The sequence below is a fragment of the Maniola hyperantus genome, chromosome 25 (genome assembly GCF_902806685.2).
Source record: "Maniola hyperantus chromosome 25, iAphHyp1.2, whole genome shotgun sequence".
NCBI classification, from domain to species: domain Eukaryota; kingdom Metazoa; phylum Arthropoda; class Insecta; order Lepidoptera; family Nymphalidae; genus Maniola; species Maniola hyperantus.
The window spans coordinates 2,043,642-2,175,279 of record NC_048560.1 but is presented as its reverse complement, the minus strand read 5'-3'; the positions used below and the strand labels follow the sequence as shown (position 1 = coordinate 2,175,279).

Here is a 131,638-nt window from a genome sequence, read left to right as displayed (position 1 = left end):
CATAGTCTATATACTACGCGGCCGAAAGTACTTGGATGAATAATTACCCTATCTCTATGCGAAAGTACAATACATCGGCCTTTAGAATGACATTTTGGCTTTGTAGAGCGTTGTCTCTGTCACTCATACCTATATGACGTTTTGTCGGTCTCAACCTTGGTCTCAACGACCGAGACAGTGCTCTAAAAATCGGAGTGGCTAACTAGAAACAGAAATAAGCTTGCAGCTCCTGCCTTCCGCCTCAGGAAAGTCCAAAAGTCATTTGTGGGATGAGTATTACCTTTAATAATAAAATCCCGCAAACTATTTTGGACTTACCTTTGCACAAGTTTAAAAAATCTATTAAAAATATGCTCCTGAAAAAAGCATATTACACAATTATTGAAGATTATCTAAATGATAAAAGAGCGTGGATTTCACCTGCAGCTCGTTCCAGCAACGCACAAGACTGCAAATACTATTTTATACATGGCATAATCTTGTACCTATATCAAATATTTGAAAAGAGCAACCGCCGAGTTTCTTGCTGGTTCTTCTCGGTAGGAAAGGCATTCCGAACCAGTGGTAGGTGCATCCGACTATTCTGTACTTGTAAAAGTTTATTCGAATAGAATTTTTATTTATTTTATAATCCCTGGGGGTATAATCTATCTACATTCCAAATTTCATCCAAATCCGTTTTTGCTTGATTGAGTAACAAACATCCAAACATCCACACTTTCACATTATTATAATACTAGCTGTAGCTGATGCCCACTTCGTCCGCGTGGATTTAGCTTTTTAAAAATCCTGTGGGAACTCTTCAATTTGCCGGGATAAAAAGTAGCCTATGTCCTTCCCCGGGATGTAAGCTATCTCTGTACCAAATTTCGTCAAAATCGGTTGAACGGTTGAGCCGTGAAAAGTTAGCAGACGGACAGACTGACACACTTTCGCATTTATTATATTAGTATAGATGTGGATGGATCATACAAGTCATCCAAAAAGTTTTACCGGCGCTTTTAATATAAAATTCAAAAAACATCTTTTAAATTTTCAAGTTTTTTTTTGTTCTTCTGGCTTTACATATTCAAAAGTTACAGATTTAGTCAAAATTTATTTATTTTACCAAATTTCACTTTCTCATCCACACCTTGCGAGCTATCCTATTTTATTTTATATTTTTTTCTTTATACTAACTACATACAAAAAAAATCTATTTTTACGATTTACAACATCTACCTACCTATTTAAATGTTTTATTTCTTATTTCTTCTTTTATGCCCTAAAGCACTTTAAAAACTTTATTTCATTTTATTTATCCATTTACTAAAGCTCGCCAACTTTATACATTCTATGCCGCTGACGTTTGGGTAATATTAAAGGCGGTCACTGAAAATCAGCGTTGGGGCGTCTGGTACCTCAGATATTTGCTATAGAGGTGTGTGTCTGTGGGCCCGACGTCTCAACAAAAGCTGAGTGGCCTACCTGTTCGAGGTGTTGCACTGCTGTACAGGACGATATTGCCTACACCATGTACGACCTATTGACCTATATATATATTTATATATATTTTTTTTATAAAGAATATTAGCCATGTTAAATGACTAATATTCCCCTTTCCTCTCCAACTAAGCGTCAGGCTTGTGCTAGGAGTACGTACGACAATAGTGCAACGGGCGGGGTTTGAACCGTCGACCTTTCGGTTTTCAGTCCACTCCTTTACCGGTTGAGCTATTGAGGCTTTATACCTCGAATAAACATTGATATGATACCTCGAGTAAACATTATTCTATTCTAAATAAAACACGTTAAATATAAATACGATTATTTTATTAGCGAGCGACCAAGTCAATACAATACAATACAATTAATCAATACAATCCAACTAGAAACATTCTATAGTCTTTGTACAAGGCAATTTTGTAGAGACATCGACGCGGCGATCCGGACACCAAATATTGACATTATGGATATGAAAAAAACCACAGATTTGCAACTAGCGTGGCCCCCTCAGTCCCTCTCGCTCAAGCAGATTTTGTTACTTGTGAAATGTCATTCCTTCTATTTTACATTTTAACAAACAAAAAAAAGTGGCCACGGTGATAAGGACAAAACATAATCATTTTGTCACGTTCTAACAAGAGCTTAAATGCATTTAGCTATCTCGCTCTAACAGTAAGTGTCACAATAGGGCTACTTCTAACAGTCCTTGTTCTGAGAAAAAAACCTACTGAAATTTGAATTGTTAACAATGTAAGTAATAAAGTCGTATAGATGCAATGGCCATAGACATAATGGCATTATGAAAAAGTACTGTTGCTCTATGGATCATATAAGTCCCGCAAATTGCTAATGCGCGTGGCCGCCATTTTAGTGACGTCAGCACTAGACTGAAGTTTCGAGCGACCAGTACAGTCCGACAAGGCTCTCTTGGCACTTGTATGACATTTACAGGGGGGGGGGGGGGGCTGTTGTCACCTTTATCTTTTATATATTTAGACTGGCGTTTATTTAGCATCAATGCGAGTAAAATAAATAAAAGTCCTACACAAAACTCTTCAATGTTTGGCGTCCGTTCACAAAAACCTCTCATACAGTAACTTTCTTTCAAAAAGTTACAAATTTTTTCAAGTTACTGATTTTTCAATGGTCAGGTTATCTAATGATTGAAAAATCAGCGTATTATATCTTAATTTAAGCAGTAACAGTACATAGAATTAGTTAGTCGATAAAACATGCGATCTTAAAAAAGCTGAGCCCATTTTAGTGAATGTAGAAACAAAAATGGCAGATAAGTACTTATTTATTTGATGTCATAGGAATGTTTGAAACTGCGATTTTATACAACTCAAGCCAAGTTTCGAATCTTGAAATTTTCTTTCAACTGCAAATAATATAGGTAATTAATTAACTAAATTAGAGTTACAGCCGTACTCAGAGTCGCTAATAGTTACTTAAGATTGAGTTGAGATGAGATTGTCTAGTTTTCGAGACAGCTTCTGTCTCGTTTTAACTAAACTCAAGTAACGATTAAGCGACTCTGAGTACGGCTGTGAGTGATGACTTTTCAATCGTTAAATAAACATAACTTTAAGGGAAGTATAATGCATACATCTCGAGATATCACTCGTAGTTTTAGTATTACGTCAATCCGTTGTACCGTTACGACGTGATTGAAGGACAAACCAACAAACAAACACACTTTCGCATTTATAATAAGGGTACTGATAATTTATGCATTATAAATCTAACATGTTCCATATGTAAAAAATTGTTAAATGTCAAATTTATTCCTCTAGGGCGATTGTCTAAAACCTGCATCAATTATTATTACAATCTCAATTGTTCTGATTGGCTGAATTTGTGCGATTCTTGTTGCAACAATGCATTGTGGCCAATAGTGACCGAGCATTAACCAATCAGAGATGATTGCGATCGTCACATTGTAGCTGTCAAACAACCGCGGTAGGGCCCCTGTTAAATGTTTATTTGACGATTGAAAAATCAACTTTCATTAGGTTAAAAATCTAAAAATAATACTCATTAAACAATGGTGTGTGGCTAGGTACTTATTAAAAATCTTAAAGAGTAAACTTTCTATAACGAATTCCAAGCACGGCCCATTATCTCCGCATTGAAAGTTTACACTAAATATATAAAAATGAAAATAATGTTCAAGTGCATTTTCGAAAACGTGCAACCATTTTATACTGCATACATTTTGAGATCTCACTCGCCATTTTTGCTCTGTGTGTCAAATTACAATATGTCAAAAGTACGATTTTAGTCACAGCCTTGATCCTTAAGGCCGGCGGGGTGATTACGTAAAAAGTTGCAGTAGCGACAGCAGTAGCAATCCGTCAGTTCATTTGCTGTCTCTCTTCCTCTTCTTGTTTTGCTTTGTGGCTATTGCTGTCTCTCTCTAACCGGACGTTTGACAGTAATGATCGCGAGATTTACGCCTGCCGCAAGCCACGCAATCACCCCGCGAAATTCAAATTTAATTTGGTTTTTCACAATTTGTAAACTAATGCCAGAATGGCGACCTTGCACCGGAAGACGCAGCGTTGGAAGACTCCCACTAGGTGGACGGACGACATCAGACGAGTCGCAGGAAGCCGTTGGATCCAGGCGGCGCAAGACCGTGTCGTGTGGAAGTCCCTACAAGAGACCTATGTCCAGCAGTGGACGTCTATTGGTTGATGATGATGAAACTAATGCGACAAAGTAGACTTAAGGCATTCAAATTTCGCCCCTAGCAATATCATCTTCACAGGTTTATATAAAAATCTTTACTTGAAAGTGTCCAGTTTAAGAAATTAGTCAAAATAATGAGTTTGACGTGAGCTACTCACAAATTAGTCATTATTTTGACTAATTTCTTAAACAGGACACTTTCAAGTAAAGATTTTTATATAAGCCTGTGAAGATGATACTGCTATGGGGCTCAATTTGACTGCCATAAGCCTAATTTGTCGTATTAGTTTACAAATTGCGAAAAACCAAATAAAATTTGAATTTCGCGGGCAGACCGTGTCTTTCACCTTAGTTATCATCATCATCAACCAATAGACGTCCACTGCTGGTCATAGGTCTCTTGTAGGGACTTTCACACGCCACGGTCTTGCGCCGCCTGGATCCAGCGGCTCCCTGCGACTCGTCTGATGTCGTCCGTCCACCTAGTGGGGGGGGGGCTTCCAACACTGCGTCTTCCGGTGCGAGGTCTTTTTTTTAAATTCAGATACAAGTTAGCCCTTGACTGCAATCTCACCTGATGGTAAGTGACGATGCAGTCTAAATCTGAGGTCGCCTTAGTTATACCATGTACAAATAGTTTCTCGTCTTCACTCACAGATGGCGTTGTATTACTTTACGTGGCGTTTATGACGTGCTATTTACGAACAGATATATAAGTAACTGAATATAAATTAAGCCAGATTCAACATTCGGACAAAATTTCGATTATGGTAAAAAATTTTTGAAAGAAGATACCGTTTCGTTTATGTATCTTTTATTATTTTTATTGTACTCAGTTTATATTTTATAATAATACTGACCCTAGCTTCATTGTAAGGGTGAACCGTAGATAGAATAATAGGTAGATTTAAGTACTGTGTAACCGCGTATGAGATAGCGATAGCACGACGTAACGATGACACGACAATTATTACCATTGTTTAGTAGTCAATATTTTGTATTAAACGTTTTTTATGTGAAAACAAGTTATTTACTTGTTACTCATGAGAAATACAATTACGCCACGAATTCTCAAAGTTTGTTTCGCAACTAAAGTTGCATGCCTTGCATGTAAGTTGTATGTATTCCTGAAAAAAAACCAGTTACACGATAAGGGGCAAAAAATAGGTTAGCTGCGTCTCTGTTTATCACATTAGTAACCTTATCTGTGCTCTCTTTTTAGTGTGAATGAGAAAGCAAACGTTCCTGTATCTACCTTTATTACTCTATCTACGGGGTGAACCGTCCTTTTGACAGGACAGTTGACACAGAGCAAAAATGGTGAGTTCTCAAACTTTATGCATTATACCTAATATAATTTGTTTACAAAACAAACGTGATAATTTCGATTAAAGTAAAAAGTTTGAACATTGTGGCCAATTCCGTTGTACACAATCTCCAAACTAAAATGACACGTCTAATTCTATTGCTATCCCTTTCATAATGTTGCTTGTGGAAAAGGATAGCACTAGATTTAGGCCTTGTTTATTTAGTTTAGTTTAGAGATTGTGTACAAGAGAATCAGCCGAATTATTATATTAAGGCGAAGCGTTTTACAATTTGAACGTAAAATGGCGCTGATTCTGTTGTTTTTCGCTAAACTAAATTTAGAATATCTGCATCCTCTTCTTTTTAATATTGCTAAAAAAGGACAGAACATGAATTTTACATTTAAAGACTCTAAATTTTAGTGTACGCTACAAATTTAAACGATACGCTCGCGACTGGCAGCTAAAGTCACGATGTTTGACGACTCTAAATTAAACTTAAAACTGTCAAACTATGTCTGTCCTTTTCATATTGTATTAGTAAGAAGAGGATGCGAATGCTCTAAAATTTAGTTGTGCTCAGAATCAGTACCAATGTTTTACTATTTAAAGTAAATCATATTTTATCATTAGTATAGTGCATACATTTTGAGATCTCACTTGCCATTTTAGCTCTATGTGTTAACTGTCGTGCCATAATTACGATTTTAGTCCTTATTTTAAAGGTGAATGTTACTTTTGACATGACAAGTTAACCCATAGATTTAAAATGGCGCCTGAGAAGTCATTTTGTACGGATTATACTAACGGTATCAATAAAACGTTAATGCATGTATATTGTATATAATATATCGTTATTTTTAGGATTCCGTACCAGAAAGGTGCCAAAGGAACCCTATTACTATTTACTAAGCCTCCGCTGTCCGTCCGTCTGTCAGCGGGCTGTATCTCGTGACCCTTAACAGTTGACATTTTCACAGAATGTGTATTTCTATTGCCGCTTTAACAAATAAGAATTTCAAAATGGCCGCCATGTTACGGCCGCCACCGTGCAAATAAAAAAACCGGCCAAGTGCGATTCAGGCTCGCGCAATGAGGGTTCCGTACTACAGTCGTATTTTTTCGACATTTTGCACAATAATTCAAAAACTATGATGCATAAAAATAAATAAAAATCTGTTTTAGAATGCACAGGTGAAGACCTTTCATATGACACCCCACTTTATATAGTCACTCACTTCGAAAGTTGAAAATACTAATTATTAGTTCATGACCACAATTTAATTTTTTTTGTGTGATCTAACCCTAAATTCACGGTTTTCAGATTTTTCCCCAAATGTCAGCTATACGATCTACCTACCTGCCAAATTTCATGATTTGTACAGGGTCAACGGGAAGTACCCTGTAGGTTTCTTGACAGACAGACAGACAACAAAGTGATCCTATAAGGGTTCCGTTTTTCCTTTTGAGGATCGGAACCCTAAAAACAGTTATTTCTTGTACGATGGTACGGAACCCTTCGCGCGCGAGTCCGACTCGTACTTGATCGTTTTTTTTAGCATAGCGGTATTTTGGTAACGCTGAAAAACCAAACCAATAATATACCGGTAATTCGATCCCCGGTGCAGTGCGCGGAAAACGGATAATAGTCCAATAGTCCATCTGGGTTTGCGTATTTAGTCCTCTAGACTATGTCTGTGTTCATTAGCTTCTCTTCATGCGCATGCACATAAACTTGTTTTTTTTTTAAATTATTTTAATGGCCCTGGATGTCAGGCCTTTAAGGCTTTGCATAAAGTTGAAGCAAATGCCCCCACAGATAGTATATACTTACAGATAACAAATTTAATAAATTTATTTGCTAGCACAACGTAATTATATCTAGTTATAGTTGTCACTGTGTTCATCTTAGTTTTAATTTCTATGTATCTGTGAAAACCTATCATTAGCAACCAATAAGAGGTGATTGCGATCGTGACATTGTAGCTGTCATTCTACCGCAATCGAGCAGCTGAGCCACTTGACACAGACTTTGACAAGTGAAACTTGCTTCAAGTTTATGCGAAGTGCACATGCGCACTAACAGAAGCAAACGAACACAGCCATATTCTACCTGCGCAAACCACCGTGATACAACTTCAGATTGGACTACTCGTTTTGCGAGCACTGTAGTACAGTACGCGGCAGAAAGTAATGTACATCGACATTTAGAATGAAATAGCAATTTGTAGATCATTGTCTCTGTCGTTGAGACCCACAAAACGTCATACAGGTATGAGTGATAGAGATAACGCTCTACAAAACCAAAATGGCACCGATTCCGTTGTCTTTCTCTAAACTAAATTTAGAGTATCTGCATCCTTTTCTTTTTAACAATGCTAAAAAGGGACAGAACATGAACTTTACATTTAAAGACTCTAAATTTTAGTGCACGCTACGAATTTAAACAGTAGGCTCGCGACTGTGCGCTAAAATCACGAGTTTTACCATCTAAAAATTAAATTTAAAACTGTCAAACTGTGTCTGTCCTTTTCATATTACATTAGTAAGAAGAGAATGCGAATACTCTAAAATTAGGTTGTGCTCAGAATCAGTACCAATGCCATTCTAAAGGCAGATGTACATTAGTTTCTGCCGCGTACTGTAATGCGTGTTTGTGTGTGTGTGTCTAGTCGGCCTTGCGCGGCCTGCGCTTGCGCACCTCCTGCGCGTCGCTGCGCGGCTCGTCGCCCGCGCCCGACTTCGCCTCGTCCTCTGAACTCTGAAAAATTCATTTTCAATCAATGGGGTAGCCATTATAAATACTTTAAGCCATACCATAAGCCATTTACATAAGCCATTAAAAATAAAAACTAGCGACTCCGTCCGCGTGGACTACACAAATTAAAACCCCTTTTTTAACCCCTCAGGGGTTGAATGTCCTCCTATGTCACTCTCCAGTCTCCGGTCTATAACTATATCCATTAGCTATACCAATAAATACAATTGAAGTGTCTGTCTGTAATTTCGAAATAACTACCTCATGCATTTAGGGGGCATCCATAAATTACGTGGTGTTTTTTTGAATTTTCTGTCCCTCCCTCCCCTCCTGGTCGTGTCGTGAGATTTAATTCATCCCCCTCCCCCATCTCCCAATCTCACGTGAGATCTTTCAAAATGTGGGTTTCTTACGTAAACGCGTTGGATACTTGAATGAAATTATTTTCTTTCGAACGAATTAGTGAATGATCTTAATCGTATTACGATAACGCTTAGGATTAAATCTTAAGCATGTACAATCTGGATTAAATGGACCAAAATAGTACTTTTTTTTTTTGTTTCAATCAGAAAAAAATTGCGTGATATTTGCCGAGACCCCCCCTCTCTCCAACGTAAGGTTAGATGAGATTTGACCCGATCCCCTCCCCCCCTTAAACATCTCACGTAATTTGTGGACGCTCCCTTACCTATCTATACCCATGAAAATCACGTCAATCCGTTACACCGTTGCGACGTGATTTTTTTTTTTTTTTTAATGATTTATTTGTTTTGTTTGTGAGATTGAAGGACAAACCAATAAACAAACACACTTTCGCATTTATAATAAGGGTACTGATGTGACAGTACTCACATCGCTGGGAGAGTTCTTCTCGGCGTCGCTGTCGGCAGCGTTCTCCGCGTCGTCCACTATGTCGTCATTGATCAGCTCCTGCACAAACAGTTACTACTTCATCATCATGATCAAACCATCGCCGGCTCATTACAGAGCACGCGTCTCCTCTCAGAGAAGGGTTTTGGCCATAGTCTACCACGCTGGCCATGTGCGGATTGGTAGACTTCACACACCTTTGAGAACATTATGGAGAACTCTCAGGCATGCAGGTTTCCATGCCCGCGACTGCGTTCGCGTGGAGTTAGGTTTATTAAAAATCCCGTGGGAACTGTTTGATTTTCCGGGATAAAAAGTAGCCTATGTCACTCTCCAGGTCTCCATCTATACCCATACAAAAAATCACGTCGATCTGTTGCTCCGTTGCGACGTAACTGAAGGACAAACCAACAAACAAACACACTTTCGCATTTATAATAAGGGTACTGATTGCACACAAATAATTTTTTTGTAAATTTTCGGTAGTTTATTAAGACACTGGCGCCGCCTGGATCCAGCGGCACCCTGTGACTCGTCTGATGTCGTCCGTCCACCTAGTGAGGAGTCTTCCAACGCTGCGTCTTCCGGTGCGAGGTCGCCATTCCAGCACCTTGGGGCCCCAACATCTATGGGTTGTACGAACTATGTGCCCATTGCCACTTCAGCTTCGCAACCCATTGAGCTATATCCTCATTTCTGATTTGATCACGTAGAGAAACTCCAAGCATAGCTCTCTCCATCGCAAAAAAGAGTAAACTACCCTAATAAGGCAGCTCAGTATAGCCGGTTCCACAGGTGATATACTATCTATATGGCTGGTAGTGTGGATCTCCATTTATTATCTATATATATATATAAAAGGAAAAGGTGACTGACTGACTGACTGACTGAATGACTGACTGACTGACTGACTGACTGACTGACTGATCTATCAACGCACAGCTCAAACTACTGGACGGATTGGGCTGAAATTTGGCATGCAGATAGCTATTATGACGTAGGCATCCGCTAAGAAAGGATTTTGGAAAATTCAACTCCTAAGGGGGTGAAATAAGGTTTTGAAGTTTTGTAGTCCACGCGGACGAAGTCGCGAGCATAAGCTAGTTATATATATAAAAGTAAAAGGTGACTGACTGACTGACTGACTGAATGACTGACTGACTGACTGATCTATCAACGCACAGCTCAAACTACTGGACGGATCGGGCTGAAATTTGGCACGCAGATAGCTATTATGACGTAGGCATCCGCTAAGAAAGGATTTTTGAAAATTCAACTCCTAAGGGGGTGAAATAGGGTTTTGAAATTTTGTAGTCCACGCGGACGAAGTCGCGAGCATAAGCTAGTCTAAATATATAAAAGGAAAAGGTGACTGACTGACTGACTGATCTATCAACGCACAGCTCAAACTACTGGAAGGATCGGGCTGAAATTTGGTATGCAGATAGCTATTAAGACGTAGGCATCTGCTAAGAAAAGATTTTTGAAAATTCAAGCCCTAAGGGGGTGAAATAGGGGTTTGATAAAAGGGGTGTAGTCCACGCGGACGAAGTCGCGAGCATAAGCTAGTTAATATTATGAAACTAGCTGACCCGTCGAACTTCATAACGCCTAATAATTACAATTTTTTTTAATTTTTCTCTCCCTAAGAACCATCCTCGTACTTCAAGGAATATTATAAAAAATTAATTAGCGAAATCGGTTCAGCTGTTCTCGAGATTTGCGATCAGCAACACATTCAGCGATTCATTTTTATATATAGAGATGAGTGTACGAACCCCTTCATCATCAGACTTCTTCCCGTCCTGGTCCAGTCTCTGCTCCGCCTCCGCGCGGCTGATCAGGACCTTGTCTGGTCTTCTTGGTGGATACAGCATGTCGATTATGCATACTAGGATCTGAAAAATGTAAAAAAAAAAACCGGCTAAGGGTGAGTCAGGATCGCGCACCGAGGGTTCCGTACTACAGACGCATTTTTTCGACATTTTACACTATGATTTCATAAAAATAAATAAAAATCTGTTTCAGAATGCACAGGTGAAAACCTTTCTTGTGATATCCCCACTTGATATAGTTTTCTTACATTTGAAAATTGAAAATACTAATTATTAGTTCATGACCACAATTTAATTATTTTTGTGTGATGTAACCACAAATTCACGGTTTTCAGATTTTTCCCCGAACGTCTGCTACAAGTCCTACCTACCTGCCAAATTTCATGATTCTAGGTCAACGGGAAGTACCCTGTAGGTTTCTTGACAGACAGACAACAAAGTGATCCTATAAAGGTTCCGTTTTTCCTTTTGAGGTACGGAACCCTAAAAATAAAAAATAAAAACCGGTGCGACGTCAATCTCAAGCTTGTTTCACTCACCAGTCCAAGTAGGGCTCCGATGAAAATGGTGGCCACTGCGAAGATGAGGTAGGAGCCCCATGTGGGCAGACCGTATGTCTCCATCAGCATATTGTGCACTCCCTGGAGTGAATGACATTTGGAATTAGGTTTTTTTTAATGAATGAATATATTTTTTTATTACTAAACTAGCTAATGCCCGCGACTTCGTCCGCGTGGAATTAGGTTTTTCAAAAATCCCGTAAAAACTGTTTGATTTTCCGGGATAAAAAGTAGCCTATGTCACTCTCCAGGTTCTTATCTATACCCATGCAAAAATTCACGTCAATCCGTTGCACCGTTGCGACGTAATTGAAGGACAAACCAACAAACAAACACACTTTCGCATTTATAATAAGGGTACTGATTTTGTACATTTGACTTAAATGGAGTCCTGGCTCCTAAACTAGGAGATCCCGTATCTTAGGAGCCTGTGCCTTCCCAGTTCCCATACATAGTGGTTGAACTTAAAATTAATTAATAACAAATACAAATATTATGTGTGTGTGTGTGTGTGTGCAAATGTATGTGTCAGTTGCTGTGTGTTGAGTCTGTTAAACTGTCTGGTTCAAGGCACATTGGCGCAAAGACAAAGTGCAGCAAGTTTTTCTTTCATCAAATTATTAATTTTACAGAACTATGGTATGTTAAGCTGTGATAGTCTAGTGGGTAGGACTTCCGCCCGAAGGTGGGGGTTCGATCCCGGGCACGCACCTCTAACTTTTAGGAGTGATGCGCGTTTTAATTAATTAAATGTCACTTGCTTTAACGGCGAAGGAAAACATCGTGAGGAAACCTGCGGGGCGATTGTCTAAAACCTGCATCAATCATTATTACAATCTCAATTGTTCTGATTGGCTGAATTTGTGCGATTCTTGTTGCAACAATGAGCAACAATGCATTGTGGCCAATAGTGAGCGAGCATTAACCAATCAGAGATGATTGCGATCGTGACATTGTAGCTGTCAAACAACCGCGGTAGGGCCACAGCATGCCTGAGAGTTCTCCATAATATTCTCAAAGGTGTGTAAAGTCTACCAATCCGCACATGGCCAGCGTTGTAGACAATGGCCAAAACCCTTCTCACTCTGAGAGGAGACCCGAGCTATGTAGTGAGCCGGTGATGGGTTGATCATGATGATGATGATGGTATGTTAGTTAAGTGGTAAAAATGTTATTCTTACCCTCAAAGCCTGGCTGAGTTTAAAGAAGTGAGCTACAAGTCCCATCTGCATGGAATCCGGCGCCTTCCATGCAGGCACAGCTTCAGTTTTCTTCCAACGGCCCTTCTCCACGAAGTCGAGCATGGAACCTGCGTCGCGAGGCCCCTTGTACTGACGGAACAGGCCGTCCTTCACACTGCAGGTGAAACGACCATGTTACACATTTGAAACTAGATGGCGCTGGACCGAGTTGCATCGCACTACTAAGTTTTATAACCTGCGTCGCGAGGGTCCTTGTATGGCGGTACAAGCCGTCCAGCACAGTGGGGCGAAACGCCCATGTACTAATAATAATAATAATTCTCATAGGCCAACTGAGCAGGAGATGTTGTAGCGCAAACACAGGTCCACTCTCTATTCTCTCACTTTCATAGCCCGATGGTACGGAAATCTGACACGACCGGAGAAATCAAGCGCTGGACCGATGGCTTTACATGCTCTCCGAGACTAAGGGGTGAAATACTGCCACCTTTCTAACTTTGGACTATAACTCCCAATTTCTTAACAGAAAAATCCAATACCTCTTTTTGGCACGACCTGGGAATCGAACCCAGGACTTCACGCTAACCTCTAAACCAACGAGGCAGTCCGTCTAGTGCAGCAGCAGCTGCAGCCCTAACAGCGTAGATGTCACTTACTGGTATATAGTGGGCAGGGCGGTGACCACAAATCGTCCACTCAGGCCGGGCGCCTTGGTGACATCCACCGCGCCCGCTCGGAGCCCCAGATTCTTGCTCTTTGCAATATTCGCCAGCTCCTTCCACGCCGGCGCGAGCGCGTTGCAGGCGGGACACCATGGCGCGTAGCTGGAACATGAAATGCCATATTGAAAACTAGCTTATGCCCGTGACTTCGTCCGCGTGGACTACACAAATTTCAAACGCCTATTTTACCCCCTTAGGGGTAGAATTTTAAAAAAATCCTTTCTTAGCGGATGTCTAGTGTCTACGTCATAATAGCTATCTGCATGCCAAATTTCAGCCTGATCCGTCCAGTAGTTTGAGCTATGCGTTGATAGATCAGACAGTCAGTCAGTCAGTGAGTCAGTCACCTTATTATTTATATTTTTGAAAACAATGGCCTCGCCACAGGAGGAGGCGGAAAAATTTCGACCAAGAAGCTGCTGCTGTTCTTGGCGGCAATCAGCCCCCCGATTGTGTAAAAATAACGTTGTCGTAATTGTCAACAAATTCTGCCCTTTGATTGGCTGTGAAAAAATGTAAACAGCGAATCAACCAATCAACGGACATAATTTGTTGACGATAACGATGAATACGTTATTCTTACACAATCGGGGGGCTGTATTAGACGGGACGTGTAAAATGGATGCGTTCACAAATCACAATAGATCGGCTACGTGATACAGGGTCTGGAAAAGCCCTGCACAGCTGCCAAAAAACCGGCCAAGTGCGAGTCAGACTCGCGCACTGAGGGTTCCATACTATAGTCGAATTTTTTCGTCATTTTCAAAAACTATTATGCATAAAAATAAATAAAAACTGTTTTAGAATGTACAAGTAAAGCCCTTCCATAATATGATACCCCACTTAGTAGAGTAATCTTAGTTTGAAAGTTGAAAATACCAATTTTCTTCATGAACACATTTAATTTTTTTTCTTGTAACCACAAATTCAGTTTTTAGATTTTTTCTTTACTTGTGCTATAAGAACTACTTACCTGCCAAATTTCATGATTCTAGGTTAATGGAAAGTATCCTATAGGTTTTCTTGACCGACAGACGGACAATGAAGGGGTACCTTTTTTCCTTTTGAGGTATGGAACCCTAAAAACTATGACATTGAAAACGATGTGATGGGGGCAATATGGGGTATTTTTGTGTATGTATTTAAATTTATCATTAATCATCTAGTTAGTGTAAGTGGCACTGGTGTTCCAATTAGATGTAAAATAAATCCATACTAATATTATAAATGTGAAAGTGTGTCTGTCTGTCTGCTAGCCTTTCACGGCCCATGCGTTCAACCGATTTTGACGAAACTTGGTACAGATATAGCTTCCATCCTGGGAAAGGACATAGGCTACTTTTTATCCTGGAAAATCAAAGAGTTCCCACGGGATTTTAAAAACGAAGTCGCAGGCATCAGCTAGTTATTATATGTAGATTGTCAACTGTGTAAGCAAATATGAACGGATTAGTAGTTATTTTAATAATAGCTTATCAATCACATTTAACTGTGTTGATTCAGGTGTTTTAAAAATCTTGGACGAATGCTTTGTTTTCTCATGATAAAAAGTTGCTTAGATCACTCCATGCAGTGTTTTCTATCCTATCAGCAAAATTCTAGTCCATATAGGTTCAGCCATTTCTTCAAATTAGGCAAGAGAGATAAATGTGTTGTGTATGATAATAGCATGATGTAATATGTTCAAGTGACTCACAAAATTAGTATTATGGACTTATGAAGTATTTGTTTACATAGGCATAAGGCATAGTGAGCAATTATTTAACTTTGAACCAGTGCAGTGATAAGTTAGCTTATTTAATATGTATTAGGTACCTATTAATAACAATAAGATATATAAATAACTCTATAAAACACATCTGTAGATGGAATTTTATGTGTTGATCATTTAAAAGGTACTTTGCATAATTACAAAAGTTAAGAAGTAGATCTTAGTGTTTTTATCAGTGTCTAGGGACACATACATATAAAAACCATTCTATTATTATCCCTACGCTATATGTATACCTAAATGTTTTTGTGCTCGTTTAGCATTCAATTAAATACGTGGGTTCGAAATTATTAACCGATTGGGAATGACTCACGGTCGAATCGAGTTTGCTTGATTTGGTTTTAATAAACTGCAGTCAGGCAGTCAGGTGATATTTTATGACAAAAAGTCGAGTTTTTCAATAAATACGGACACAATAGGTGCGTCATAGGTTGCCGTAGCCTCTAAAACGGGACCCTATCGACCTTGCTAAGTTTATTGAACTCTGGCAGACTAGACAAGACAACGTACAGTCTACACCTATCTATTTAAAAAAAGCTAAATAACAACAAAATTACGAAACAATATCAACATCTAATTAACATAAAAAGCTCGAAAAACATCTACCAAAGTTGTGTTAAGTTTAAAACGAGTTTTATAGACTTTTTTTCTAGGAATTTCGATTTTTGACACGTTTTGAAAAGTACCGGTTTGTAGAAAATCACTCACAATTCAACCATCCATTCTCCATCGAGGATCTGCCGCCAATTATCTTCATCTAAGTCAACATTTGCACTCGCTAATTTAGTAAAACAACATAAAAATACACAGGAATATAGGAAAATATTCAACACTTGCGGGATCTTGGTAAGGCGCGCCATGTCTGATTTTGTGTCAGTGTGGCAGTGCTGCCAACATTCAAACGCCAGCAGTGTGAAGTTCTTGCACTTTATTTTTTTTTAATTTTGGGCCTGGACTCTAGCTTTTTTGGTAAATCTTTGCTCTAAGCCACTAGATGGCACTACATTCTCTAGCAGTGTTTGCTCTAGATTACTAGATGGCGCTACCGAGACAGGCTTTCAACTCTTTAACTCTTTGATAGATGTCACTACTGGTTCAAAACTTTCAAATATCTTATTGATATTTTTCCCCCCTTTTTCAGAGGTAATTTTTATTACAAAAATAAAGCTATCACGTTTTTGATTACCTGAAACATAAAACCTTTATAAATTTTCTGTAAAAATGCATAATAATATCATCGGAACGCTAAAAACCATTTGACTTAAATACATCTAATCATAATAACATTTAAGTTCTGCTACGTCCTAGGGTACCTAAGCTACGTCCAGACTCCAGTTGTTGACGTCTATCGGTTGATGATGATTGATGAATCACAAAATATGTTCTATATATTACCAACATTAAACATCCATACTAATTGCGAAAGTGTGTCTGTCTGTCTGCTAGCTTTTCACGGCCCAACCGTTCAACTAATTTTGATGAAATTTGGTACAGAGTTAGCTTATATCCCGGGGAAGGACATAGGCTACTTTTTATCCCGGAAAATTGATGAGTTCCCACGGGATTAAAAAAAACCTAAATCCACACGTACGAAGTCGCGGGCATCAGCTAGTTAGGTACAAGTAGATATAGTACATGACAGGTCGAGATGGCAATCGGGGTACGAGTACGAGGGCTGGCAATCGCGCCGCACGCCCGCATCGGGTTAGCCCGGGGACTGTGCGGGGGTGAAGGGTGGCCCCCCGCCTTATACCCCGATTGCCATCTCTACCTGTCGCATACTACAGGTATAATACTATTTATATTTTACTTTATCTTTGTAAACCCATCGTACTGGTTATACAGAGCCGTGATAGCCATGTGGTTAAAACGTCCGACTACTTTCGGGTGGTCGGGGGTTCGATCCCGGACACGCACCTCTTACTTTTAGGAATTTTGTGCGTTTTAAGTAATTAAATATTACTTGCTTTACGGTGAAGGAAAACATCGTAGGAAACTTGCGTGCCGCCCATAATGTAGGTACTCAGAGGTGTGTGAAGTCTGCCAATCCGCACTTAGCGATCGTGGCGTATTAGGGCACTTGGGTTTCCATTCGCTCAAAACCCGAAGAGACTGCGACCAAATTGGTACAATTTGCAAGATTCTTAGCGGTGTGATCGACTGCTCTGAACTACACAACAAGCTCTGCTGCATTTATGCACCCTCTAATTACAGCTATCTCCGCCACCGCGCAAATTTTTCGTAAGTCCGTTTAATCGCACGGTAGCGCGTTCCAGGTCACCCATACCGCGCACTTTGGCTGCGCTCAACGCGCTGCTGAAGGAGTCCCCTCGCTGTGACATATTTGCTGACAAATGGGCTGACCTCATGGGTCAGATTTTGCACTTTTGTGAAAATTTATAATTTTGCTTTTTAAAATTTATACCTAATTTTAACAATTTTTGTAAGTTTATGTTAGTTAGTACTCGTAGTTTAATTAGTGTAATTGGGCTTTATGGCCGTTCTAATTAAATAATAAATAGTATAATAATAATGGCCTTAACCCTTCTCACTCTGAGAGGAGACCCGTGCTCAGTAGTGGGGCGACGACGGGGCGATCATGATGTACCTACGTGCAGTACACAAGGTGCAAGCAAGCGAAGGCTATACATTAACAGATCTCAATAATGACATTTAAAAATAGCGCTTTGCAACGCTATCGATGTTATACAGCATGTTGTATTTTCTAGACTCACATCTTTCTAAATATATAAAAGGAAAAGGTGACTGACTGACTGACTGACTGATCTATCAACACACAGCTCAAACTACTGGATGGATCGGGCTAAAATTTGGCCTGCAGATAGCAATTATATAGCTGCCAAGCGCACAAACGTGTCTATCCTTTCGCAACTCGGAATCACTGCTCGACTCTCCTCCATGTTACCCACGATTGCTCTCATATTTCGGCCACATCATACGGCGGGGGGATGACAGCTTAGAAAAGCTCATAGTGACGGGCAACACTGAGGGCAAAAGACCGAGAGGCCGCTCACCAACTAGGTGGTCCGACCAGGTAAAGGAGTCCAGCAGGTGTGGATGTTATCACATTGCGAAAATGACCAACAGAAGCCGGTGGAAACAGATACTTAATCCATTCGAGGGCAGGTTGCCAGGACCACGATCTTCAGCAATGAAGGAACGACCGGAGAGAGAGATAGCTATTATGATGTAGGCATCGGCTAAGAAAGGATTTTTGAAAATTCAACCCCTACGGGGGTGAAATAGGGGTTTGAAATTTGTGTAGTCCACGTGGACGAAGTCGCGAGCATAAGCTAGTTATAATAAACGAAAAGCTGACTGATTGAGCTATCAACGCACAGCTGCACAAAGCACAAAGGCCCTAAGGGCGTTTGTGCACTCATTCGTATTCGGTTCGTATCCGTGATTCTTTGAAGTGGCCGTCTCATTCGATTCGTATTTATACGGAATCCGTGATTTCACGGATGAGTGCACAAACGCCCTATCTATAGGGATAAAATAGGAGTCTGTGTAGTCCATGCGATCGAAGTCGCGGGCATAAGCTAGTAAGTAACAAATTTATTTATTTTTCAAATAATTAGGTGCTTAATTGTTTTTTAATATCTATTTTTAATTAAGATACAAATGAAGTCTAAGATGGAAGCGGGCTAACCTAGAAGGATAACATCGTGAGGAAACCTGCATGCCTGAGAGTTCTCCATAATGTTCTCAAAGAGCCTCGATAGCTCAACGGTTAAAGGAGCGGACTGAAACTCGAAAGGTCGCCGGTTCAAACCCCACCCGTTGCACTATTGTCGTACCTACTCTAATAGTCAGCATGATAAACTTAGCTAATATTTTTTTAGAAAAAAAAGATGTGAAGCCTGCCAATCCGAACTGACAGTGGCAGACTGATGACCCATGCTCAGTAGTGGACCGGCGATGGGTATGATGTATGTAAACTGAAGTAGCACCCTGTAGAGGCGTGTGACACCGGTGTAGTTAGCGTTTCCGTGGGGCTTCCCGGCGGGCTTCGTCTACTATCGAGCGGCTAGCGGGCTGCGGGGTGCTGCAGGGTGCTGCGGGGTGCTGCGGGCCCGACATCGACACTGCCCAGCTTGTCTATGCTAACTTAATTACTACACTCGTCTTGAAACATTAAATAAATAGTAGGTACGCGACAGGTCGAAATGGCAATCAGGGAGAGAATGCCCTGCACACCGGCACAGCCCCCGCGTTAACCCAGTACGGTACCCCATACCCCGATTGCCACATTGCCGTTGATAGATCGGTCAGTCACTCAGTCAGTCTGACGGACTGACTGACTGATTTATCAACGCACAGCTCAAACTGGACGGATCGGGCTGAAATTTGGCATGTAGATAGCTCTATTGTGACGTAGGCATCCGCTAAGAAAGGATTTTTGAAAATTAAACCCCTAAGGGGGTGAAATAGAGGTTTGAAATTTGTGTAGTCCACGCGGACGAAGTCGCCAGCATATAAAATGAAAAAAATGAAAAAAAATGAAAATCTTTTTTATTCGTATAAACTTTTACAAGTGCTTACGAATAGTCCGATGCATCTACCACTGGTTCGGAATGCCTTTCCTGCCGAGAAGAACCAGCAAGAAACTCGGCGGTTGCTCTTTTCAAATATTTGATATAGGTACAAAATTATGCCATGTATAAAATAGTATTTGCAGTGTGCGTTGCTGGAACGAGCTGCAGGTCAAATCGACGCTCTTTTATCATTTAGATAATCTTCAATTGTGTAATATGCTTTTTTCAGGAGCATATTTTTAATAGATTTTTTAAACTTGTGCAAAGGTAAGTCCAAAATAGTTTGCGGGATTTTATTATAAAAGGTAATACCAATACCCATAAATGACTTTTGGACTTTCCTGAGGCGGAAGGCAGGAGCTGCAAGTTTGTTTCTGTTTCTAGTTAGCCTATTGTGTAGATCACCAATTTTCTTGTAACTAAGAATATAGGTACATAACACTACATACTTACACATTTTTTTCAATAATTATTTAGCGTACCTACTGTCCGTCTTTAAATAAAAGAATTAATTTTATTTGAAATCAAAATAAAGTTGCTCAATAATTTTTAATTGTAATTCCTACCCACGTTAACATTCCGAAGTGTATGTCACCCAGTGTGGAAGCCATGTCCACAAACAATACCATTATGCCTATGGCCTGTACAAATAAACAACCTTTGCCTGCCAGCCGGGTACTGTGGCCCGAAATTAGAAAAAAATAAAAACTCCACCATAGACACCGCGGCGCGTTCGATTTTTGAATCGAAAGTGGAGCAGTTGCAGGGCTGTCAAACCTCATTCAGGCTCTACAAAACAAACGTACAAAAAGTGGTAATAGCCTAGCGGTTATGACATCAGTCAGTCAGTCAGTCTTAGCCTCTTTGGGGGGGGGGGGGGGGGGGGTCTGGGGTTCGATGCCGGACACGTACCTCTACATTTTGTGAAATTTAAATTTAATTTAATTTTTCGCAATTTGTAAACTTATACGACAAAGTAGGCTTATGGCATTCAAATTCCGCCCCTAGCAATTTCATCGTTTAAAAAATTAGTCAAAATAATGAGTTTGACGTGAGCTACTCACAAATTAGTCATTATTTTGAATAATTTCTCAAACTGGACACTTTCAAGTAAAGATTTTTATATAAACCTGTGAAGATGATATTGCTAGGGGCGAGATATATCATAAGTCTCCTTTGTCGCATTAGTTTACAAATTGTGAATAACCAAATTAAATTTGAATTTCGCGGGCAGACCCCTGTCTTGGGCCTTCATCTATTTAATAGATATTTATGTACTTATTTGGCCCTATCTGTCTAGACAGATAGATAATAATTAACTATGTACATACCTATTATATCTAATAATTATTTACTTACGCCCGCAGTCGGGTAAAAAATATGAAAATTAAATTGCTAGATAAGTGCTTACCCTGGCAATAGACAAGAAGTGACGCATCAGAAAAAGCGCGCACAAAATATTTTGATATTTGACAACTGTCACGCTGGCTTTGATCGATATCTGTATACTTATTTGGAACACAAGTTCTACCGATTCACGCTAGCAGCCATTGACTTACATATTACTTCGTGTGGACAGGGCTATTGTACAAACAAAATGGCACCGACTCAGTGGTGCTTTAGCACCAATGCAACCTCAGTGACGTCTGGATTTCAAACGGGTCGTTCATTAGTATCTAAGAGGTGGCGCTGATTTATTTGGGTCCAAAACCGTGAAAAATTTTGCTCGCTTGACCATATCTTGTCATTTATATCGATGCTAGCAGCATACGATTTCATTGTTAGCATTTTATCTAGATTTAGAATGCGTAATGGATTAAAAAATGGTAGCTACCTTTTGTGTTTCTGGTTCACGTGCTAGCTTATCTAAGTATAATTATGTGTCCAAGGTAGTGGGTTCGATTACCGTGACGACTCCTGGGCATCCCGGCAATGTGAAAGCTTGCTCCAGCAATTTTTAGACAGCTACAATGTCACGATCGCAATCCCCTCTGATTGGTTGACGCTCGCTCACTAATGGCTACAATGCATTGTTGCAACTCGAATAGCCCAAATTCAGCCAATCAGAACAATAGGCTACTTAACTCATATCTAATTTCGTCCAATAAATGATTATTTATTATAGTATTTTGCTTAAGACAACGAAACATATCAAAAAAAAATTTTAAAAACGCAGGATGGATATATAAAACCAATTTAAAAAAATACAGTTTTTATTTTTATTTGAAACGCAGAAAACGCTGTCAGCCATGATGTGACGTCATTAAATATGTAAACAAAGAAATGTCATCCCTATGTCACGCGGGGACTAACGTAGTATCGATATATATAAAATTTAAAATTCCTGACTAACTTATATATCAACGCACAGCCTAAACATCTAAACAGCTGGTCCTAGATACATGAAATTTGGTGGGTGTGTTCTTTGTAGGTAAAGAGAAGGTATCCACTAGGAAAGGATTTTTTGAAATTCCACCCCTGAGTGGGTTAAATGGGGGTTTGAAATTTATGAAGTCCACGCGGGCGAAGTCACGAGCATAAGCTAGTTTTTATATATTTCTAAAAACTCATAGTAAACGTAAAAAAATATCGTTTTCTCTTTATAAATTGAATAAGTTATTAAGTAAGACTTACAACAAACTGATCTTTGCAAAAATAAATTTGGGTTGAAGTCTTTGTCATATAGGATCCCTTTAAGCAAGTCTTCGCGTGTTACGTATATTTATTTCACTGGGCACTCTAATCCACAACTTTCCTGTGGTCTTTATCGATGCGTTTTTTACATTCTCGGATGATACAATAACGATAATTACTATATTTTTCATGTAAACTAGTATAGAAGTCATGTTTATTAAACTTTGGGAGGTTATGCTGTTGTTTACAAATGCATGACGTCAGAGCACAGATAATCTATGGGCCAAACATGGCCGACAGTGTTTTCACCTGTCTAAGAAAAATATATTTTTAAATTAAAGTTTTACGGTTTTTAGGGCGCAAAAAAATATAGTGTTAATTTTTTTGATCTAATAGGACAAATATTAACCATTTAAGACCAACTTAAAAAAAGTGTCAACTAGCCTATTGAGATTGTAACAATAATTGATGCAGGTTTTACGAAATCGCCCTACTGTATTTTGGTAACACTTTACCTGAGTAGGTGCGATAGGTATTCTACAATTAGCTCGCATTCCAGCTCTCCTATTACAGCTTTTTTCCATGAAGTAACGCGATGCACCTAAGAGCCTTCCTTTAAAAGGATTACCCGCGCGTCACCCGACACGCGGAGAGAGAAAAAAGAGAATAATTGTCCGGATTAGCTCGCGCAGCCAAAGTGTTAATATTGGACCAAGGGACATAGATGGAGGTCCACGAAACCCAAGATATTACATAAAGTTAAGCTTTTACGCCACTGGCTGTGCCCGCGGCTCCGCTCGCGTGGTCTCAGTGTATTAGGTACCTATCGATGGCGGTCGCCTTGCGCCTCCAGTACCTACTCTGCGCCCGGGAGCACCGCACCCGTTGAACCCTCGGGTAAAGACGGCCCTGCTTATTAGTAAAAGTCTATAAAAAGGAAAAGCTGACTGATCTATCAACGCACAGCTCAAACTACTAGACGGATCCGACTGAAATTTGGCATGCAGATAGCTACTATGACACAGATCAAATTACGGATCGGCTATTATGACTTAGACAACCGCTAAGAAAAGATTTTTGAAAATTCAATGCTGGTTCATCTCGGTAGGAAAGGCATTCCGAACCAGTGGTAGATAGATGCATGGTAGATGATAGATAGATTCAAAACAATTGTAAAAGTTTAATTGAATATTTTTTTTAAGACGATATTACCTATGCTGAAGCCTCGAATAAACATTTTTCTATTCTATTCCTTTCTAAATTCCTGAAATACTTAGATACATATTATCTAGCTTTTCAGTATATCATTGACACGCGGCGTCTAATTTGACATCTCGCTGGTCGAATATCGAAAACCATTGGGTCGTCGAAAAAAAATTAAAGAAAAAAAATATATTTGACATGTGTGTCACATTTTCATTCACGTTTGACATTTGGTTCGCTCGGTTCAGATGACAGGGTGGGCTTAACATGAAATTCGAATTTCGACAAAAATTTTGATTAGATTTTTTTTTGTTATTAATAAATTAAGTATTGTTTGACGTTTCGTGATAGAGAGAGAGCCAGCGCGTGCCAGACCTTCGTTATTTTATAAAAGCTGAATGTTTCTCTGCGTGTTGCATTTGCATCATGCTGATGCAGTAGCCCCTTCAGTTCAAACAAGACATCGCATTTTTGTTTTTAGTACTTTCTAGTTCGTTGTTTTAAGGTTATACCCAGTTTTAATTTTTAATTTTTAACATTTTGTTAAGTATAGTTAACTATTATATTTATATACTTATAGGTAGATATTTTTTTTTCTTGTATTGTTTTGTGAGCTGAATAAACCTTTATTTATTTAAGTATTTATTTTATTGTCCCTAGCCCAAACCAATTTAAACTTTAAGGGTGTCTGGCAGGGAGTGCCATGACACTAAGTGTATGGCAACTCATGACGTGATTTCTTCTTCTTCTTTTCTTGCTTAGTGGCTTTTTGTAGTGACAGACCAGCACAATGCACTTCGCCAATGTCAAGTAGCTCGAGGGAGGAGATTGGTACCTAAGTATTTAAAAAAATGACAATGTGGCTAATTCCATTGTACACAATCTCTAAACTAAACTAAAATGGCATGTCTAAATCTAATGCTATCCCTTTCATAATGTTGCTTGGGGAAAAGGATGGCACTAAATTTAGACCTGTTAATTTAGTTTAGTTTAGAGATTGTGTACATGAGAATCGGCCCCACTGTATACTTTGACGTAAGATTTTTACACCTTTGTAACCTGTTATCGGCCAAAGGCCAAAGCCACCAGGATCCGAACTTCATGGTTGCGGATCGTTCCTCCCTGTGTTGGGGACAATATGCAGCTTTCAGCGTTTATAAAATAACGAAGGACTGGCCCTCGCGGGCTCTTACTCCACTCAACCTGTTCGGGGATTTTAAGGTGTCAATTCTCAAGTAGTTATTTTAGTGTTATTCTAATTTCTAATAAACTAAGTTGGTAGGTATGCATAATGTAGGTACCTAAGATTATAACAAAGTCTTCTTTTTTTATTAAAATATTCCCGCGACTTCGTTCGCGCATATTTAAGTTTTTAAAATTCCCGTGGGAAATCTTTGATTTTCCGAGATAAAGAGTAGCCTATGTCACTCTCCAGGTCTTTGACTATAACCATGCAAAAAATCACGTCAATCCGTTGCACCGTTGCGACGTGATTGAATGGCAAACCAACAAACAAACACACTTTCGCATTTATAATAAAGGTACTGATAATCTATGCCCTATGGTCCCTATGGTGGTGAATATTGTGGTGAATTATTAATATTCACTACAGAGTACTATGTAGGTACATCGGGATAAAAAGTAGCCTATGTCACTCTCCAGGTCTTTATCTATACCCATGCAAAAATCACGTCAATCCCTTGCACCGTTGCGACGTGATGGAAGGACAAACCAACACACTTTCGCATTTATAATAAGGGTACTGATAATCCACAATATTCACCACCCTATGGTGGTGAATATTGTGGTGAATTATTAATATTCACCACAGAGTACCTACCTACTACGTACATGGGGTGTTCGCGGAGTACCTACAGTATGCTGAATTTGGAATTTCATTTCATGAGATCCTGTAGGGCGATTTCGTAAAATCCTGCATCAATCATTATTACAATCTCAATTGTTGTGATTGGCTGAATTCGTGCTATTCTTGTTGCAACAATGCATTGTAGCCAATAGTGAGTGAGCGTCAACGAAAGCTAATTGCGATCGTGATATTGTAGCTGTCATTCTACCGCAATCGCGCTGCTGTAGGGCGATTGTCTAAAACCTGCATCAATCATTATTACAATCTCAATTGTTCTGATTGGCTGAATTTCTGCGATTCTTGTTGCAACAATACATTGTGGCCAATAGTGAGCGAGCATTAACCAATCAGAGATGATTACGATCGTGACATTGTAGCTGTCAAACAACCGCGGTAGGGCCACAGGTCTACCTACACCTACCGAAGGGTTTGTTTAGCCCGCGCGGCGCTTCTAACACTTGAGCATTAAAAGCCAAACAAAGGCCTCAAGCAGAAGAAGCGCCGGAATAAACTAGGTATGTCATGTATGGCAAGTACCTATTTACTTACCTATACCTACCTACTTACCCACATAATTGTTTTGCAGAGTCTATGTTCGATTTTGGACGTACATTAGGTTCAAAAAGCTTCTATAATCGCGTAGTTATAGCGAAATACGTAGTAGTAGGTACATACAAATTTTTTGGAAATCCCTTAGGAAATTAAAAAAATGATCTTAACGAAAAAAAAATTAAACTTTTTTCAAATTTTGTTATGAACCTTGCGACTTGTCCACCCGCGTCAAATCTAAAAATGGCATCCCAAGAGGAACATTCATTGTAATAATTTCCGCCAAATCATTGATCGACGATAAATAGATCGATAAAATGTGATTCACACGCTAGATCCCTACAGGTGGCAGCACTTGTGCGCAATGACGATGACGTTTGAATCGATCGAATCACGCCTTTTGAATTTGTCAAATGGAATCCTTTTTTGAATTTCGATCATAGACAATTTTACATTTTTTGTTTGTATTATGATTCAGTGTGGCCAACGTCTAAAATGCGTTTGTCGTGTAATCCTCTGGGGATATGGATTATTAATTCTTTTTTATCAATTACTTTTTTAATGTCCCCGGTGGCGTGGGATATGGGTACGGGCATATTTGGTACCTTATTATTTTCTTTTTTATCGGCGTGATCACCGATAAAAAAGGATATAATGAGGCACAGGTATATGTGATATTACTAATAACTACTTAATAACAGTATTGGTGATTAGGGTGGGCGCATGTCAAACACGTCAGTCAAAATTGAATCTTTTCAGAGTAACCGACGTCTGACACAGCATAGCTCAACGGGTTTCGATGCTGAAATAGCGATAGGCAGCGAAAAATCGATCGTTTGGGTCCCAAAATGCTAGAAAGGCGACCTCACACCGGAAAACGCAGCGTTCAAAGACCAGTACCACCATCAAGCGAGTCGCAGGGAGCCGCTAGATGGCAGCAACGTAAGACCGTTGGCGTGTGGAAGTGCCTACAAGAGACATAGGTATTAAGTTCAGCTGTGGACGTCTATCGGTTGATGATGATGATGATTCATGTCACACACGTGACACGTCAGTCATTATTAGATCTAGTTTCAAACCCACTAATATAGTAAGTCCGTTTCAAACCAATCAAACTAAGATCGATACTGCAGTTTTGGCTTCATACTAAAAAAATTTGGGGTTAGGCTGTGCGTTGATATATCAGTCAGTCAGTCACCTTTTCCTTTTATTTAATATGTGACATCCATTTCATGGGTAAAACTTAAACCAAAATGTTTCTGGTTTAAGTTTTACCTAATTGTAGCTTGCTTACAAAATAAAAATAAAAATCAATTTGTTTTCGTCACATCAAAAAAACTTAAATGCTCGCAATTAAGTAGGTATAGAGTGTGAAGGAAACATTCACACCTCCGAAACTTACCTATTTGTTGTCATAGATAGATGATAAATAAAGGAAGTAGAAATCAGGCGAGGTTCGAGTCGAAACTTATAATGTGTTCCGTATAAATAAAGCCTAGCCCTCATCAAATCAACCGATAGACGTCCGCAGCTGGACTGACTGGACATAGCTCTTTTGTAGGGACCTATGACCACACGCCGCGGTCTCGCGCCGCCGCCGCTCTTCAACGACTCTCTGCGAGTTGTTCGATGCCATCTGTCCACCTAGTGGAGGGGTCTTCCAACGCTGCGTTTTCCGGTCCGAGGTTTTCAGTCTAGTAGGTACCTTTTGACCCCAATGTGTATCGAGTTTTCAAACTATGTGCCATGTCCATTGCCTCTTCAGCTTCACTGAACCCGTTGAACTTTGTCGGTTACTTTGATTCTCCTACGGATCTCCTCATTTCTGATTTGATCACGTAGAGAAATTCCAAGCATAGCTCTCTGAGTGACTCTGAACTTTCTTATGAGGCCTGGAGCGAGTAAAATCCAAGCTTTTTTATCATACCTATACGTAATCTTCGATCATATTATATCTATTTCCATATTCTTTTTTAGGAGCATATTAATTTTAATAGATTTTTTTAAACTTGTGTACTGTACCTACCTACTTACCTATAGTATCGAGATGGCAATCGGAGTATGAGGCGGGAGGACGCCCCCGCACACCCGCACGTCACCCGCGCTATCCCGCACCGGATTATAGCTGGGGCTGTGCGGGAGTGCAAGACATCCTCAGCCCGATTGCCATCTCGACCTGACGTGTACCATACCTATTTAAAGGCAAGTCTAAAATTGAGTGAGGTATAGGTAAGCAATTTGTAAAGGCGTCAGCTATTTGTCTAGGGATCTCTAAAAAACGTGGGAACGTGTCTACCGGCCTTTACCTTACGTCAAATGCCCTTTGTCCGAAATGTGTAGAATGCAGTTCCGTTTTTGAATGAACTTTTTTTTAATTTTTTTCTAACTAGGTACCTATAACCTATGTCCGTGTGCACAGGTGTATTTGTGCATTCGTGATGATTAATTTGTTTGTAGCAAATTATTACTTCCTACATCCATGGTTTGTAGATTTGCATATCTGTTTTTAGCAGTAAGGCCAACATTAGAACATAAGATTTTGTGAATTTAAGAAAAAAAAGTGATAAGACTAGCTTTAAGTTTTATTGTAATATTTTTATTAAAAATCTCTAACAGTAAGTGTCAAAAAAAAAAAAGTTGGGTATGTATTGTGCGTAAAAAGGACTCGCCTCGCATTTATAATATTAGTAGAATAGAATAATACTTCAAAAGTAGATGTTTTTAAAATCAGCAATATCACAAAAATTCAGTATCCTCAGTTTGTTTTTCTAACCCATTTCTCTATAATCTAGAGTTTCTATCGGTTCATTTTTATAGAATCTGCATCCCAAACTAATCGTAAGTAGAACCAGTTTTAAGTTGATTCACTATTAGTTTACTTATTAATAATATCTTTGACTACAAACAAACGGAATTTTTTAAAAGAGTTGCCATGTTTCATGATTCACAATAAACTTTAATTAAAAAAGGAAAAAGGTGGCTCAAAATGAAGCAAAATCACCGAAACGATTTCAGTGAAGTAATGAAATAATACTTTATTTCGCTTTTACCACTTACCTATCAGACTTTTGTAGAATAAGTACTTACTTAAGAACGTAAGTAAGTATATTCTTGGAAATATCTTTCAAATCAACATTAAGTACGAAGTATTTTACTTTACATTTACACTTTTATTGTAGTGCTGCAATGGCTTCTAGAGTTCTAAATTTAAACTCGCACCCGTAGCGTTGGCGGCGGAATAACCATAAACAACTTTATTTTTTTTAACCCACCGCGGCCGAGGCTGCCCCGCCATTGTGCCGGTATCCTGCCTCTTTCAGCCGAACCTTTTTAAGGAAGAAATTTATTATGTATACTTTCGGCCATGACCAGTAGCCGTTTTTAATTGTGAATTATGGGGGTTATCTCTTTTATTTGTTTTTTTCTTACATTTCCTGGCCGATCGGAAGGTTTTGTGTTATTATAGATCTGTGATTTTTTTAATAATTGGATTAGGTACGGTATTTTAGAGTGATAGGGAATTTAATGTTGGCAACAATGTAACGGATGCGCTTCCTTATACAAAATGCTTGTCGGACAGGAAATATATAAAACGAGATTAACCTTGTGTTGCATTGTAGAATTTGTAGACTTTTTAAAGGAATCTTGATATCTGTTTGTTGGCGATAAATATTAATTTTTAGCTTTACAGATCAGATCTATAATAAATTGTAAAATTAAGTAAGTAATAAACATTTCAGTAACTACATGTAAGTAGGTAAAAAATACCTTGCCATAAATAGATAATAGGTACCTATTGTTTTCGGTTTTGTTAGAGTTTTGTAGATAGTATTTTCAAGAAATAGCATGAATTTTATGCTACCAAATTAATAAATGGTTAGGTACCTACCTAGGTACCTACTTATTTTATTAGTTAGGTAATAGGTATTAGTTACTAAGTTATAGATAGATATATAAACACCAGTTATTGCACACAACATGAAATAACCGAGACAAAACAACTCTTTCTTTTTAATTTTTGGAAAAAAAACAAAACTAGGTACTTATTTTCCAAAGACAATTTTAACTTTCAGGTCGTGCAGGATTATGCATGGCACATTACACGGCTATAAATAAAAAAGGGGACAATCTTTCCGAACGTTTCCTTCAAGGGTTCAAAAAATTCCTTGAAAGACGTCCCAATTAAATACTATTTTGCTCGCATCTGGTGCAGATTAGCGAAAAAAGGTTCGCGAAAAGGTAAAAAAGTTACCAATATAGGTAGGTAGTAGGTACTACCCGACAAAATTATAATCGGCAATGGAGCGTGCTTCTTTAATCCATCTGATATTTTTTCGCGTTCGGAAATTTTTATTTTTTTTCAAACCCGAACGCGGCTTTATGTCGTCGGTCCTTTGCCATCTTTTTGAAGCGTGAAGAAAAAAACATTGTTTGATAAATAGCAAGTTTTATGATGATCATCTCAAACCATCGTCGGTCCTCCTACTGACCACGGGTATATCCTCTCTGAATGAGAATGGTGTACCTACTTACATAGGTAGAAAAACACAACTCCCCTTTATTTAGTCGGTTAAAAAGTAGCCTATATTAGTAGCCTTGGTTAACCCTCTACTTGTCTGTGAAAGTCCATCAAATAGGTTCAGCCGTTCCGAAGATTAGCAGATTCAAAACAGACAGACAAGCAGACAAAAATTTTAAAAATGTGCGATTCTGTTATATTATAACCATAAACGAATAGGTATATCGAAATATCGAAAGCGCTTGTAAAAAGTCTACTTGAATAAAAACATATTCTATTCTATTCTATAATATGAGCTCAATTTGTGGTAGTTATTTCGAAATTACAGACAGACACTTTAATTTTATTTATTAGTAGGTATCTACTACTAGGTATAATACTTAGATAACAAACCCTATCAAGAAAATTAATCAAAATTTTCGGCTAAAAGTTCGTTATGCATTAGCATTAAAATATATGAAATTAATATTTATTATTATTTATGAACAAAATTACTTAATAATTGAATTACCGAATATAATAGGTATTTCAAATCCAACTTTAATCTAGATTATAGTTATTTATTTATCAATATCTCCGGTAGGCTGTTTAGGCATGGCTCTCTTAACGATACAATTAAAAGAGCTCTTGCCACCATAAATATTCCTGCGCTCATTGAGCCGGCAGGGATTAGTCGGGATGATGGCAAGAGACCTGATGGATTGACGCTGGTTCCCTGGGAACGGGGACGGGCGCTAATGTGGGACGCAACTTGCGTTGACACATTGGCCCCGTGTCATATCAGGAAGACAGCATCAAGACCGGGAGCCGCAGCAGAAACAGCTGAAAACGGCAAGCGGCGCAAGTATGCCTCTCTTATAGAGAGTTACATTTTTGTGCCGTTTGCCGTGGAGACCCTGGGGCCATGGAGTCTTAGTGCTAAAAATTTTTTACGAGACATTTCACCGCGATTAATAGCCTCAACTGGTGACAGAAGGGCTGGCTCATTTTTTGCGCAGCGGATCAGCCTAGCTGTCCAGCGCGGAAATGCAGCCAGTATTCTTGGCACCATTCCACGCGGTCATGATTTATATAGTAATTAGATAAGGCTAGCTTTAAGTTTTATTGTATTAAAAAAAAAAAAAAAACATAACTAATAAAAAAAAAAAAAAAAAATCTAGATTTAATTAAGTCAATTAATTATTTATATTCAAAAACATTATATATAATCCGGCATTAGGTGTTTAAAAATTAATCAGGTTAATTATTTATCTACTTAAAATACAATTAGGTATGTAATATGGATACCAAATTAATTAGTACTTAATCTAGCGACCTAAAATCTAATCTCCCATGCCTACTTTGATTATTAAAATGAAAGATTAATTCAATATGTTTATTAGTGTACTTAGTCACTTTTCAGAGTTAAAAGATACTTATTAAATAAAAACTTATCTTTTAAAAACCCCCAATTATATTTTCGACACTTAAAATACCTACCTATTATTTTTGATGCATTTGACTTCGTTGACCCGTAATTTGTCACGGAATTAAAGATTTTCAAAATAATTTTATTTTAACAACGGTTTTGACCTCGGCTACAGCAATTTAGTCATATTTTTTGTGTTAACTCTTTAACTCAAATTGTTGAAAGATAACATCGCATGAAGAAATGAATGTCTAATAAAATTAGCTAGTTTTTAGGGTTCCTTACCCGAATAGTGCCAACAGGACCCTACTACTAAGCCTCCGCTGTCCGTCTGTCCGTCTGTCTGTCTGTCAGCGGGCTGTAGTTCGTGAACTGTAATAGGTAGAGAGAATGAATTTGTCACAGAATGTGTATTTCCATTTGCCGTTACAATTACAACAAATAACAAAAATCTCAAAATGGCTGACACGAAAAATTAAAAAAATTAATAAGTGTTATTTCTTGTACGATGGTACGGAACCCTCAGTGAGCGAGTTCTGTGTGGTCCTATATTCTGTTATCTAGTACGTACCTGCGTGTGGTGTGCAGTGCGTGGTTCTGGCATGAACCTATGATACCTATCTACATGTACCTATTTATCTAAGTACTAGATTATGCTCGCGACTTCGTCCGCGTGGATTACACAAATTTCAACCCCCTATTTCACCCCCTTAGGGCCTGAATTTTCAAAAATCCTTTCTTAGCGGATGCCTACGTAATAATAGCTATCTGCATGCCAAATTTCAGCCCGATCCGTCTAGTAGTTTGAGCTGTGCGTTGATAAATCAGTCAGTCAGTCACGTTTTACTTTTATATATTTAGATTTTACGGCAGACATCAAGTACCGAAGCACCAAATTGAGATCCTCCCTTTTTAAAGTCGGTAGCAAATATAACAAGAAAGAAAGAAAAGACGATATTTTCCAAACTGTGCCACACATCACATCTTGTCACTAAGAGCTGGTTATCTCGGCGCTTCTTCCACCTGAGCATTAAGCCCAACGTGCTTTAAGCAAAAAGAAGCGCCGGAACAAACTGCCATGTGCGGCACAACCGGAAAAAGGGTCCCAGCTTAGCATTATGCTGTATGCCTTGTTCCTCAAAAACATACAGCGCTGATTTACTCTTATATACTCTTAATGAATAGCATAATATCATTTTTCCAAGATACGTCAACACAATGGCAAAACAATACCTACCTAATATTCACTCAAAATCCTATGTGGGCGAATCCCTACTCGCGATTTCGTCGAAGATAACATACCCGATCCATCATCAGTTATGAATATTTAATGCCAGTAGACTATTGTTTTCTTTTTTCTCAAAAGGGTACCACAGACAAAACATTCGATTATAGAGGAGAGCATAGACAATTGAATGCAGGGTATTGGACACGCGGCGGCACGCGGCGGGAAGTGGCGCGCAAATTGAGTGCTCCAATTACGGTGTCCAATTCTGTAGACGTTTGTACAGGATGCTTGTTTTAAAACTGGAATTCTAACTAATTCTAACTTATATAACAAACTTACTGATAAATAGTATCGATTTATTAGTACCATAGTCAGTCCTATTATTTATTCTATGCCATAGTACGGTACGATGTAGTAGTAGGTATAATTAGTATTAGATTCGGAAAGAAGAGATCCGTAGGAAAACAAAGGTATAGCCTAAACCACAGAATGCTAATTAATATATCTTAGTACTATTTAGGTAGGTACAGAAGGTTTATTCCGCGGCAGTAAATAATATACATCGACCTTTAGAAAGAGACAGCGGTTTTGTAGAGCGTTGTCTCTGTCGTCGAGACTGACTAAAAGTCACATAGGTATGAGTGACAGAGACAATGCTCACGTGAACAAAGGCACGCGCAAATAAATAACTGTAATAGAAATAAGTAGGTATACTTGTTATGACGCAAAGTACAATTCAGCTAGCACAGTAGGTAGGTACTTACAGCAGTCTAAAATTTGACAAACACCTCTCCTTCTATTGCGAAATTATCTCTCTGATAAGACTACGGGGAGCCATTTAAGGAGTGCGCCACCGTATAGGTATATTTCTCATTCTTATGGTATGAAAAGTGGTGTGGGGTGTTTAAATTTGCGTCAAAATGGATTTAAATGATGGGCCGTAAAAACTTAGCAGACAGACAGACACATTTCACATTTATAGGTATAATATTAGTATGGTTGAAAAACAAGAAACAGCCTGTATAACAAAATGGTTACACTGTACTTCCCCGATCCCTTATTTGCAATGGGCACGTGACCTAAAATGGCGGCGTTCGAAAATCGAATAAATCAAGAGGATTGGCGGCTAATCGGCGGCCTCAGGCGCGAAAACAAAGGAAATGCGTTCGGATATACACTTACTTAACTTAAGTAGGTAGGTATATTGACATTTAAGTGTAAATAGATAAATAATTGTTTAGGTAATTGATACATTTCATACGTCATCGTACAAAATCCATAATAAGTAATCTCTAACATAAGAAAACTCGGCGGGCGATGGAGAGAGCTATGCTTGGAGTTTCTCTACGTGATCAAATCAGAAATGAGAAGATCCGTAGGAGAACTAGAGTAACCGACATAGCTCAACGGGTTGCGAAGCTGAAGTGGCAATGGGCAGGGCACATAGTTCGTACAACCGATAGACGTTGGGGTCCCAAGGTGCTAGAATGGCGACCTCGCACCGGAAGACAGCGTTGGAAGACCTCCCACTAGGTGGACGGACGAAATCAGACGAGTCGCAGGGAGCCGCTGAATTCAAGCGGCGCAGGACTGTGGCGTGTGGAAGTCCCTACAAGAGACCTATGACCAGCACGGTAACCATCATCATCATCATCATCATCATCATAGGCTATCATCGCTTTTTGTTTTCCAAACCAGCGGTAGAGTCTTGAAATATCATATTACTAGCTGATGCCCGCGACTTCGCGTGGAATTAGGTTTTTTTTAAATCCTGTGGGAACTCTTTGATTTTCCGGTATAAAAAGTAGCCACTCACCACTCTGAGAGGAGACCTGTGCTCTGTAGTGAGCCGGCGATAGGTCGATCATGATGATGATGATGTCACTCTCCAGGTCTTTAAGTAAGTATCTTTAACTATACCCATGCAAAAAATCACGTCAATTCTTTGCACCGTTGCGACGTGATTGAAGGACAAACCAACAAACAAACACTTTCGCATTTATAATCAAAGAGTTCCCACGGGGTTTTTAAAAACCTGATTCCACGCGGACGAAGTCGCGGGCATCAGCTAGAATTATAATAAATATGATAAAAAGCAATAAGACAATCAGTAGTAGAATCTTCAGAAACAAAAATAGATCAAAGAACGATGCAAATTCACGCGGGAATAATGCAATAAATTTACTTTTCGGACGGTTCCTACCTAACTCGGCGAGAAATTGAATCGCGACGCTCTGTCAGGCTAAACGAGCGAATCCTTTTGAAAAACTCAAATTCAATTTCTTATTACTTCGCAATCAACCTCCTTTTTCGTGCAAAAAGTGTAGAATCTACCTATTCTACAAAAAAATTACAATTATTATGAGACATGAAAATACTTAATCATATTTATCGACCATCGAACTTTTACAAAAAGTATAAAAATTAGAATCTGCCTCTTCAATAGCAATGCAATCTATTTGAATGAACATTACTAACTAAAAATAATTTTGTAAAACTGAAATTAGGAACAAAATACCAGAATATGTATATTCCTTGCAAAATCTTTATAAATTTTTGATATCAATAAGAATTATAAACTTTTTAGTGTGGATCTACAAAACCACACATGTTTTTAGATTCAGTTGTTTTGAAATGTACCTTCGTTGATATGTCACTCAGATTAATTTCTTATTTAGGATGTTTGAATATTATTTTCTCCATCTTCTTTAAGAGTAGTTTATTCGTAATGTGTGCTAAAGAAACATACTTAGTTTGGCTCTCAGGGCTCTCATTTGAACATTAACCAATCAAACTCAATGAAATTTTGTAGCTAAGTATACGTTCTAGGAACTAATATCCGTGTCTGTGGTTTGCCAGACTTCCATTAAATACGTTTGTATGGAGAGCGCTGGTCTGGGGAGTGCACTAAGAAAACTTCTCTTAAAAGTTCTGATTCGTCTTTTGTTAGATTAAAAATAAAGTTTGAATACATAGACAATTTTCCCGAGACGAATTCAGGATTCCGAAGAAGAAAAATAAAGTTCGATTTTTAAAAACAAATGGGCAAATGACGTTCCCGTGTAAGCTAGGGATGCCAATTCAGCTCGTTCGGTAATTTTCGAACGATTTATCGAATTAAATCTAAGATGCTTTGATGTTCTGCCATTGAGCGAATTTGGTATTCGATTACACGGAACTCGACTTTTCAATTTGGCATCCCTTTTTAAGGAGAAATCGTAATTTTTAAGGAGTAAGCAACGGACGAATTATGCTCATCAATTTAAATACTTATTTGAGGATAATATCGGGAATGAAGACAATTTGTGACTATCAATATAATACCTAATTAGATATCACTAGCTGTACCTATTATTAACTCAAAACGTAAGGTTAAGCGCAGTGTAGGCCGACCTCCAGCCCGCTGGACCGAGGACCTGAAGAAGGTGACCGAGAGCGATGGATACAGAGGAAGGCGGAGGACCTTGCAATAGCCTATGTCCAGCAGTGGGCGCATACAGACTGATGGAATGGAATGGAAAACCCAATTATTACAAATTCGAAAGTAGGTATATTTTTGTTGGTTTGTCCTTCAATCACGCCGCAACCACGCCGATTTTTTGCAAGAATGGAGAGTGATATAGGCAACTTTTATGCCGAAAAATCAAAGAGTTAGATTTAAAAATGGGATTTATAAAACCTAAATCAAACTCGTCACGATTCTAAAACGAGCAATGCACATATAGGTTGAAGAAATGGAGTCTTAACTCCCAAGGTCTTTGAATACCTAAATTGGGTGGTTTGACCCAGCAAGGAGAATCCAGCGTCAGAAGACCCTCCACTAGGTAGACAGACGACATCAAACAAGTCGCAGGGAACCGATGGATTCAGGCGGCGCAAGACTGTGGGATGTGAAAGACCCTACAAGAGACATGTGTCCAGCAGTGGACGTCTACCGGTTGATAATGATGATGATGAAATACTGCACCTATTGCAATACTTAATACTTTTCCAATTACGCCGTATGAAGTATGAACCTGTGCCCCTCAAGTATACGCGAAAAAAAAAGTTAAATCCCTCTCTATGCTCACCAAGGCAGAAGAAACACTTCCTTGCGCCAAATGTCCGATATATTTGTGTTCAAACGCCCCCCTCATTCGATGGTCCTTACATGTTAAAGAATCCATAAATAATAGAGTTGACGCTACGGATTGTGTTACCGTGCGCCCCCACCCCTTGGAAATTGCGATCACTCTTGTCTATGGTGCCTAATGCCCCTATTGTCTGTGGTACGGATTTATTATTCATTTTCCTAATACATCTGACGGTTATGAGTTTTCGATTGCGGTGAAAAGTTATTTGATATTGCTTTGCTTGGATTTTAATAGGGTATCCTGTAACGAGGAATTTATTACCCGACTGCGGAACGCAAATTGAGTTCACCATCATCATTAAACAGCTAACTACTGAGCATGGGTCTCTTTCTCTCTATCTCTTTAGGCTATAGTCTATCACGCTGGGCAAGTGCGGATTGACAGACTTCACACATCTTTTTGAGAATATTATGGAGAACGGTGAAGTAAAACATCGTGAGGAAACCTGCATACCTGAGAGTTCTCCATAATGTTCTCAGCGTCAGTCTCAGGGTCAGCGTGGCGGATTATGCTCTTCTCATTCTGACGAGGAGACTTACGCTCAGTAGGTACCTGTACCTACCTAGTGGGCTGGCGATGGATTGTTCAAGTTAATATGTTTGTTTGTGTATACTCTAGAAACTAAACATGTACTTAGACGGATAAAGTAGGTACCCATGACTGCCAAAACTGATCTATCTAAGTCCTAAATTGCATCGTCAATATAATTACATTTTCACTCTTCACTTCTCGTACCTAGTAGGTACCTACCTAGCGCTAAACCTGTCAATAATAAAAAACCTTTTACAGTCTCTACATTAAAAAAAAGAAAATACCATAGACTACAGACACCACAAGGCGCGAAGGCCCTATAACTTTTTAATAATGGCCCTACAATACAACATTTGTTTGAATTACCACCGAGTGGTTCTCGAGAGGGCGCCTGCTGGCTGTTATATTAAATAGTCGCCATGATACGTTAACTTTGCACTCGCGAGTCGCGCGGGGGCCATTTTATTGCCACTTGCGGTCTGTTAGGGGTCTATTCTATTTTTAAAAATTTAATTTAACTACGTTCTTAAGTTTGAAGACAGTAAATATTCTTAGCGATATTTGATATGAATGTTTTGCAAAGTTTGAATTTTTTTGGTAAGGCTCAATGGTAGCTTATTGATGGTTAGTGGTAGTTTAATGGTAAATGGATAGAATCTTTTATTTAAAGAAACTAAAAAGTGTTTCTACTTTCTACATATTATATAAAGAATATTAAAGAATATTAGCCATATTAAATGACTAATATTCCCGTTTCCTCTCCAATTAAGCGTCAGGCTTGTGCTAGGAGTAGGTACGACAATACTGCCGTCCTAAAGCTAAAGTGTCGTTAACTACCACAACCAAGTTTCGAGATATGATCAAAAAAGCGCGAATTTATAAAGAAATTATGCCATTTGATAACTAATAAACGTATACAAAACTTGAAACTATGAAAATGTAGAGCAAATAGAGCACTTTTGAATAGCTGTATTTTTAAGTTTCTAGAGTAAATAATAATTAAAGCAGGACAGTTTTGGCTTTTTAGTCTAGATTTTTTTCTAACAACGTCTTGTATTTACATAACTTAAATGTCGTTAGATTACCCTTTAAGACGTTTAAGGCTTGGATTGCATTTACTTTTTTTATCCTTTTACGAAACTTAAAAAAATTGTATAATTACTAAAGTAAAATGACTCTAAAAGACTTTAACGACATTGTAGGTTAGGTTATGATCCTTAAAACTATCAATAACATAACACTTAAAATGCGGCTTTTGTAATTTAAACACATTTTAGTCTAGTAGAATAGAAATAGTTTGTATACAGTAGCGTTTTTTGGGGAGAATTGCTAAACTAAAATGTGGTTTATTGCAAATGATCGAACCGTAGCGACGTTTTAGGTTAGCATTGTTTATAAACATTTGAGGTTTTCCAATGAAAGTAACGGTAACTACAACAATTGAAAGAGGAACAGTCCGAAAGTAGTCTCTTAATTTGTTAAAACTTATAGTAATAGTGCTAGAAATCTGTAATTTGGCATGGGTATAAATATTAATCACGCCGACAAAGTGGTGAAATAAAATTGTGATAAATATTATTTTTAGGGTGGCTCTCCTTCATGTAAGGGGGGGTGAATTTTTTTTTCTCGTCTACCCCATAGTGTGAGATATCGTTGAATAGGTCTTTTAAAAATACTGTGGGTGTGGGAACATCATTTTTCAATTTCTAGATCCGTTGTAAAATATGATGTTTTAATTAAAGTGCTAATTTTTATTAGAGTCAAGTGTCTACCCCCTTTATCAGCCATATTATGGTTGTACAAAGGAACGTGAAAAAATTCACAGCAGCAGTATATAATATAATCAATTTTAAAGGAAAACTATCATGGCTAAGTAGGGTTCACAGGTTAAGGAGTTAGTTGTATCTGTTTTTCGAGGTTAATTATTGTACGTAGATATTACGAGTAGCATAGTAATGTATATTATAGTTTTATTGTATCTATTGTATTTGTGATTGATCGTAATCCTAATAATATTTTTTCCAACTTCCCCTGTGAAGCTGGATTTTATGACTCTCTCTTCAGTTACCATCGTCCTTTGTGGGCCCGTTTGTAGAAGTGAACCGTGAAAAACCATGGATTTAAAAATATCCTCAGTATTCATAAATAAAATAAAAGCACTATCTTAGGTTAGCTGTAATAATTGTGACATTACAAAATCCATAAAATCATACAATTTTCCTTTTTTCTTCATAGCAAGTCCTCTTAGTCCGTTATGTCCTCTTGTTTTCTTCCCACCACGCTATCATTCCAGAGTACAGTGAGAGGTTTGAACTCATTGGTTATTTTGCCTATTGGTGCAAACGTTTGATTGAATGCCACAAGGCGTTTACAGAAAGCTCTCGCAGGCGCACTAGTCAAAGTTAGAAGCTTTTGAAATGTGGGTATACAGAAGAATGTTGAAAATCTCTTGGGTACAGTGTATCAAAAATGCAACTGTACTACAAAGGCTAAGTGAAGATCTTAAAATCCTGAAGACTATAAAAGTGCGGAAGTTGGAGTACTTCAGCCACATTATGAGAAATAGCAAATACGACCGCCTTCAGCTCATTATTCGGGGGAAAATAGCCGGCAGTCTTACCACCAGGCCGTAGAAGAACATCCGTGGCTAAAGAATTTACGCCAATGCTAAGGGGAAGAGTACCCGATCTCTTTTCCGAGCAGCAGTGTCCAAGGTGCAGATAGCTCTAATGATTGCCAACCTCCGATAGGAAACGGCATTGCAAGAAGAAGAAAGTCACAACCTCGCGAGATGCGGGAATAGTTAGAGACATTAAAGTTATGTATTGTGGGATAGAGTTATTTTAGGATAGGAAACAATATTTTTTTGCAAAATATCACTAAACTGTAACGCGTTTATGTGTCATTAAAGACATTTTAGTCTAGCATTTTCGTTTAAAGACATTTAAGTTATGGAATAGTGCACCATAATTTTGGAGAAAAACTTAATTTAAAAATAAGTAAAGTGACTTTAAAGACATTTTAGTTAAGGAATTTAAGAAAAAAACCTGCTTTGAGACATTTTAGACTGGCAAATGTCAGTTAAATGCGTTTAAGTGTTGTTATCATATGAACAGGTAGTTATTTAACGACGTTCTTCATATTTCTATTTCAAAAACTACAGCAGCTAGGAAAATACCGGTTAGATTGGTCGATAGAAAAAAAAATTCTAAGTAAGATAGCGTTAAAAAGTCAAATTTGGCCAAATGTTGGTTAACGACGTTTTAGCTTGAGGACGGCAGAATAGTGCAACGGGCGGGGTTTGAACCCGCGTCGACCTTTCGGTTTTCAGTCCACTCCTATACCGGTTGAGCTATTGAGGTTCTAAATGTAATGGTGTTTATGTAATAAAAATTTAAATGGGCAACGAAGCCTAAATCATATTATTATTGCAAATTAAGTACAAAAAAGGGCATTGTGATAGATGTGAAGGAAATATGCGTAGCGGCGGCGGCGGCTACGCATATTTCCTTCACATCTATCACTAGGTACGCGACAGGTTGAAATGGCAATCGGGGAGGGAACGCCCCGCACACCCGCACAGCCGCCATGCTAACCCGGCGCGGGCGTGCGCGGGTGACGTGCGGCTGTACGGGGCGTCCCCCCGCCTCATACCCCAATCGCCATCTCGACCTGTCTCGGACTATAGGTGTGTTTGTGGAGGCTGTGTACCGAGTTATGTATAGGGTGATCTCGATGATATTCCTGGTGGGCCTATTCTACAATCTTTTGCGAATTGTTTTTAGGGGATTTTCTTTATACAAAGCAAAGATCTTCATGCCTATTGTTCTTTGATGTGATAAGATATTCCAGAGACCAAAAGAAAGAAACGATACTATTTTGGAATTGCTTTTTGAAATTAAATGAAATGAAATAATTTATTTGTATGAATTTGGGAAGACAAGGTGTTCACAATAGAGAGCTAAGCCAACATATCCAGTCAGGAAACCCTGATACAATTTTTTTGACAAAATAGGTACCTATTACATTTTTCATAAAGCTAATAGATTAGGTAGATATTCTCACTATGATTTGAAAATTTAGCGTCCTTTGGAAATGACATAGTGATAGATTTGCAGGAAATATGCGTAGCGCGACGGGCGAGCAGGCTAGGTGTGTTTGTGGAGGCTGTGTACCGAGCTATGTATAGGGTGATCTCGATGGCGTTGTAATAATATATTGCTGGCGGGCTATTCTACAATCTTTTCCGAAACATTCTAGCGCCTTTTCTTTGCAAGGTAAAAAACTACAGCTCTATCGTTCTCATGGAATGGGATAGAACAATGAAACAAAATAGCAAATCAGGATAATTAGTAGATTTAAAAAGGGATAGACAATTATTCTATTAAATAAACTTAAATCTAAAAAAACAACATTAAATTAAAACTAAAATAAATTAAATTAAATCTAAAATTTCATCGAGACCACCACAGCGAGGCATTGTACCCAAGATGCTGGCAGCATTTTTTTTTCAAAGGAATGCCAAACTAATAATTTGACCAAGGTATCTCGAGCCCCCGGGCCCCACGGCCCCAAGGTCTCCACACCAAAAGGCACGAATTTGAAGTAGCTACCTATACTTTCATATCGTTCAAAATACGAATTGCTTTTTACTATCTGTGATTTGTGTTTTCTTTACAAAGCAAATAACGTCAATCCGTTCCCTGATGCAATTAAGAACTTAGAACCGAGCAGATACAGTACTGGAATGGAAACTATATCAGAATCAAAATATACCACTACCAATAAGTTTGAATCCTACTGTAGGTATCTGAAGTTTACAATTGGTGAAAAAATCTAGTTCAAATCAAATTCTGGGATAAAAAGTAGCCTTTGTCAGGTCTTTAATTACACCCATGCAAAAAATCACGTTGATCTATTACTCCGTTGTGACGTGATTGAAGGACAAATCTGAAATCAACAAACCAAATGGGTTGTCATTATGAAAATTATTCGAAATATTCCATCAACAGTTGTAGAATGGGCCAAGTTACGCGCAGCAGCCGGCAAGGGCGACGGGGCGCGGCGTGCGGGCTGAAGATAAGCGGCTTAACTCCGCACCCGACAGAGACAAAACTATACATCATAATCACAAGTGTGAGAGAGACAACAACACATCTCTATATACAGCTGCGTAGTACCAACCTTACAGGATAATACTAAAAAAGGTTCTATGTCAAAATAAATGCGTTCGAAAATCGACCTAACTTTATTCTTCTCTATGGCTGCTATTAAGTTCTTTACAGTGGGCAGTTGTAATAATAGTGTTGCCATATTAAAATAAAAATACATTTTCGAGGAATATCTACGACGGGGCACAACTGAACTGGAGTTTGTAGTTAGTATAGTTATGTACGGGGCACAATTTAACCGTGGCGTCTAAACAGCTAATTTTGAGAGAACTTTAACCGACTCGAGCGAAGATTTTGATTCTTTTTTATTTAAATTTTAATAATGGCATGGCCGTCTTATTTAGCGTGTTTGTTGAAGAAACATTGTAACTAGGTATGTTACCACAATATGAAGTACCTACCTACTAGCGACCAGACCCGGCTTCACACGGGTGCAATGTAGTGTTACAATTCCATCATACCTACTTACATTGTTTTTTTAATTTTTTTATTCAGATACAAGCTGTGGATACAAGTACGATTTAGCGTACTGCTCCCTTTCTCGGTTAGCTCGCTTCCATCTTAGACTGCATCATCACTTACCACCAGGTGAGATTGCAGTCAAGGGCTAACTTGTATCTGAATTTAAAAAAAATAGGTTTTCCTGTATTCATTCACCTATACCTACTACACTTCACCTATACTACACCTTCACTAATATTGAATCCTGGGTCTGTTAGCAGCCAATCTAGCAGTTGAGTACGCCAGCGAAGTCCATTCACAAAGTAGGAGCTAGAATTTTATAGAACAGATCTAAAGCTTTTTGTTTTCGTAGACAGTCGTAGACGGTGTGCTACGTAACTACTACGCAACGCTACGTAAAACTATAAATCATTCTATTAACTAACTTTCATCATCATTGTCATCCATATAGATGACGTCCACCGCTGGATATAGGTCCCTTGTAGGTACCACACGCCACGATGTTGCGCCGCCGCCATCCAGCGGCTCCTTTCTTTGCATTTTTGTCCACCTAGTGGGAGGCCTTTAGAAGAGGTTAGCCGCCGAATCCACTCAGGAAACCTATACATACCCTTGAGTTCTCTATTTATTTTTTATTTTTATGGACAAACTAGCTGATGCCCGCGCATATTATAAATGTTATAGCGTTGATGTTTGGATGTTTGTTACTCAATCACGTAAAAACGGCTGAACAGATTTGGATAAAATTTGGAATTGCGATAGATTATACCCTGGAAAAAAACTAATTCCACGCGGACGAAGTCACGGCCATCAGCTAGTAGTAGATAAAATCAAAGGAATCGGTTTCCAACATTGTAGTGTCGCCAGCGTGTCGGGTATCGTCGCGTCGTGCGGCTTCTGTCGACGACCTATTGGGTTACCGGCCGAGGCGCGCTGTACACTAACCCCCCCCACCCGTACCCACTTGTCGTACGTCGGACCCGGATATTCTAGTGGCAGAATCTTAAATATATAAAAGAAAAAGGTCACTGACTGACTGACTGACTTACTTTACTTACTTTTTTAAAAAGAATATTAGCCATGTTAAATGACTAATATTTCCCTTTCCTCTCCAACTAAGCGTCAGGCTTATGCTAGGAGTAGGTACGACAATATAGTGCAACGGGCGGGGTTTGAACCGTCGACCTTTCGGTTTTCAGTCCACTCCTTTACCGGTTGAGCTATTGACTGACTGATCTATCAACGCACAGTTCAAACTACTGGACGGATCGGGCTGAAATTTGGCCTGCAGATAGCTATTGTGACGTAGGTATCCGCTTAGAAAGGATTTTTGAAAATTTCAATTTAAAGGAGTAAAATAGGTATTTGAAATTTATGTAGTACACGCGGACGAAGTCGCGAGCATAAGCTAGTTCTCCATAGTTGAACACGTCACACCTGCACCCACTTGTCGCTAACTATGGGCCTCATAAGAAAGTTCAGATTCACTCAGCGGGCGATGGAGAGAGCTATGCTTGGAGTTTCTCTACGTGATCAAATCAGAAATGAGGAGATCCGTAGGAGAACTAGAGTAACCGACATAGCTCAACGGGTTGCAAAGCTGAAGTTGCAATGGGCAGGGCACATAGTTCGTACAACCGATAGACGTTGGGGTCCCAAGGTGCTGGAATGGCGACCTCGCACCGGAAGACGCAGCGTTGGAAGACCCCCACTAGGTGGACGGACGACATCAGACGAGTCGCAGGCAGCCGCTGGATTCAGGCGGCGCAAGAGCGTGGCGTGTGGAAGTCCCTACAAGAGACCTATGTCCGGCAGTGGACGTCTATCGGTTGATGATGATGAGGACCCACTTGTCGTATGTCGGGCCCGGATATTCCAGTGGCAGAATTTTATATGAAGCTATTCATATTTGTCGGAAATCATAATGTTCTGCCACTCTTTCTCTTATTACTTATATCGACTATCGTAATAGCCTCTTCTCATTCTGAGGAGACACCCGTGCGTAATAGTGGGCCGGTGATAGGTCGATGGTGATGATCATCATCATCGTGATAAAGTTCTATGTACCTATCACATGGCAGGTAGGAACGCGGAACGCTTTGCCTGGTAATCTTAAGTGAATTAAAAAAAATAGTCTCACATACCGAATACAAACAAGCGAAACTAAATTCATACTTATTATTATAGATGCGAAAGTGTGTCTGTCTGTCTGCTAGCTTTTCACGACCCACCTGTTTAAAACCGTATTTGACGAGATTTGGTACAAAGATAGCTTGGTTACGTTTTGTTCTGGAAAATCAAAGAGCAAAAAATCAAAGATTTTCAAAAACCAAAACTTTCGGGGTCGAAGTAGGTAGGTACTGTACCTACCTAGATACAATTTCATAATTTTTAGGGAATGATCTATAATTTCTTTCAAACACATCATTGAAACTTCCTTAGGCTCAGACATTCACTAAATAAATAAAATAAAACATCGTATAATTGTATTTTATATGCATATATTCGGATTCAATATTTCAATTGCTATCATTTAATAATAATTAGTACAACTTAAGTTTAAAAAAAATACACTGACTCTTCGCCGAAAAACGGTAGAAACCGCACTTAAGCTAACTTAGCTATGTTCAAGCATAATCTATAAGTTACAAATTTTCAATACATTTCCATCTACAATTTGTTTGAAAAAAATTATATAAAAACTCAATTTCAATTCGTTGAAATTATTGAAACATTTCATTCATTTTAATATTAGGTACTAATTCAAAAAACTATACGCAGCTGTAAAAATTATTAAAAAAAATCCGTCAGAAATTAAAATATTTTGATAATTAATTAATTTAAAAATACCAGGGTTACCATTTAAAAATATATATTTTACAGCTGCGTAATAAGTTTTCGTTAATCTGTTGTCAAATTTTAAAATATTACTCTATTCCATTTTTAAATCTAGTAATCTCTTTTTATAATTTCAATAAATTATTTCATTGTTTCATTCAGAAATCCGGGTTGTCGATTTTTTTTCACATAAATTATTTAAGTTTTTAAATAAGATTGCGACTAAAGACGATTTGACTGCGCAAATTCATCTGCTCCCAAATTAATTATAAATTTAATCTATTATAAATTATTTTTACAATAACTGTACACCGTTTTTGCACTACCAACGAATTTGATATTGTTTCCAATCACCGTGCAAATTTTTTTCGGAAAAAATCGGGGAAAATGTCATAGCTACGTATTATGTTAGAGCCCTGCCTTAATTAATACTTAAAAGGAATTTACTGTGAACAGTGGCAACACTGGGAATAAAATATTATAAAATAAAGTCAGTTGATAAAAAACTTAGGCATTTAAGAGCCCAAAAGAATACGTATCTATGATTCGCTAATAAAGTTAACACTTAATAATTAATACCATCTACACAATTTATTTCACATATACAATAGTAGCACGCACATTTACAAATTTTATTTAAAAAATAAAAACTCTTACACATATTTTTTATGTACAATAATAATAATAAAATTTACGCATATCCTCCAAGCGTCGTCATACTCTAAAATTAAGTATTTTCTTAAAATATAAGTGATATGACTCAAGGGAATGTACAAGCAAAAACAAGAAACTTTAAATTGCATAGTTTTTTTTTCATATGGCAACTTTAAGCCACGTTAAAATAATTAGGCCTTCGCGTATTTATCCATTTCGTTGACAATCGTTAAATTTTATTAATAAGCAGCTTCATAAGTAAAAGTCTTAATTGGGTAGTTCGATTGTAATTTAAAAATTGGGCAAATATTAATATCACTCTTGTTTCAAAGATTAATGATTATAGTAAATTAAAAACTGGCATTAAATAATTTTGTGTACTGATTTTAAAGTAACGGTAGTGTTGCCATGATAATAAATTATATCGGATCATAGAATGATTTCAAGTTTCGCCCAAAAAATCAAATTACAAGACAACTTTCTCCTTTAAAAATTATAGCTTTTAAACAATTTATCCAAACACAATTTGCTCTGTAAAACGCGGTTCTAATTAAATTAAATTTGATATGTAGTTAGTACTTAAATCGCATTTTCGAAAACATTCAAAATTCAATCCAGCACTTTATCGAAAGCAAAACCGAAAAGTACATAAAAGTATTACGAAAAATTTTGAACGCAATCGTAAATCCGACGACAATATTTTTTTAAATAAAAAAAATACACATTATAGATAATTTAATTTTTCTTTTGATAATGTAAAGTACGAAAGCAAAGAACTTTGAATAAACAGTTTAATACACACCCACCATAAAATTAAATAGAATTAATAGGGGACATATTTACAATAAGAATACCTAACCTACAGGAAAAGACTAGACGACACTACACCATATTTATACCGTATTTTTCTGGAGCGAAATAGCTGTTGCCTGAGTTTGAAAAGTTCGTTATTTGTGATGCTTGAAGCATGCTCAGGTGAGGGGAATTTTGGGACTGGTTTTCTGGTGACTCCGGGCCTGATGAAAGGATGTTGTGGTGGGATGGCCAGGCTGCTGGAGGGGATGGGTTGCCGAAAGACACTTGGTTGTACAACTGGTTGCCGTTGGCTGTCAGGTTGTGTGAGTGGTGGCCCCCGTGCGACTGGTTGACCGATGACCCGTTGAAGTACTCCATCTGGAAATTAGGGGACTGTTAGCTGAAGTTTCTACTATCCAAATGTACTTCTCAACTCTTCTAAAAATCTACCTAATTTTTAAGTATGCCTTTAGAACTTTTTACTAATATTTTTTAAAGTTGTTCCTAAGCTTAAGCCTAAGCTTTCCCTATTTTTTTAACTAAAAAAGAAAGATGTTAAAACGAACTGTAAATTATTGTAACTGGTAAAAACTGCTCAAATTTACTGCACAGGCAAATACGTCCGAAAAACACACACATTTTGAATTCTGAAAATTACGTAAACTTAAAACTCAATTTAAATTAATGATTCGAGGCAAAATGGCAACTAAAATTATTCTAATCTGAAAATAAATCCCTCCTAAGGGTGGTAAAATAGAAGGGGAAATATTTGTAAGGGAAAGTTTTAATTATTGTTATCTTAACTTGAAATTTGAAACAGGTTCTTTCTAGGGAGTAGGTGTCAGCTATCTTAGATTGCATCATCAATTACCACCGGGTGAGATTGCAGTCAAGTGCTAACTTGAATCTGAATCTAAATATATAAAAGGAAAAGGTGACTGACTGACTGACTGACTGATCTATCAACGTACAGCCCAAACTATTGGGCGGATCGTGCTGAGATTTTGCATGCAGATAGCTGTTATGACGTAGGCACCCGCTAAGAAAGGATTTTTGAAAATTCAACCCCTAAGGGGGTGAAATATGGGTTTGAAATTCGTATAGTCCACGCGGACGAAGTCGCGAGCATAAGCTAGTTTAAAATAAATGTTTTACCTGACTAGGGTAGTACGGTGAATTGTACGCGCTTTGCCCGTATCCTTGATGATGATGCGTGCTGGAGTAGCTCCTGATGTAGTCCGAGCTGCCAGGCCAATGGAAGCTGTTGTAGCTGTCCGGATGGTACACGTTCCCTGGACCGTTCAGACTCTGAGGAGTTATAGGAGGGGATGGAGTGGTCATTATCGAGGAGTTGGACCCTAGAGGAGTTAAATTCCCGGTCAATCTCGAGCTGTACTGGTCTTTCACCAGGTTGGAACCGAACGATTTCTCTGTATAGTCAACTTTGCTGGAGTAATCTAGCCTTTTCGGGCTATTATATAACTCCTGTTTGGGAGTTACCCCGTAGTTGTGAACGTTGGATATATTGTCTGATGGTGAGGATTCTTTATTGGTAATTCTTAATGCATCGTTGGTGTAGTGGTGGGTGGATAGATTTTTGTTTAAAGGAGACGAATCGTAGTTAGGTGCTGATTCTTTCTTACATATAACATTGATTGGGGGACTCACGGATGTGGTTGGGGTGGGAAGGTTGGGCGATGATGTCGTTATGCTAGGGGTGTTTGCGGAGTTTGAGGATGCTTTGGAGGTGGTTATTTTGGACGAGCTCTTGATGGAGTTGCTTGAGGATATGGTTTTTGAGCTGGAGGAGGATTTGGTGGAAATTTGCGAGTTGGTCTGCTGCTGTAACTGCTGTCTGCACTTCGCCCGGCGGTTCTTGAACCAGACCTGATGAAGAAATAAAGATGTTAACCACTGCATCTATTAACCGAAGAACGTCGCCATCATCATCATCATTATTGTCAACCGACAGATGTCCACAGCTGGGCATAGATCTCTTGTAGGGAATTCCACACACCACGGCTCTAGCAGCTCCCTGAGATCCGTTTGATGTCATTTGTCCACCTAGTGGGGGGTCTTCCATCACTGCGCTTTCCGGCGCGAGGTCACCATTCTAGCACCTTTGGACCCTAATGTCTATCGGCTTTTAAAACTATGTGCCCTGCCACTTCAGCTTCGCAATCTGTTAAATTTTGCCGGTTACACATTGGTTGGTGGTGGTTTGAAAGGAACAAAAATGTAACTCTCGATGAGAGAGGCGTGTTTGAGTCGCGTTTTCAGCCATTTCTGCTGCGGCTCCCAAAATTAATCATCAAATCAATCATTATTTAAAACTAGCTGATGCCCATGACTTCGTCCGCGTGGAATTAGGTTTTTAAATATACTTATCATGTGAACTATTTGATTTTCCGGGATAAAAAGTAGCCTATGGGGCCGATTCTCTAGTACACAATCTCTTAACTAAACTAAATTAACAGGTCTAAATCTAGTGCTTTTCTTTTCCGCAAGCAACATTATGAAAGGGATAGCAATAGATTTAGACGTGATATTTTAGTTTAGTTTAGAAATTGTGTACAAAGGAATTAGCCAATGGGGCCGATTCTCTAGTACACAATCTCTTAACTAAACTAAATTAACAGGTCTAAATCTAGTGCTTTCCTTTTCCGCAAGCAACATTATGAAAGGGATAGCAATAGATTTAGACGTGATATTTTAGTTTAGTTTAGAAATTGTGTACAAAGGAATTAGCCACTATGTCACTCTCCAGGTCTTTACCCATAGAAAAAATCACGTCAATCCGTTACACCGCGCTGTTGCGACGTGATTGAAGGAAAAACCTACAAACCAATAAACCAACAATAACACACTTTCGCACCGATGTACCGACCTCCGATATGTTAGAGGTGCGTGCACTGAATCGAACCCTTAACGATCAGGCCGCGGATTCTTACTATTACATTGTTCAACTAGACAGATGTTGCACCACAAGGAATACAACTAGTAGCAGTCATTACAAGTGTTATTAACTTAACACTAGAGCCACCCGCCGTCGGGAGGGGTGTGGGGTTCGATTATAGAGCTACGTTAATTTTGTATCTGCCCTCCATGAAAATTCGGATTGGGCTGGCAAGTAGAGGCGGATTTGCCCTAAGGCTCAGTAGGCCTGGGCCAGATATTAGGGACGGCCAATCGTAGCAAAAATTCACTGATGTTATGGTAAAGCCCGGCGACACAACCCGGCGGCCTGTATGAAAAGAATCATGTCGGCAACATGCGCCCGCGCGTGTTATCAGCCGACATGTTGGCGGCTTGGGTACGCCTGCGCTCAGTTGCCCGGCATCGACACGCGGCAATCACTGACTGCCAAATAAATTTCTCATCTCAAGCCGCCGACCAAATTTTCCGACTTGTAATAAGTGAAGCCGCCAACTAGACCGCTGACAAAAAGTTGCCGACACATGTCGGCGGCCCGGCGGGGTCAATGTGTATTGCGCTTAAAAGTTATGTGATAAAAGTTGACAAAAAAGTAAATTCATTATGTAGTCTATATACAGGGTGTAACCAGAACGCTAGCAAAAACTTAGCGTTATTTGTAATACTATAGAAAACGTGTATCATAGTTTGTTTGAAAAATTTAGGCCCTAAGTAGAAAAATAAGGGGTTTTAAATTTGTGTAGTGCACGCGGACGCAGTCGCGGGCTACAAGCTAGTCAATTATAGGCACGGCCGTGACCGCAAATCTGCACAATTCACGCCGGGTCCCGTACAAATCACATATAAGCTGTTACACAAACAGTAATCGAACCCCACACCCCTCCCGACGGCGGGTGGCTAGTGCTTTATAACATTTGTAATTACTGCTACTAGTTACTACTTAACATCTGTTGATTATTATAATGCCCGCGACTTCGTCCACGCGTGGACTACACAAATTTCAAACCCCTATTTAACCCCTTAGGGGTTGCATTTTCAAAACCCTTTCTTAGCGGATGCCTACGTCATAATAGCTACCTGTGTGCCAAATTTCAGCCCGATCCGTCCAGTAGTTTGAGTTGAGCGTTGATAGATCAGTCAGTCAGTCAGTCAGTCAGTCACCTTTTCCTTTTAGTATATATTTAGACTAGCTGATGCCCTCGACTTCGTACGCGTAGATTTAGGTTTTTAATAATCCCGTGGGAACTCTTAGATTTCCCGGGATAAAAAGTAGCCTATATGTCACTCACCAGGTTTTTGAATATACCCATGCAAAAAATCACGTCACGGTTTGATGAAAAAAAATTTTTTGAGTTTCAGTTCTAAGTATGGGGATTGGGGAACCCCAAAATTTATTGTTTTTTTTTCTATTTTTGTGTGAAAATCTTAATGCGGTTCACAGAATACGTCATCTACTTACCAAGTTTCAACAGAGTTCTTATTGTTTCGGAAAAAAAGTCGCTGTGACATACGGACGGACAGACAGACAGACATGACGAATCTTCGTATAAGGGTTCCGTTTTTTGCCATTTGGCTACGGAACCCTAAAAAGCCAGCTAGCTTGCACTCTACCAAAAACTTGGATAGAATGCAATTTTCCCCAAACCTTTGGGTCTCCGTGCGTACACAAACTCGCCGCGGCTTATCCGATGCCAGTCAGTCAGTCGCCCCTCGCTATTGTGAATGAGTTGATAAGTTTCGCGCAAAAGAGCAAAGAATGAATGAATGGGTTCGATTAGTAACAGATGCGAGGGCGGCCATCTTTGTTATAATTATGCACGGTTAATTCTTTTCAATGATAGTACGCAGTGCCTGTTACGAAATCTGTTTTACTAACAAAAATACAAAAGAATATTATTATATGAAAAGGTAACTAATTAGTAATTACTAAAATTCGCTGGTTTAAAAATCTTTTTCTTTATTTTCAGTCTTTTCAGATACAAGTTAGCCCTTGATTGCAATCTCTCCTGGTGGTAAGTGATGATGCAGTCTAAGATAGTAGCGGGTTAACCTGGAAGGGGTATGGCAGTTTTTATGAAACCCATACTAACACAATCTAGCTAGGTCAAATTTAGAGCAAGAAGTTTAAAAAAAAAGAATATTAGCCATGTTAATGTATGTTGTCATGTAACGATATTTTATATGTACAAATATGCACTAATTAACAGCTTTTAATTTTTACAACAGTTTTTTACCTAGATAAACTACCTAGACTAATATTCCCTACCTAGACTAATATTCCCCTCACCAACTAAGCGTCAAGCTTGTGCTATAGGAGTAGGTACGAAAATAGTGCAACGGGCGGGGTTTGAACCGTAGACCTGTCTTTTTCAGTCCACTCCTTGAGACCGTTACCCGTTGAGCTATTGAAGCTCTTAAGTAAATCGCCGAATCCAACTCTGCTGGGCAGCGTTCGGGAAACTTCGAGATGTCTTCTCGCCTAAAATTCCTCAGTGCTTGAAGACCAAAGTCTTCGAACAGTGCGTGTTGACAGTGATGACATATGAATCCGAGACATGGTCGCTAACTATCGTTAATCGCTAAAAATCGCTATAATGTGCTCAGAATAAGGACTATTAGAAGTAGCCCTATTCTGACACTAGCGAGATAGCAAATGATTATGTTTTGTCCTTATCACCGTGGCCATTTTTTTTGTTTGTCAAAATGTATTTGTACGTGAGTATTTGACAAACAACGTGAAGTGTAGGAGGAATGACATTTCACAAGTAAGAAAATCTGCTTGAGCGAGAGGGACTTATGCTGAAATCTATAGAGCGTGCTTAGACTTCGCTCAGACTTAAGTTACCGTTAAAACGAGACAGCGTTATATCTTTTACATAAATCTGTCTCTTTTTAACTAAGACTTAAGTCTGAGCAAAGTCAAAGTACGCTCTATAGATTTCAGCCTGAGGGGGCCACGCTAGTTGCAAATCTGACATATATATCTATGCTAATGTGTGCCTTCTACCTTTCTTTTACCTTTTTACAACGGTAAACTTTTTAACCAATTTTGACGTTTGAGTCAAATGAAGACTTTATATTTTCAACGTTTTAGTTAGTTAAATCAGCTTCAAATATTAATTTATGAAATCATAAGCTAACATTTGTATACTTATAATGGACTTCTGCAAAGTAACACACCATGCTTCTTTACAAGGTTTATTTAGCTCACAATAATTCTAAGCTTGCAGTAGCATCAACGCTTTAATTAAAATAATAAAAACAACTTATTAAAATATATTATAATCTGAGGATGCGATCGAAACCAATTAACAAGTGACCCTGCAGTTCACAGATTTTAATCTGAGGAGTAAAAGGGAATAGACTAATAGCCAAGATGGCCGACTCAGATTGTAATAATGAGCAAAGGAAAAATGACATAAAAATGGCTATTCATCTTTTAAAAATAAAGATTTGTTTCGTTGACGGAGATTTATTTTTGCAATATAATTTTAATTATAATTATTATATTTTGGTTTCGGTTTTAGTTAGATACTTTAATAAATATAATAAGTACCTACCTACCTACATTTCTTTTCGTTATGAACTCTGTTTAGGTATTCATGTGTTTTTTGTTTTACAAATTCATTTAATGTAAATGATACCAGCGATTTTGACCGCATAGATTTAGGTTTTTAAAAAACCCATGAGAATTTTTTTCTTTTTATTTGTACCAAACACATTTACAATAAAGAGAAAAAGATAGTAAAAGTGGACAGGTAAGCACTTATCTCTATGCGAGATCTCTACCAGTGTTCTCCAGGTCTCCGGGTCGCAAGCTATCTCTGTACCAAATTTCACCCAAATCGGTTAAATAGATGAGCCTTTAAAATCCCGTGGGAACTTTTTTTATTCAGATACAAGTTAGCCCTTGACTGCAATCTCACCTGGTGGTAAGTAATGATACAGTCTAAGATGGAAGTGGGCTAACTTGGAAAAGGTATGGCAGTTTATTAAGCCCATGTCCATTTGGTTTCTACATGGCATCGTACCGGAACGCTAAATCGCTTGGCGGCACGGCTTTACCGGTAGGGTGGTAAGTTGGTAACTATCCACGGCCGAAGCCTAAATGAGTAAATGAAAAATGTATTTAAAATAAATCAAATAAATACATAACCTTTTTTGCCGAATGTAATGGATTGTAAAAGATCTTGTTAGTCTTTGAAACATCCCCTCTAAACAATGGCGCGGATTGAATGATTCGATTTTCAAATTTGAAAATTTGGAACGCATAATTCGATTCCCCGCGCTAATGTCCTATCCGTGTTGATATAAATTGGACGTTTGAGCGAATCAGGATTCAGTGAGACGTGAAGCGTCACAAAGAAAAGCTGTTTAATTTTTGAAGTTATACTTCTTTAGACAATAATATGACGAATGATACAATGGTGGGTACCTAAAGACAAAGCGATCAAGCTTCTCTCTCTATATCTCTTTCCGTCGTATATTCCTCATTTTTTTAAATTCCTACACAAGTTAGCCCTTGACTGCAATCTCACCTGGTGGTAAGTGATGATGCAGTCTAAGATCGAAGCGGGCTAACCTGGAAGGAGTATGGCAGATATTATTAAACCCATATACACCTTTGGTTTCTACACGACACCATACCGGAACGCTAAATAGCTAAAGCGGCACGGCTTTGCCGGTAGGGTGGTAACTAGCCACAGCCGAAACCTTACACCAGATCAGACCAGAAATTTAAAAATATCCGTCCAGTAGTTTGAGTTGATAGATCAGTCAGTCAGTCAGTCAGTCAGTCAGTCAGTCACCTTTTCCTTTTATATATTTAAGAAGAAGAAGAAGATTGTTATCGGGTATAAAATATAATGAAGAGATAAGTCGATAAATTGGTTTTAGGTATAGATCTAAAACAACTAAATACCTCTATAATTTTTAGAAGCGAGTAAGTATGAAGAGTAAATTTTAATACAACTTTCTTAGATTTATAAAACCTCATACACGTTTCGGCTATTCGCTTCGTTTGGTAGTTCCAACTTCCATCTATCGATAATTTAGTGGCCTAATTGAATATTATTTAATATAAGTAATCGGTACTTAGTTGGATTTGCCTAAAGCCTGATAAAATCGGAGTTAGAAGTTATTTAGAAAGATTATGTAAATTAGCTTTCCACCGGGCTTGATGTATTATCGAACTTATCTGTGATTTGTTAATTGGTTTTGGTAAACAACCACTATGGGCGATCATCTAGAGCCGATAGCTCAACGGGTAAAGGAGTCGACTGGAAACCGAAAGGTCGACGGTTCAAACCCCGCCCGTTGCACTATTGTCGTACCTTCTCCTAGCACAAGCTTGACGCTTAGTTGGAGAGGAAAGGTGAATATCAGTCATTTAACATGGCTAATATTCTTATTAAAAAAAATTCTTCTGCATCGTATTCCTACCTCAGATCACCCCCAGCTATATTAGTAAAATAGATTGAGCTTATCAAATAGGCAAAGTTATATTAGGTATGTTGGAACTAGCTGACTCGCCCCGGCTTCGCTCGGGTGGAATTTAGAAAATCGGCGTGGGAGTAGAATTTTTTAAAAAAATGAAATAGGTATTATCATGGAAATAACTTGAAAAATGACGGAGTTTAATACAAACTTTCATCCCTTATTTCCCTCTTGGCAGTAGAATTTTCAAAAATCGTGAAGTACCTACGTTTTTTTTTATTCTTAACCGAAAGTCTGTCATACCCTATTTTCATCGATGTAACTTTAAAAATGATAGACTTTCATACAAACTTCCATCCCCCATTCCCCCCCCCCCCCCCCTTAGGGGTGAAATTTCAAAAAATCCTTTCTTAGTGGATACCTACTCTTTACAAAGAATAAACCCTCCAAATCTAAGTAAGACTGACTAGGTCAGTCAGTCAGTCAGTACCTACTTTGAAGATAATTCAACGTGCTCGAATAGGGTCTTGGACTGTAGTACTTAATAAAATAAAGTGATTTTTGTATAGTGGTAGTTTATGGGACTAGAAGAATAATTTAAAAAAAATCGTGATTTTTATTCACTAAACTCAGCTTGCTAAACTACTTACTTGCTAAACTCAGGCCAGTTGAACTATAATTACGAGCACAATGTTACCTGTAGGTACTCTGGACTCGGGCAGGTTGATCTTCAGGGCTACTTCTTCCCTCATGAAGATATCGGGGTATCTGATCTTGCCGGCAAGTGCCCCAAGCATAATATAATGTAATAGAATATAAGCTAGCCTAAGTTTATCAAACAGGCAAGACAATCTTTGCTGGAATAATTCAGTTAGTTTGCTCGAGTTGCTAAACTCAGGCCAGTTGAACTATAATTACGAGTACAATGAGCTATAGTTACCTGTACTCTGGACTCGGGCAGGTTGATCTTCAGGGCTACTTCTTCCCTCATGAAGATGTCGGGGTATCTGGTCTTGCCGAACAAAGCCTCGAGCACGTCTAGCTGCGCGCGCGTAAACGTTGTCCGTTCCCGCCGTTGCTTCCTCGGGTTCACACCTTAGGGCAAAGATAGAACACAATTAGGTAAAGAGTGGAGTACCTACACATTGGACCAACGCACTCGGTCAATTAATTCGGCGAACGTGTACTTTTATATCTGTAAGATATCGGTTATCGGTTATATATTGGCTATTTGAGGATATCAAATAAATTATTTCTCAGTGATTATTAAAATAAATAGAGGATTTTCCAAAATAAGTAAAATGCACGTCCTTTGTTAGTTTTACTTTTAAACACGGAGGAGAAAAATAAATGTAATAAGCATTTTAAATTATCGATTAAATTAAAAAGTGCGTCATTATGATGTAACGTGACATTCCAGTATTTCATAGAATCTCGCATATCTACCTATTAAGCGCGCGTTAACGTTTGATAAAAAGTCACTGATTTGACTAGTTGTCAAATACCGTATTAGTTAATCAATAAGCTGATTCTATACGTTTTTATAATAAGCTTCCAGAAGACATATTGGAGATATCTCTCAACAAGTTGAAAGTTTGCATAAAACGGAAACTTATTGAAAAATACCATTACAATGTAATGGACTATTTAAATGGTAAGAAAGCCTGGGAATGAGTTGCTTCATAGCTTTATGATAGTTCTAATAAGTTTAAGCGATTTTGTAAAGTGGTAATAATAAAAAGAGTACCCGGCTGAGTTTGTTGCGGGCTCTTCTCAGACCTGAGCGCGTTTGGAACCCTCGTAGCTGTTTTAAGTGCGCGTAAAAATTATCACCACTAAGTATATCATCTTACAAATGCAACAACCGACCATCAAAAAGTGTAATTTACTACCTATTTTGAATAAATTATTTGACTTTGACTTTGATACTCTGTCCTGTTCTTTCTGTTCCGTGCTCCCGGCATTAAGTTATTTCTTAAAGAGATTAAAATTGTATCTATCTTCATCATAACTAACGTGAAATAAAAAAAACAAAATTAATTTCTTGCGTCACTGGCTAACGTGTGAAATATTTGAATGTCGCTAAAAGGTCTGTATAAAAACTAGTTCTCATAATGATTACCTATTATTAGTTTTTGTTAGCGTTGGATAAGTATATCTGGAAAAGTTAATTAAAAAATACCTGCACAAAAAAATCAGCCAAGTGTTAGTCAGACTCGCCTGCAAAGGGTTCCGTACCATCGTACAAGAAATAACACTTTTTATTTTATTTTAATTGTTATGGCGGCTTTTTGAGTTTTTTTGTGTTTTATAATAAGCTGTAAGAAATAACAATTCTATGAAAATTTCAACTCTCTACCTATTATGGTTCACGAAATACGATGGAACCCTTTAAAAGACTTGAGAAATCGCAAAAAGGACGTCATTTAAAATATGTGTAGATACTTATATGGGACTAGCTTTTGCTCGCGACTTCGTCCGCGTGGACTACACAAATTCCAAACCTCTATTTGACCCCCTTAAGGGTTGAATTTTTCAAAAATCTTTTCTTAACGGATGCCTGCGTCATAATAGCTAGTAGTTTGTCGTGCTCAGTAGTGGGTCAGGCGATGGGTAGAGATGAATGATGATGATTAAGTATAAAGTCCAGTAGTTTGAGCTGTGCGTTGATAAATCAGTCAGTCACCTTTTCCTTTTATATATATTTAGATTTGGGGAAGGTAGGCCACAGTCTGTTACTTTTTCACGGCCCATCCGTTTAACCGATTTTGATGAAATTTGGTACAGAGCTTACATGTCGGGAACGGACATGCTTACTTGTAGTCCCGGAAAATCAAAGATTTCCACGGAATCCTTGAAGGCCCACCCGTTTAAGTATTTTTTAAGAAATTTGGTACAGAGTTAGCTAGCATACTGGAAACTGACATGGACTAATTTCTATCCAAAAAAATCAAAGAGTAAAAGGGTTTTTAATAAATTTAAAGTTATTTTTTTGGAAGACTGTCCACGAGTGGCTAGGTGGACGGACGACATCAAGCGAGTCGCAGGGAACCGCTGGATTCAGGCGGCGCAAGACCGTGGCGCATGGAAGTCCCTACAAGGGACCTATGTCCAGCAGTGGACGTCTATCGGTTGTTGATGACGATGATAAAATTATTTTTTAAATAATCCTGTTCCCTTAGAACAAGAACTAAAGGAAGAATCATGTGTCTAACCATACATCAACTTAAATTATCTCTGCTAAATAGAAAAGAAAACAAACAGACCCAAAATCGTGTCACTAGAACCGAAACTCGTAATCTCTTCAACAAATACTAAGTCATTAGTCAAATTTAAATTACATATGTGTACAAGTTACTTCAAAACATGATGGCTGACATTGTAAAGAATGTTGGGGAAATGTTGATGATGAATTACCTACTACAGTGTTGGATGAATTAGACAGACTGCGTGTCTGCTCTGAATTACATCTTTTGTAGAGCTTACGCCCGCAACTTCGTCCGCGTGGACTAAATTTCAAACCCTTTCAAAAATCCTTTCTTAGCATACTAGCTACGTCATTATAGTGATTGTGTTTTACCTACACTTCAAGGATATTTTTAAATAATTTTTAAATACATAGTATACCTACCTACCTATAGATAGGTACATATCAAAAATTGCGGAACGGGCAGGATTCGAATCTGCAACTTTTATGGGTAGGTACCTATATTTCACTCATCCGGAGCGAATATTTAAAAAAATAAAGAAATATTAGGGTACCTACTTAGTCTTCAATTATTGCAAATCTTTCCCTAATTAACTTCCAGAGAAAATAGCTAGACAATAGGCATACTCCGAAGCAGTATTTTCATTGACTTATATATTACTTCGTATGAAAAGGCATTATGAAAAAACAAAATGGCACCGATTCAGGGGTGTTTTAGCACCAATGCAACATCAGTGACTTCTGGATTTCAAACGGCTCGTTCGTAGTATCTAAGAGGTGGCGCTGATTTATTTGGTTCCAAAGCCGTGAAAAATTTTGTTCGCTTGGGCATATCTTGTCGTTTATATCGATGAGTATTATAAATTTTAAACAATGGTATAGTCATGCGTGACTATTATATTATAGCCTACATTTAATATTAAAAAACTCTATTATCGAACATCAAAATTCAAAATTGAATGAGGGTTCAGAGCTGAATTATTTTCAATCGGCCGCTCGCTTACGGATTAAAAAATAAAATAATACAACATCCATTTCAAAAACCGAAACCGTCCCCCATTCCAAACAAATATTTCATACGAAAACTGTCACATTACCTATAGCATAGAAAAGTGAAAATAAATAGACATACATCTGTCTCTTTTCCTCCTATACAAATTGTATTTGTGAAAGAGGGACAGATGTATTTCAATTGTCATCGTTGACAATGGGGGCTCGAGCGGTAATCCTCGTGACATGGCTTTATTTTTTTTTCTTCAGAGATATTATCTGTATGATTTCTGATAGGGATAGTCTAGTAGCTTGTTTATGCTCGCTTGTCTATGACTGCTAATGGTATAGTCGTGTAGATATCTCGTTACGATTTGTCGATAATACCAAAGGTGTGTTAGATAAAGGTTCTGCTTTCTAAAGCGGTTTAGTAATCGATTTACGAGTGATTCATCTTAAATTATCTTGAAACGGTAGTAACCTAATATTAAATTCGATGTTGACATTTTGCGGTGTCTTAAATTAAATACTCTTAACGCGCCCCCAGCGTTTTAAAAAAATAGAGATAGCGAGCAAACGAGCAGGCGGGTCACCTGATGTCAAGTGATTACCGCCGTCCATGAACATTTGCAGCACCAGAGGAACCGCCGATGCGTTGCCGGGCTTTCAGGAATTTGTTGGTCCGCCCCTTGAATAACCCCATGTTGTAATCTAGTGGGAACACCGCCGCTTTCTACACAAACGTAATATTGAGAGTTCTCCATCATGTTCTCAAAGGTGTGTGAAGTCTGCCAATCCGTACTTGGCCAGCATGGTGGACTGTGGCTTAAATCCTTATCATTCTAAGAGGAGACCCGTGCTCAGTAGTGGGTCAGGCGATGGGTAGAGATGATGATTATAAGGTCTGTGTCTTGAGCTGTAGCCTGTACGATGATACATCAGTCAGTCAGTCAGCTTTTCCTTTTAATATATTTAGATTTTCTTACCAATACTGATCAATCAGACATCATGATATATATGCCAAATCAGTCAGTCAGTTAGCTTTTCCTTTTATATATCATGGGGCACGGCTGTACCCCGCCATCTTAGAATTTTTAGATACTCTTATTAATACTGATCAATCCTCAATTAGATATCATGATGTATTGATATGCCAAATTAGCCATTAAGAATCTCCGCCACGCGCCTCCCGTCACCAGACCGCAGCGGGTATGGCGGAGTGCTTATTATTTTCCCGTTTTTCACGGCATTTGACCCTCCGCCCCTGTGGAGTGTGGAGCATCTCCTTTAATGATGTGTAAAATATTTCAAGGGGAGATAACCAACGAGCAACACTATAAGAGAAGACAGTCTCTTTCGAAGCTCGTCTGATTGATAGCTAAAGTTCTTGTGTGTAAGCGGATAAAGTTTTAGTTAAACCAATCTCAATTCAATTCAATTTTATTTATTTGATGACACAGGTACGCAAACAGGTGTAAACACATAACAATACATTGGTCTAGCTGCACCACGCCAAGCTGTCATGCAAATATCTTAACATAATAATTAATAATAAGTACAAAATAAGTAAAAATAGTTTTTCGGTTAATTGAAATAAAATTAGGTTGCTAAATCTCAATGCCGCCAAGTGATTTCCGTGTTGTTCCGGTGCGACACCGCGAAGAAACCGACCAGGGGCACAAGATGCGTCCCACGAGAAAATTTTCTCTACGCATTTCTCCTGTTATTCATAGAGATAACAGGAGTAAATGCGTAGACAAAATTTACTCGTGGGCGCAAGTTAGGCATGCAGGGCCCAGGGGTATGGGCTGAATGAAACTATCGTAGTCCTTCCAGGTTATTACGTTATTACGTTACCATCTTAAACTGCGTCATCACTTACCATGAGGTGAGATTGTAGTCAAGGACTAACTTGTACACGAATTAAAAAAAATATTAATGGTTGAGGAGGCCTACACTAACTATAATACTATTTGTAATATACAATAACTTTGCCCGCGGCTTCGCGTGGATTTAAGTTTGAAAAGCCCCATAAAACTGTTATGTAGGAAGTTGCTGGCCATCTCTCTACGAAGTTTCGCTGAAATCGACTAAGAAGTAAACAGACATAATTTTGGATTTAAGTATAAACATTGGTAGGAATTCTATTCTTCAGATTATACTTAGAAGTTTTTCATAAAACACCATTGGTATATGGAGTAATACGTATGCCTAAAAGAGAACTACTGATTTATATTACCGTCCATTAGACAATTTCTTGGTTGTCGTACTTGACAGACAAATGACATTATCATAATTCAGGCATAGTTAGTTTAAACTTCCATTTATGTTTTGGACCCAGTGGTCCTGTACTTTAATAGTGACTGCGTAAGGCTACTCCCTCTCAAATTACCTCTCGCTTTTTAAAATAGAGCAGATGTACACAGATAATGAAATAAAAACAGCTTTATTACCACCAAATAGTGGCCATTTTGAATCTGGCAACACAGAAAAGTGGCGGGAACGTCAACTGTCAATCTGACAGCATCAAAGGGGCTCGTAATGGCCGCTCACGGATTTGCGTTTGTTGTTTTACTCTAGTTTGCGTAGCGGAGGGAAGTTTCGAGTAATTAGCCGCCAAAAATCTCTGCATACATCAAAATAAATGGAAAGGGTATACAAATAATGATAGATATTCTAGAGATTTAATCTGCGTTGTGCGTATTTCGTTTTTGGCAACGATTTTTATCAAAATTGCGCCATCGATCGGCATCGTTCGCGTGCATTTCAGTTTTTAACAAGTCAAACACACAACTCTCCTTTGAGCTTCGCTGCAGTGGGGTAAAAACTCTGTGGGGACTCTCAAGATTTTGCTGAATTTTGCGTGATAAGGTGAAAATATCTACGTCTATAATTTGCCAATAGACTCAAGATATTTTTACTAATTTAGTTTACGTATAAAAAATCGAAATGTTTCATATAAAATAAGTACGTCTTTTAAAAGTATTTAATTTACCAAATGGGTAATTATTTCATTTTATTGTTAAAACTTTTCGTAACTAATTGTCTATGTAAACTACCATGGTAAGCTATATTTCAGGATAGGCACCACCCACCGTTACGTTTCTACGAGGGTTGGCAAAGCATAAATCATGTTAACACATAAATTGCACTGGCAACACAGCCCTGGGGGTTGCGTACAAGTTGTGACAGATTACCACTAAGGGAAACAGTTATTACACCCCTCCAATGCATTTCCAACCTTATTACAAGTTCAAATATGGTTGAAAATTGTAAGAAAAAAGTACCCCTAAGAAATCGATGAGTTATTTTATTACCATGATAATGTTGCCAGTGTGCTACGGTAGGGTCTCGCCGAATTGTTGGTAAATTGAAATTTATCAAATAAATTATTGCAAGTGAGAAGGGGGCGTTAAATATGATTGAATGGATATTTATTTGTGCCTTTATTATTTGTAATTGTCCCGTGGGTTTAATGGTTAACATGTTTGACTGCGGATGACGGGGCCCTCGGTGTGATTCCCGGATCGGGACAAAAATAGGTTTTTCTGTTAAAAAAAATTCAGGAAGTTGGCGAGCCTCGGAGAGCACGAAAAACCGTCGGTCCTGCGCATGATCTCTCACCGGTCGTTTCGGATTTCGGTCACGTGCCACTCTGGCCCTGCCCACTTTCTTTACAAGTCGTTACTCGTTGCAGATATGAATTTTCGTAAAAGCTCCCCGTAATAATTGATGAGGATGCAGATGTCTGGGTTAATGCGAATATTCCGCATTTACGGATGCGGATACGGCAGAAAATCCCTTACCCATGAAGGGGCAAAACTAAACTACAGAATACCTGCACACATAAATAATGTTCATTCATCAATGGATTTATGACTGAATTAGCTACTTACATTATATTATGAGTACCTAATACAAAAATACAAATCACCAATGCTTTGAATGAGTATTTAATTAACTGTAGGTACGTAATAAAAAAAGCATATTACACAATTGAAGATTATCTAAATGATAAAAGAGCGTGGATTTGACCTGCAGCTCGTTCCGGCAACGCACAAGACTGCAAATACTATTTTATGCATGGCATAATCTTGTACCTATATCAAATATTTGAAAAGAGCAACCGCCGAGTTTCTTGCTGGTTCTTCTCGGTAGGAAAGGCATTCCGAACCAGTGGTAGTTGCATCCGACTATTCGTAAGTACTTGTAAAAGTTTATTCGAATAAAAAAGATTTTTATTTTTATTTTATTTATAATGGCGAACCATTATGTTAAATTAAGTTGTCAATTATTTGTCATGTAAGTGACTGAAGTCATTATGAGAATAACTTAATATCCGTAGACCGTAACACCCCTGGACTGAACTCCTAGAAGTAGGCATAACTCCTCGAAGTACTTTATTTTATTACATCAAAACGTTTCTGGCGTAAAGGCGACTTACCACTTGAAACTAAGTTATTTTGTTGTCAGACCTATCTGGGATTTTAATTGCAAATGAGTGAGAACTTTTTGGCGTTATGCTTTTTTATATATTTGCAAATTATAAAAATACTTATTACTTAGGTATTTTTTTAATGATTTGAAAAGTAATGCCCTTCAAAACTAACCAGGGTATTTCAAGCCCCGCAGTATAATGGGGCCCAGAAGCAAAGAGGGGTATAGGTTGGGGATTAACTTATCACGACGAGTGGGAGGGGGAGATAAGTGTAGGGCTACATAGGGCTCCGGTGGCCGTTGGAGGTTTTTTGTTTACTTCACTTTATTAGGTAGGTACGCTCTTTTGAGATACCGTGATTTGCTCGATATGGAGTATTTTAACTGGGCACGTTTACATTACCACACTAATTTTGCAAAACAGTGAGAGTAAAGTAAACAATAAAGAAAAGCCTAGTTAGACATTAAGACGTCAACCTTCTATTGGGGAGGTCGGGGTTCGATCCCGGGCACCCGCCTTTTTTTAAATGTGAGATAGCTTGTGCTTGACGACGATTATGCCTAAAGCAAATGATGAGGTCTAGGATGGAGCGCGCTTGCCTAGAAGATGTCTACAACCTATTGACACAAATTATTATAATAGTACTATGCTATTAACTTAAAGGTATTCAAGTTATATGTTGGTAGGTACTTGGCAGAAAACACGGACGTCGCCGGAAGGACATATCACAACTCGTGACAAAATCATCGTGAGGAAACATGCATGCCTGAGAGTTACCCATAATGTTTCAAAGATGTGGTGTATAAATTGGGCATTCGGGTAAAAATGAAGAAGTAAGTAACTATGTGTTTGAGGATTTTTGGAAATTAGATCCCCTCACCGATTTTCAAAAATTCCATTCGAGAGAAGCCGGGTTAGGTCATTAAGCCACTAAATTCGTAAGTTTGTTTAGTATTATACAGAGCAAAGTATGAACATGTAAAATCGCTTATAGCCAAGTGCGAAATGCTGTGAAAACAGATAAATAGCTGGCACGCGGCCGGCGCACGGCCATCTACACAGCTTATAAATGACTTTGGCCCTAGACTACAGTCTTATTTCTTTTTAATTATATATTTCTACAAAATCCTACCTACATGAAAATCTTTCAACCTAGAAAAAACTAGTAAAACCATGAGTGAAACTGTGAAAATAGCACTGACGCGCGTCCAGCTCCACAGTTTATATAAAATGACTAAGTTTATACGTAAGTAAGTCTCTTTGCTTAGCCTTTGAAGTTTCTACAGTTGCATTCTTGACGCTGTACCCTTCTCAGTATTCTTCTGGTTTCTTCTTTCTTTCATTTCTTCCTTCAAAACTACAATTGTTTGCTCTTCTCTAAAGTACAATTGGTTTTGTTAAAACTTGTAACTTGTCAAATCGGTTTAGAAAAACAGACCCTGATTGAGTAGGTTACAACCAAAATTTACATAATTGTATATTAATAGAAACATTACAAAAAAGCTATTATTGCTTTCCACACATTTCATTTTCTCACCGACAAACCAACTTACTTATAAACATTTAGAAAACAAGAAAAAATTAAAAATGCAAAACAGTCGACCATAATCGAGTGGAGTCGAGTATTTTTATTCGACTTTTATTCTTTTATTCGCCACATCGCCCGCCATTAAACGATACGTCACTTTCTTTATAAAAAATGGCGGTGATGCCTTCGCGCCTAAAAACACTTTCATGTTTCTATTATAGGGCTGTCCAACTCCATGAATAATCACTACCCATAATGTTATTGGAGTGATACAATTGGAATGTGGTGCTGGAGACGGTTGCTCAAAACTTCTCAAAATTTCTTGGATGGAACATAAGACCAACGTCTCGATTAGGTATCAGTACCCTTATTATAAATGTGAAAGTGTGTTTGTTTGTTGGTTTATTGGTTTGTAGGTTTGTCCTTCAATCACGTCGCAACGGTGCAACAGATTAACGTGATTTTAGTTAAAGACCTGGAGAGCGACATCGGCTACTTTTTATTCCGGAAAATCAAAGAGTTCCCACGGGATTTTTAAAAACCTAACTCCACGCGGACGAAGTCGCGGGCTTCAGCTAGTATGTTATAAGGAAGGAAGTATTGATGCAATTGGGTATTTAACTTAGTATATCGAAAATAAATTATTTCTCAGTGATTAATTAGAGGATCTTGTACGGGAGCGGTGTGCAGGCTCGACCGTACCAAAGGGGAGATCTCCCACCGAGCGGTTGGTTGTGCTCGGTAGCGCCAGCTGGGCCGACGGTTATGTCTTGAAACTTCTATATATAGTCCAGATTGCAGAAAACTCCGTTAGTGCGATTGCTATCGGCGGTACATTTGTTCGGGACTACGTCATCGATTGAACAGCGCCATCTAGTTTCTATTGTGGTAACCGCCACATCACTCCCCTCCGAGACGAACGCGTAGTGTGAAGCAGTGAAGAGAGGTGGCGTTGTAGCGTGAAGGCGTGTGAAGGAAGGGCAATGGCTGCTAACCAACCAGAGAAGCGGTAGACCAGGACGCTTGTAGCTGGTGATGGAGTGCAGGGCCATTGTGCCCCGAAGCTGTGGCTACATCCGTCTTACAGGCCTCGATGTGCTTGCTGTTGCTGCTTGTAGACTTGGAGTTTGGAGGAGACGTCGGCTTGCGGTGTGTGATCCAAAGGTGTTGCGGTGTATGCGATCACCCTTGATCACGTTGAGTGCGCAGTGCGGAGTGCGGCGGTGTGCGGTTGATCTTCGATGACGTCGGCTGTTCTAGTGTGCGATCACTCTTGTATCAACGTCGGCTGTTGTAGTGTGCGACCACTCTTGATCACGTCGGTTGTTGAGGTGTGCGACCGTTCTTGATCACGTCGGGGTCACCAATGTACGGGAGCGGTGTGCAGGCTCGACCGTACCAAAGGGGAGATCTCCCACCGAGCGGTTGGTTGTGCTCGGTAGCGCCAGCTGGGCCGACGGTTATGTCTTGAAACTTCTATATATAGTCCAGATTGCAGAAAACTCCGTTAGTGCGATTGCTATCGGCGGTACATTTGTTCGGGACTACGTCATCGATTGAACAGCGCCATCTAGTTTCTATTGTGGTAACCGCCACAATCTTATAAAATAAGTAAAATCCGCGTCCTTTGTTAGTTTTAAGTGTAATAATCATATTTTTATAAATTATTGATTAAACTAAAAAAGTACGTCATTATGATGTGACGTCACATTCTAGTATTTCATAGAATCTCGCATACTATGCGCGCGTTTTGACGTTTGATAAAAAGTCACTGATTTGACTAGTTGTCAAATACCGTAGGTATTGAAATGTGGTGCTGGAGACGGATGCTCAAAATTTCTTGGACGGAACGTAAGACCAACATCTCGATTAGGTACACTTACCTATAAAACACATCACTACCCATATTATAAATGCGAAAGTGTGTTTGTTTGTTGGCTTGTCCTTCAATCACGTCGCAATGGAGCAACGGATCGACGTGATTTTTTTGCATGGGTATAGGTAGGTATAGTTAAAGGCCTAGAGAGTGACAAGGCTACTTTTATCCCGGAAAATCAAAGAGTCCCCACGGGATTTTTCGAAAACCATATCCACACGGACGAAGTCGCTGGCATCGGCTAGTCTAAATATAATATAATATGTATAAAAGGAAAAGGTGACTGACTGACTGACTGACTGATCTATAAACGCACAGCTCAAACTACCGGACGGATTGAGCTGAAATTTGGCATGCAGATAGCTATTATGACGTAGGCATCCGCAAAGCAAGGATTTTTGAAAATTCAACCCCTAAAGGGGTGAAATAGGGGTTTGAAATTTATGTAATCCACGTAGACGAAGTCGCGGGTATAAGCTAGTATAACAATTATCTAATTACTGTACAAATCAATATTATATCAAACTTCATTATATTTTTGTCAGCCCTGTACCTATTATGATTATATGGCCTACTACTAAACTACACGCAAAAACGTGAAAAATAACCAGATCTACGCTTTAATATAATTAATAGATATGATAATTAGCATTTTTATTGTTTTATTATCGCCAGCGCTTGGGTTCCACGACTAATAACAGAGAGAGGCCATTTTATAGAGCTGCAATGCCTGTAAATTGAACTCTACTTGACTGAGGGTGTACATGCATTATAGACGTAGACACGGTAGTGGCAATAGGGTCTTGGGCTGTTTTGTGAAAAGTATCTCACCCTATTGTTCACATAGGTAACTAAAATGTTGCTAAAAATATTTTCCCGCAGAATTTACTGTATTTCTATGTTAAAAATTGAAAAAATATTCGTCGTTTATCGCCTTGTGATCACTCGTAAAGCATGGTGTTAAAATAAATTAAGTTAGGTAAAAACAAAGGAAAACCGGATTTTTCCTCTTATGTGAAAGTGTCAACTGTCAAGTAACACATTTTAAGAAAGTAAGTTTTTTTTGTAAAAATTCAAAAACTTCACGTTTTTGAACTCAAAATTTTACAATCAGAACCCTAACTTAAATAAAGTTTGCTTCTCTATAGTTTAATACTCAATGCCTTAATTTAATTAGTATAACAGATTGTAAAAATAAATTAACTTGACGCCATGTTTAGCGTTCTAATTAATTTATAGTAATTTGAGGCGACGGCAATGCATATTATATGTTTTAAAGGTATACGCTACTTATTTATGTTCGTCTTAATTCAATCAATCAATCAATCAATCAATCAGCCTGTTTGTGGCCACTGCTGGACATAGGCCTTCCCAAGAGTGCACCACCACACACGATCTTCTGCCTTCCTCGTCCACCCACTTCCCGCTACCTTAAGATTGTCAGTCCAGTGTGTTGGAGGTCGCCCCACACTGCGCTTGTCGATACACGGTCTCGACTCCAGAACACGTCTGCCCAAGCGGCCATCGGTTCTGCGGCAGACGTGGCCTGCCAACTGCCACTTTAGCTGGCTTATTATCGTTGAGCTATGTCAGTCAATTTGGTTCTCCGACGGATTTCCTCGTTACGGATTTTGTCCCTCAGAGAGACAGCCAACATAGCCCGCTGAGCGACTTTGAACTTGTGGAAGCCAAGTTTTAGTATCCACGTCTAAATTACTTTCGTCTTATCACTTTGTTGTGTGTCTGTCTGTCGTGTCTATCAAGGGAATCAAAACCTATACGGTATTTCCCGTTGACCTAGAATCATAAAATTTGGCAGGTAAAGCACAAGTAAAGGGTAAAAATCCGAAAACCGTGTGGTAACATCGCAAAAAAAAATTTGTATAGTTCTCGAAAGGTCGAGATGGGAACCGGCTTATGAGGCGGCGACCCACACGTCACCCGCGCTCGCCCGCACTGGGTTAGCGCGGGGGTCGTGCGGGTGTGCGGGGAGTTCGATCCATGATTGCCATCTGTACCTGTCGCGTACGTTACTACAAATACAAACATACAAAATATTTTCAAAAGCACTTTACTCAGCAACGCAACCCATAAAACACTGGCAACAATTCCCCGCGTGTTGCCCTCGGCGAAAAATAACAAACACTAAAACAGTCGGCGTTGAGTGGTGTTGACTTTGCAATTAGCTGGCAACACTGGGAAGCCGAGGGTGTACGGAATGATAAAAATAACTTGTAGCAACGTTGTTTTGCGGCGATAGCCCAGTGGTTAAGACGTCGTCCTTATATTCGGGAGGCCACGGATTCAATCCCCTTTAATTTAATTTCGAAATTATGTGCATCAGTACCATTATAATAAATGCGAAAGTGTGTGTTTGTTGGTTTATTGGTTTGTTGGTTTATTGGTTTGTTGGTTTGTCCTTCAATCACGTCGCAACGTATATTTTTTGCTTGGGTATCATCATCATCATCATGATCAACCCATCGCCGGCTCACTACAGAGCACAGGTCTCCTCTCAGACTGAGAAGGGTTTTGGCCATAGTCTACCACGCTGGCCAAGTGCGGATTGGCAGACTTCACACACCTTTGAGAACATTATGGAGAACTCTCAGGCATGCAGGTTTCCTCACGATGTTTTCCTTCACCGTTAAAGCAAAGCAAGTGATATTTTAATTACTTAAAAACGCACATAACTCCGAAAAGTTAGAGGTGCGTGCCCGGGATCGAACCCCCGACCTCCGATTGGAAGGTGGACGTCCTAACCACTAGGCTACCACAGCTTGTGTTTAGATAACCCTTATTATAAATGCGAAAGTGTGTTTGTTTGTTTGTTTGTTGGTTTGTTTACTTTATTATTTCTTCGTTGCGGTGGTTTAGATGATATTTTCGATCTGTAATTTTTACGTTTAATTGTTTAAGTTATTGTGTAAGTAATTACTTAGTCAGTCAGTCAGGACTTTGAATTTTATATACATATATATATTATTTTTTATGCAAAGGGAAAGCATCCAAAGATTTAGCCTACCCTCATGTAACAAAGCAAATGTTTCTCCAAGGGAAAAGGGAAAGTGTACTGTTTAACTGGCAACATAAACATTTGATTCTGAATCGCATCTATCATGGTACACTGATAGCGAGGGGAGTCGCGGGACACCGCCTGATGAGTTTCGCACGCTTGCCTTGTAGGCTGGGAGCTAGTAACTAATTCCAAAGTATTCTTAGGGTTCCGTATATCCAGACAGCTGCTGTAATAGCCTAGTGGTTAGGACGTCCGCCTTCTAATCGGAGGTCGGGGGTTCGATCCCGGGCACGCACCTCTAACTTTTCGAAGTTATTATATGTGTTTTAATTAATTAAGTAAATATCACTTGCTTTAACGGTGAAGGAAAACATCGTGAGGAAACCTGCATGCCTGAGAGTTCTCCATAATGTTCTCAAAGGTGTGTGAAGTCTGCCAATCCGCACATGACCAGCGTGGCAGACTATGGCCAAAACCCTTCTCACTCTGAGAGGAGACCTGTGCTCTGTAGGTAGCCGGTAATGGGTTGATCATGCTGATGATGATGTATATCCAGAGAAAAAAGGAACCTTTACTCTTATAAGATCACTTCGTTGTCTGTCTTTTTTTTTATATAAAATATACCTCCTGCCAAATTTCAAGAGCCTAGGTCAACGGGAAGTACCTTGTAGGTTTTTTGACAGACCGACAGACAGACAGACAGACAGACAAACAGACAGACAGACAGACAACAAAGTGATCTTATAAGGGTTCCGTTTTTCCTTTTGAGGTACGGAACCCTAAAAATTGATTTATTTCATGTATGATGGTACAGAACCCTTCGTGTACAAATCCAACTCGCGCTCGTTTTTAATATTTTGTCTACAGTTAAAAACTTGTGCTAATTTGTGTGTATGTTTATCTTGTGTGTGAAAGTTAACACCTTCCTGTTTGTATATGCAATGGGCTGGCACCCTCTACCTCTCACTTCTCAGGGTGAATTTGATTTGCGAACCAGAGGGGCGCTTCCAAAACAAACTCTCTAATTTATACCTACCTACTTGGTTGTAGCAAATCGTGCGATTTTTGTATTAATACCTCTATGTTTTTGGAGACTTCAATTTTCCGGGATAAAAAGTAGCCTATGTCATACCAGAATTCGCTAGCTCATTAATTAACTAAATGATAGTCACCGACCTTATTTGACATTTATTTTTAATTCATTGAAGGTTTTCTACGTAAAATGATTTCAATGTCACTCAGTGAAGCAGCAATATAGATCAAACTATTGTCAAGCGAATCATCCCGCAGGTATTCATGCAAAAAGTAGATCCGTTACCTCCACAGAAATGCTAATAACAAGTCAATTGTTATTAGAATTTCTGTAGTTACCCCGTTGCGGCGTGGACAACGTCTATAGGTTTTCCGAGCTATGTGCCCTAGCCCATTGCCATTTCAGCTTCGCAACCCATTGAGCTATGACGGTTACTCTAGTTCTCCTACGGATCTCCTCATTTCTGATTTGATCACGTAGATAAACTCCAAGCATAGCTCTCTCCATCGCCCGCTGAGTGACCCTGAGCTTTCTTATGAGACCCATAGTTAACAACCGTGTCTCGAATACATATGTATAACTTATACAGTATAATATTGTGGGCCTTTGTTGTCTGATAAAATAAAGATTATTTATTTATTTATTTATTTATAAGTATGTATACCTAGATGTTTTGAAGTACAAATATTTATGATGGTACGAACTACGAGTAGGTCAAGCTTGTCTAAATGTGTAAAGGCAAGCGTGAAATTGATTGCGGAAATTGGTTCTAGTGCGCCTAAGCTAGGATTGCCATAATTGCAGAAAGGACGACTGGGACATCCATCCATATCCGGTCCGGTCGCGCCATCCGGTCGCGGTGGACACAAGTCATGCCGAACTCCGCCCAAAATAACCTCGTTTTTCGTTGATGGTGGCGGTGCAGTAGACAAACGCCCTAACTGCCAAACCGGGACATAACTTACTGACCGGGACACCGGGACGCAACGCTTCAGACCGGATTTTGTCCCGGTGTACCGGGACGTATGGCAGCCCTAGCCTAAGCCCATATATATTATGATTTCCGCACTTAACTCAAACGTAGCACAGAAATCATTAGGTTACTTGATATTTCTACTAGGTACATAATGATATGATGATTTCTCATTTGGTCATTTGTCAGCTCTATTGGGTCAGCGCTGTCTTATAAATGGAGGTCCTGGGTTCGATTCGTAGCAAGTGTAATTTAAGAGCCTTAATAGCTTAACCGGTAAAGGAGTGGACTGAAAACCGATAGGTCGACGGTTTACCCTCACATATATCCTGGAGATTGACATAAACTACATTTTACTTCCGAAAATCAAAGAATTCCCACGGGGTTTTTAAAAACCTAAATCCACGCGGACGAAGTCGCGGGCATCATCTAGTTTATTTATTAAATAAATGCAAAGACATAATAAAAAGCTGTGATAGCCTAGTGGTTAGGACATCCGTATTCTAATCGGAGGACGGGAGTTCGATCCCGGGCACGCACCTCTAACTTTTCGGAGTTATGTGCATTTTAAGTAATTAAATATCACTTGCTTTAACGATGAAGGAAAACATCGTGAGGAAAGCTGCATGCCTGAGAGTTCTCCATAATGTTCTCAAAGGTGTGTGAAGTCTACCAATCCGCACATGGCCAGCGTGGTAGACTATGGCCAAAACCTTTCTCACTCTGAGAGGATACCCGTACTCTGTAGTGAGCCGGCAAATATTCTAAAGGTAATTTAAAACAGAATAGTGCAAGATCTCTATTAAAAGTTATCATGAAACCCTCGTAAGATCGATCTAATATTATCGTAGTAGCAAATTCATTTCCCTAAATGACATTTCCTTGATAACGCCTGACACTGACAAGAGCACTGCATTAAAGTTTATAAAAAAAAAAGCAAAACAAACATGGCGGCCAAGATGGCGGCACGACAAAGGCGCCGCCGGTAGCGGCTCGGTTGGAATTCATAAATGATAAATTTAATATTATTTATGATGCGCTGGAACGACACAGAGATGCTAATACCGGATTTTGTGATTATAATTTAGTCGGTATACGGCTTCTGTGCGTTGTGGCACCTATTTTGGATTAAGTAGAACGTGGAATAGATGGGTGTGACAAATAAAATGATTTTTCAGAGCGGTACTCGCTACTTATACATTAGGTATCGATATTTCGAGATAAACGAAATAAAATTCAAGAAATAAAACCCGTAACTCTATTATGAATACAATCACGGAAGGAATTTACTCGTAAGTACCTACTTATTATCATACACATATTTTTGTGATCTAGTAGATAGGTCATCTCATATCATGTGAAGATAATTATACACAAATCACAATCAGAGCCTCGATAGCTCAACGGTCAAAGGAGCGGACTGAAAACCGAAAGGTCGCCGGTTCAAATCCCACCCGTTGCACTATTGTCGTACCTACTCCTGGCACAAGCTTTACGCTTAATTGGAGGGGAAAAGGGAATATTAGTCAGTAATTAACTTGGCTAATATTCTTTAAAAAAACATTAATGCATTCATTTGTTATATTTTTTTACATGTAAATTACACATCTAAGATGGCTTACTTTATATTTTATGAATGATACCTTAAAATGTAACACGTAAGGAATTTTCTCGTGCTTATTATCATAAACAATTTTTTGTGATCTGGTAGATTTATGTCATTTCATATAATGTGAAGATATTCAAAATCATTAATTGTATTCATTTCGTTAAACTTTTACGATATAAATTACACATACATGGTTCACTGTATATTTTATTAGATGATGCCCGCAACTTCGTCCGCGTGGAAATCGTAAAATCGTAAAATCCTGTGGGAAGTCTTTCATTTTCCAGGATAAAAAGTAGCCTATGTCCTTACCCGGGATGTAAGCCAACGCTGTACCGAATTTCATCAAAATCAGTTAAACTGCTGGGCCGTGAAAAGCTACCAGACAGACAGACACACTTTCACATTTACAATATTAGTATGAATAAAATGATACTTAAAACTGTAAATACAAAGTAGTTAAAAAAATCTATATATCTGTACGTAGTTACGTCTATGTACAATTAATACCTTACATAAACATTTATTTTGTAATTAATGTAATGCTTATTACTCAATCATGCCGAAACAGGCTAAACGGATTTAAATAATAAAACCATTGTATTTTTTAACATGTTTGCTACTGCATGCGTGCGTTACTTAATTTACCGTAGACATGTACAATAGCTTATTGTCAAAAATCGTTTATACATCATTACCTTGAATATAACAAAGTAACTATGTAATTTTGTAATGTTTTTGTCATCATATCGACGCAGTAACGTCAGGAATAATTAAAAATACACACAGTAAATTACCTGTCAATTTACTGTAAGCGTTTTTAATTAGCTATAGTTACTTATTTTATAAAAAAAATGATTATACTTCATTACTATAATTACAAAAAAAAAGTCAATGTTTGTCATCAACTCGAAGAAATCACGTAAGGCAAATATAAAATAAATTAACTAACAATAATTTATATCGATACATCATTACTTGGAATATAACAAAACGGAAGACAAATTTTCACGAAAATAATATGGACACAACTTTAAATAATTCCGTAATAAATGATCAATTGCAAATATTATATAACATTTTCGAAACGTTCACCAACAAAACGTAAGTAAACACCGACGACACGTGATCGTCATTTGTTAGTATGAAAAGTTTCAATATTTAATCCGATTATAATTATTCAGACTACTGTCAATACACTAGACATAATTCCTAGATACACGACTTGTTGAAATATAGTTTGCGTAATATATGTTATTTAATAAACATTTCGCCTTTTTTAAATGTTTGTAATACAAAATATGTATTAGACGACCAAACAGATTATTACGACGGTGATAGCACTGTCGTTATTTCAGCCAGGGAACTCCACTGCTGGACATAGGCCTTTCCCAAAGACCACCACCATACCTGATTCTCAGCCAACGTCTGAGCGCTACCAAGATCGGATTTCAGATCAGTAGAATATGTGTAAATAGATTGAGTTATATGCGGATGTTATAGTGATTGTAATCCCTTTAGTTAAAGGCTTCAGGAAGTTAGGCCCGTGATACACATGCTAGTTCCTCGCACAAGTATCTAACGCTTATTGCCAATGCAACAGCATTGGCAGTACGTGCCAGCTATTATTCTCTCATTTACTAAAAATATGATAAAATGGGTCCCACTGACAGCAGGGTAGGACCCAAGCTGCCAATGGTCAGGGCTCCAGAGTGAGGAACCTCCTCACAAAGCGTGCCAGCTCTAGAAGTACCTTCCTTATCTTACGCTTGATCGAACAGTTAAGTGACAGCAATACCATTTCACATAATCTTCGTTTGTATGGTATATGCTTTTTATATGAAAACTAGCTGTTGCCCGCGACTTCGTCCGTATCAAGCGGAAACTGTAATTTCCCGTGGACTTTCCAAAAAAAAATCATACAAATTTTGCCCTGACAATTATAAACACAACAAATAAAGAATTAACCAATTTGGTGCAGTCATTTGGAAGCTATGCTCGTACATACATTTCGGCGATTCATTTTTATTAATATACTAGCTTCCCCGGCGAACTTCGTACCGCCTAACAGACGATTCTTTTTCAGGATTTTTTTAAATTTTTCTCTCCGTAAGAACCATCCTCGTACTTCAAGGAATACCTATTATAAAAAAAGAACAAGCGAAATCGGTTCAGCTGTTCTCGAGATTTGCGATCAGCAACACATTTAGCGATCCATTTTTATATATAGAGATTTATATGTACATATACACCTACTTACAGAATTTTTGAAAACTGTGTAAAGGACAGTCTAAAATTGATTGTCACTTATGAGTTATGTCCTTCATACTTTACGGTGGTAATATCATCTCCACGCAAATCCCTACCGATATAAAATATGATAGTTAATTTAGTGACCAGCGCGTACGACGGTGTTCTGACCTCAATTTCACGCGGTTGAAGGACCCTCATTTGGAAAAAATGTCCCTCATTATTCAGAGTTATCGGGGATAATTTTATAAACGATTTGAGGCGACATTGTTGAGCCCGCTTTTCGATATACCTACCTATTATATTTTTATACTAGCTTATGCTCGCGACTTCGTCCGCGTGGACTACACAAATTTTAAAAATCTATTTCATCCCCTTAGGGGTTGAATTTTCAAAAATCCTTTCTTAGCGGATGCCTACGTCATTATAGCTTTCTGCATGCCAAATTTTAGCCCGATCCGTCCAGTAGTTTGAGCTGTGCGTTGATATATCAGTCAGTCACCTTTTCCTTTTATATATTTAGACTAGCTTATGCTCGCGACTTCGTCCGCGTGGACTACTCAAATTTCAAACCCCTATTTCATCCCTCTAGGGGTTAAATTTTCAAAAATCCTTTCTTAGCGGATGCCTACATCATAATAGCTATCTGCATGCCGAATTTCAGCCCGATCCGTCCAGTAGTTTGAGCTGTGCGTTGATAGATCAGTCAGTCAGTCAGTCAGTCAGTCAGTCACCTTTTCCTTTTATATATTTAGATTTTTAATTTACCAGAGTAGTAGCAATCCTATAGCTCATAGGTATGCATTTATCAAATGCAAATGAGTTTTTTATTTATTTATTCGGATACAAGTCACCCTTAACCGAGATCTCACCTGATGGTAAGTGATGATGCTGTCTAAGATGGAAGCGAGCCACTTGGAAGGGGTATGAAAGTTTCATTAACCCCATACCCTACCCTACCCCTGATCGGTTTTTACACGGCATCGTACCGGAACGCTAAATCGCTTGGCGCCACGGCTTAGCCGGTAGGTTGGTAACTAGTCGCGACCAAAGCCTCCCATCAGACCAGACCAGAGGCAATTTAGAAAATATAAATTCCCAAACCTGTGCCTGAAGACGAAAGTCTTTAACCAGTGTGTTCTTCCCGTCCTCACCTATGGTGCTGAAATGTGGAGACTGACAAACGGCCTTGTTCCCAAATTCAAAGTCACTCAGCAAGCTATGGAGAGGGCTTTGTTAGGAGTTTCCCTGAGGTATAAGATCCGAAATGAGGTCCACGAACCAAGGTCACTGACATAGCCCAAACTATTAGCAAGCTGAAGTGGCAGTGGGCAGGTCATGCCTGTCGTAGAGGCGATGGCCGTTGGAGCAGGAAAGTCCTTGAGTGGAGACTGCGTTTAAGCAAGCGTAGTGTGGGACGCCCTCCAGCACGATGGACCGACGATATAAAGAGGCTGGCAGGAAGTGGCTGGATGAGGAAGGCTGAGGACCGGGTGTGGTGACGCTCTTTAGGGAAGGCCTATGTCCAGCAGTGAACGTCCACAGGCTGATGATGATGACATTTCCAAACTGCCCCTGCTAGGAATCGACCCAGGGACCTCCCACTTATACGATCACAGCGCCAGGGAGCTCGTCAAACGACAGAGAGTTCGATGGATGGAAGTGTCAAAAAGGATTCAGGAGTGTTAGACACTGGAGTTTTTTTTGTCAATGGCTTTCTATAAATTATCATTATTTTTAAAAAAAAAAGAATATTAGCCATGTTAAATGACTAATATTCCCCTTTCCTCTCCAACTAAGCGTCAAGCTTGTGCTAGGAGTAGGTACGACAATAGTGCAACGGGCGGGGTTTGAACCGTCGACCATTCGGTTTTCAGTCCACTCCTTTACCCGTTGAGCTATTGAGGCTGAGGAGTTAGCAGATCACCCCGCACGACGGGTCACTGTTAATGGAATGAAAACAAAATTTATAAAAACTGTACTTCACAATAACGGGGTAGGTTGACCGTCGAGTTATTGATTGAAACCTTTCAATCGCGTGCGGTGACCGTCACCGGCAGGCTATCATTGATTTATGACCACTCACACCCGCTGACAGTCGGCATTCCGACTCTTTGATCTGTTTCGTCACAGTTCACGACAGTATGGAAACTTGTGACAAAACGTCGAGGCTTTACCTACACTCATCATGATCAACCCATCGCCGGCACGGGTCTCCTCTCAGAGTGAAAAGGATTTTGGCTATAGTCTACTACGCTATGGCCATGTGCGGATTGGTATACTTCACACACCTTTGAGAACATTATGGAGAACTCTCAGGCATGCATTACCTATATAACATTCAACGTGCTGACTGACTGACTGACTCATATATCATCGCATAGCCTAAACCGCTAGTCCTAGACATGAAATTTGGAGCGTGTGTTCTTTGTAGACACTGAGAAATAATTTTCCGAAATTCCGCCCCTAAGTGGGTTAAATGGGGGTTTGAAATTTATATAGTCCACGCGGACGAGGTCGTGAGCATAAGCTAGTATCCAAAAAACGAAATGTCCATCACTTTGACCTAGTGACGTGTCACCTGGCGGTGTCGAGTTACGTTTTAAGTCGGCCAACGTGTCACTGGGTGTTGTGCGAAGCCGGACAATACCTCCGATCGATTATATCGGTTAAAACTTCACTTAAGAGGGGTAGGTACCTCTACCTATCTAGATCCGTTAAAGCGGCCAATATTATTTACATCATCATCATCACTATCAACCGATAGAGGTAGAGTATAGTGCGCGACAGGTAGAAATAATGTTCTCAAGGGTGTGTTGGTAGACTTCACCAATCCGCACGTGGTCAGCGTGGTAGTCTATGGCCAAAAGCCTTTTCAATTTGAGATGAGACCCGTCCTCTGTATTGAGCCGGCGATGGGTTGATCATGATGATAATGATTTGGATGTTATGGTGGAATAAAGACACTCGCATACAAACAACCTGAAAACTTTACACTCCTTTTTTTGGAAAGTCGTATAAAAAAAACTTTTTTAAATCAAAAAGCAATGAAACGAATGAAACAAGAACTCAGCCGTAACTCTTTTCAAAAGACATAAAACACATAAAATCTAATAAATCGCAATTTTCAGTGCAACCACCATAATAGCCACACGAGTTGATATTTCCATACAAAAGACATCAACGCGTTGTTTCACACAAATCTCTACATTATTCGTCATCATTTTAGAGTTTGTGCTGATCGAAATCTTTTTTTTTTTTAATTCAGATAAAAGTTAGCGCTGCGATCTCACCTGGTGGTAAGTAACGAAATTGCAGGCATCAGCTAGTCTACATTATAAAGTACCTACTAGCTGACGACCGCGACTTTTTCCGTGTGGATTTAGGTTTCTTAAAATCCCGTGGGACTGCTTTCACTTTCCGGGGTGAAAATAGGCTATGTTACTCTCTAGGGGTCTTAACTCAATCCAAGCAAAAAAAAACAACACGTGGATCCGTTAGAAAACATCTTAATAAACATCCAAACATTCACATTTATTATTTTATTGGATATTAGGATTATTAAAATAGATACTCTATTATTTGGCACAAGTTAAAAATCTGATTAGGCAACCAAATATCCCCGTATCTAATCTAGGCTTGACTCTTAAGTCTTACATTATAAAAAAGTACGACAAAAAAAACACAATTAATTATAACTACAAATGGATAACGCACATACAAACTAAGGGATGCCAATAAAAATGGAATACGTACAATAAAAAATAAAAATAAATAAAAAAGTATCCAGCTGCCGTCGTTACGCGTCTAGGGTGCGAGCGAAAGGCAAATAGAAAGGTACACCTAATGCTGTAAGTGTGAAAGAGAGAAATAGAGGGATTACGGATTAATTTTAGGCCGGCATTAAAATTGGACTTTAAATCAAATAGGTCGCAAGTCGTTAATTTTGTTTACGAATTTTTTGACGACTTTTATTAGACTGTTCGGAATTTTTGGAAGAGGAAGCTCGCCCGTGACTGAGTTTTGATCCGTACGCTTAGTACGATATTTTATGTCTCACCAACGTTGATAGTTTTCGAGTGTCGAATTACTTCTGCGTTATAGTAAACTGGATCTCAACGGCCTTGTTTTAAAGCTCAAGTTTGTCTACACATCTAGAGCCAGCGCTCCAAGCGGAAACGTTGCGAAATTAAAATCAGTTCCATTGAATTTTTGACTTCATTTCATAATACTTTGACGTTATTCTGTTTCGACACTCGAATACTATCAACGTTGGTGAGACATAAAATCTCGTAGGTAGGTACTAAGCGTACCGGACCGGTTATGATAAAATTAGGATCGCGTTTTATCAAAATGGTTCAGAGACCGACGTGAGTTTGTAGGGCCCTGGGATAGATAGGAATATATACTAATTGGGGGTATGGGGCCCTGGGCTAGTACTAATTGGAGGCCTGCCTAGTTAGGTACCTAATCAACTAATTGCCATTTTGTCAAAAAAACTGTTTTCGATAATGATGTATTAGGTACCTAAACGGTATAGGAAAAACAATATAAAGCAATCTTTCTGCATTTTTATCAACTTTAATTATGATAGGAATTTCATAAAACATAAAAGTGAGTTAATTACATAATTCAAGCTAATTTTAAACCTAATTACTTTACAAATGTCAGAATTCACGAGTAGAAAATGTTTTTGTTTAAGAGGGGTCCATGCGTAGCGCGTTCCAAACACACCTAGTTTGGCTGTCATTTGAATAGGTAAGTACTATGAGTGCGAGCGAGAGTGTATAACATGGCCATAAAACCCATTTTATCCTTGGTTTGCCCTCTGCCCTCTGCAGATATCTGCCCTCTGCAAATATCTGCCCTCACCTTCGGCTCGGGTAGACAAACGTCTCGGATAAAAAGGCTTGTTTCATGGCATTTTTGTGGGTCTGCTCATCTCCATTAATAACCTTAAAGCAACCCATAATGGATAGTACGACCAAAGGTAGATTAAAACCCCACTCCTTAGTAGTCGCGTTCTACAACGCGAACGGCCTTATCGACCAAATGGACGAAGTCCGCGAATTTGTATGTGCACATCAAACCGACATTCTCCTAGTGCAAGAGACCTTCTTGAAACCTAGTAGAAGTAATCCCCGAATTGCTAATTTTAATATAGTCAGAAACGACAGGGCCACTGCTAAGGGTGGCACTGCCATATACTACAGAAGGGCTCTTCACTGCACTCCTCTCGATCCTCCACAACTAACCAATATGGAAGCCTCCATATGTCAGGTGAGTATGACTGGCCATCCGTCGGTCATACTAGCATCCGTCTATCTCTCTCCCTCGAAAGATCTGTTAGAAAGTGACATCCGCGCACTTCTCTCATTAGGAGACTCCGTTATCGTGGCCGGAGACCTTAACGCCAAACATCAAAGTTGGAATTGCCGCTCCCCGAACACACGAGGACGCCAACTCGAAAGACTGACGCACCGCCCCGATCTTAACTTCATAGTTATAGCACCTGACACACCGACTCGTTACCCAATGACCGACAATTCAACAGACAGACCGGACATACTCGATATAGCTCTTCTAAAGAACATCGCCCTTCAGGTGAGTCCTTTGGAGGTGCTGTCCGAGCTAGGTTCAGATCACCGTCCCGTCCTAATGCGGCTAGGACCCCCGCCCACCGCGGCCCCCCCGACCAAAACAGTCATTGACTTCAAGAAGCTCTCAGAGCATCTTAAGTCTATAGACTCTGTGCACATCTCTCAAATTCCTGACATTATAGGTAGTCTAGATGAAGCGCATGCAGCCTCACTGCACCTTACTAATCATATCCGCGATGCTCTAAGCGCCTGCTCCCGACAGATGCCGAACGGTTTCACCCGTCGACAGTTGCCGGACGACGCCAGAGAGCTCATCACCATCAAAAACGCTAAACGTAGAGCCCATGACGCATGTCCTAACGCCGACAACCGGAGAGAACTCTGGCGAGCCCAGAGGGAGGTAAAGGCTCGCCTTGCCGAACTCCGCGACGAACAATGGGACAGGAAGCTGAGTGAGCTCAAGCCATCGCATGTAGCCTACTACAGCCTGGCGAGAGCTCTCAAAGCCGACCCTGTCTCGGCCACTCCTCCGCTTTTACGTCCCAATCAACCACCCGCCTTTGAAGATGTCGATAAGGCCGAATGCTTGGCTGATAGCTTAGAAGCCCAATGCTCCCCGAGCACCATCTCTGTAGACAAGTCCCACATAGAACTAGTCGAAAACAAACTAGCATCTATCTTCTCTTCCGCCCCAGATGGCGATCCAATCCTCCCGACGAATAGCGGCGAAGTTCGTCAAATTATTAAAGAATTTCACGCCAAAAAAGCCCCAGGCCCCGACTCTATCAATAATAAAACTCTAAAGTTACTCCCCGACGTATTAATCAACCTCCTGGTTGTCATTTTTAACACCCTCATGGCGGGATGCTCCTTCCCCGACAGGTGGAAAGAAGCCACCGTTATAGGCATCCCCAAGCCAGGGAAACCTAGGAACCTCCCTACTAGCTACCGCCCCATTAGTTTGCTCAACACCCTTGGCAAGGTGTATGAGAAAGTCATCCTTAACCGACTTAGGTCCGTCGTAGAGGAGAAAAACCTCCTCAACGACGAGCAATTTGGCTTTCGAACCAGACACTCATGTGTTCATCAAGTGCACCGCCTCACGGAGCACATCCTTCTCGGTTTCAACCGATTCAAAACGAGAGGCATCCCAACGGGAGCCCTCTTCTTCGATGTAGCCAAAGCCTTCGACAAGGTGTGGCACGCCGGCTTGATCTACAAGCTTTACCATCTAGGCGTGCCCGAAAGACTCGTACGTTTACTACGAGAATTTCTCACCAATCGAACTTTCCGCTACCGTCTGGATGGAACCCTATCCTCCCCAAGACCTCTTCGAGCAGGAGTCCCTCAGGGCTCCCTGCTCTCGCCACTTTTGTACGCGCTGTACACCAGCGACATTCCCAGATCCCCTCATGTTCATATAGCCCAGTTCGCGGATGACACCGCTCTATACAGCTCCGACTTAAACTACCGGAACGTTAAAGCTCGACTCCAAAAGGCAGTCAGTAGCCTAGGCCACTGGTTCCGCCTTTGGAGGATAGAGGTTAACCCGGAGAAAAGCGCAGCAGTGCTCTTTCAAAAGTCCAAAAGGAAATCACAATACAAACTTCGACAGACTGAAATAACTCTTTACGACCGCCCCATTCCCTGGCAAACTAATACCAAGTACTTGGGTGTAACCTTTGATGACAAGATGAGCTTCGCCGCGCACATTCGTAGAGTCCGCAAGAACGCAGCGTATGTGCTCTCCCGTCTTTACCCCATGATTTGCGCAAAGAGCAAAATGTCACTTCGACATAAAGTCACGCTATACAAAACGTGCATCCGCCCAATAATGTCTTATGCCTGTGTTGCATTTGCACACCTGCCGCCCTCCTCTCTCAAACCTCTCCAAGTCCTACAGAATAAGTTTATGCGTACGGCCACTGGCTCCCCGTGGTACATGCGCAACGTGGACCTCCACAGAGACCTCCAACTCCCGACAATAGCTCATTACTTTAAACAGCTTTCCAAAAATTATTTTGAGAAAGCCATTAGACACCCCAACCCCCTAATAGTTGAGGCAGCGACTTACACCCCTGACCGAAACGACCCCCCAGATAAAAGACGCCCTAAGCACGTCCTTAACGACCCCGACGATCAAATCATGACCGACAATGCACCCTATCTCGTAGGGCTACACAATTCAACCTCATCACAGCGTCTTCGCCGGCGAAGACGAGGTCCCCGATTTCTAACGTCACCCGGACGTGGGCTCACGCCACGGCCTCGGGGGCGTACGGACTAACCAACAAAACCGACAACTCCACCCATCCCAACGTCATCCTAAGCCGTGGTCCGAGCCTCACAGGAGGCGCCCTTAGGAGGACGTTGCCCCCCGACCTCTCGAATTATTTCTTCGAGCCCTAGGGCTCACCCCCAGGCGGAGCTTCGCGCTCGCCAACCCCCCCGGTGACGCTGTAGCGGCCAATAGGGCCTACGCAGCATAGTCAATCCGAAACAACACAGGCATTTTTGTACAATCTACTATTGTATGGAGCAAGTGACGGAGAGGCCGCAGTTAATTAAATAAAACAAGCTCATTTTAAACCTAATTAGATACTTTACAAATGTCAGAATTTTTCGAGTAGAAATGTTTTTGTTGGACTCCAAATGGTGTGAAGCTGTACTTGTCAAGATAACACGAGTGTACCTACGTTACACCCAAATCATTATAATCCATACTAATATTATAAATGCGACAGTGTGTCTGTCTGTCTGTCTGCTAGCCTTTCACGGCCCATCCGTTCAACCGATTTTGACGAAATTTGGTACAGAGATAGCTTGCAAACCGGGGCAGGACATAGGCTACTTTTTATTTCGGAAAACCGAAGAGTTCCCACGGGATTTAAAAAAAACCTAAATCTACACGGACAAAGTCGCGGGCATCATCTAGTAAAATATAAATTATAATATTAAACGGGCTGTAATGGTTAATGTTCTTGTAACATGGGTTACCTTTTTTCCCGGAAAATCAAAGAGTTTCAACATGTTTGAAAAAATTTCCATACAGACCTTGTCACGGGCAAAAAGTAAAGAATAGCATATATTTTTTTATTCAAATAAACTTTAACGAGTATTTTTAAATCGTCAAATGCATCTACCACTGGATCGGAATGCCTTTCCTACCGAGAAAGAATAAATTGTGTTCCTCGTGGAATAGCATTTAAAAGAAACTCACTAAAAAGTTTAAAAGTTATAGCTGTATACTATAGATGTATAAGCAAACAAACTTTTTTTTTTTTTAAAGAATATAAGCTATGTTAAATGACTAATATTCCCCTTACCTCTCCAACTAAGCGTCAAGCTTGTGCTAGGAGTAGGTACGACAATAGTGCAACGGGCGGGGTTTGAACCGTCGACCTTTCGGTTTTCAGTCAACTACTACAACTAGAAGTTACAACACATGATCTTCTGAAAATAAAGTTGAAGGACCGGTCAAGTGTGAGTCGAGGTCTCGCACACGAAGTATCCCGTACAAGATATAACACTGGCGCCTGGCGGCCATTTTGAAATAGACCATCTTAGCTTTTTATTATTTGTTGTTGCATAATATTGTTATAGCGGCAATAGAAATAATACTTGACAACTCTCCACCTATTACGGTTCATGAGATGTAGCCTGCTGACAGACAGACGGACGGACCGGATGGATATACGGACGAGCGGACAGCGGAGTCTTAGTAATAAGGTCCCGTTGGCACCTTACGGGTATGTAATTCTAAAAATGAACGAATAAAAAGCTGAAGCATTTTATAATAACCACAAACATTGTTAATTAATCATTATAAGCTTAATTAACTTAAAGGTTAACTCTCTATTTGATAAGTAAAAGTAAATAAATAAATAAAAGCAGTTGTATGCACTAATGCAATGATCGATCTAGGCATTAAGTTAGGCATTACCTGTGGTTAGATATACGCGCGAGACTTGGCGGCTTCCTTTGAAGATTACAGTGCCGATTACTTCTACTTATCTGTTATTAAGTGAAATCTATTTTTTAGGGTTCCGTACCTCAAAAGGGAAAAAGGACCATTATAGGATTGTTTATTAATAAATCAATAGGACCGCTCCGTTTTCTGTCTGTCAAGAAAAAAAAAACCCTATAGGGTACTTCCCATTGACCTAGAACCATGAAATTCGGTAGGTGCACAGGTAGGTGGTAGGTAGGTTGTAGCACATGTAGGTAAAGGGAAAATCCGATAACCGTGAATTTTTGATTCATCATCATCATCATCATCAGCCTGTGGACGTCCACTGTTGGACATAGGCCTTCCCTAAAGAGTGCCACCACACCCGGTTCTCAGCCTTCCTCATCCAGCCACTTCCCGCCAGCCTCTTTATATCGTCGGTCCATCGTGCTGGAGGGCGTCCCACACTACTTTTGCTTACACGCGGTCTCCACTCAAGGACTTTCCGGCTCCAACGGCCATCGCCTCTACGACAGGCATGACCTGCCCACTGCCACTTCAGCTTGCTAATAGTTTGGGCTGTCAGTGAATTTTTGATAACATTAAAAAAATTAAAATGTACCTACTATAATTAGTTTCACATTTATAATATGGGTAGTGATTGCGGCCAGGGAGGTCATCAAAATAACCATGCAAACCGATCGATCCTCAGCTCCGTTGTGGCGTGATTGAAGAACAAACCAACAAACAAACACCTCATTTATAATACGGGTAGTGATAACAGAACAACATTTCAGAAACACAGAATCAAAACTTAAACTCATCTAATTAAAACAACTAACAAGGCGAGTTCTCCCACATCAACGGGAGATAGGTATATAGGTAGCTACTGTACACCCCGCGGGGGGTGGATAAGCGGCTTATGGAGGGGGGAAAGGGGGCCTGTTTTGATTATTTCCAAGGATGTCTTCTTGGTACGTAAATTATGCAGCGCTGAATTGCTGATATTTTATTTATGGTATCTTACAACTAACATATTTATAAGACTAGGTACATCTAACACGGCGTTTACAGCAAGGTCTAAAACATGTACCTATTCTACAGTCTACACAATATAATAGTCTAAGTCAAAGTCAAATGATTTATTTAAAATAGGTAGTAAGTACATTACTCTTTTTGATGGTCAGATGTTGGATTTGTTAGATACCACATCTTCATCAGGATGGTGATAATTATTACGCAAACTTAAAACTAAAGCTACAAGGGTTCCAAACGCGCCAATATATTATTATTAATAAATAGTGTTATTTTAATGTAAAAGGGTTATTGGTGGCCTGTGGTTTACGTTTATCATTATTTACCTAGAAAGAGATATGGACATGGTCCAAATATCAGCCTTTTTTTGGTTAAAGTTAATTACTGACTAATATTCCCCTTTCCCCTCCAATTAAGCGTAAAGCTTGTGCTAGGAGTAGGTACGACAATAGTGCAACGAGTGGGATTTTAACCGGCGACCTTTCGGTTTTCAGTCTGCTCCTTTAACCGTTGAGCTATCGAGGCTCATTTATTATACAGTGTGTACCTAACCAGATTCCAGAACACTAGCAAAAACTTAGCGTTATTGTTATTCTACCCAAACACATTTATAATATTAGTAGGTACTAGGTATGGTTATGGATTTTTTGAACAAATTAAATAATACGAATGTTTAGAAAAATATCGTTCTGCCCATAATAAAAGATCTCCCTATTTCCCATTAAAATTCCATTAAGTAAGCAGTCCAAGTAGATATTATAAGAACTTTGAAATAAATTAGTGAACGTAAGAACGTTCGAGAGTGAATTTCTGAACGAAGCTCGGAAATATGGCGGACGTGATATAAATTTGATTTCGTCATTTTCCTTCCTTCCCGCCATTTCCGTCTCCCTTAGTACCTAGTTATGCTTGTGTTGCTAGCAACATATTTTGATATTACCTATTATATAAAATAGACAGAGAGCTTTGAGGTTGCATTGTCGCAAAAAACTACTTATTAAATTTTAATTTTAATTACACAGTATATGTATGCTTTTCAGTTCTGTTTTTACTTTTTATGATTTCAAAACAAACATAAAGTGTACGTAGATAGATAGGTAAGCTGGGTGTACCATGGAAGGCCACGTTTAGGCTTATTAAAAGTAAAACATGATTTACCAAAAGTTAAACTTTAAAGTTTTGATTTAAAAGATGGCGAATGTAACATCACTACCTAAGTATAATATTTTATCGGGTTATATTAGTAATTAAGTTAAGTTAGCATAAAATTAAGTTAACCATGCTCAGCGATGGCCGAATTCGACTCGTTAGTTTGTCTACAAATGAAGGTATAGTACTTATGAATTACTCGTGTAAACATACCTTGAGGAAATCCAACAGCCTCTAGCCCGTGGTGCGTCAACCCAAAAGGTCCTAGCCCACCAAGAGGCCCAGGACCCATGCCCATGTGATGGGCGCTCGAATGGTGGGCGTAAGGGTTCTGGGCCAACGGTGACGGCTGCTTCAGGTAATGAAAGTAGTGATGTAGCGGCGTGGTCGAGTGATGGGCCTGGGGTGCCGCCGGCGATGCAGTGGGTCCGCTCGCCGACGAGTTGGTTAACAGCGCCATCTCTTATTGGGTTACGAAAGCTAGTCACCGGGTCGACCTCTTTCGTGTGTGTGTTGACATGTTTGTGGTTTCTTTTTCTATTTTTTAATAATCGCGCTCTATTGTTTGTCTGTGGTCGGTGGGCATTGTTAGTGGGTTGAGCTGGAACAAAAGAAAAGATTTTTTTTTTTTTTGTTCAAGTGAAATAATGTCATTTTTAGGGTTCCGTAGCCAAATGACAAAAAATGGAACCTTTATAGATTCATCATGTCTATCTGTCTGTCTGTCTGTCCGTCCGTATGTCACATCCACTTTTTTCCGAAACTATAAGAACTATACTGTTGAAACTTGGTAAGTATATGTATTCTGTGAACCGCATTAAGATTTTCACACAAAAATAAAAAAATAAAACTATCTGTTTTAAATTTATTTATAAATAATACATTAGGTATAAATCCTTTCTAAGCAGATTTCTACTACGTCATAATATAGCTATCTGCATCCCAAATATTAGCCCGATCCGTTCAGTAGTTTGAGGTGTGCGATGATAGGTCAATCAGTCAGTCAGTGAGTCAGTCAGTTTTTCCTTTTAACTAATATAGACTTCCTAGTCAGTTTGTTAAATTGAACAAATGATAATTAAATAATGTGCAGTGATACCACATTTAAATAAATTGCTAACTTTGACTTTCATTACTAAGATTGTAAAAATAAATAAAACTGTAATCCTAATAACAGGAAACAATTTTAACTAATAACTTTTTAATCAAACAAAACGTTTCGTGAGATAACAAAACACATACATACATACATAATAATATAACCTATTACATACTAACTAGTTTTAAATATTGTAACCCATGTTGGTTCCAACATTCAACAGGTCAATCAAATTAAAATAACCAGACACCTACTAATTAAATATTAAGCTGGTTTCATACGACACGTATTTAATAAAACGTGTTTGCCATATTTTTTAGGTTCGATGGTTCGATCATTGATTTTCGATCAAAATTTCCAACAACACGTCAATCAAAGTTGCAGACATAAAACAAAACTTAACTAACGTGTACGTATTTGCTTTTACATAATGCACTACCTCTGTGTCATATTCGTCATTGTTGAGTGTCATGGTATTGTATATAAACTTGAATTGTTTGTTATCTCGATACCTCTGAGAGTATGTTTACCCGTCGTTTATTATCAACCTATTAATTTATAAGTTAAACCTAAAGGTATATCACACACCGGCTTTACTCACGAGTTGAGTCGACGTTAGCCTGACTAGTTTCGAAACCATCCGGGGTTTTTCACAGGAAACTCAGTTCGCGCACCGCCGCGGTTATGAAAAAAGACCCGGATGGGTTCGAAACCAGTCGGACTAACGTCGACTTAACACGTGAGTTAAGCCGGTGTGTGATATATGTATATATTATAATGGAAATCACACACGATAGTTTAAACGCTAAAAAAACCCAAAGGTATTATAAAACTCTAGATAGACAAAATTAATAAGTGATGACAAATCCGTACGCTGACACATACGCGTACACAGACAAATAGATATTGGCGCGGGCTCTACGCATACGCAACGTTTGACACCGACAAGCATGCTTTAAAATGGCGGCCCATTACCAGGGCTGGTTAAACCTAAGAATCGAAATATTGTACTCTTATAAGATGTAATGTTAGTCTAGTTGTATGCGGAAGGATCTGGGAGACAACAATTATTAGATAGGTATGCCGTATGCCAAAAAATTTTAAGATTATTAGGAAAGTGTCCCAACACTCAACAATGAATATGTTTAGAGTAAGTATATTTTGTAAGTTATATTTCATCTGTGAATTCAGAGTGAAACTAATTAAACTAATGAGATTGATATAATTATGCTAAAAACTTTTTATGACTAACAAAACGCAAATTGCGTTTCAATATGAAAATAATAACGATATCAATATCTCTTTACTTTTTTATTCGTGCCTGAAGTAGTACATTACTTACGGTTAATTCGCCATTTTAACAACTCAATTGAACTCGTGTCCGTTCCAATTATAACAAACGTCAATCTAACTTTTTTTCTATCAAAAATCATAAAGTATTTTTCAATTATTATATTTACAATTACCCTTAACAATGGGTAATTTTCCGCGCTATTGCAACACTGGGATCACAAAAGTCAAATGGAACGCCTTCGAAATTCGAATCTTGAATTCGTCACGACCCGAAAACGCACAGATTCCGATTGCGAATTGTAAAGTTTTTTTCCCCGTTTTTTTTTAATTGTTAAGGCAGAGGTACATGTTTACAGACATTTTGTCACGTTTTATTTTATTTTTTCTTTAGGGTTGTTACCTGAGCTTCAAACCTGGCAAATTGAGGGGACTATGATCGTGCTAGTGATGGTTTTGTGCATTGAAAGTGAGTTGGGTATCAATGTGATGACATTTGAAACGAAATTTGAAAAAAAAAAAACAATTTTACGTTCCGAAATTGTTTGCTACGAAGGAATTCTGTATGAAGTAGGTATTCATAAAAATCTTTAGCAGAGGTTGATAAAATATGTGTGTTGATTTTATCTGAGTTACACGACACGTTGATCGAGATGCTTTTTCTGTTTGTGATTGTTGTTAAAAGTTCCGGGTTCAAGATTTTTTTGGGCAGTTTAGGAATTATTTTTTGTAATTGGAATAAAGTCTAGAATTCTAAGAGGCTTTCGTTACAGTCCGTTACGCTTAAGCACGAAGGTATCTTTCTACCGCAAGAGTTTTAGCGTTCCAGTACGTTTTTATAGCGGCAAAAGAAAGACGCATTCTGTAAAAATTTCAACTCTCTAGTCTCTACCTATTACGGTTCACAAGATACAGCCCGCTGACAGACAGACGGACGGACGGACAGCGGAGCCTTAGTTACAGGGCCCTGTTAGCACGCTTCGGGTAATGATGCCTCGTAAAATAATTGATTATGTTTTGATCAATTTGAAAACTTTTTTGGAAGAAAGAAAACCATTCTAGAAACTGATGACTCACAAAAATTAAAAGTCGAAATTCCCAAAAATCACTTTCAGTTGTGGTTTAAAATAAAATTATTAGCAAAGTGGCGATAATTAGCAAAAAAAAGCATTTTTTCGACAAAAATATTGTCACTTTCTGCAAAAGGCAAAAGATCTCGTTTCGCAGAAACCGCATTTACTTTCCACCTTCTTGTCAACAAAAGATTATCCTAAAACCATAGATAAGATCCGTCCTTTATAAAGAACCCTGTTTCGTTTTTAATCTGTACCTGAAAATAACCGCACCCAGGGTTGTCGCGCCGTATTTTTTTTTAATTTATAGACTAGCGCATGGTTTCGATCACAATTGCTAGCAAGTGATGATGCATCCTAAGATAGAGCCGCGCTTGCCTAGAAGATGCCTATTCACTCTTGACCTAAAGGTACTCATACTAAAGTTGGAGGATAAAACTGATGCTGGAAGGCGAGAGAAGAGAATCCCGGAATGAGAAGGGTTCGGCCATAGTCCACCACGCTGGCCAAGTGCGAATTAGTAGACTTCACACACCTTTGAAAACTGGTCGATTAAACGGATGGGCTGTGAAAAGCTAGCAGACAGACAGACACACACACTTTCGCATGGAAGTATGGATAGTATGGATGTATGAATAGGTAACTCAACTTAAACAGGGTTGACAATTTAGTTTACTTTGCTAGCCTACAGCACTTTTTACAAGGTCTTCTGCTTGAGCGAGTATGAACGGTCCTCGAAAGGTGTTCAATTGTATAAGAAGTACGGACTGTTAAGATCTCACTTCTCAGTAAGTTAGTTTGGGAGGTTGGGCGGTGCGGTCTTGAAGTTTACACGCGTCATTGGGTTTTACAGATGAAAATATAGGTACTTATTAATTGCAAAACCCAACTAATCGTCGGCCCAATACTGAGTCCGCGTCTCTCCTCGCAATGAGAAGAGAAGAGTAGGCTATGCCTACCACCCTGGTCATGTGCTCTATTTGCGTGTTCTATCGCCTCTATATATAATGGGGAGTGCTCTGAAGAGTTCTTAGATCTCATTCCGCCCTCCGTTTTCTACAACCGCACCGCACGCCACCGCAAACAATTTCACCCTCACCACCTGGGTGTCTGGTGCACTTCGACCGTCTGTTGTGCCAGATTAATTTTTCCACGCATATGCAGACTGTGGAATCAACTCCCTTCGGCGGTGTTCCCATTAGATTACAACATGGGGTTATTCAAGGGACGGACCATCAAATTCCTGAAAGGCCGGCAACGCATTGGTGGTTCCTCTGGTACTGCAAATGTTCATGGGCGGCGGTAATCACCTAACGTCAGGTGACCCGCCTGCTCGTTTGCTCGCCATTTTTATTTAAAAAAAAACGTGCGGCTTGACAGACTTGACACACCTTTGAGAACATTATGGAGAACTCTCACGCATATCTAGGTACAGGTTTCGTCACGATGTTTTCCTTCGCTATGACAGGAAGTGATATTTGTCTAAAACGCAAATGTTTCCGAAATGCTAGCCCGGAATCGAACCCGGATAGGAGGCTGGCGTCTTATCCACTAGGCTATCACCGCCCATCAACCATAGTTTATACACTTTCATTGAATTCGTCTTTTTGCAAAGACTTCTACTTGAGCGAGTATTTGCAGTCCAGTTGTGTAACGAGTAACGACTGTTAAGATCTCAGCAAGTTAGTTTGAGGTTGGGCGGTCTTGAAGTGTACACGCGTCATTGGGTTATACAGATAAAATTATATTATTGAAAACCCACGAAAACCGAGAAACTCCTCGTCGTCGGCCCCTTACTATATTGGAACATAATATGACTGACTGTGTTACCTCATTACATCTAGAAAAATTAAGAAAGAAAGATAGCGTTCTGCTTTCTATTTTTGTAAGTCTTTCAGTCATTCGATTAGCAGCTGTTGTCGTTGTAGAACGTAATGTGTTCAGTTAAACAATCCGTACCCTTATTATAAATGCGAAAGTGTGTTTGTTTGTTGGTTTGTTGGTTGTCCTTCAATCACGCCGCAACGGTGCAAGTGATTGACGTGATTTTTGCATGGGTATAGATAAAGACCTGGAGAGTGACATAGGCTACTTTTTATCCCAGGAAATCAAAGCTAGTAAATCATATTTCTTATTGATTTTGTTGGGTGATTCACTTTTATATTATTACTAGCTTATGCCCGCGACTTCGTCTGCGTGGAATTAGGTTTTTAAATAATCCCGTGGGAACTCTTTGATTTCCCGGGATAAAAAGTAGCCTGTGTCACTCTCCAGGTCTTTATCCTATACCCATGCAAAAAATCACGTCAATCCGTAGCACCGTTGCGACGCGATTGAAGGACAAACCAAAAAACCAACAAACAAACACACTTTCGCATTTACAATAAGGGCACTGATTGAAAACCCAACTCCTCGTCGTCGGCCCATTACTGAGAACGAATCTCCTCTCAGAATGAGAAAGGTTTATTCCATAGTCTATCCATATTACAGTTACAACATGGAGTTATTCAAGGGGCGGACCAAAAAATTCCTGAAAGGCCGGCAACGCATTGCGGTTCCTCTGGTGCTGCAAATATTCATAGGCGGCGGTAATCACTTAATATCAGGTGATACATCTGAACGTTTACTCGCTATTTTTATTTTAAAAAACTAGGTTATACTCGCGACTTTGTCCATGTGGACTACACAAATTTCAAACCCCTATATTACCCCCTCAGGGGTTGAATTTTCAAAAACCCTTTCTTAGCGGATGTCTACGTCATTATAGCTAGCTGCATGCCAAATTTTAGCCCGATCCGTCCAGTAGTTTGAGCTGTGCGTTGATAGATCAGTCAGTCAGTCGGTCACCTTTTCCTTTTATATATTTAGATATTAGATAATAACATATTTACTTACGAAATAAAAAAATCGCAAATGTACGCGACATAGACAAACCAGCCAACCAAAAAAAGCGCGGCAGAACTTTGTGGTTCCGACAAATGGTTACTTGGAAATTTTGGGGAAAAAACCCACAGAAACAGCCATTGTGCAGTTAATAGAGTGTTCCGAAGCGAGAAATTTGTCACAATACAGGGCCCGCGGACTATTATCACGCCTGGAATTACGTTTTTGTCACGTCTGTGGGGGTTGTGTATAATTTAATGGCAATTATGTTACCCATATGGGCATATTATGGGAGTGAATTTGAATACTAGGACATAGGCTACTTTTTGTCCCGGAAAATCACAGATAGGTACATAAGTTCACGCCGACAAAATCGCGGGCATCAGCTAGTAGCTATATTAGGTATAAATGCGAAAGTGTTTGTTTGTTGGTTTTTCCTCCAATCATGCCGCAACAAGCAACAGATTGTAGGTGGTGTTGTTGCATGGATATAGGCAAATACGTGCGGAACGCTAAAAATTAACCACCTTTTTATGGTCTCACGCAAAATAAAAGTCAAGAATTAAATTCACATTAATTAAAGTTCAGTAACTTACTAATAAGATAATAAGTAATTACCTACTGAAAGTTTTGTAATTTTAATGACATTAGGTATGTATGTATTCAATATAAATTAAATTAAAAATTACCCCGTAAGATGCAATCGGCATATTACGTGACATAACATTATCCGAAAATGGCAGTTGAAAACGTGACCTTTTCACAACATAAGGTCGTTTATTGGCAGGACAGTAATTTTTTTTTAATTTTTAGGGTTACGTACCTCTAGAGGGAAAAAGGAGCCCCTATAGGATCACTTCGTTTTCTGTCTGTCGTGTCTGTCAAGAAAAGGGAATCAACTTCCCGTTGACGTATAGGAACTAGAACCATGAAACTCGGGAGTGCCTAATGCGCAGATGACCCATAATCAAATCAAATCAAATGGTTTATTCAAAATCAGTACCCTTATCATAAATGCGAAAGTGTATTTGTTTGTTGGTTTGTTCTTCAATCACGTCGTAACGGTGCAACGGATTGACGTGATTTTTTGGTATGGAATTTTTTTTTTCCTAATTCCACGCGGACGAAGTTGCGGGCATCAGCTAGTAGGTAATAAATTACACTTTTGAAAGTCAGTTGTTGCATTTGTAAGATGATATAGTGGCGATAATTTTTACGCGAACTTAAAAACTAAAGCTACGAGGGTTCCAAACGCGCCCAGGTCTGAGGAGAGCCCACAACAAACTCAAGTTTTTCAATAAGAAACTGTGACTTACGTTTTTTTGTTTTTTTATGATAATGCAACTCTCCCGAAAGCTGCAAAAAGTATGTATAAGATGGTCCGTAATAACATAAGTCGTAGAAATAAATTAGTAAATAAGTAGTATTTAGATCTAGATTAAAGTGTCTGAATAATTTTTTTGTAAACTTACGAGAGCCACATAGTCACATTAGTGACTCAGCTCTTTAAAAGAGAATTAAAAAACAAAAAAAAAAGAAACTCTCCCGCGCATTCCATTTGTCACAGTGACGTTGACAGCCAGTGTTCCAGTGTTGCCAACTGCGCAAACAACAATTTGCACGCGGAGGGCGCGAATGTTTGTTTTTCTTGACACAATATGCCCCATGTTTGCACGATATTATTTATAGCTGTTCATTGCTTTGACAAATAGATTTCGGCGGCATTTTGGGGCTATTGACACCCGGTTGGGGAGATGTGTTCATTTTGTATAATAACACTAAGTACGAGGCGCACAAAAAATATCACGTTAGGTACCTACCTACCTACTTAGATAGGTTACTCACTGGGTGATGGAGCGAGCTATGCCTGGAGTTTCCTTATGTGTTCAAATTAGAAATGATAAGATCCGTAGGAGAACTAGAGTACCCGACAGAGCTCAACGGGTTGCGATGGCAACTAAGTGGCAATGGGCAGGGCACATAGTTCGTAGAACGGATAGATGTTGGGGTCCCAAGGTGCTGGAATGGCGACCTCGCACCGGAAAGCGCAGCGTTGCAAGACCGCCTACTAGGTAAGTATATGGACAGACGACATCAAACAAGACCGTCAAACGACAGGGAGCCGCTGGTTTCAGACGGCCAGCGCAAGAAGGAGTCGCTGGATTCGGCCAGCGCAAGAGGGAGCCGCTGGATTCACGGCCAGCGCAAGACCGTTGTGTGGAAGTCTCTGCAAGAGACATACTTATGTATGTGCTATATTCAGCAGTCGTCTATCGGTTGTTGATAATGATAATGGTGATGAGATAGGTTCTAAAATGTCAGCCTCCTAGTCATGGATCTAAGGTTCGATCCCAGGCATGCACTTCCAACTTTACGGAGTTTCATTACCTAAATAATATAGTAGCGACAATGGCTTTTCCTACATGTTTAGAAGTGGAAGGGCGTGCAGTGCATATCGCATGCTGCATGCATACAAATTCGTCTGTTTCAGCGAAATAAAACAAACTAGCTTATGCTCGCGACTTCGTGCGCGTAGACTACACAAATTTCAAACCCCTATTTCACCCCCTTAAGGGTTGAATTTTCAAAGATCCTTTCTTAGTGGATGCCTACGTCATAATAGCTATCTGCATGCCAAATTTCAGCCCGATCCGTCCAGTAGTTTGAGCTGTGCGTTGAAAGATCAGTCAGTCAGTCAGTCAGTCAGTCACCTTTTCCTTTTATATATATAGACTAGCTTATGCTCGCGACTTCGTCCGCGTGGACTACAAAATTTCAAAACCCTTTTTCACCCCCTTAGGAGTTGAATTTTCAGAAATCCTTTCTTAGCGGATGCCTACGTCATAATAGCTATCTGCATGCCAAATTTCAGCCCGATCCGTCCAGTAGTTTGAGCTGTGCGTTGATAGATCAGTCAGTCAGTCAGTCAGTCATTCAGTCAGTCAGTCAGTCAGTCAGTCACCTTTTCCTTTTATATATATAGAAGAAGAAGATTTAGATGAATAGGTATAGACTAGCGACCTGCCCCGGCTTTGCAAGGCCATTACAATTTTCGTAGGGATCTCTAATTTAAAAAATATATAGCCTATGTCACTCAGGAATAATGTAACTTTCTACTGGTGTAAGTATTTTCAAAATCGGTTCAGTAGTTCCAGAGATTACTCCCCACAAACAAACTTACAAACTTTACCTCTTTATAATATTAAGTATAGATATAGATTAGGTAAGCTACACCCTTGGTCCGTGGGGTCCTAGCGCTATAAGACTTTTTAACGGGCCTATATACTAAACATGCTGTCGCGTTTGGACTATTCAAAGTACTAAACAGAAATATTTTGAGACACAAAAAATTGTGTAGCTAGTTCAAAAGGTGACCTATCTTTTTGGACTTTCTGATTTGACAAAAGTACCACAGTTATCCCGGGAAAAAATGTTAAACATTGCTAAAATCACGAAAAACCAACTAAAACGCCTTGTGGCGTTTGGACTATTATGACTTGTCTACTGCATTAAATACGAAACAAAAATCCTTTTTGCAAACTAAATATATTGATTGACCCTGTGCGTATTTTTTTGTAGACTTGTGTCCTTTCATTATTTAATGAAATAGCAAAAAGGTTAGTCGACATCACAGGAGACCGAAGAGCTGGCAGCTACCTCGGACAAAGAATTAGCCTAGCTATTCAAAGGGGGAACGCTGCCAGTATCTTCGGAACCTTGCCTAAAGGGACTCCTTTTAATAATATATTTTAGTTATAATATTATATTTTTTAAGGTTTTAGTTTTAGTTTAAATTATTAATAATTAATTAACTTTTGAATAAATTATTTGATTAGGTAAGCTTGTGGTGCCATGTAATCAATTCTTGTAGTTATCTCAAAATCATCTAACCGAAAATTAATATAGCTTCAAAAACAACCCGTAGCAATTCCCAAAAGAGCTAACCTATTACTCGGCTATTAGGTTACTAAAATAACTAAATCCACAAACTTGAGTTACGCGATTTACGCACTTATGTATAGCACGTTAAATGCCTTTATTATGAGGGTACGTACTGAGAGTCCCAGAGGAGGTAATTTGAACCTCTGATTTCTTGTACAATGAATGTGCAAATAGGGATTTGGTGCATTTTACAGGCGTTGAGCGAAATTCAAATTAAAATATTCTTTTTTGCCCGACAAACTACTAAAACACTTTACTAGACATTGTAGAAGTAGGTACTAATATAAAAAAGAAATATTACAAAAATATTAGGTACAAATCTAGCGTTAATAGCCTCATCTGGTGACGGAAGGGGTGGGTCATTGTTTGTGCAACGGATCAGCCTGACTGTCTAGCGCGGAAATACAGCCAGTATTCCTGGCACCATTCTACCGAGTATACCTAATAATAAGATAAAGCTAGCTTTTAAGTTTTATTGTAACAACCTTTTTTAAAAAAAAAGACAATAATTTTTTTTGTATTAATTTTTTACATTTTCTTAAAGCCGACGCCTCTGTTCTTCATGCAGGTCTTCCGAGGTCTGTCAAGCGGCTTAATAACAAGCACGTAATTATTCGTTTTGCTTGCTCAAGCAGCTTGATACGTCCGTCAAGCAGCTTGATCCAGCAAAAGGCACTGTCCGAACGTCGCATCAAGCAAAACTATAAAATAGCATCAATCACGGAGCAAGCACATAAAATGCTTGATTCAAGCATCAAGCAAACACTGAAAACGTTCAACATGCTTGGCTCTAGCAAAAATCTACAGTACCTACGCGGCAGAAAGTAATGTACATCGACCTTTAAAAGGAGATACTTAGCAGATTTGTAGAGCATTGTCTCGGTCGTTAGGGATTAAATTTTCAAAAATCCTTTCTTAGTGGATGTTTACGTCATACTTAATAGCTATCTGCATGCCAAATTTCAGCCAGATCCGTCCAGTAGCTTTTTCAGCTGTGCGTTGATAGATCAGTCAGTCAGTCAGTCAGTCACTTTTTCTTTTTATATATTTAGATTACCTATAGACCTTTCAGCGCTGATTTCAGTTCTCGAATAATCATAGGTTGTCGACCGACAAAATGTCATATAGGTATATGAGTACCAGAGACAACGCTCTACAAAGCCGAAATGTCATTCTAAAGGCCGATGTAAATTACTTTCTGTCGGGTAATGTACGTGCTTGCCAACAAGCCGTTTGACCGTCTTGGAAGGCCTTTACACGTGGTAAGCTCGTAACTTAGGCCACAGACACTCTCCCGGGAGGCTAACTACCTAATAGGCTGTTTGCTAATGCACGTGGCCGCCATTTTAGTGACGTCAGCACTAGACTGAAGTTTCGAGCTGATGGTATATTTTTACTTAAATATGTCAATATGACGTCATTTCGATTTTAATGAGACAAGGTTCCAGCGCAATAGCAATTTGCGGGACTTATAGCAAAATCTACGTGCCGTCAACGTTATCAAGCCGTTTGACCGTCTCGGAAGGCCTTTAGGTACACGTTGTAAGCTCGTAACTTGGACCACAGACACTCTCCCGGGAGGCTAACTAATGGGCTGTTAGCGAGCCCTCCGCCCTCCGCGGTCAGAGGGCGTGCGACTATAGATAATAGAATATTTCGCTAATCATTCGCTTCTGTTGGTAATCATCTACGACTAAATATCTATGGTATTTCTTAGATCTATTGATGTAGTTTAGTAAACTAGGAAAACTAAAGTAGGTATTATGAAAGAAAGAAAGAAAGAAAGAAAGAAAAAGTGTTTATTTGGTGCCACATAAAAAATTTACAAAATCACTCAAAATAAGATGACGTGTTGTATGTGGTACCAAAATGGACTCCACTCAGCATTTGCTTTTTTTTTAAATAGAGATAGCGAGCAAACGAGCAGGCGGGTCACCTGATGTTAAGTGATTACCGCCGCCCATGAACATTTGCAGCACCAGAGGAACCGCCGATGCGTTGCCGGCCTTTCAGGAATTTGTTGGTCTGCCCCTTGAATAGGTAATCCCATGTTGTAATCTAGTGGGAACACCGCCGATGGGAGTTGGTTCCACAGTTTGCATGTGCGTGGAAAGAAGGATCTGGCACAACGGACGGTCGATACCTACTTACTTACCTACTAAAGAAACCAGCAGGGCGATTGTCTAAAACCTGCATCAATCATTATTACAATCTCAATTGTTCTGATTGGCTGAATTTGTGCGATTCTTGTTGCAACAATGCATTGTGGCCAATAGTGAGCGTGCATTAACCAATCAGAGATGATTGCGATCGTGACATTGTAGCTGTCAAACAACCGCGGTAGGGCTACAGGAATCAAAACAGTAGCAAATCGTAACAGATCCTATTTAAATATTTGCGTTTATAGACAAATAGGTGAAAAGGGGATTACTTATCATAAAATTCTTGAATGAATTTATAAGTTCTATTGTCAGAATGTCCGTGGCGGACACAATGAATTTTTTTTTTTAATTTTCGACGTCTCTATTTCCGAATAAACATAGATACTACCTATTGGAAGGAATGTATGCGTGTTCCAAGCTTTATACCTGCATGTGTATTTGTTTATTTAAGGACCAGTTGCATATCAAGCTGTTAAAGCTACGTTACTGTTAATGTTAAACTTTGAACACCCAAAAAAACGGCCAAGTGGGAGTTAGAGTTTATGCTTCACCGTGTCGTGTCCATGACGTCACACAGTGAACTATAAACTGCTGCGCGATTGCGGTAGGGCGATTGTCTTAAACCTGCATCAATCATTATTACAATCTCAAATGTTCTGATTGGCTGAATTTGTGCGATTCTTGTTGCAACAATGCATTGTGGCCAATAGTGAGCGAGCATTAACCAATCAGAGATGATTGCGATCAAAAGCAAGTGATATTTAATTAATTAAAACGCACATAACGCCGAAAAGTTAGAGGTACGCCCGGGATCGAACCCCCGACCTCCGACAAGAAGGCGGACATCCTAACCACTAGGCTATCACAGCTTCTTCAGTACTAGGTATAGTTAGTTCGTATTACTTAAACTTAACTAATCTTTAATCTAATATCAAAATCACAATAATATGGTTTCCTATAGAAAGCAAAGTAAGTAATTGATGTGATATTTTCAACTCATATCAATTCAATCGCATCTTGCAATGTTAGGGGACTGAACAATTGATCACGTGTCAGTCATTGTTATCAGAAATTAATGTAGCAAATTGAGGTTAAATTTTCCCGATGGAAGAAAAGATTGAGCAGTATCTATGCCCACTACTGAGCACGGTAGGGCGATTGTCTAAAACCTGCATCAATCATTAGGTACCTATTACAATCTCAATTGTTCTGATTGGCTGAATTTGTGCGATTCTTGTTGCAACAATGCATTGTGGCCAATAGTGAGCGAGCGTTAACCAATCAGAGTTGATTGCGATCGTGACATTGTAGCTGTCAAACAACCGCGGTAGGGCCGGGCCACAGGTCTCCTCTCAGAATGACGACCTCTCTGGCGCAGTGGTGAGCGCTGTGGTCTTAATAGTGGGAGGTCCCGGGTTCGATTCCTGGCAGGGGTTTGGAATTTTATAATTTCTAAATTTCTGGTCTGGTCTGGTAGGAGGCTTCGGCCATGGCTAGTTACCACCTTACCGGCAAAGCCGTGCCGCCAAGCGATTTAGCGTTCCGGTACGATGCTGTGTAGAAACCAAAGGGGTATGGGTTTAATAAAAACTGCCATACCCCTTCCAGGTTAGCCCGCTATCATCTTAGACTACATCATCACTTACCACCAGGTGAGATTGCAGTCCAGGGCTAACTTGTATCTAAATAAAAAAAAAATAAAAAAAAGACATTTTCTATGAATATTCAAAGTATCAACAAACAAAATAGGTTCCTTTAAAAATGAATGGGCTTTATGAATGTTTGGTTTATTACTCCTATTGTTTACGTTCAAGTATAGAAAGACGCCAGCTTATATTGAATGCACTATAGGTACTTACCTATCTACTTACGGAATCCTAAAAACTGTTTAAGGTACAGTATCACCTTATATCGGTGGGTGCAAACGAGTCACAGCCAATCGTGTCACAGTGTGACTCGTTGGGAATTCATGGTATTTTTTCGCAATCGAGTCACACCTACCTACCTCCTAGTCCTAGTATATCCATTTCTTCCTACTATCCATCCTTTTTATCCATTAGAATTCCCAACGAGTCACACTGTTACTCTGGGTGTGACTCATTGAGATGATTTATTTTGATTTAGTCATATTTAGGTACCTATAATATATACCTACCTACTTATCAGTGGCGTGCAGGTCATAGAGGCATAAATGCACTGCTTACCCCAGTTGTAATAGTTTGTGCATATTTTTAATTGTAAACTGCCAGTAAACAGGTTCCTTTTTTTTTTTTTTTTTTTTTTCCTTGGAGGAGGAAAACCCTCATGGATTGCACTGTGCATGCCCGACTCCACTGCAGATGTTGCGCAGTGGCCTACGGACTAAAAAACCTCCTCCACTCTTCGATAACTCCGCTCGCGGCTTCCCGGAATTGCACGAAGCATTACTTCAGGAAGGCAGCTGTTTTTCAGGGCGTGGGTCTTTGCCTCTCCCATTCATCGTCTTCTCGCTTTTTTATTATATATTTGAGTAGCTTCGCGTACTTTTCCCATTCCTCTTCGTTCTTCAACATTCTGGGTATCAGGTTTTGCGGGTTTAAATAATTATCTTCATTTTCACCATTTACTAAGTTTCTCTCCTGTTGAAACACACGGCACTCAAATATAGCATGCTGCGGAGTATCCTCTTCCCCGCAGTATGAGCATTCCTCGCTTATGGCTTTTCCAATAGCATACAAATATGTATTGAATACCCCATGGCCAGTCAAAGCCTGCGTGATCCATCTATCGACTTCCCCGTGTTTGCGTTCAATCCACTCTTTAAGGTTGGGTATGAGTTCTCGGGTCCATGCTCCCTTGCCTTTGCTTCTCCATTCCGCCTCCCATTCCCTTAGCGTTTTTTGCCTTTCCTCTTTAGGCGTTTTCTGTTCTTCCTTACGGTATCGTCTTGTACGTTCCATAACCAGCCTCTCTATGGGTATCAGGCCAGCTATTACCTGTACGGCCTCCAATGAGGTTGTTCTATAGGCTCCACATATTCGTATGCCAAGCAACCTTTGTATTCTCGTCAGCATTTTTTTGTACTTAGCCATCTTTAGTGTCTTTCCCCATACTGGCGCTCCATATAGCATGACCGAGTGAGCCACTGAAGCCAGTAACCTCCTCTTACTCGCCCGTGGTCCACCTCTACGAGGCATTAGCTGGCCCAGTGCTGCCGTTAAGCGTTCTGCTTTTCCCGCTACTTCCTCGATATGCTTATTGAATTTGAGGCTTCTATCGAACCAGATGCCGAGATACTTTAATTTTTCTCTAGGTTTTACTTCCACACCTTCTACTAAAAATGAGATGGGGCCGTGTCTTTTCTTTCCGCTCAACATTATTGCTTCGGTTTTCTCGGGGGCCAGCCTGAGACGCTTCTTTTTCATCCAGTCACTTATCCTTGTGAGCGCAGTGTTAGCCTTTCTCATTAGCATGTGGTCTTTTTGTGCCGATATTATCAAGGCTAGGTCATCTGCAAAACCTACGAGATGGACATCAGGTCCTAGGTCCAATCTAAGTACCTCGTCGTATAAAACGTTCCACAGTGTTGGTCCCAGAATAGAACCCTGGGGCACTCCGCTGCTTACTTCGAATATTTTCGAAGTTCCTTCGACGTCCCTCACGAAAACGCGTCTTTGTTCGAGGTAGCTATTTATGAGGTTATACATGTATTGAGGGAAGCCTCTCTTTTTTATCTCCTGAAGTATAGCTTGCCAGGGTGCAGAGTTGAAGGCATTCCTCACATCAAGCGCTATTAAAGCACATAGCTTTCTATTACGTGACGTTCCTTGCTTAGCTGCTTCGGCTATTGCTATTACTTTTTCGATGGCACCCAACGTGGATCTTCCTTTTCTGAAGCCGAATTGTGTGTCCGCTAAGTTGTTATGGTCTTTTAGCAGTTCCTCTATCCTGCTCAGCAATATTCCCTCCAGTAGCTTTCCATAACAGTCCAACAGACATAGTGGTCTATATCCCGCAGGGTCTTCCGCACTTTTATTTGGCTTTCGCAGTAATACCAACTTCGCTGTCTTCCACATTACTGGGAATATGCCTGATCGAATTACACCAGTCATAACTAGTTTAATCTTTTCGGGTATTATTTCCGTGGCCAATTTTACTATTTCTGGTGGTATTTGGTCCGGGCCCGGTGCCTTTTTTAGCTTGATTCGGTCTCGTAAACAGTAAACAGGTTCCTACCTAACTAATGCCTACCCTGGCTTCAAATCCTGTGCACGCCACTGCTACTTATCTACTTGAGCGGTTGACACTTAAAGACTGAGGAGATAGGTAAACCAAAGTTTTCAACAACGTCAGTACCTACCTACCTACCAACCTAAACATAAATAAACTTCTGTATGGATTCCTAAATCATTTCGAATATTGATCTCGCGACTATAAAATACTCTTCCCACTATAAAATACCTACAGTCGTTCACATTATAAGCCGACCGTTTTGAGTCAACACGCATTTATTAGTAGCCGCTACCAACAGACCGGCAACGCAATTCAACAGAGTAAACAATTGAGAAAATCGATAGCCGAGCGGGACGGAGCTATACGTGCGAGGGAGATGAGAGATCGGGGGATATGGGGCGTGGCCTAAATCCCCGCCTAGTAAACAAACGTTAAAGGCCCGTTCATATCTTTGCGGGATATTAAATTGTAAGAACACGGTACCTACACGGTATAGTACAATAATAATAGGTATATTTATAACGATATACCGTTATGGTCTTACAACCGATATCATCGGGTCAGGCGATATGGCGTGATTTTATTAAAAAGACCGGCCAAGTGCGAGTCAGGCTCGCGCAATGAGGTTTCCGTACTACAGTCGTATTTTTTCGACATTTTGCACGATAATTCAAAAACTATGATGCATAAAAATAAATAAAAATCTGTTTTAGAATGTACAGGTGAAGACCTTTCATATGATACCCCACTTGATATAGTCACTCACTTCGAAAGTTGAAAATACTAATTATTAGTTCATGCCCACAATTTTTTTTTTTTTTGTGTGATCTAACCCTAAATTCACGGTTTTTAGATTTTTCCCCAGATGTCAGCTATAAGATCTACCTACCTGCCAAATTACATGATTCTAGGTCAACGGGAAGTACCCTGTAGGTTTCTTGACAAACTGACAGACAGACAGACAGACAGACAACAAAGTGATCCTATATCGGTTCCGTTTTTCCTTTTGAGGTACGGAACCCTAAAACCGGCCAAGTGCGAGTGAGACTCGCGCACCAAGGGTTCTGTATACTCTGGTATTTTTACGACATTTTGCACGATAGATCAATAACTAGGTAAGTATTAGGTAGATATGCATAAAAATAAATAGAAATCTGTTTTAAAATGTACCTACCTACAGGTAAAAGCCCTTTCATATTTTGACACTCTAGGTACTTGGTATAGTTATCTTACTTTGAAAATTGAAAATACCTACTAATATTAGTTCATGAACACATTTTATTTTATTTTATATTATTATAAAGGCACACAAAACAGGTTTCAGCTATAAATGGACCAAATATAAATAAAAAACAATATTAATTTTAATTTTTTTTGTATTTATTTAATGTAGGCAATTCACGATTTGCGGATTTTTTCCTTTATGTAGGTACCTGCCTACCTACTTGTGCTATAAAGCGTATCTAACTGCCTTTCATGATTCTAGGTCTACGGGAAGTATCTACCTACCCTACAGGTTTTCTTCACAGACACGACGGTCAGACAGACAATAAAGTGATCCTATAAGGGTTCCCTTTTCCTTTTGAAGTACGGAACCCTAAAAACTTAGGTAGGTGTAATTTGAACTACAATTGCTATGCGCACTGTAATCTGGTATCAAGATATGAACATTTTATGCAACAGTTCTTTACTTACGTGCGTAAAATATAACGTTACACGTTAATCTTACAATAAAATTGTGGTTAGGTAATTATTCTGTTATACACAATCTCTAAACTAAAATGACAAGTCTAAGTGTAGGTCTACCAAGGTACCCTATAAATATACCTACCCTTTATAAATACCCAATACCATATAAATATACCTATCTAGGTTTTCTTGACAGACGCGACTGCCAGACAGGACAGACAGGCAACTAAGAGATTCTATAAGGGCAAAAACGGAACCCTTATAGGATCACTTTGTTGTCTGTCTGTCTGTCAGTCAAGAAACCTACAGGGTACTTCCCGTTGACCTACAATCATGAAATTTGGCAGGTAGGTAGATCATATAGCTGACATTTGGGGAAAAATCTGAAAACCGTGAATTTAGGGTTAGATCACACAAAAAAAATTAAATTGTGATCATGAACTAGGTAATAATTAGTTTTTTCAATATTTGAAGTAAGGTGACTATATCAAGTGGGGTATCATATGAAAGGGCTTTACCTACTTGTGCATTCTAAAACAGATTTTTGTTAATTTTTAAGCATCATAGTTTTTGAATTATCGTGCAAAATGTCGAAAAAATACGACTTTTGTACGGAACCCTCGTTGCGCGAGCCTGACTCGCACTTGGCCGGTTTTTTCCCTTTTGTGGTACGGAACCCTAAAAATAGCCTAAAAACGCATTTCTCTGCTATCTGTCTTTTTATGGAACCAGCATGATATATTTTTTCTGCAAACGAACAAAGCATAGATCGAAAAAAGCAAAATGACATTGCGTTCTGAAATCCAATTAAACGTTTCCTCTACGTGACTTTTTCGAATTTGGAACACGCATTGGATCCATTTATCGTGCCAGTTTCGCTTGAATATCGAACGTGAGCTAAACAAATAGAACGCGCGATTGTGTTACCATAGACCATAGAGGAATACTTACTATTTAGTATAGGTTTTACTGTTCTAAATTGCAATGTGTGTGGGACGGGCCGTACCTATATCTACAGTAAAAAACGAAGACAAGTGATAGTACCTACCTACTGATAGATAGGTAATTATTACTGGTATGATACCACAAAAAAATGCGAAAAAAATATTTAAAAAATCCTATATTTTGTAAAAGTTCACGATATATTGCAAATAAAACATCTGACTGATGCTAGAGGTCAATTAACGTTGCGTGAGTAGGCCACTCGAGTCAATGCCGTGTCGCAGGCGGGGCATTGACCCGAGTTTTGCATGCTATACATTGCGGGTTTGAAAGATACCTACTGAATCACTAAAACTACAAAATGAGGCAAACGGTTATTGGTATTGGATTGTGTTTAGGTAGTATAACAATAACGCTAAGTTTTTGCTAGCGTTCTGGTTACACCCTGTATAAATCAGGTTGCTATAACTTGCTTACCTGTGCATTGTTGAGTCTACATCTCCTAAGGACAGTCAGTGTCAGTGTAAAACGTATACATTGAGTGTGTTTTAGATTTGCGTGTATAGTAGTGTCGCAGAATTGGTAGTGTCGTGTGCTAGTGGTGCGTTCCACCTATTGCTTGCTTTTCCTGCTTCTTTAGTAGTGGTCGATGGCTCCGCTAAATACCAACTAGCGGCTCTGGATGCTGTTGATCGTCGAGCTAGGAGACTCATAGGCGAACACTCCCCTTTACTGGCGAAACTACAAAGTCTCGATCACCGCCGCAAGGTCGCCGGCTTATCAGTGTTTTATAGGATATATTTCGGAGAGTGTGCTCAGGAACTTTTCGATCTTGTCCCCCCTTCACCATTTTACCACCGAAGCGCAAGACGTCGGGCGAGTTTCCATCCTTATGTCGTCGACATTCCATCTACACGCACGAAACGTTTTGCGTCATCATTCCTCATACGTAATGGCTAAGGTTTGGAATACTCTTCCGCGATATGTGTTTCCTACCAATTACAACCCGGGTATCTTTAAAACAAGAGTGAACTCTATCTTCTAGGTAAACGCGTCCCATCTTAGGCCACATCATCACTTCCCATCAGGTGTGATTGTGGTCAAGCGTATACCTATAATGAATTTTTTTTAAAAAAAAGGGCGAGCGATGCATCTCATGCTGTACCATATAGCATGCAGATTTTTCTGTTTTGGCGAATCATATAGCGTATTAAGGTTATTGTTCCTTGTGTACCTACCTACCTACCTACCTACCTACCTACCTACCTACCTACCTACCTACCTACCTACCTACCTACCTACCCACCTACCTACCTACCTACCTACCTACCCACCAACATAACTAGCTATCATGGACTTCCGCAAAGTACCTAACGCCGGCTTCTATCAAACAAGTAAACTTATTGTAGGTAGCTAGGGAGGTGTTTTTAGGGTTCCGTACCTCAAAAGGAAAAACCTACCTACTAGAAGGTATGTAGGTTGGGTAGGCACTAGGCATAAGTAAGTAGATTTGAAACGTCTCGTCTATTCAGTCTAGGACTTTAGGAAACGTCTAAAGTACCTAGTTACCTATAGTAGATACCGAATTCAAATGACCTTGTGGTAGGTTTAAAATAGAATGGCAAATCATCTAATTTAAATCAACCATAGAGATAGTAAATCAACTAAGTTTAGACGTCGCGTCGTATTTCTATTTGACAGGCTATAAATTATATTTTATAAAACCGGCCAAGTGTGAGTCAGACTCGCGCACCGAGGGTTCCGTACTACGGTCGTATTTTTTAGACATTTTTCACGATAAATCAAATATTATAATGCATAAAAATAAATAAAATGTGTTTTAGAATCTACAGGTAAACCCCTTTTATATGACCCCACTTGGTATATTTTAATCTTACTTTGAAGGTTGAAATGAGGAGGTTTCCAGGCAACGTTCGAGAAAATTTTCATAGATGGCGCTGAATTCTAGAACCACTAAAGATGATAAATAATACCTAAGTATATCTGTATGATCTATGCTTTAATGTTTAGGTCGTGTCAATCAATGACATAGATGAAGAGTAAGAGCTATCGTGCACTGCAATTTTCCTTACGTTTATTCCCCACAAAATCTGTGAACTATAATAGAAGTAATTAATTAATTTCAAATCAGATTTAAATTTAAAAATTTAAAGCATAGATGATATAGATATAGGTATTATTTTTCACCTTTAGTGGTGGAAGTTTTCAGCGCCATTTATGAAAATTTTCTCGAACGTTGCCTGGAAAACTTATTTAAATTGAAATTACTATTTTGCGCGGATGACGTACGGCTGTGCGGGGCGCCCCCAGCCCGATTGCCACCTCGTTCTGTCGCGAGCTATACCTATATTGTAAACAAAAAGTTGCATCATCAACATAAATCTATCCAAAAGTGGCAGTGAATTGCTACCGACCCACTAAAACTAATTACTGTCATTGTGCCAAACAGAACGGGTGTCGAAACTTTTTTTCCAACCAGAGGGCGTATAAGGGCGTCATTCAGAACCCTAGGGGGTAAAGCCAAGGGCGTACCACTACTCATTGTTATTAGGCACCATTATTCGGTTTTACCCCACTACGCTGAACGGAACATCTGCCTTGGTGTGTTGTAACTTTAAAAAAATGTGATTGTCTATGGTTCTTTTTTAAATAATGGGTGTTTTATTGTGTCGTGTTCTGGTTGGAATGAATTTTTATGTAAAGTTTTATACTTACATATTACATAGTACCTACTAGCTGATGGCCGCGACTTCATCAGCGTGGATTTAAAAATCCCGTGGAAACTCTTTGATTTTCCGGGATAAAAGAAGCTTATGTCACTCTCCACTCTCCAGTGGCCCTACCGCGGTTGTTTGACAGCTACAATGTCACGATCGCAATCATCTCTGATTGGTTAATGCTCGCTCACTACCTATTGGCCACAATGCATTGTTGCAACAAGAATCGCACAAATTCAGCCAATCAGAACAATTGAGATTGTAATAATGATTGATGCAGGTTTTAGACAATCGCCCTACTGGTCTTAAACTATAGGTACCTATGCACAAACACACGTCGATCCGTTGCTCCGTTGCGACGTGATTGAAGGACAAACCAACAAACAAACACACTTTCGCATATAATAAGGGTAGATACTTACCTACTGATTAGGTATGTAGGTAATTTGGTTACAGCAAGATAATTTAGGTAAGATCTAAGTCGGTCTGCGTAAAGCCTTTGGTTACTAATAGAGAGAGAGCCAGCGCGTGCAAGACCTTCGTCTTCTAAATATATAAAAGGAAAAGGTAACTGACTGACTGACTGACTGACTTATCTATCAACGCACAGCTCAAACTACTGGACGGATCGGGCTGAAATTTGGCGCGCAGATAGCTATTATGACGCAGGCATCCGCTAAGAAAGGGTTTTTGAAAATTTAACCCCTAAGGGGGTGAAATAGGGTTTTGAAATTTATGTAGGTAAGTAGTCCACGCGGACGAAGTAGCGAGCACAAGCTAGTTATTTTATAAAAGCTGAAAGTTTATCGAAGAAGTCGAGAAACGCCTCATACTCCGATTGCCATCTCAACCTGTCGCGGACTGTAGGGGAAAGGCGTACAAAATGACATAGGTGGGTCAAACGACATAGTCGCATTTCTCCGAAACCACGGTTCATTTAGTTCACCCACCGACATGTAGAGAGCCGCTTAGTAACATCTCGCAACCTGTCGCATAGCCAGTACCACACGCAAGGCCATTCGACGCAGACGGCGGTTTAAATTTTTTGCGAATTTTCAGTTATGTTCAATTGGATTTTGTTTTATCGTAAAAGTAAGTTAATTTGTTACATTTTTCTGTCCTTCACGCCCCTGTTAATTGTCAGTAGATTAATTCTAACTAAGATTGTGTTGAAATTCAAAATTATTTAATGGTTTTATTGTTCTTATCGTTGAAGTTATAAAACTACTATGTGGACAAAATGACATACCCTTTGTTCGGACTAAATGACATAGTGTGTCGTTTTACCCACCTAATTTTTTTCTTTTGTTTTAGATACTGATTATATCTTGATTTTATAGATATTGATTGATATTCATCAATCAATATGCCTCGTAATTATCAGAAAAAGACGGACCGTCAAAGCTGGAGTAAAATCTCAATGAAGAAAGCTATTGATGCTGTTAAGAAAACCGAAATGGGCTGGTTAAGGGCATCTAAAATATATGGCGTTCCACAAGCTACGCTAAGAAGACACTGTAATGAACAAAATAAAACTATAGCCCATTATAATATATGCCATTTTGTCCACTCTATGTATGTCATATTACCCGCCTATGACGGACAAAATGGTTTTTGTTCATGTTTTTAAAAAAGTTTATTATTTTTGTTGTATTTTTATTAAGCTGATTGATCTCTTTAATTTTAATACATAATGAACCAAGGAATAAACAGTTCGATTAATAATGTTAAAATAATTAATAAATAAAGATTTATGACTGATTTGGCGGAGGGTATGTCATTTTGTACGCCTTTCCCCTACCTACATTGTACCTACAGTGCGACAAGGGTCTCTTGGCACTTGAATGACATTGACAGGAGGGCGCTGTTGGAGAACAAAGGCTTAGAATATTCAAACAAGAACAAAGGGGGCACTTGACGGCAACGTTAGTTCCGATTTTCGCCACGCGCCAAGATAGCCTTGTCGCACTGTAATATAACTTGCGTAGCCTTTTTTTTAATTAATCATGGAACGGCCCTGGGTTCCAGCCTTTTTAATGTTGTGTTTGAACAAACTGAAAGGCCAGAGAGCGCCCCGCTGCGACGGAAGCCCCGCGTCACCGTCGGCACTTAAGGCTTCGCTTAAACAGATTAAGTTCTGACGACGGCCTTATCAACTTAGCAGGCAGCGCTCCGTGAGGTAATGAATGGACAAAACTTTCCTCATTTCAATATCATCATCATCATTATCTACCCATCGCCGGCACACTACCGAGCTCGGGTCTCCTCTCAGAAAGAGACGGGTTTGGTCACAGAACATTAAATATGGAGAACTCTCAGGCATGCACTTGACAACCTCCCTGGCGCAGTGTTAGGCACTGTGGACTGTGGTCTTATTCCTGGCAGGCAGGAGATCCTCAGGAGGAGGAGGAGGGGGAGGGAGGAGGATTCGGTGTCGGGGCGAAACGTGCGTCGAGTGTGCTTTAGGATTTGCGTGGTGGTGGTGCGTATTGCTTGCCTGGTGGCCGCTTTTTCCTGCATGTTTAGCAGTGGGAGGGCGGGCGGTGCATTTCGCATGCTGCATGTTGCACCATACCTACAGATTCGACCTGTTTTAGCGAATTATAGAAGAAAGAAAGAAGAAGAAAGAATGTTAGCGTTTAAACTAAGTACCGTGAGTGATTTCCATTATAAATACTATCTGTCCCGGCTTACTCACGTGTGTAGTCGACGTTAGCCCGACTAGTTTCGAACCCATCCGGGGTCCTTTTTCAAGGGAGTCCGTCCGCCCCCCCCACCCCAGCCACCCTCACAACGGGCTCTACGGGCAGCGGCACGTGCGTCCCGCAGTCAAAACCGCGGCGCGTGCGCGGACGGACTCCCTTGAAAAAGGACCCCGGATGGGTTCGAAACTAGTCGGGCTAACGTCGACTGACTACACACGTGAGTAAGCCGGGACAGATAGTATTTATAAAAGAAGAAAGAAGCTTTTGGTTCATTGTATATCATGGACTTCCGCAAAGTAACGCCTGCTTCTATACATCAGTGTCTAACATAATATGAATTCTGAACGATAGCCACCCAACCCATTTGACATTATTTATTTTTAATCTTTAATTGAGGATTATCTACGCAAAATTATTTAATAATAAAAAAATTACGAGACATTTTCACCGCGTGCGATTAATAACGGAGGGCTGGCTCAACGGGTCAGCCTGGCTGTCCAGCGCGGAAATGCAGCCAGTATTCTTGGCACCTTTCCACGCGGACATGATTTTTAAGTATATTAATTCGATACTTAAGGCTAGCTTTAAGTTTTGTTGTAATATTTTCATTAAAAATAAAAAGTAAAAAAAAAATAAGTCCTAAGTAGGTATATCACATAAAAGAAATACTTTATTGCCATTACAAAACCTCTCGAGCCTCAATAGCTCAACGGGTAAAGGAGTGGACTGAAAACCGAAAGGTCGACGGTTCAAACCCCGCCCGTTGCACTATTGTCGTACCTACTCCTAGCACAAGCTTGACGCTTAGTTGGAGAGGAAAGGGGAATATTAGTCATTTAACATGGCTAATATCCTTATTTAAAAAAAAACCGGTCAAGTGCGAGTCAAGCTCGCGCAATGAGGGTTCCGTACTACAGTCGTATTTTTTCGACATTTTGCAAGATAATTCAAAAACTATGATACATAAAAATAGATAAAAATCTGTTTTAGAATGCACAGGTGAAGACCTTTCATATGATACCACATTTGATATAGTTATCTCACTTCGAAAGTTGAAAATACTAATTATTAGTTCATGACCACAATTTAATTTTTTTTGTGTGATGTAACCACAAATTCACAGTTTTCAGATTTTTCCCCGAATGTCAGCTATAAGACCTACCTACCTGCCAAATTTCATGATTCTAGGTCAACGGGAAGTACCCTGTAGGTTTCTTGACAGACAGACAACAAAGTGATCCTATAAGGGTTCCGTTTTTCCTTTTGAGGTACGGAACCCTAAAAAATTGCCATTTGTAGGACATCGAATTACTAGATAAGTGGATATATACGAATTACGACCATGCTTTAAAATGTGGCGTCGAACGATGTACCTATGGCGGCGTATAGCGTTGGTTAAATAGCCATTCATGATTTCGTATCTCCAAATACAAACACAACTAAGCAACCTAATGATGTCTGTCTGTAGAGACGTCTTTAGAGCGTAACTTGGTAGCAACAAAGGAAAACGCTGACTCAGCGCCGCCGTGTCCAATTAACTGAACATGAACATGAATGCTGGCTTGAAGGTACGTCAGTACCTACTATTATAGAGGGTGTAACCAGAACGCTAGCAAAAACTTAGCGCTATTGGCGCCGATTCTCTTGTCTTTCTCTAAACTAAATTTAGACTGTCTGCATCCTTTTCTTTTTAATATGCTAAAAAGGTACGGAACATGAATTTTACAATTAAAGACTCTAAATTGTAGTGCACGCTAGAAATTTAAACAATAGACTCGCGACTGGCAGCTAAAGTCACGAGGTTTGACAACTCTAAATTAAATTTAAAACTGTCAAACTGTATCTGTCATTTTCTAAATGCATTAGTAAGAAGAGGATGTGAATACTCTAAAATTTAGGTGTGCACAGAATCAGTACCATGGTTAGATATACGTACTACCTAAACACAATCCAATACCAATAACCATTTGCCTCATATTGTAGTTTTAGTGATTTAGCATTTTTCAAACGCAAAATGTATAGCGTGCAAAACTCGGGTCAATGCCCCGCCTACGAACGCGGCATTGACTCCGAGTGGTCTACTGACGCAAAGTTCGTTAAGCTCTGACGTCAGTCAGATGTTTTATTTGCAATATACTTATCGTAAACTTTTACAAAATTACCAATAGGATTTTTTATATATTTTTCGCGTTGTTTTTTAGGGTTCCGTACCTCAAAAGGAAAAACGGAACCCTTATAGGATCACTTTGTTGTCTGTCTGTCTGTCTATCTGTCTGTCTGTCTGTCTGTGTCTGTCTGTCTGTCAAGAAACCTACAGGGTAGGTACTTCCCGTTGACCTAGAATCATGAAATTTGGCGGGTAGGTAGATCTTATAGCTGACATTTGGGGAAAAATCTGAAAATCGTGAATTTAGGGATAGATCACACAAAAAAAATTAAATTGTGGTCATGAACTAATAATTAGTATTTTCAACTTTCGAAGTGAGTGACTATATCAAGTGGGGTATCATATGAAAGGTCTTCACCTGTACATTCTAAAACAGATTTTTATTTATTTTTATGCATCATAGTTTTTGAATTATCGTGCAAAATGTCGAAAAAATACGACTGTAGTACGGAACCCTCATTGCGCGAGCCTGACTCGCACTTGGCCGGTTTTTGTAGTATCATATACATATATCAGTAATCATCAGTAGGTAGGACCAATCACCTGTCTTCGTTTTTCTATCGTTCTGGTTACACCCTGTATACGTATTCTGTGTTGAAGGTTAGTTAGGCCATGAATAAATGTATTTCGGCTACAATCACACACTATGTATTTGTTTACAGTTTACATCCTGTGGAGACTGGAGACGTTACGTCATTGAAGTGAAGTGGCGTTCAAAAACCGGCCAAGTGCGAGTACCTTAAAAGGAAAAAACCGGCCAAGTGCGAGTCAGGCTCGCGTAACGAGGGTTCCGTAAACAGTCGTATTTTATTTTTTCGACATTTTGCACGATAATTCAAAAACTATGATGCATAAAAATAAATAAAAATCGGTTTTAGAATGCACAGGTAAAGACCTTTCATATGATACCCCACTTGATATACTTAGTTATTTTACTTCGAAAATTAAAAATACTAATTACCTATTAGTATTTTCAATGACCACAATTTAATTTTTTTTGTGTAATATAACCACAAATTCTTTCAAGTTTTCAGATTTTTCCCCGAATATCAGCTATAGAAGACCTACCTCCCTGCCAAACTTCATGGTTCTAGGTCGGTACGGAACCCTAATAATTAGTATTTTCAATATTTGAAGTAAGATAACTATATCAAGTGGGATATCATATGAACGGGCCTTCACCTGTGCATTCTAAAACAGATTTTTAATTATTTTTATGCATCACAGTTTTTGAATTATCGTGCAAAATGTCGAAAAATACGACTGTAGCAGCCTGGCTCGCACTTGGCCGGTTTTTACTACTGTCCAAGGATCAAGGTATTCTTCGGGCGCGGCGATGTATCGAGTCTAATGCATCGAGGTTAATAAAATCTACTAGGTAGGTATCGCAAACTTTTCCATAGGTAAGTATAGTTAGACATGTACTACCCGTGCGCGATAAGTTGAGACTCGCCTGGAATGCAACCCTCCGCCCGCTTGGCCTGTAACTTCCCCTCAAGCTCCCGTGTTGTACTGTAGACAACGCCATTTTTTTAACATCTTAATCTCGTACTTGCTTACGTCACACAACGACGACGCGCTCCGATTTTTGTCTACAGTACAACCACGCGTCTGTGACGTCACCGCCCCCCAGGTCTCAACTTATTGCGCACGAGTAGTAGGTACCTACTTGCACACTGAGCCGTAGAAATAATGTAAGGGAACACGTAGACAATAGTTTCTTATCTTCACACTATGTTAAATATGAATCTGAATGTATCTACCTACCTATGACGCCTTACATCACGCCATGCGCATAGCTGGCCGTGGGAAGTGGGCTTAATTGATATTTCATGATGCATCTACTACATACCTACCACATGAAATGCCGTGCATTATTTATTCTACTTTAAATAAAACTAACTGACCCGCCCCGGCTTCGCTCGGGTGAAATTTCGAAAATCGAGGTGGGGGTGGAATTTTCAAAAATTCTGAAACACATAGGTATTTCTTCTTTTGTGACCGAAAACCCAAATACCTATTTTCATGCAAATAACTTGAAAAATTACGGACTTTCATATAAACTTTCATCCCCTATTTAACCCACTTGGTAGTAGAATTTTCAAAAATCGTGAAATAGGTAGGTACGTTTTATTAATTATGTAACTAAATGACGGACGATAATGTTTGTTGATGATCTTACCGTCAAATCACTATCGCTAATCATCATCATGATCCATCGTCATCACCGGCTCACTACAGAGCATGGGTCTCCTCTCAGAGTGAGAAGGGTTTTGACCATACTTAGTCACTGGCCATGTGCGGATTGGTAGACTTCACACACCTTTGAGACACATTATGGAGAACTCTCAGGCATGCAGGTTTCCTCACGATGTTTCCCTTCACCGTTAAAGCAAGTGATATTTAATTAATTAAAACGCACATAACTCCGAAAAGTTAGAGGTGCGTGCATGGGATCGAACCCCCGACCTCCGATTAGAAGGCGGACGTCCTAACCACTAGGGTATCACAGCTTATTATCGCTAATAGACCATGTAAAACATTAAGGGATGCAAACGTCCCTATTACTTTTTTTTATTTATTTATTTTTGTAGAGACAAACAGTTACCTACCTATTATTTTATTTATTTCGTACCCTTACTATCAAACATGGCCAATTAATTTTAATTGTTTGCCCTTTGCATCGTTCCGAAGATTAGATGAAATCAAATTGAATAGTTAGAGGTATAACGCGTAGACATTTTAACAGGGGGGGGGGGGGGGGGGGGGGGGGTGGGGGTCATATTAGCAAATCTGGTTCTTCAGCTAAATGAAAATCAAAAATATTTTTATTCAAAACATTTACAAGTACTTTTGAATCGCCAAATGCAAGATGCGAGATAGGTAGAACTTTTTAATTAGCATTAAAGTTAAAAAAGTAATATAAATAAGTAAGCTAAGGAAACATGCACGCCTTGCAGGATGGATGCTGGATTCTTCATGATGTACCTACCTACCTATTATCCTAATTTAACCATTATAATTTTTCAAAAATAGTTTCTTAGCGGATGTCTACGTCATATCATTAGCTATCTGCATGCCAAATATCAGCCCGATACGTCCAGTAGTTTGAGCTGTGCGTTTATAGATCAGTCAGTCAGTTAGTCAGTCACCTTTTCCTTATACATATTTAGATAATAGCTAGGTATTATTATATTGGCATTTATCGACTTACATTAGCTACTGTTGAGTGTTGACCACCTTATCAATTTATAATCGAATTTATCACTTAATTTCAACAAACAAGTAAGTAATTAGATTGTAAAAAATCCATCGATCGTGAAATAATCTAGATCTTGACACGGCGTCTTATCAGTTATCGTCTTATCAGTTATCAGTTAGGTATCGCAGGACGTTGCCAAATGTTGTCTATAATCTTTATTTATCACATTTTTTCAAGTAATTAACGATAAAATACAGTTGTGATTCGTTTTTGTACTTAAAAAATAAAAGCGAAAAATGTGGGTAGTTTGAAACTTATTTAAGCCTTGAGGGCTCCGTACAATTTTGCCTTAGGTAGGTATTTATCTGAAGTTTTTTTGAATTTAAGATGTTTTTATTTTGTTATTGTGTTAGGAAGGTATAATAATAAGTTAATAACTGTCAATTGTATTAAGTAAACTTAAATGTAAATCTAAATATATAAATGGAAAAGGTGACTGACTGACTGACTGAGTGACTGACTGATCTATCAACGTACAGCTCAAACTACTGGACGAATCGGGCTGAAATTTGGCATGTAGATAGCTATTATGACGTAGGCATACGCAAAGACAGGATTTTTGAAAATTCAACCCCTAAAGGGGTGAAATAGGGGTTTGAAATTTGTGTAGTCCACGCGGACGAAGTCGCGAGCATATCTAAGCTAGTTAAAAATAAGAACCGCACGTCACCTGCGCTCGCCCGCACCGGGTTAGCGCGGAGGCTGTGCGGGGCGTTCCCTCTTCAATTGCCATTTCAACCTGTCGCACATTAAGATACCTTTGGAAAGCACTACAATAAACACTTCTTAAGGGTTTTTACGTTCGAGTTAGGGAACCCTAATAAGTCGAATAACACGCGTAATACGCCCGTATTGGCAGATTAGCGTGTAATGTCGGCTGAACTCAGATTATGTACTTTTATACGATTGTTTACTTAATATTTTAATAACTAATTGCGCTTAAACATGGGGTTTTAGTTGTTAAACCTTTTTGGGATTTGTTCGAGGCGTTTGATCGTGATAACTTGGCTTTTTGTTAAATCCATATCCTGTATCCATACTAATCTATACCTATATATAAAAGGAAATGGTGACTGACTGACCTGACTGATCTATCAACGCACAGCTCAAACTAACTACTGGGCAGATCGGGCTGAAATTTGGTATGCAGATAGCTATTATGACGTAGGCATCCGCTAAGAAAGGATTTTTTAAATTCAACCCCTAAGGGGATGAAATAGTGTTTCGAAATTTGTGTAGTCCACGCGGAAGAAGTCGCGAGCATAAGCTAGTCCATACTAATATTATAAATGCGAAAGTGTGTCTGTCTGGTACTTAGGTATCTTTTTACGACCTAAGTAAGTACATTCATAATTGACGATTTTGACGAGAGATACCTTGCATCCCGAAGACGGACCTTACCTAACTCTTATCCCAAAAAAAATAAAGTTTCCACACGATTTTGAAACAACCATCGAGGGTCGGGGATTTTAAAAAATTCAACCCCTAAGGGGGTAAAATGGGGGTTTGAAATTTATGTAGTCCACGCGGACGAAGTCGCGAGCATAAGCTAGTGGCTAATAAAGTAGATAAGGCTAATTAATTATATATTTATTAGAATGATAATTAATTATAGGTGGAAATCACTATAATTAATGGAATGATAATACTTAGTGCTTAAGTTTAATCTTAATCCAGTGTCAAATTTTTAATTCGAACAAACAAATGCGTAGGTAGGTACAGTACGAGGCCAAAAGTGATGAACATCGGCTTTTAGAATGTGTTCCAGAAGTATAGGGATGGTCTTCAATAATAGTCAGTTTCCAATTTCACTTCACTGTATTTTTAACCGACTTCAAAAAAAGGAGGAGGTTCTCAATTCGTCGGAATCTTTTTTTTTTTTTTTTTTTTTATGTATGTTCCCCGATTACTCAAAAACGCCTGGACCGATTTTGAAAATTCTTTTTTTGTTTGAAAGGGTATACTTCAAAGTTGGTCCCATTTCAATTTGGTGAAGATCTCATGAACATCTTCGAAGATAGATACTGGAACTCCTCAACGGATAAGAGTAAATTGCTCGCGATCAGTGTAATAGCTTAGTAAACAGTAGATTTTTAACCAGTCATAGCATAATTCCATGGGGCCACTAAAAATTGTGAAATAAAATTTTTTTACAAAAAAAATAAAAACCGACTTCGTTACATAAACACTAAAAATTGAAAAATAATTTAATTTATTACCGAATATATTATGTATACAAGAGTTAATATAGTTCCATAATAATATTTTTTGGGGTCGGTGCCAATGAGGTGCCATTGTAGAGTCCCATAAAAATATGAAGTCTAGACGATTCGCGCAGCTAAAGCTAATTGGCACCGGCACCAAAAAGTATTATTATGGAACTATATTAACTCTTGTATACATAATATATTCGGTAATAAATTAAATTATTTTTCAATTTTTAGTGTTTATGTAACGAAGTCGGTTTTTATTTTTTTTGTAAAAAATTTTTATTAAGCATACTTAGCTTGCGCCTTAGTCTGACCGCCATTTTTATTAAACCTACGCTTTTTATACTAATTTGACAGGACAGCAAAACTGATATATTTTAAAGGTTGGTATTATTTAACTTCCGGTATTTTACAAATTGCAAAGTGATTGAACTAAATGATACTTCCTGTGACGTCACAAATCATTAACGTAACAATTAAATCAGCTAGATGTTAAACATGACACAAAATATGTTGATTCAAATAGTTAACAATTAAATATGACTCATAGTCCATTCCCGCCAGATATAAATAACAATCAATCCATTGTATAAGTCTGGATGCCTCATGATGATGGCAGCCATGGAGATGTGGTTTTTGACAAATGACAATCCATCTTTGTAGAGCGTTGTCTCTGTCACTCATACCCATATGACGCTTTGTCGGTCTTAACGACCGAGACAGTGCTCTACACATCTGCTGTCTCCTTCTAAAGATCGATGTTCAACACTCTTGGCCGCGTATACTGTATCTATCTAGTATATTAGGTAAGTATAACATGCCTACCTAACCAAACTTTAGACGTTTTAGAATTTTAGTTCCTAGGTATTTTTTTAATTGGCCTTTTCTCGCGACCTAGCATACAGTGGCGTGCAGCTCATAGAAGCATAAACGCACTGCTTACCCTTATTGTAATAAATCAATGCTTATTTTTCATTATAACCTGCCGTAAAATAAGTTCATACCTAAATGCATACCCTGGCTTGAACTCCTGTGCACGCCACTGCTAGCATACCTAATCACTACCTACCTATAATAAACAAGCTAAAGCCCGCGACTTCGTCCGCGAGAATTTAGGTTTATGATTTTTTTTTGGAACTTTTTGATTTGTCGGGATAAAAGTAGTCGTCTGCAGTTTGTCACTCTGTCAGTCATGTCTATACCCAATTCTCCCAATATTTGCCGCTTTACCCCATATTTTCCAAGATTCCATGATTACGACATCATCACCATGATCAACCCAACGCCGACTCACTACAGAGCACGGGTCTCCTCTCAGAGAGAAGGGTTTTGACTATAGTCTAACCACGTTGGTCAAGTGCGTATTGGTAGACTTCACACACCTTTGAGAACATTATGGAGAACTCTAAGGCATGCAGGTTTCCTCACGACGTTTAATTACTTAAAACTCCGAAAAGTTAAAGGTGCCCGGGATCGAATCTTCGACCTTCGATTAGAAGGCATGAGACTTGCTATGAAAATAAGCAAAACATACCCTATTTTTGCGGTTTTCACGTCAGGTCGAATTCTCTAACAGCGTAAGCAGCAGAGCTTACCTAGGTATTTGCCAGTAAGAGTTAGTACCTATAGATACCTACCTACCTATAGGTAATATCAGTAGCGTGCAACTCATAGAGGCATAAAAGCGCTGCTTACCCAAGAAATAGTTAACTCGGTTGAAATTGTTCAATGCTCATTATCCTTTGACTTGCTTACCTAACAACTGCTTACCCTGGCTTTAAACCCTATGCACGCCACTGGGTAATATGGGTGCCTCATTGAAGTTTTGTATTACACTCCTTTTTTCATTTTTGGCAGTGCAAAATGATAAAAACGTAGACTAAGCCTCTATCGGAATACCTATCGCAAGCAAAGTGGGGTGCAAAACATAAATGACAAGGGCGTGCCCCAACCACGCCCCGGGGATGGAGGGTCGTAGCAACTATCACAGTGGCATCTAGCTCTATTGTGAGGGGTAACCGACTTGGAAACAAGGTGCTTTGATATTTTTTTTAGTTTCGGAAAAAAGATTGGTTTAGGTATTCCTAATCGGCCTCATCTCCTCTCAAATGCTAAAGCACAAATTCATTTTTCGAGATTTTTGCTTTGATTTCCGAGGTGCGGCCGGGCAAAAAAAACCGGCCAAGTGCGAGTCAGACTCGCGCACCGAGGGTTCCGTATACCTACTACAGTCGTATTTTTTCTTTCCCCTCCAACACACGAGAAGATATCCCTATCTCCAACTAAGCGTAATGCTTGTGCTCGGAGCGAGTAGGTACGACACGACAGTATACTTAGTGCAATGGATAGAATAGAATAGAATAGAATAGAATAGAATAGAATAGAATAGAATAGAATAGAATAGAATAGAATAGAATAGAATAGAATAGAATAGAATAGAATAGAATAGAATAGAATAGAATAGAATAGAATAGAATAGAATAGAATAGAATAGAATAGAATAGAATAGAATAGAATAGAATAGAATAGAATAGAATAGAATAGAATAGAATAGAATAGAATAGAATAGAATAGAATAGAATAGAATAGAATAGAATAGAATAGAATAGAATAGAATAGAATAGAATAGAATAGAATAGAATAGAATAGAATAGAATAGAATAGAATAGAATAGAATAGAATAGAATAGAATAGAATAGAATAGAATAGAATAGAATAGAATAGAATAGAATAGAATAGAATAGAATAGAATAGAATAGAATAGAATAGAATAGAATAGAATAGAATAGAATAGAATAGAATAGAATAGAATAGAATAGAATAGAATAGAATAGAATAGATAGAATAGAATAGATAGAATAGAATAGAATAGAATAGAATAGAATAGAATAGAATAGAATAGAATAGAATAGAATAGAATAGAATAGAATAGAATAGAATAGAATAGAATAGAATAGAATAGAATAGAATAGAATAGAATAGAATAGAATAGAATAGAATAGAATAGAATAGAATAGAATAGAATAGAATAGAATAGAATAGAATAGAATAGAATAGAATAGAATAGAATAGAATAGAATAGAATAGAATAGAATAGAATAGAATAGAATAGAATAGAATAGAATAGAATAGAATAGAATAGAATAGAATAGAATAGAATAGAATAGAATAGAATAGAATAGAATAGAATAGAATAGAATAGAATAGAATAGAATAGAATAGAATAGAATAGAATAGAATAGAATAGAATAGAATAGAATAGAATAGAATAGAATAGAATAGAATAGAATAGAATAGAATAGAATAGAATAGAATAGAATAGAATAGAATAGAATAGAATAGAATAGAATAGAATAGAATAGAATAGAATAGAATAGAATAGAATAGAATAGAATAGAATAGAATAGAATAGAATAGAATAGAATAGAATAGAATAGAATAGAATGTTTTTTTAACTCGGCAGTTGCTCTTTTTAATTGGGATGGGATTTGAACCGCCGACCTTTCGGATTTCAGTCCACTCTTTAACCGTTGAGTTATTGAGGCTCTAAACGGTTAAATATTAAATAGGTAGATAAATAAGATAGGTATATAGATTCGATAGCTATTCAGCGCGGGTATGCTGCCTGCATAATGGGCACCCTTACCTAGGGCTCAAAATTTTGATTCTTAGTTTTAGTTATTTTAATTTAATGATATTTTTGATAAATAAATCTGTAGAACTGTATTTCTCTAATGAAAATAATAAAACTTTCGCATTTGTTCTAAGTATCTATTAAAAAAAAAGATAGGTGGACCGTATACAAACGCAACAATAAAATATCATTTTTAAATGATTTGTTCTTTAATGAAATGAAATGAAATAATTTATTTGTATGAATATGGGAAGACAAGGTGTTTACAATAGATAGCTATTAGAGTGTATATGTTTTATATATACCTATATATATTTATATATATATTATATTTATAGCTACATTGCGACTCCCCGTCTTACAGTTCTATAAGTTCTTAAGTAAGTATGGGTTGCCTGGAAGAGATCACTTTAGTGATAAGGTCGCTATCCTGTATTCTTACTCTCTGTAAATCTATTAAAAATAAAGTTGTTTTAAATTAAATTAAATTAAATTAAGCCAACATACCTATCCTGCAGTCAGGGCAAAAAAATCAGTAAAAAAAAATTCCAACCCTGCTTGCTACATGGCCCATGGATGATCTTTAGATGATACTGATTTATCAAACATCGAATAGAAAAATGTTAAATATACAAGAGTTTTTGAATATTAAAAAAAAAATTCAAAGACGTTCCGCCGCGCAATAAACTAAAATGACAAAACTTACAACCTCTTTTCACGCATTAAAAAACAATAAATAATTCCCATACGGCTTAATTTCCGGTCAAGCTATGTTATGTTAACACAGACTCAAAGAGAAGATAGACGGTGTATGGGCCTACAGTAGAGAAACCATTCTAAAAAAGCGAATTTTATTTTGAAGCAATACCAAATAGGTAAATATTTTGTGAACGGCTAAATTTCCGATCATTTTATTTACTAGCTTATACCCGCGATTTCGTGGAATACACACATTTCAACGCTAAGGGGTTGAATTTTAAAAAATATTTTCTTAGCGGATGTCTACATCATATTAATAACTATCTGCATGCCAAATTTCAGCCCGATCCGTCGCGTGCATTCTCGAGGGTTCCGTCTAACTCTTTCCTTTAGTCTGTGCGTTATAAGAATCGTTTTCTCACTGTCCATTAAAAAGTTTAAACGATAAATTTTGTAATATTTTATCAGGTAGTCATTTTGAAGTGTTAGTTTTTGATAAATAGGTAGGTACCTACCTACCTGCATCACTGCATGCCGTGGCGTTATCTATTTAGGTGGCATAATACAACGATAGGCCTAAATTCAATCTCTACATAGTACCTATAAAATAAAGTCGCTTCCCGCTGTCTGTATGTACCTAAGTATGTATGTATGAACGCGTAGATCTTTTAAACTACGCAAAGGATTTTAATGCGGTTTTCACCAACAGATAGAGTGATTCAAGAGGAAGGTTTATAGCTATAGTTTAATACTCAAAAAATTAGAGATCCCTAGAGAAATTGAGAAATTGTGAATTAGGTCGGAAAAAAATCCTCTCATTTGAGAGTTTCCGAGGCAATGACACCTCTTACCTTATTAGTATCTACATTGCACCCATGCGAAGCCGGGGCGGGTCGCTAGTAATTCTATAATGAGTTTTCTTCGTTTTAAGCGGTGATATCCTAGTGGTTAACCTGACCTCTCCCAAATGGTCAGGGTTCGATCCCGGGCGACCTCTAAATTTTCGGAGTTTCTATTTAGGTGGCATAATACAACGATAGGCCTAAATTCAATAACTCTATAATGAGTTTTATATATATCATAATCTTCTAAAGCTATTTTAAGCAGTGATAGCCTAGTGGTTAAGACGTCCGCCTGACAGTCAGGGGTTCGATCCCGGGCGACTTCTAACTTTTCGGAGTTAGGTAGGTATAGTCCGCGACAGGTCGAGATGGCAATCGGGGAGGGAAGCCCCGCACACCCACACTACCCCCGCGCTAACCCGGCTGATGGGCGGGTGTGTCGGGTCCCCACGCCTCATACCCGATTGCCATCTCAACCTGTCGCGTACCTACCTACTATAGGTACTTAGGCAGGTACCTATGTGCGTTTTAAGTAGGTATCATCATCATTATGATCAACCCATCACCGGCTCACTACAGAGCACGGGTCCCCTCTCAGAGTGAGAAGGGTTTTTGGCCATAGTCTACCACGCTGGCCATGTGCGGAATGGTAGACTTCACACACCTTTGATAACATTATGAAGAACTCTCAGGCATGCAGGTTTCCTCACGATGTTTTCCTGCACCGTTAAAGCAAATGATATTTAATTAATTAAAACGCATATACTTAACTCCGAAAAGTTAGAGGTGCGTGCCCGGGATCGAACCCCCGACCTCGGATTGGAAAGCGGACCTCCTTACCGCTAGGCTATCACAGCTTATTAAGTGGGTGTGTAATTAAATAATTATTTGCTTTAACGGTGAAGGAAAACATCGTGAAGAAACCTGCATGCCTGAGAGTTCTCCATATAATGTTCTCAAAGGTGTGTGAAGTCTACCAACACGCTGTACGCACATGGCCAGCGTGGTAGACTATAGCCAAAAGCCTTGTCAGTCTGAGAGGAGACCCGTGCTCTGTACTGAGCCGGCGATGGGTTTATCATGATGATGAAGTTCGCACGCAACTCGCACCCTTGCCATAATCTCCTTTATTTCCTCATCTTTTTTTTCCTTATTGTTGAGTGCCAATTAGCTACTCAATTATATTACGATCTAGCCTAATGTATGACTAATAAGTAATTTTATTTTAACCTAAACTTTTGAGATTTCCTCATCTGTGCCCAAAATGTTCTCAAAGGTGTTTGAAGTGTAGAAGGTATAAACTCCCATACGACACTTCTGAGAGTGAGATCCCAAACCCGAGACCTCCCACTTATAGGATCAGAGCATTCACCACTGCGCCACGGAGGTCGTCAAAAATTCTATCTAATAGGTAGGTATTCATCATGATCAAACCATCGCCGGCTCACTGCAGAACACGGGTCTCCTCTCAAAGTGAGAAGGGTTTAGGCCATAGTCTGCCATGTTGGCCCAATGCGGATTGGCAGACTTCCTTTTGAGAACATGGAGAACTCTCAGGTAGGCAGGTTTCCTCACGATGTTTTCCTTCACCGTTAAAGCAAGTGATATTTAATTGTTTTTAAAAACGCACATAAGTAACTCCGAAAAGTTAATGGTGCGTGCCAGGGATCGAACCCCCGACCTCCGATTAGAAAGCGGACCTCCTAACCACTAGGCTATCACAGCTTATAGGTATTAGGTAGGTACCTACAACCTATATAGTTGGAACTTAAAAATAGGCTGCATTGCACAAAGCACGTAGAGGTACCTACCTAAGTATCTAGATTCTAGCTAGGCTAGGTAGGTACCTACTTAGTGTAGAAATAGGCCTACCGTCCGAGCTTTATCCTGTAATTTCTTGCGTCGCTTTGATTAAATTAATGTACTTAGATAGGTTACTCCTATATTATTTACTAGCTTATGCCTGCGACTTCGTCCGCGTGGACTAAGTACCAAACCCCAATTTCACCCCCTTAGGAGTTTAATTTTTTTAAATCCTTTCTTAGCGGATGCCTACGTCATTATAGCTATCTGCATGTCAAATTTCAGCCCGATCCGTCCAGTAGTTTGAGCTGTGCGTTGATAGATGAGTCAGTCAGTCAGTCACCCTTTCCTTTTATATATTTATCTAGTAGTGAATTTGTTTAAAATCTATGAAATCTAGGTAGAAGGGTACCTACCAGCGACATAAGTAGGTAAGTAGGTAGGAACCTTCACTATACATGTTATTAACACTAGGTTACTTAGGTACCTACTTACCTACCCAAAACATTTCTTAAGTAATCCTACCTACCTACCTACTTACTTACTTGTGGTTACCATTTGGTTAGGTACCTAATCTTTTAGACTAAAATCATACTTTTGACACAAAAAGTTAAAATGGCGTGTGAGAAGTCATTTTTGACGTATTATATTCGATTTAATGATTTTCTAAAGTCTACCCTTTTTTACCATCATATTATGACACATTAACAAACGGGGGTCAATGAACTTCCTACTCCTACAGACAAAAATAAAAAACGTTCTGAAATCGACTTATATTAGAAGTAATATTAGACCCTAGATTCGGAGCAAAATTTAAAAAAAAAACTTACCTCTTCGCACTAAAATCCAAACTGGCACACAATTCAGTGTAAACTGCACTTGACCACCAAAGAAAATCTATAAAATCAATCGATCACTGGACACGTTACGCCACACAGGTGACGTTTTTTACAATAATAATTATTATTATCTTATCGATATAAAAAACGCACTTTAATCGCCATAAAAATTTCCTAATTACGCGTCCTTGACAGAGTGCGGTGAAAAAAAAAACAATAAATACTTTTTAATAGTAATTTAAATGTTGGGTTTCTAAACTTAAATTCGTTGTCTACTAGGCCGCTCGGGTTAAAAAAGAAAAGAAAAAAGTAATTGTAATGCACAGAACACACAGTCCGTATTCGATTTTTCGATTGTCCTATGCGCGAGTCGACACACGCGTTCGCAGTCGATGCGAGACTGCCGCGCGGAGTCGCCCCCCGCGTCTCCGCCCCTCCCTAGGCCCCGCACAGTTTTTCAGGTAAAAAAGAGAAAAAACCTCTGTTTATTATCTATTTTTATCTATTTGGCGACAGTTTTTTGATTACCTGTAAGTGAGATCGGTAGTTTTATGGTGTGGTGGGTGGAATAAAGGCGTGATTAGTGTGGGTCGTCGGCCATTGTGGTAGAATCGTAGAGCTCTTTGTTTTATGGGCGTTACGGGCCGTAGCACGTGCCACAGACGGTGGCGAATGGTGGAGCCATTTTCAACACTTTCAAGTTTACACTTCATTTATTTTTTTGCAATCGTTTAAGTAATAACACTTAATTTGTTAGAATAAAAGTTTTTGTTTTTTATTCGAAGCTTATTTGTTGTGTTTAATATTGATTGGATGTGTTAAGTTGCTATCATCAATAAGTTGTTTTTAAGAGAAACCTATGTAAGAGTTAAAAATTAAGATTGGCCTAGAGGCTATCTAGCTCATATAATGAAGAATTGAAAATAAAAAGTCGGTCTATCCGTTTGAACGCTACGATGCCACAAACAAACACACAAATATACCTACTTACCTACCTACCTACTACTTATCTAACAAAGTGAAAAAATTAAATTCAACCCAGTCGAAATCACAGGTAACAGCTAGTAGGTAGGTATATCTATACCTATCTATCATGATCAGATACCTATTCTCCTTACACATTATTATCTATATCTAACAGAAGACCCATTCCAAGTTCCAATTGAGCCTGCTTCCATCTTAGATTGCATGGTCACCTACCACCAAATGAGACTGCAGTCAAGGGATTTGTCATCGTAAAAAAAAATTTATTGCCCAACACAAAAATAAAAATTATCTATTTATTCTACACTTACCTACCTCTTACCTAGGTTAGGCAACTTACTGACCGGTAGTGGTATTAAGTACTTGAATCAAGTAACTTGATGACTAGTCACTAGGTAGGTAAGTACATGGTGAATTTCCAAAGTCTTAGGTACCTACCTAACTAGGTACAATAACAACAGAATCAGAAACTTTTATAAGGTAGGTAAGTTCTACCAAGCTAAATACGTGGAAAATGCTAGATCACCGAGTGAGAAACTTCACAAACCCGAAGTTAATCCGTCCGTTTTTCCAAGAAAAAATTACAATTCTTCAGCCTATCCATTGATACAAAGGTTGACATATCACTGGTATAAATACGTACCGAGCTGTTTTGGGTGTAGGGCTGTCGCCGGTCATGCACTTAAAGAACAGGAATCGACGTTATACGACGTAGCCTAATGCTAGACATTTTTCCCTAACAGCCAGACATCTCTATGTATCTCACTAACAGCATTTTTAAAGCTGGATATACCTAAAAGCTTTTAAAATAAACTAGCTTATGCTCGTGACTTGGTCCGCATGGACTATACAAATTCCAAACCCCTATTTCACCCCCTTAGGGGTTGAATTTTCAAACATCCTGTTTTTAGCGGATGCTTACGTCATAATAGCTATCTGCATCCCAAATTTTAGCCCGATCCATCCAGTAGTTTGACCTATGCGTGACAACCCTGACTCTGGGCATTTCTAGATCGCAGTAGATAAAAATCACAATTTCTAAAGAAATTACACATAAATACGTAAACTGGTATCTAGCAACAGGTAAAATAACGTTAAATGAATAATTAAAAGGAGGTGACAAATACCCTAATCCTACTTCGCATTGTTTTTGACAAAGCGTCAAATAATTTGCAAGAATACACAATAGGCTGTGTGTCCTAAGCCTAATGATAATATCCAACATCAATGATCACAAATGACAAGTGATTCTTTTTTCAATTTTTTTTTTTTTAATATTGTAGATAAAGTGCACTGCCCTGGGTTCTAGTCCTATTGACTAGCTTAAGTATTTCCGCGACTTCATCCGCATGGACTACAAATTCGAACCTCTATTTTACCCCCTTACGGGTTGTATTTTCAAAAATCATTTCTTAGCGGATGTCTACGTCATAATAGATCTATCTGCATGCCGAATTTCAGCCTGATTCGTCCAGTAGTTTAACACGTTGCGTGCGGTACCGGTCAACGTCGACTTGTATGTGACTTTCAGCTGGTGCGGCGACTAGTTGTTGTGTTTTTTCCTGTGGTGCGGGGGCACTTTTACTATGAAACCTTGTGAGTAGGTAAGAGATAAATATATATTTTTGATTTCCTCCTCAAAGCCTAGCATTTTAAACTATTTAATCTGTACAAGTCACAT

At 39.0% G+C, this 131,638-nt stretch overlaps 2 protein-coding genes across 2 annotated transcripts; both read right to left on the bottom strand.

Moving 5' to 3' along the window:
* Positions 1 to 4,614: 4,614 nt before the first annotated feature.
* Positions 4,615 to 16,097, bottom strand: LOC117993808 (thioredoxin-related transmembrane protein 1-like). The gene is made up of 7 exons (XM_034981674.2): positions 15,913 to 16,097; positions 13,368 to 13,535; positions 12,691 to 12,865; positions 11,489 to 11,590; positions 10,893 to 11,012; positions 9,097 to 9,174; positions 4,615 to 8,247 (listed from the first exon to the last, which is right to left on the bottom strand). The coding sequence occupies exons 1-7, from the start codon at positions 16,062 to 16,064 to the stop codon at positions 8,155 to 8,157; spliced, it is 888 nt and encodes a 295-aa protein (XP_034837565.1). The 5' UTR covers positions 16,065 to 16,097; the 3' UTR covers positions 4,615 to 8,154.
* Positions 16,098 to 45,952: 29,855 nt separating this feature from the next.
* On the bottom strand, positions 45,953 to 129,377 carry oc (ocelliless). Its single transcript, XM_034981679.2, has 5 exons — positions 128,965 to 129,377; positions 88,996 to 89,383; positions 57,066 to 57,220; positions 48,911 to 49,642; positions 45,953 to 48,133 (listed from the first exon to the last, which is right to left on the bottom strand). Exons 2-5 carry the CDS (start codon positions 89,240 to 89,242, stop codon positions 47,843 to 47,845), a joined length of 1,425 nt encoding a protein of 474 aa, XP_034837570.1. The 5' UTR covers positions 89,243 to 89,383; positions 128,965 to 129,377; the 3' UTR covers positions 45,953 to 47,842.
* Positions 129,378 to 131,638: the final 2,261 nt, after the last annotated feature.

Bases quoted from the DNA above. Each gene is read 5' to 3' on its own strand.
- oc (XM_034981679.2), bottom strand. From the start codon at position 89,242: ATGGCGCTGTTAACCAACTCGTCGGCGAGCGGACCCACTGCATCGCCG. The intron at 57,221-88,995 runs GTATGTTTACAC...CTTTGCCCTAAG, and splicing joins GGCTGTTGGATTTCCTCAAG to GTGTGAACCCGAGGAAGCAA. The intron at 49,643-57,065 runs GTAACTATAGCT...TTTCTTCATCAG, and splicing joins TGCCCGAGTCCAGAGTACAG to GTCTGGTTCAAGAACCGCCG.
- LOC117993808 (XM_034981674.2), bottom strand. From the start codon at position 16,064: ATGGCGCGCCTTACCAAGATCCCGCAAGTGTTGAATATTTTCCTATAT. The intron at 13,536-15,912 runs GTGAGTGATTTT...TTCATGTTCCAG, and splicing joins GGAGAATGGATGGTTGAATT to CTACGCGCCATGGTGTCCCG. The intron at 9,175-10,892 runs GTTCGTACACTC...CTGTTTGTGCAG, and splicing joins AGAAGTCTGATGATGAAGGG to GAGCTGATCAATGACGACAT.